The sequence below is a fragment of the Ctenopharyngodon idella genome, chromosome 2 (genome assembly GCF_019924925.1).
Source record: "Ctenopharyngodon idella isolate HZGC_01 chromosome 2, HZGC01, whole genome shotgun sequence".
Taxonomy (NCBI): Eukaryota; Metazoa; Chordata; class Actinopteri; order Cypriniformes; family Xenocyprididae; genus Ctenopharyngodon; species Ctenopharyngodon idella.
Window position 1 is genome coordinate 17,210,555 of NC_067221.1, and position 144,179 is coordinate 17,354,733.

The following is a 144,179-nucleotide window of genomic DNA, read 5'->3' on the forward strand; positions in this document are numbered from 1 at the left end:
TCAAGTTCTGCTAACAGTGTGCAATAGAAGAATGCCTGGGAAGAATTGAAGTTTTGTGTTTACTGTTTCTTAATAAACTGATGAGATGAATTGACAGTACGCAGCAAACAATACATGAAAAAATCTTTAAATGATTTAACCAATTATAGTTATTTAAATAAAGCTGCTGTCGTAACTTTTTTTTTGGTTAAAAATGATCCAAAATCAATTTTTGAGCAAGTACATAACCAGTCAGTGTTCAAAACTATCTCCTTACCTTAGCCCGATTCACAACGGTAAGCTTGTGATAATGTTTTATAATTCGGGTGGTACTGGTGGGTTTCCGCGGGAAATTCGAGCATATCGCCGTTGGTCTTTGCATCATTGCGTCACTGCGTCACGTCTGTTTACATTAAGAAGAGTCCCAGCTAGGCTATATAGCATGTGAGGCGGATCATTTATAGCCTTTTCTTACAGCAGCTGCAATTATTAAACTTATCATTTTGCTGGCGGATTCTATGGTATGACATATTAACGTTAGAGATTAGACTGTACAGAAATTGAAATCTACAGGTAACGCTAATACACATTAAATACACATAGTCATGCAATGCTGATGTTGTTAACATTAACAATGTGAGAACAAAGTATAATAATAATAATAATTTGCAAGGTTTGACGTGATCCGAGCAAAGCGATCGTTACATTTAATCACCATTGGCAGCGCGATTTACTGTAATGCTTCTTTTCCCCTCAGTTGGTGAGAACAAAAGTGGCAGACATGTTACTTACTTGTTCAGATGACATTTTCCAGTGAAAATTCTTACTTTGGTCATACTTCAAGACTACAATCTGTGATTCCGAAGTACAGTATCCACACCAGTGCGGTGACTGACAGCAAACATATTTATCCGCGCTGAGGAGCCGTGCCAAGGCACTAACCCACGTAAAGATAATAATTCCGCAAACAACTGCAATTGAAGGTTTCAAACAGAGATGGCGACAAAGAGGCAAAACTTACTGCAGCTTTAAATAATAATAATAATAATAATAATGCTTACTGTTCATAAATGTATGGCTTATTTTATTAAAACGAATAGATTTCTTTGTCTTAATAACTTTATTATGCCTTCATCATGTTTGTGCTACATTACAAATGCCTTTTATGTATTGATTTTGTTTTATCATTGCCTAAGGAAACTATGAATTATTTATAAAAATGAATTATTACAACTTCAAAACTATGATAATAAAGAGTGAAAAAACAAAACATGAATATTTATTGTGTGAAAATTATTTGTATGTATTTTTTAAAAGTTATGACAATGAATGTAAACACTTCTTCACATTGTTGCAGTTAGTTCCTGTCTTTAAACATAATTGGCTGTTATTTAGTTCACACCCCTGGGAATTTTCACTGTATATCCTTCTGCTTGTCTGTGTTTGCACATTCTGGATTTTTCAGTGACTCTTTCTGCAGGTTACATTGTTATGGCAGTACAGTAGGTGTTGACAAGTGAGTCATTAAATCATTCACAGCTGAATAGTTATGATTTATTCAATGCCACTGTATGTTTGTTGTTCAGAGACAAAATGATTCTGCTTTGGTTTGTTAATAACTGTTTTAATTAATGGAGCAAAAGTAGACAAAATACTGTAGTGATAAGAGAAATTAAACCAATCAATTAAACCAATGTGTGGTGGTCAAAATGGTGTATATGCAACATGAACAGAGCCCAAACATTACTAAAGAAACCTTTTACAAACTAATTACAAATATTTTTATGAAAGTTTAGTCTATTAAATGTAATCTACAAATCATTAAATCCCATTTTCTAGCGTCTGTAGAAGTTGTATCCTTATATTGTTTGTCTTTTTGGGCAGGACTTGGCTAGTCAGAAACTATTAACTATCACTTTTATTTTTTATTATACACACATGTTTTTCTGCAATCAACTTCAGAGGAGCAACAGTTGAATATGTTAGTACTCAGAACCCCTTGAGTACTGAGGTTTGTTACTGCAAAAACTCAAGTGTATTACAAAGTGCAAAGCCCAAAGGGGCAGTGAGTGCATGAGGACACCCGTCCTAACTCACTCCAAGGTTGGATCGGGGGGGATTCATTGTGGTCCACTCAGGGTTTATTCCCTTCAACAGCTTTGATCTGCAAGTGTTTAATTACTCAATAGTGCTGATGAAGTCCTTGAGGCGCTCAATCTCAGTCCTTCCTATCAGACATATAGTACAGGGCTTTATTGAGTTTCCCTCCCACTCTCCCCATCTACAGTTGCTGAATTGGTAAAGACAGTGTGGTGAGGTAAGTCACACCCATATAACACATAACTCTTCACCCATTCCTGTCTCTTATTCAACACCAAGAGGTGACACTTTCAGGTCAGGATTGAGGGATGCTCTCTCTCTCTCTCTCTCTCTCTCTCTCTCTCTCTATCTTCCTTTTCCTCTGAAGTCTCCTGCTGTCAGTTCACAGCTTTCAGAAGTGGAGAGAGATAGACCTGCTTCCATCCTCTGGCAAACAAGGCTGGCCATCAATCACTGCTGCACTGCACCACGGCCCTCATGGCTCTTTCTCAACATGCCTCAGGTTAAATCTCCACTACGGTTCCTACTCAGCTCCTACTGTCCTAAGATGATTTAAGAGCTTTACTGGGAATTTGTGACAAGTACACTGAAATTCTGAAAAAGAACATAAAATAATTTAACATATCCCCCAAACAGTTTGTTTGGAAACATATTGAGGAAAAAAAAAACATATGACATGAAAATAAAAGCCCAGTTACAACATTTGTAGATATTTAGGAGAAATGGCATGCTTTACTTGGTTATGTTGTACTACCTTTTGCAATTTAAAAACAAAAATGTCTATAAAAAAATACAGATTATAATAAAAGAATAGGCATAAATGTACTTTGCTTAAGCTCTGCCATTTAAACTTCATCAATAATTTCTTGATTATTTAAACAATGATAAGTTTATTGTAATTCTTAAAAGGATGGAGATAAAGAGCTAAAGTTAGTCATTGCTTAAATTGAGAGTTAACTTACATTAGGTTGTCAACTTGAAGATAATTTAGATTTTTTAACCATCTTTGTTAAAAATGTTGATATTATCACACCCCACAAAACATCACACAAGCCATAAATTCCATTGCTAACACTAGGCTTGTTCGAGATGCATCGGAGATGCATGCAGACCGATCGGCGTATGACATCAAAGTACCGCGAGAGCGTTTGGAGAGCATACGACTCCTTATGCTTTTGAATCGCTCTCGTGGTACTTTGATGTCATATGCCAATCGGTCTGCGCAGCGCCGATGCATCTCGAACAAGCCTATTTACTTACTGTTGTTTTCCCTCCAAAATGATGTCACTTCCTAGAGGATGATGTCATTAAGGAAGTAGTTTAAAGGGATTTATAAAGGGATACAAACAAATAACGGTTACCGATTACAACAATATTCCCTATTATATTATAGCTTACTGTATATATGAGAGAAAATAATGTAATAAAAAATAAAACATCTGAATAATGTCACTTTAATGGGTATAAAATATTTTAATAAAAGTAATACAAAATAGTTTTATGGCCATTCAGAATTTAAAATCTAGTAAATTTTCTCACACCATCAGCGAGTGTGGCAAAAAGTTACATTTGGACCCTGTATACAGCTATAGAGAATTCACTGGCTAAACGGTGTGAAACAAGTCATAATTTACATGCATTCTGATGAAAACCAGACAACATGAACTGTTAGGTGCATTAAGAAACAGATGTATGATTGCAATTATCTTTTCAACATCTACGACAGCAGTGAAAATGACATTTCTGTAAATATAGTTTTCTGAGAAAAGACTTGACCTGGATTTTAGCATATAAAACAGCTTGTAAAAAAAAATGTCTGTCCATTTAGAGAACAATTTCCCTTGCACAGAACTTACAAAAATGTTTTAAACAAAAGTTCATCTGTGATGCCAGTCCTCAGAGAAACCTTGTTTTTGTCTGTTTTCCAGTAAAAAAATCTAAACATCCTTAAAACAAGATAAACTTACCTCAGAAGACAAATGACACAATATAAGACCTTTTCAGAGAAAGTACTTTGGATATACACAACTGTTCAAAAGTTTGGGGTGAGTAAGATTTTTTGTTTTTAAAAGAAGTTTCTTATGCTCAACAAGTCTGCATTTATTTGATCACAAATATGGAAGTTTCGGCGTAGGTTCTACCAGGAAGACTCTAATGCCACGTCATTCATTGTTAAAAAATTAGATCTAGCCAATCACAGCACGACACCTTATATAAAAATTCAATCTTACTCTTTCATTGATGAATAGAAAGCTTAAAGGGTTAGTTCACCCAAAAATTAAAATTATGTCATTTATTACTCACCCTCATGTCGTTCCACACCCGTGAGACCTTCGTTCATCTTCAGAACACAAATTAAGATATTTTTGATAAAATCCGATGGCTCAGTAAGGACTGTATTGCCAGCAAGATCATTTCCTTTTTCAATGCCCAGAAAGCTACTAAAAACATATTTAAAACAGTTCATGTGACTACAGTGGTTCAACTTTAATATTATAACTATAATATTATATACTTTTTGTGTGGCAAAAAAAAAAAAAAAAAAAGCAACTTTATTTAACAATATCTAGTGATGGGCGATTTCAAAACACTGCTTCATGAAGCTTCGAAGCTTTACGAATCTTTTGTTTCGAATCAGTGGTTCGGAGCGCATATCAAACTGCCAAAGTCAGGTGAGCTATTGAAATTTCGAAACACTTATGACGTGGGTGAACTAACCCTTTCAGAATTGTTCTAAGTAGAAATTTTTTTAAATTACAAATGTCTTTACTGTCACTTGCATCCTTTCTGAATAAAAGGTATTATTTATGTATTATATAAAAGTAAACCTTACTAACCCCAAACTTTAAAAAAGGTAGTGCATTTTGTCCTCTTCCATTGGCAGTATTTTTATTTCATACTTCCATTTTTTGCAGTGTCTAGCCTCAGTCCCTATTGCAAACGCTGTTATGTTAACTAGTCTTTCCGTTGCATGAAAAGAGAAGGAATTGACTCAAGTCCAAAATCAGTGCCAACATTCTGCTTGGGAGCACCTGAGGTTCAGAAACAGACAGAGCGATGACTGATCACAGTGCAGTGCGTCAGGCCGGCTGAGATGGATATCGCACTGAACGGCAGGCCTCCTGTCACCGCGCAGCGCCCCGAGCGCACTGAGAGAGCACTGCTGCTAAGTGTTATCAGGGCTGAAGAGGAGAAGGCAGGGAGGAAGGCTTCGTGACAGCATCTCGCCCCAGCCAAACTTTGCAGAGTCAGACGGGTGGATGAAATCATCAATTATAGCACAAGGTGAGCTGAAAGCACCGCGTAAAGGTCGCCGAGTGGAGGGAAAAAAACGGCCAGCTCAGGGCTTTTCTCTCTGCGTGCCACTCCTGAGTTTATGGGAGGTCCGGCATAGCACAGAAATGGAGTTTAAATTTTAAACAGGCAGAGAGAGGGGGGCCCCAGGCCCTGTGTGAAGATTTCAGGAGGTGACAGGGTGAGAGGGAGGGAAAGAGTGAGAGAAAAAGATGTCTGGACTGAATGTGGAGCAGCGAGGGACGTTCATAACTAATTAAACAGTCAAAGCTGACGGGGCCTCAGATGCATCACGCTGCAGGTCTCAACCACAGTCCACCGGATCCCATTAGATGAGGTTGATAATTGCTGTGCATTGTTCACTATTACAATTCTTGTCCAACGCCAACAGGTGGCTTATCACTGTCACAGCATAGTGAGGATGACTTCCTGTGCTGGTCACTCCTCTTCCTCCACATAGGTTGAAGGGAACCATCCCACCTGTGATATTAACAGCATCCATAAACATTACTTAATACTAAAAGAGCATATCTCTTCATCTTCGGTGACTAGTTTGAGAGCTCTTGTGGGTCAGATCTGATAATGACATGCAGAAGAATCATTAAAAGTCATTCTGTCATCACCTCCAGTTAATCATCTCTCTCGTTAATGCACTCGAGCATATGAAATGAAAGAAAGTGAATCTAAAAAGGATTGAGGAATGATTCAGGTGTCTTGGAGAGTCAAGATGTGCTATATTGCATAGAAATGCAGGGCTGAACTCTAATTTCATTTTCAGATGTCAATCACGTTGTCTCACCTCTATATTGCTATGCTATTCGCTTGTGTCCAAACCAAAATTTAATTCGCTCTGTCTGTTTCAGAACTGGGATACGTTTGCAAAATGCTTTTACCTTTAACATGGGTCCTGCTGAAAGCTGTTTAAAACCACAAAATATAGCAATCAATAGAGCCCAAACACAGACTATGTTTGGGATTCATGACTGTATTCATTAATCTATTTCATAATTAATATGGATAAATTAGTTAAAATATAATTAAAAAATATAAAATATTATATTATTCTAAAATAAAAATATTATATACACTGTCAATCAAAAGTTTGAAGTCGGTAGGATTTTTTTTCTGCAGCCATTAGTCCAGTCTACAGTGTCACATGATCCTTCAGAAATCATTCTAATATTCTGAATTGCTGCTCAAGAAATAATTATTTTGATAAATGTTGAAAACAGTTGTGCTGTTTATTATTTGAAACAGTGATACCTTTTTTCAGGATTATTTGATGAATATAAAGTTCAAAAGAACAGCATTTATCTGTAACATTATAAATGCCTTTACTTTTCAATTTTTGATCAATTTAATGCATATTGTCTAGTATTCACAAAAAATCTATTAAAAAAAAAATCTTGCTGACCCCAAACTTTTGAACAGTAGTGTACATATATTAGAAAATAAGAATATTATATTATTAAATTATATAACTGACAATAAATCAGAAATCTAAATTTTTTAAATGTGTAACTACTGTATAACAGAATACAGCAACTCTCTTTACAGCAAGGTTCAATTTGATATTTGACATAAGTAAATACAATAGGTATCAAACTATCTTGAACATTCTTACAGTATTACACATTAGTGTTGTCAAAGGTACCGATTTCGATACCAAGTCGATAGTGGAATTTTAAAAATGTGACACTTCCATTGATAGACGCCTGCTTTCAAACGCTCCCATGTGTATCTGTGTAAGCATTCTGTGAAGAGTGTCATTGATGTCTATTTACAACATGTTTTTGAAGCGTTGATCATTGTAGCCAATCACAGACATATCTGATGAGTGCGTGAACACAATGGCCAATTAGAGGTGTTTACAAATCCACTCAACAGCGCTCACATTTTTAAAATTTCAGTATCGACTTGGTATTGAAGTCAGTACTTTTGACAACAATATTACACATTATTAAAATTCTGTCTGACAACTCATCAATGGCCTATATTACGATTCTAAACTATGCTGATTATATAATTCTGCTGCTGTTCAGTAAAGCCGTATTTAACACTCTGACAAACTTTTTTGCTGCTGTGTGCCTAGCAGTTCCCTTTTGAGCAACCATGAACTGTGATTCACATGGAAGGGCAGGAGTTCAGTTTCATGATGTGCAAGTTCAGAGAAAAAAAGCTGAAAATAGGAAGCACCAGTACTAAAGCAGTGTACAAGTGGTTTTGGTGCTTTTAAAGGTGCAACAAGTGATTTCTGAGAAACACTGTTGATATTTAAAATCAACCCAAACAAACACACCCCTCCCTTCATTGTTCTGCCCCCAAAATGCACAAACACACAACGCAAGAGTGGATGTCTCTTTATCATAGCTGAAGTCAAGCAAAATAATGCTTCAAGAAAAACAAAGCGAAGATGATGAGTGAACGACATGGAAGAACAAAAAATGAACATACAGTAGGGCTGGGCGGTTTTTCCGATTTTTCCGATTAATTCGAATTTATGTTTTGCCTCGATTTTATTATTTTTTAGAATGCCGTTTCATGGGTGAGACGCTGCAAAAGACGCGAGACAAGTGCAACACCTAAACATGTCCGCCAAACATAAAAACAATAGTACAAATAGCGCAATGGAATGCAAACAACTGTAAATCTGTTTGATATTTCATGTTTGCATGATGGTGACAGGCTGAAAGCTGCTGTTGTTTTCTGTATTTACAACGCATTTGCTGTTAATAGCCTATTACTGGTATTATTTATTGCTATTTTTGGCTAAGAAATATTTAGCATTTTCTTATTTTATATTATTTCTGAGTAGGATGTGTTTAAGATAAGTCTTCATATTATTTCAGACATATTTCTGCAAAGATATTTAACAAATTGTTTTACATTTACACCATGTTGATCACTTCATGTGTGGTGCACTTGGAGTGGAACTTTTTTTTTAACCAGATTGTTAATAAAGAGAATGTTACTTAAATCATATTGTAGTTAAGTTAAGGTGACTAGTTAAACAGTTAAAAAATATAATAAAATAAATCGAAATTGTGAATCGGTCAATCGTTCTAAAAAATCGAGATTTTATTTTTTTGCCATATCGCCCAGCCCTAACATACAGTATACAAGAGTATATACAAGCAAGAGCTTATTGTTAGTCGAAAGCAGCACACCAGCTCCAGACAAACAATGACACTCAAAACTATCCTGTTTCATAGCTAACATTACAACAACAGCACGTTTTGGTTCTGTGAAACATAGCAAAACCAATGTTTCTCATGTATGGAGCAGAAACAAAGCAACTTTGCGTCCATTTTCAGGCATTCCCGCTTAGGTCTCTCCAGAGCTGGAAAGCTTTTCTAATAATAACGAGGGTCCTAAAGCTTTTTCCTAATCATAACCCTTCTTCTTCCAATTAAATTCCTCTGACTGTATATTTTCTTATATTCCTGTTTTGTAATGTCTCTCAGCCATCTCTCTTTCTACAGTCTTTCTTTAAATCTCCCTCTTGCTCACTCTCCGATCCACCTTCAACAATGTTTCTCAGAAATCACTTACTGCACCTTTAAGTAAATAAAGGTGTATAAGAGTATTTTCCCTTACCCGGCCATTGACTTCACCCTTCCACCATCCATTGGTACACTTGATATAGATCTTCACCAGGTCGCCCACCTGCAGACAGAGTTCCCGAGTATCCCTGGAGCTGAAATCATATCGTGCCAGTGCAATGCCAAGCACTCTCGGGGTCAAAACTGAGGGAGAGGGGGATATAAGACAAAAACAAGTTGTTAGAAAAAGGAGAAAAGTTAGAGATACAAATGTTTTCACAAGACAGGCCAAGTAGGACAAAATGTGTGAACATGCAACAAGATGATTGGAGATTTGGAGCAAAAACGGTCACAAATGGCATTGCATCATACTCAGACATTTTCACACACAAAATGTCGATACAGACTCTCTCCACAGCTCTCAGAAAACACACATACACTACAGAGAACTGAAGCAAACACAGGGAGAAAAGACTGAAATGGCTTGAGGGGGAAATGAATAAGACAGGTGGCTGATAGCTGTACCTGACCAGAAGGGTGAGGGGGAGGGAGGAACAAAACTGTAGCTGGTGGGACTCAAAACGGAAAGCCCACAGAGCACTGGAGCTTAAGATCCAAGCCGAAGCAGAGTGAAGAAAATAAGAACAGAAAAACCCAGAAACATTTTCAACAAAACAAACATAAACAAGCTGATAAAGAACTCCACACAGCACCAGGCAAATGAACACCCTCCTTGAAAAATGCAAGTCTTGAGAAATTCACAAAATGTTTAGACAAATGTCTGTTACGATTTGATCCAATATTTATCATGATATTAATTTCACCATAATTGGGGAAGGAAAGCATTCCACATGTTCGTTAGACGTCAAGAACGAACGGAAACATAACTTGTTTGTTTAGTAAACTCCACAGAGTAAGCAACCTTTTCACTATGACGTGAAATCTGTTTTATTTTTTTCCCCCAAATTCTGTTTTCAATTTTATTTTTTCTGGATTTTATTTGATTATTTAATACAAATGTATGATGTCTAATGAAAAGATTTCATGACACATAAACAATTTAATTTTTTTTTACAATGTAATATGCTACTTTGGAGCTCAAAAAACATTTTGAACTTGATTTTGACCTTGATCAATGTAATGCAACTTTAAAATGCAATCAAATGAAAATATAACTTACAACAAAACATTGCATTTTTTTATACTTTATAAATTTATACCTTTATACTGTATAAATTATGGAATAACATATATATTGGTTGTCATGTTTTAATAAATTGCATTATTATTATTGTTATTTTTATTGTTATTAATTTGAGAAGTACATTTTACAAACTTTTTACAAAATTTTTACAAACGAAATTGAGACATTTGAGACATTTCTCAAAACATCTACTTTCATGTTTCACAGAAGAAGATCAGAGTGGTTTGGAATGACATTTGAGTGAGTAAATGATCACAGAAAAGACCAAAATTTGGACTACTTCAGCCATATTGACTACGTTTATGGATTACTTACACTATCGGGACAGGAGTGGTTGGGATCTTGATAAAAAACAGAAGAAAAAGTCACAGGTTTGGAATTTCATGGGCAACCCATTCTTATAATTTTCAAGATGTTTTTTTTTCTCTCTAGGTGTTCTGATAGCTTTTGCCAAGTGTGTGCTCCTGGCCCTGTCACTGACGCAGCTGTGATAGCGTTCATACAGAGCACAGAGTCCTGTTACCATCTGAACGCCCATCTGAGCATCCAGGACTTTCTAATATGTAAACTAGCAAACGTCAGATCCACAATATGTTTGCCTTCCTGCTTTGCATCTCCTCTGGGGGGAACAAAGCAGTGGATGATGAGCCAGCTACTTTTTCCTGTCACACTGTCTCTCAGAAATCATTTCAGAAATCGTGCAGCTAACCACACGTTCGATATCTATGCAGAATTGAAACCGATGCGATATCTGTATTGCAAATAACTTTTCTCACATTAGCTTATCAAACCCAACCCTGATATCTCGCTCTGTGTTCAACATGTTTACCAAACACTTGGCGCCTGCAGATATGTCAGCGCCCACACGCCGACTGATCTGTTGGCGTATGTGTTTTGGTTTGGGGCACATCAGCGAGAGCGATGTCCCAGGATGCATCAAGGGCCTGGATTTTCTGCTGCGGTTTGTGAAAGGATGCGTTACAGAGAGTGGCAGTTGAGTATAAAAACCTCTAACAAGCCGAGGATGCTGAGAAAAAAAGGACAAATAGAACAGCGAAATCCCTAACTCACAATCCCCACTATCCCGTTCTTTCTATCAACAGATCTGTACTCTTCGCTAAGCCTTTTTCTACGTGACACATCTGTCTCTGTTCAATAAAGCTGACTTTCCATGTCTCCACTAGCTGCCCTTTCATTTCTCGGTGCAGGGACTGTTTTTTCTCTCAGCTACAAGAAAGAAAAACAGCCAAGTCCCTACAGGTGAGAGGAAGCTTAGCATCCATCATGGCTTTTTCCTGTAACTCAAACCAAACTGTCATGTCGTGTCAGGGAGATTGCCTGTGCTACTTGAGTGCAACGCCGGCGTCTTGTTTAGCCGAGTCCTCTCTCTCGCCACGTCGCCTGCAGCAGACACAAACAGCCTTTTTCCTGCTGCCAGGTGCCGAGTGGGTACGGCTCGCTTCACAGCATCGGTCTGTCTCTTTGAGAAGCCATCTTGGGCAATGAGAGCTGGAGTAAAGACGCATGTTTTTTCCCATGAAAGCAACACGTGTGCATGCACACTTTATATTTTCACCCAACGACCAGAATGTCAAGTGTCCAACATTTATTTTTAATCAAAAGAGTCAGAGAGGTGTCCGGACACATACGTAAGTCTCTAGATAAAAATACATCCTGAGCGCAAGCTATGCCTCCTGGCATTAAAAAAGGACCTGTCTGAAGACCCGTTCACACTGACGGTGATTTTAATCGCTGGAGGTCGACAGGTCGCTGTACTGTTGGCTACTGTTGCTGGATGCACAAAGTGTTATTGCGTAACTGGCCGTAACTCTCTGACAAAGAAGATATCTTTATATTGTGGCAACAAATCAGTTTTTGCGTTCTGCAGGGGAACGATTTTGTATGTTTGTATATAAATTACAGCAATGCTTATAGTAATGCATCATATCATGAGATTATTGTCAATGCATTAATCAATCGTACTTTGAATGAGGCAATTTCTTTAATTAAATCTCTTTGTAATTGGAAATGTATAAATAATATATTTTTTATATTATTTTAATTACTTTTCTGTACATGTGCAAAGGTTAATCGCAGAACAGTGAAGTCGCTCACAGTAATACACTACCATTCAAAAGTTTGGGGTCGGTAATTTTGGTTTTTAAAAGAAGTCTCTTATGCTTACCATGGCTACATTTATTTGATCAAAAATACAGTAAAAACAGTACATTTGTGAAATATTATTACAATTTTAAATAACTGCCTTCTATTTGAATATATTTTAAAATGTAATTTCTTTCTGTGATGGCAAAGCTGAATTTTCAGCATCATTACTCTAATATGCTGATTTGCTGCTCAAGAAACATTTCTTATTATCGTGCAGCTTAATATTTTTGTGGATTTTTTTTTTTTTGTTCCATTAGTAGTTGCCAACTTTTTTCGCATCTGCAAAAAGTTAGACTTCTCCCAATGTTCTCAAGTCAATTGTTATATATATATAACTGAAAAATAATTCTGGTCACTTCATAACTGCAAGTCGCTGTCAGTGTGAACAAGGCTAAGAGACTAATGTCATCATATAATCTGAAGTTAATCTGAAGGAGATGTAGATACTAACCAACAGTTCTGAGTCCACTACTGAGCTCCTTATACGGCATCTGCAGAGTCGTGTCCAGTGTACGGAAACCCTCTTTCAAAGAGTGCTGTTTGTAATATTCAACCAGTTCCTGGAAAGAAACATCACAAGTATAAAAGCTCATTATAGGCATTCTCAAATTTTTTGCCAGCTAAAATATTTACTTTTTTAAGTACCCCTTGAGATTTAAAAGCTGCAATCTCTGCAGTAACTTTTTTTTTGGTTAAAAATGATCCTAAATCAATTTCTGAGCAAGTACATAACCAGCCAGTGTTCAAAACTATCTCCTTACCTTAGCCTGATTCACAATGGTAAGATTGTAATAATGTTTTCTAATAAGAGGTGGGTTTCTGCAAGAAATTCGAGCATGCCACCATTCGTCTTTGCGTCATTACGTCACATCTGTTTACATAAAAGAGTCTGCAGGTGGTGGATCATTTATAGCATTTTCTCACAGCAGCTGGAAAAATAAAACTTAAATTTTGATGGCGGATTGTAATCCAGAAAGGTCCAAATGACAATCATCAGTGACACCTGGAGATTCACCCGTAGTCAAAAGCAAAAGACTTTGGACTGTGGAGTGGCTAGTGGCTACAGAAATTGAAATCTACAGATAACGCTAATACACACTAAAAACACATAGTCACCCAATGCTGATGTTGTTAACATTAACAATTTGAGAACAAAGTATAATAATAATAATAATTTGCACGGTTTGACGTGATCCGAGCTAAGCGATCATTCGATTTATTCATAATTGTTAGTGTGATTTATTGTAATGCTTTTTTTCTCAGTTGGTCAGAACAAAAGTGGCAGATTTGTTACTTACTTGTTCAGATGACATTTTCCTGTGAAAATTCTTATTTTGGTCATACTTCCAAGACGTAAAATCTGTGATTCCGAAGTACAGTATCCACACCGATGTGGTGACTAACAGCAAACATTAGATTCATCTGCGCTGAGGAGCCGTGCCAATGCACAACCCACGTAAAAATGATAATTTCGCAAATAACTGCAAATGCAGGTTTCAAACAGAGATTGCGACAAAGAGGCAAAACTGACGGACTGCGGCTTTAAGCTAATATTTAAAAAATTTAACAACACATCCGCATGTTCACGGTTCTCTGATTTCGGTTAATGGTCAAATCCATGTACGTAAAAATCTTTTTTTGTGTTTCATTTTCATTATTTTTATTTATGTCTTCCCTGTCTTTTATCTTAGTGGAACAGCTACAATTGCTTATAAATGCTCACAGTTAAAATGATCTATATCAATACGTATATCGTTTTATAGATGTGTACTCTGATAATACTATGTATTATTTTACATGCCTTGGAGTACCATGATATATGAATTGTTAATCTTTCAGTACTATTATATACATCAAAGCTTTACCATCCTTGTAACATGCTGTCACCACAGAATTTTTTTATAAGGGAAAACTTTGTCATTTTAAAACCATCTAAAACAAGATTGCAGTAGTATTGGTGACTCAAATGGATTAATAGCTGGACCCATGTTATTAATTATGCTAATGAAATACAGGAATATGCAGATCAGCAAATGTTCTGGCTTTCCGATAAAAAAAGCTCAGGTCTCTGCAGCACAGATAGCGACACTGAATTATAGCACCCTACATATGTATTCATACGGTTATGATAAATAGAGCAAATGCTGATGAAGACCATTGCTTCTGTGCAACTCAAACCCACTTACTAATACAGTCTTGAATGTCCTGCTTTCAGCAATGTAGAAGCAGCCCTCCTTAGTAAGGATCTTAATGTGCTTCACATCGTTGTTGTACCTGCAGATGGCAGAGAATCATTGTCACCAATCCAGGATTGTCAGTACTTCCAAATCCACAATGTCAGCCATCTCAAGGGAGTTTTCCCTGGGAATGGGCTGACAAACAAATGTTAAGCTAAGTCATATCTTTTTATTTATGGGGCACATTAAAAACAAGTGCATACTATAAATGCTTTAAATGTGCAATTAAAATGCTTTTAACACCTAAGATGAGTGAAAAATCACCCAAAAAAGGACATGAGGGTGAGTAAATGATTTTCATTTTTGGGTGAACTATCCCTTTAATACTGGATCTAAAGATGTCATGAGCAGGAGAATATGTAATGTCCAGTGGCAAGTTATTCCATGACCTTGGACCAGCTATAGAAAAACCACAATACCTTTAAACTTTAAATGTAAGCGTGTTGTGGACAACTTCCTTTAACATAAGGATATGGAATAGTGCTGTCAGTTTCTGACCACAGGTCAATACACCCACGGGACCTAAAGCCCCACATAAAGAGGATAAAATGTTTTGACAGAGACCCTGTGATTGGTTTAATAATGAGACAAGCAACTATAAAATGTTCTGAGGTAATAAAGCCCACACCGAGCATGTGGTGTGATAACTCACTGACCACAACCATGCTACACAATGAGCTGTATGCAAATTCCGTGATGCATAATGTATTGGGTTGCATGGAGGGAAATGCATGAAGAAAACTAAGCAAAAGGATGTTCCTGCAAGAACCTCATCGACCATCCGTCATGCCAATTTTATGCGCAATAAAAACACACTTGCTCCAATATATGAAGTGGTATAATAGCTAGTCGTACTTGATGCTGATGGCATACTCTCTGTTCTCCCGGCTCCTGTATCGCACCAGGTAGGTGCTGTTCGCTCTCTCCATGAGCTCGGACTCCGCGTGGTGCCTCTCTATGGGCCCGGCGAACCTGCTCGCACAAGCCAACATGCATGTGGTTGAAACCAAAACAACAGCGCTCAGCACATGTAGTCATGCAGGTTATTTTTGTGTCATGTGGATATTGGGAGTAAATGTGGTTAAACATTTAGACTTACCAGGGTTGGGCTGAATAGTCAATTGTCCTAGGTACCTGAGCATAAGACACATTATAAACAATGACTTGCATATATACACTACCAATTATACCCATTTATGTTGACAAATATAATTCATTATTATTATTATATATTTTTGAATGGATGAGTTGGACTGGATAGTGAACAAAATGCAGTATATTACATTATAAACAAACATCTATCTATCTATCTATCTATCTATCTATCTATCTATCCATCCATCCATCTATAAACAGTATATAAATAATACATTGTAAAAAGTAATACGCTATATCTACTCCATAAAATTTTGGCAACAGATTACAAGCAATATTATTAATTAAATTCAACAAATAGAATTGAGTTTGAATTAATCAAATTAATTCCTTAAATGTCAACCATTTAAAAGAAAAAAAGAAAAAATATCGGAAAAAAAATCTGAATAACAGACAGACGTCAAAGATGAATTAAGAACTCTTTATTTTTTATTGCCAACATTGAAGACACCTGATGATAACAAGTAGAATCACTGAAGGAAAGAGAAACACATGAATTAAGAGAGGTTTAGATGTTGATGTTGATTTTATTGAAAAAGTTTGGTCATCATTATGGTGATCAGTGTTCCATTTAGTTGTCCAGTTTGACTCTTTGTTTTTTATGTGGTTTTTGTAATGGTGTTTGCTAATTTTACACATTTTAAATGGTTGACTTTTAAGGAATTAATTTGATTAATTCTAACTCAATTCTTAAATGTTGAATTTAATTAATAATATTGCTTGTAATCTGTTGCCACAATTTTACTGAGTAGATAGAGCGTATACATTACTCCAGTAATGTAATCCCATTACTCCAGTCTTCAGTGTCACATGATCCTTCATCAATCATTCTAATATGCTGATTTGGTGCTCAAGAAACATTTATTATATGTATCAATGTGGAACACAGTTTTTTGTGTGAAAACTATATTTTTTTCTCAGGATTTTTTGATGACTAAAAAGTTCAAAATAACAGCATTTATTTGAAAAGGAAATCCTTTGAACAATGTAGAAGTACTGTCCTTTTTTTACTAAAAAATGTAATGCAACCAAGCTAAAAGTATTAATTTAAAAAAAATTATACAAATACAAATCAACAGCATTAAAATGATTGTGCAAGTCATCCAAATAAACATACTTACACATGGGCAGGGCTTGACTGCATCACTTGGAAAGAAGCCGGTCTCTTGTGTTGTCAGGATTTTGCCCTGCCAGGACGTGTGGTTGTTAATTGCATTATATTTGCCTTGAGGCGATGCTCCCCCCTCCCCTTTGCTTTAATAAATCTAAGACAATTAGCTCACAACATGCAGTGAATCTCATTTAGAGCCACAGTTAATTACTGTTCAGCCCCTACCCACGGTTAAACTCCGTTACACATCAGAATGAAAGCATCATCTAATGCTGAATAATCATACAGCTTCCACAACAGAACCTCGTGAATCATGACACTCGCCAATAAGCCATTGTTTGATATTGCTGCTCCGAGCACATTTGGATTTATGAATTACATTAGACTCGAGTTTCATATTATGTCCTCACCCAATAGATTGTATTGAGCAATCGCAGGCCGGATGCCAGTTTTAAAATAGGCTCATTTCTTGCATGGCTTCAGCCACAATTATCTGTATATTTTTGGATAAAAACAGACAATTCCCCCCACTCAGTATGAAACAACAGCTGGGAGGTTATAATGCGCTGTGAACGTGGCGGAACCAGATGCCAAACCTTAGCAGCCTATGATTGATTGTGAGTTTGGCTGAAGGTTTGACTGAAGGAGTAATGAGTATCTTCTCAAACAACTATGCTGAAAAAAATATATACTTTTCTTTCCAGGCTCTCTTTAAGATCTCTAACAAGTATGAAATGAATTTCAGAAAAATGCACCTCTACCACAAATTAGATTGGAGCCCCAAACTGGAACTGTATTCATGATTTATTTGGCTTAATAATGTTTCGCCGTAGCTTTTGAAAGCCCTTTATATTTGTTATGCCACAGATAAGCGTATGATAAAGATTAAACTTATTACCCCATTAGAGTAAACAGTTGGCAGCCTAAAGGATCAAATTAAATTACAGTGATCGATTGCACTGTTCTGGCAACGGGACAGAGATAATTGTCTTCCAGTAACATGGGAGATGGATGCTTAGTGCTCTGTAATTCCATTCTTTGGTGTCATGGGACCCTGAAGATTTAGTAGCCTTATTAAGAGTTAAGTGTCGTTTCACACAAGATAAAATAAACCAGTGATGTGCATTATCATTCAATAGTAGCGCTTCTCGCTCCCCTCCATGACCTGCCTAGTGCGTGAAGAACCACAGCTGACATGCACGTCTAGCCACTGCCTGTCGCAGTCCGTTGGCTCTGTGAATCTCTTGGCATCCATTTTTGACCTGTAGGTGCTTTTTTTTTTTTTTAACCTCGATATGTGCTATCAGGCAGAAATAGCCCAGCATAAAGCATGGGAAATCTTGCTAAGTGTCTATTCCCTGCCGAGCTGTTTGAGGCACGTCGGCCAGATTGGAGCAACACCAGGAGGAAGATGAGGTTTTAGTGCCACTATAAACCATTGAGAAAAAGAGCCACAACAGCCCGGCACGAGCCGGAAATAAATAACACAGTCTGTGAGAATAAGCTCGAGACAAAACTGCAATGTCAAAACATGCCTGAACAAAGACTGTGCTCTGCAGTCCCTATATCTGATGGCTCATTTAGGTTTCAGTGCATAGTAGAAAGCATTGCGAAAAATGAACGTTTTCAGTCACTATTCAATATAACATTTATATATTGTACTGAAGTTGTGTTGGATTAGGTTTAGTCAGGGTTATTATAAAACTAAAACCAAAAGCATAAAAAAACATTGGCATTATTTTAAATAAAATGGAAGTTAACTGGAATAAAATATACAAAAACTTAAGCTTATTTTATTTCAGCTAGTTGCAAAAGCAACATTTCTCATTTTCATTTAGTTTTACTTGATACTCAAATAACTAAACCTGGAATAAAAAATGTTTTAAAAAAAAACTATATAGACATATTAAAATGCAAAAACTTATGTCAAAAACCCATCGCTTCACTTGAGAAAGCCTTTATTAACCCCCTGGAGCCATATGGATGTCTTTTATGATAAATGGATGCAATTTTTTTCAAAATGTGGCCCAATGCTTCAAAATTGAAGATAGACATATACACCTAGGATGGCATGAGGGTGAGTAAATCATGGGATAATTTTCATTTTTTTGGGTGAATTAACCCTTTAAATGGGATTATAGCCCATTGAGTATGGAAATACTGGTTACTGCATTTATCATTTGGTTGAAATGTCACAAGACATATCTGTATAAACATTTATGTGCACCCTGTTTGCTTTGATATATGTTGTGATCAAGCTTCAGGGTCCCATGACACCACAGAACACAATACATGGTGTTTAAATACTGCAGTACTTTATCTGACCTGCCACCAGGAGCTGTGAGGATCGGCACAGATGACCTCTATGACATCACCAATCTGAGCATTCAGCGGCGGTCCGACCTGAGGACTGGGGACCCCAAAATAATCTCTGATGACCAACATTTTTGGCAAACCTGTAAAAACAAAATCAAACATAAAATCAAAATTGGCCTAAACCAGGTCCCTGGTCTTATTTTGCATAGATAATTCCAAAAAAAAGATTTTTGATCTCTGTCACTTCTGAAAAGTCTTTTTCGCTGACATCACCAAACCCTTTTATTTTTCAACCACTTGACCACATGTTGGTACTTAACGTCCACTTTCAATCAATTCCCAATGGAAACAATCAAGTCCCACCCATTTTCTCATTGAATATTACAGATTATATATGTCAAATGGCTTGCGAATACATTTAAATTAAATACAGTACAATGAGGAACTATGAAAGATTACAGGTGATGAGTTATACACCTTATGAAATTGATAAAAATTAGGGGGAAAAAAAGAGAAATTAGGCAAAATATGCCTGAATGTACATTTCAATCAAAGACAAAAAACAGACAACAACAAAAAAGCCAGAAAAATAGCTCCCAAAGCAACTAAGAAAAAGTGTTTACCAATATGCTTATGATACACTTAATAATAAATGCTTAGTGGCCTCTTATAAACAGTTTATGGAAATTAATTTCACATTAAGCAACATAGCCACTAATTTTGCTCCAATATACTGTAGCACTGTTCTGGATCTCTGTGGTTGGCCCTCCCAACCCAAAGCAAATGTCCACTTTTCTCACTCACACAGGACAAATTAAGTGATGCATAGCAGCAGTTGTTGTTTCCACAATCCCATCCACTAAATCAGAGGCAGTCACACTAACCAATGACAGAGAAGGAGATCATCTGAGATGGTCTCTTTCTCTAGAGCCTCAGTATATGGTGGTTAATAAAACTGGGGAAAAGCATAAACTCGCCCTGAAGCCTTAGTGAGAGGCTGGGGGTTTCTTCTAGCATAAAACAGCTCCTTAGTATCCAGTCTATAAACTTGTTGTTTTTAATACTGCCAGGTGCCCAGGTCTTAAAGCAGATCATAAAAAACAGTTGTTTTACATGTATTGTAGAGGTTTATGGAGATCTAAGCTAAACTAAGGTTCTTGCCTTTACTTTCATATTTAAATACCAAATTTGTGATGCCTTTTCAAATAATTAATAGTTCATCTAATATAACCATTATATGTATGTATGTATGTATATGTGTACACTATTCAAAAGTATGGGGTGAGATTTTTTTAAATGCTTTTGAAGTCTCTTATGCTCACCATTTATTTTATCAAAAACACTGTAAAAACAGTAATATTGTGAAATATTATTTTAATTTGAATATTTTTAAAATAAAATGTATTCATCTGATGGCAAAGCTGAATTTTCAGCAGACATTACTACAGGACATCATACTCTATTTAGGCTGAGGTGTTCTGTATCATGAACAATAAGATGGCAGCAGCAATAACGTCTCAGGTTAAGCATGTAACCATGGTTCCCTGAGAAGGAAAACGAGACACTGTATCCTCTAGAGGACACTTTGGGGAATGCCTCCAGTGTGTCTGAAGCATGTGTTTAAACGCGACAATGTCATTGGCCAACGACAGTCCGTGGCATCACTACTGGTGCGGCTGTGAGTATAAAAGGGCACCTGTATTAGATGTCATCAACTTCTTTATCTGAAAGAAGGGTAGACAGACACAGTGTCTCGTTCCCCTTCTCAGGGAACCATGGTTACATAAATAACCTGAGACTTTCCCTTTCAAATGGGAACTCACACTGCATCCTCTAGAGGATACTTTGGGGGACCAATGCCCACTCCGCCATTGAATTTAGGTGTTCCAATCACTTCCACGGCCACAGGTGTATAAAATCAAGCACCTAGGCATGCAGACTGCTTCTACAAACATTTGTGAAAGAATGGGTCGCTCTCAGGAACTCAGTAAATTCAAGCGTGGTACCGTGATAGGTTGCCACCTGTGCAATAAGTCCATTCGTGAAATTTCCTGACTACTAAATATTCCATGGTCAACTGTTAGTGGTATCATAACAAAGTGGAAGCAATTAGGAACAACAGCAACTCAGCCAGTGGTAGGCCACGTAAAATCACAGAGCGGGGTCAGCACATGCTGAGGCGCACAGTGCGCAGAAGTCGCCAACTTTCTGCAGAGTCAATAGCTACAGACCTCCAAACTTCGTATGGCCTTCAGATTAACTCAAGAACAGTGTGTAGAGAGCTTCATGGAATGGGTTTCCATGGCTGAGCAGCTGCATCCAAGCCTTACATCACCAAGTGTAATGCAAAGCGTCGGATGCAGTGGTGTAAAGCACACCGCCACTGGACTCTAGAGCAGTGGAGACGTGTTCTCTGGAGTGACGAATCACACTTCTCTCTCTGGCAATCCGATGGACGAGTCTGGGTTTGGCGGTTGCCAGGAAAACGGTACTTGCCTGACTGCATTGTACCAAGTGTAAAGTTTGGTGGAGGGGGGATTATGGTGTGGGGTTGTTTTTCGGGGGTTGGGCTTGGCCCCTTAGTTCCAGTGAAAGGAACTCTTAATGCTTCAGCATACCAAGTTATTTTGGACAATTTCATGCTCCCAACTTTGTGGGAACAGTTTGGGGATGGCCCCTTCCTGTTCCAACACGACTGTGCACCAGTGCACAAAGCAAGGTCCATAAAGACATGGATGAGTGAGTTTGTTGTGGAGGAACTTGACTGGCCTGCAGAGTCCTGACCTCAAACTGATAGAACACCTTTGGGATGAATTAGAGCGGAGACTGCGAGCCAGGCCTTCTCACCAACATCACTGCCTGACCTCACAAATGCGCTTCTAGAAGAATGGTCAAAAATTCCCATAAACACACTCTTAAACCTTGTGGAAAGCCTTCACAGAAGAGTTGAGGCTGTTATAGCTGCAAAGGGTGTGTCAACTCCATATTAAACCCTACGGATTACAGTGGCCTGCAGAGAGCCACCACACTTGATGTCACTGTCTGGGTGGAGCTTAGAGGCCTTAAGGACCCGTACTTAAGGGGAGGCAACTTCAACCTTAATTCTGTGTCTAAGTCCTCAGAATTAGATCTAGCAAATTAATCAGCAGCAGTACCAGAGCTAGCAAGAGGAGCTTAAACAAAAATATTTCTGTTCGACTCCTCCCGTGCTCTGTCTACAACCCCCGCACTCGATCCTGCCTCACCGCAATGGCAGCCCTGGAACCCTAGCCGCAGAGAGTAGGCGCTATACTCTCATCCCTCAAGAGAGTCCAGCCTGGGTCACTGTGACCGCAACACACAACACACATTTAACCCCCTCAGGAGTTAAGTGCGCTAAGTTCAAATGCCAGATTCTGTCACTCTGAAAGAATCGTTCAAGAAAAAGCACAAATGCTTTGCTATGAGTGCCTTCAACTCCCTCGAGAGCAGAACACGCTCGTGCAAACACTAACTTCCATGCTTCAGAAGAGAACAGAAAGACAAAGCTTCTTACCTGCCTCTTTAGATAGTTTTGTGAATGCATCCTACCCAGTACATCCAGCCTCTTCAACAAGTCGAAGGCAATCCACCCAAATGCACGTCCCACATCCATAGATAATAGACGATGCGAATGGAGCTTTTCATTGAGAAATCCTCACAATGCGCACATTCAGCTCCCTCAAGAACTAAACACACATGCTCCTCACTCATGCGCCAAAGGTGCCCTTTTATATTCACGGTTGCACCAGTAGTGACGTCACGGACTGTCATCGGCCAATGACATTGTCTCATTTAAACATGTGCTTCAGATACCAGTCACACTGGAGGTGTGTCTAGAGGACACAGTGCGAGTTCCCATTTGAAAGTGAACTAAGGTGTAATGTGAACACTACTGACTGTCGGACACACAGAGGGGTTTTCCTGCCATTACAGCCCACTGGATTGACCCTGGCAGCTCTGATTGGTGCTCAGCGGCCCTAGCTTGAAGGTAAATAAAAGGACACACATATTTGACATCCCAGGTGTTTTATATGGTGTTTACAAGGAGTGTCAAATTTGTGACAGAATTCCTAAAGTACAGTTTAGTAGCAGATCTGTGGAAGAGAAAAGTGTGGCAGTTAGTGATCCTGAAACAACTCATCCATGTAAGTAAACTAAGGAAGATATCCAAGAGGATTACGAGAATATCCCATGATGTGTTCTTGGTTAATTTATAACTTGACTTATCTTCAATGGCCTGAACCAAGATTGTAATTGAAATTGGTGTGAACATTAGACTTCCTGAAGAAAGAATCCATTTATGAATATGTAACAATTTTGTGCTGTTTCTAATTTATTGTTTCTGACCACTTCTTCCTCCCATCAACATGAATACACCCTTTCAGCACTTCAGGATTGTTATTTAATCCCAGTAGAGCAAAACAGAACAGCAGCAATTCTGAAAATCGGCACCTGTTTAAGCTGAGCAAGAAGTTTCACCATTCTGAAAATAAAATGATGTGGCAGTGATTTTGGAGCAAAATGAGAAGCTCTCCTGACTGTTTACAAGTAATACTTCTGAGAATGACAAAACACATAACAATGTTGCCACAGTTGACAAAAAAACTTTACTTTAAAAATACCTTGAAAACAAGTTTTTACAAGAAACATGATTGCTCATTTAACTTTTGATCAATTCAAAATTTAATGAAATTCTATACCATAATTAAATAATTCATTAAGAATTCAATAACTCAAATAACATGTCTCTTATGATTTGTAACATGGTTCTGAGAATGATCATAGCTGGAAATCCTGGCAGAATATTGCAATGCAAATTCAAAAAGAGGGCGGAGTTTAATTACGGTTATAAATTATGTTGTCATCTTGCTTTTATCCACTATTAGTACAAGCCTCTTGTAGCGGACCCTGTCCGAATGATGGCCAAAACTTTACTGATGAGTTTTATGAAGTTTACTGCATCTGTTTTCACTCCAGAAAATCACAGTAAGAGCTGAATACACAGTACAAGAAGTGCACATTAAAGTCTTATCTATAAACTCTCTCTCTCCCTTGCATTAACATACACAGTGATCGAATTACACAAAAATACCAGCTACAGCTAACAGTAAACAAATATATACAGACCTTATTCTTTTTTCAATGGGGGTGCTTAATAAACTGGTAAACTTTATATCCGTAAAACAACTCAGATGAACTGTAATAACGTGCATGTTCTCCCCTTCATTGCTGACGTAACAAGTATCGCTTCGGAGACTATAAGCTGGATCACAAACATTTGGTTCTGATCTATCCTTGAGTAACAACTTTTTAGCAAAATTTGTGTTTTGTTCTGTCCCTTTGCATTGACCCTCGTTCACAAAGCAGTCTGAAGTGAAATGATTTGCGCAGACATTTAGATATATTTTGGAGCGCATTACCTTCAAAAATTAATCTGCTGCGTCCTCAGTGGCTCAGATGTTGGGAGAAAATGAAGACTCCTATGTTCACTCTTACATCCAACAACAGAACACCGGGAATGCTTACGAGACACTGTTGTCGGTACAGCTACTCGAGTGCGGAGAAAATGGCGGACAATGCATAACTCGCTGAGGGTGGAAACTATGGTAATGCAGGACTGTCAGTCAGTGGCCGTGGGCAGGGCCTGAGCAGTGTGACGCCACACTGCTCAAAGAATCAAAACGGCATCTCTAATGAGACTGCTTTGGTTTAATGGGGATTTAATAAAAAGGATAGGGTGGATTTTTTATAATTGTAGGGTCGTTGTATTCACACAATGCCAACACACATTTATGTCCAAACACCATGTAAAAGTGGATTTTGCATAATAGGTGCCATTTAAAATTTAGATGAAAGTACTTTCTTTACATTTCTCACCATTTTTTGATCACTATTTGTTCTTCACTAGTTCGTTTTAAATAGTTCTGCGGTACATACTGCATGATGTACTAAAAGGTCATAAAAGCAAGTGCGAAAGAACTGCTTAAAGTAGTCATTCTGATTATAAACTGTGTATTGTTATCATCTGGAATGGCCACATAGATCTGAATTCACAGAATGACTTATTAGTAACTTACTAAGTAATTACTTACTAAGTTCCCAGCAATTAGCACCTGAATGAACCTCCTCATACAAACAACAATAAGGGTGATGATGGGGAACAAAAGACTATGTATAAAAATACAGTATAAAAAAGTTGTTTACACCAGTCTTGAGAACTTCACAGTCTATATACAGAAGCATGCTGAAGACAAAGACACCTACCTGGGTCTTCTTGTTTCCTAGGTGTTGTCTTTCTCTGTGAAATAAGAGAGGAGAGAGAATATCATTAACAGATTCTCTGCAATATGTACACATTCAGCTATTATAATCTGCTTTTTGCAACAGTGGTAAAAATATTGTCAAAATGATTTTACACTGACACAAAGAAACGGTCTAACAATGATTCTGTCATTACTATTTAAGCAAGCATTTTGTCAGTACAGTAAACATAAATTTAAAAGGTCAATAATATACATATACTACACTTTGGACTTCATTATACAATAATTTTCCTCTACTTCCAAAATAGAATGCATTATGTTTGACGTGTACCGTATAGACAATCAATTTAGACTTAGATTAACGTCGGTTATCTCACCTGTGCTTTCTGAACAGCAGCACCTGAGATCATAATGAGAGAATAAAAGAAAACTGTAAAAGCAGCAAAAAGGCTACACAAGCACAAATTACAATTCTGTGGCATTATATTGAGTATTATAGACCTCTCCAGCAAGTAGTTACTGTTAAAATAGCTGCCTTATATACAGAGAGCCACACTAAGAGGATTTTTACGCAAAACACGTTTGGCTTTTTTTTTTTTTTTTTTTTTTTTCTTAAATGTGAGGCACATAAATTCTGCATAATAGACCTTTATGTAAAGTTCTCTATGCTAATGCCTTTCTATGCCAATGTTAGCCCATTTGTTTTGTTCTTTAATTTGTTTTGTTTTTTATTTATTTAGCTACTCTTGTTTTTGTCACTATGTTCATACTCCTTGCTTTGTATATTATGTTAAAAACATTCTATAACTTTTAGACGCAAATGCAGTGGTCAAACACGTCTGTCTAGCACATGTTTGCATAGAAAAACAATGGAAAAGGGACATGCAGCAGAATGCAAAAACATTGGCCGTTAAGGGTGTGAAACATACCTGAATTCTGACCTTTTATTCTTATAGTAAGGGAATATTCCAGCTCTGCATTACCTTCAGACTATAGCATGACAGTTACATTACAACATACACTGAAATATTTGTCAAGTCAGAAAACCCTTGGGCCTGATATGAAAAAGAATCAGGAATCATCTGGGTATAAACTCCAGTATAATTCTGTAAACAGTTTGTGACAGTCATCAGTGATTCTTTCTTTTCATACTATTTAGAACTGGAGGTGTGCCATTAAGCGTATATACAGAAACCAGGTAGGAAGTCATTCAAGGAAGTGTGATTGTCACTCTCTTTCTCGCTCTCTATCCTTTGTTGTCAAATATAAAATGTTAATATGGAGAAGCTCTTTACTGACCATTACCTGCCCTTCCACAGACTCCTAGTTTTCCCAGACAGCCCTTATGAGCCCCGTTTCCACATTTAGTACAAAGGTAGCCTTGGTTAAAAATTCCCCTAAAGAGCAGTAGGATAAAAAAGGTCACATGGGTCAACGCTGACTTTCACTCATTTACATACATGCAGCATACACGACTATTAAAGACCCCATGAAATCAACTTTCAGGTCATGTCAGTTTTGTCATCTACCATTTTAAATGCTTGAGTGCTTTAAATCAGGATGGATTCTGATTGGCTGTCAATGTTTTTATCACTCATCAGCTGGAAAAAAAATAATTCTGAAAGTGATTCTAACGACATTGTTTCTCTGTGGCGTTATCTTTATAGTTGTGGTGTGGACTCTGCTATTTTTTTAAATTTACAACGATTTTGTAAATTATTTTTATTTACAACCATTTCGTTTATTTAAATTTTAAATCTTAATCTAAACATTTTAATAACATTTGAATCTAAATCTTTATCATTAAGTCTAGACTTAAGGCCTTAAGTCTATCCCTCGCAGCCTTGATTTCTTCTGCGTAAAATTCGATATGGCGTCCACTCTGACTATGTTCTATAGAACCGTATGTAGCCCCACCCCTTTTCAGCACTTCACTCGTTGTGTTCTGTCTTCCAGTTTGAATTTCCACAGCATGAAGCTAAGATCTTATGGCTTTATGAATAAACTGCTCATTTTAAAATCTTCCTACCCTTCCCATTTGTTATGACATCCGCTTCAAACATTACAATGCTCATTATAACTTTCGTAAACTCTACAATAAGTAAATCCACTTAATCAGCTAATTACTCTTTGACAGCGATGCCATAGAAATATACAGAGCTACCGCAAAAAATGGAAGTTCAAACACAGAATTATAAAGATTGTTTCTCTGGCGCATAAGGTCTATAAACTATGTTTTAGAAGATTAATACACATTTACAATCAGTATTGTTGATGCATCTTTTTCAGCAAACTTTTGTCCAATAAAATGAGAATGTCACTGCACAGAAAAAACTGTGCTCATCAAGCAATTTAATAGGGTCTTTAAACACTATTTTAATTATGTGACTGGTAAATATTTATTAACTTGTTTCAGCACACAATTAACACTGAAAGTGCAATAACAGCTCACCTGAGAAGCATATGACAGGAGCTGCAGGTGGTGGCCCTCTCAAAAGTGTGCATTTTGAAGTGGTGAGAGTTAAACGTGGCATTCTCTGGGCGAATATTAGATCTGAAATGGAAAATGAGAAATATGGAAAACGATGGTGCAAAGTTGGATGATTGGAAATGAGCACGTGACAAACTGTGTGAGTTAAACTGCATGTTTAAGAGGCCAAAGAGAACGGGGTAGGAGCGTTGCTGAATGTAGTGGCCTGTAGGGGCCAGAACCAGAACTTCCGATTCTGGGCACGAATCAGAGCAGTAGGGAAGCTCTTTACCCGAACGACTCTAAGATTGATTCCTGCATCAAGAGAGCGATGCGCATGCAGCAGGTGTAATTTGTTGTTTGAATGCACCTTTCAGATCATCACGCAGTCAACCACATGTGTATGTGTGCGTACAGAAACAAATTTTTTAAAGGGTGACATATAAATCAAGCAGGAGAGGAAACATAATTTCAGACTCTCGGCACGAGAGATGGCGTATCCTCTTGAACCTACACAATTTCCAAATCAAAACTCTCGTTAGTTTTCCCCTCCGTCTCTCTTTTCATTTCTTTCAGCGTAGCCCTGGTAAATACACTGTGCCATCAAATCTCAACAGCATCACAGGTGCAAAATGTCACCATGTACTTGAACGAAGTAAGCTGCTTGACATCAGATGACATCGATATAATCATGTTGGATGCCTTATTGAATAGAAGATGATGTTTGCAAACATTTTCTCTATCTAACATAAAAAAGCAGATGTTTCCTATTGTCATGTGCACTATTATGGAATTTGCATTGGCCAAAGTTGCAGGGAGCTTTTGAATGCAGATTAAAGGATTAGTTCACTTCAGAATTAAAATTTCCTGATCATTTACTCACCCCCATGTCATCCAAGATATTCATGTCTTTCTTTCTTCAGTCGAAAAGAAATTAAGGTTTTTGAGGAGAACTGTTGAAGTCCACTATATGGAGAAAAATCCTGGAATGTTTTCCTCAAAAACCTTAAATTCTTTTCAACTGAAGAAAGAAAGACATAAACATCTTGGATGACATGGGGGTGAGTAAATGATCAGGAAATTTTAATTTTGAAGTGAAATCCTTTAAGCGTGAAAGGTCACCCAACCAATTTCAAATTTTCACATTTAAATAAATAGTAGTTAATTTAAAATTACAAATTATAATTTACTTGCTCTCAAAAAACACTTATCTTAAGTTGAATCTCAACGATTTGGTTAACAGCTCAATAGAGGGTAAGATTATCAGTGAATAATTACTTAAATTCATACTTTCATACCTTACAGTACCTTTTGTGTTCTTTTTAAAGCTTGAAGGCTCCGGTTCTTGTTTATTGAAATTGCACAGAAAAGAAAAAAACAAAATTTCTCCTTTTGTGTTCCACTGAACAAAGAAAGTCACACAGGTTTGGGACAACATGAGGGTGAGTAAATGCGACAGAATTGTGATTTTTGGGTGGAACAAAGTTTCAAACTCACATGGCCATCTCAAACTGGTCCAGCCATTTTTTCTTCAGCTCTTTTGTTTTGAACAGGAACTCAAATCCACTCTGCCCCTGCTGGTGGGTGAGGAAGAACCCGTAGCACCACTGCCAGAGGACAAGAAAAGAAAAATAACTGATACAAATTAGACTTGTATGTAAAGACCTAACTTTCAAATATTTATATACATTACGACTTTTTGTAATAAGTGGCACAAAAAGTTGACGTTCTGGAAAATAAAGGGGTTGTGGTGTTTGGTTAAAAGCTGTGATGGGAGATGGCAGTGAGGCTTGGTGGGTGAGGGGGAAAGGGGCTCATTTTATTTTACACAGTAATAGAAAGCCAGAGGCAACCTTGGAGGAGTGGACACATTCATCACCAACTATTCAGTGTGTATGTGAAAATGTGTATGTGTGTGCATGAGTGCATTTGTGTGGAGTAGCATTTATGCAGACTACTGTTGCAGCATCCCATCCTTGCCTCTATCCAGGCCAGTGTTGTAAAACTAAAACTATTGTTAAATACTAAAACTTAAAGTGTAATAAAAAAAAAAAATGACACTAAATGGAAATATAAAAAAAGACAAAACCACACAAATACCAAAATTAAATTTAAATTGAATTAACTATAAAAGTTAATTCAAAATAGTAATAAATACTAAAATAGTATATAAATAATACTAAAATAACACTGATCCAGTCAGACAATTTTGGCAAGTATTTCTGGCAAAAATAACTCTTATCAAGAATATAATAACAAACCTGACATAATGCTTAACAGATAAATAGTTCATGTAAAAAAAAAAAAAAAAAAAAAAAATGAGCTGCCAGACTTATGAACATAAATTTGGTTAATTTATCTAATTTAACATTAAAAGCATTATATTTCTGTTCTGTGTGTTATCGAAAGACTAAAATATGAGCATGAGTTCAGTACACGCACATACTAAAAACTTTCATTTCTTTCCCTAAAAAGGAAAAAAACATTCTTATCAGCAAATTTATTTATAAATTCAATCCAGATGAGACTTTAAAAGTAATAGCAGTCTTTTTTAGTTAAATATCATTAAAGTCCTAGCCTGCAATATCATTACTATTACAAACTTTTCTTTCCTCCAAAAGTAAATGTATAAAAGTTATATACCCTATATTTTAAAAGAAGAAAATACATCCCTTGAGCATTACATAATATGATAATGTTTGTTAAAGTTATTAATGATGGTTATTATAACAGTTTTACTATATTTTTAAAGATTTGTATGTGGCCATGTTTGTGTTTTGTAGTTGAAGGAAAAAGATCCATCAGTGTATTAAGTGTGTGTATGTGTCCTGAGGAGGGGCAGAAAGGCACTTCAAACAGAAAAGCCAGCGGGGCTTTGCCCAGCCAAGGTCTCCTTGAGACAGATTTCACCAGACCATCTGTTCAGAAGAAACCTTCCTTTTGGTGAAAGGCATAAAAGAGAAAAAAATATCAAAAGTTTAAAGACACATCCGCATTATTTTTACATCTGTATGACTATTGCTAAGCCCAAAAAGAACATCAGAAAACCAAAGGTAACCTGAGGTTGAGCTGTCTGCCTTCACAGACAAAAAAAAAAAAAAAAGCATCGATCTAAGTACACAGTTCTGCAACCTCTATATATACGCAATTTAATATGGCCACACGACATGGGATACTCTGCACAATGAACAGATTTTAGACTGTTTGTTTTCAAAAGCAACCAAGTCTTTCCCCAGCAGTGGGTTCAGCATGCAGAATTTGACTTGACATGCAGCAGCGATCCGTCAGCATCCATCACTGCTCATAAAGAGCAGTAACATCTGTCTGCGACAGTCTGCGATAGGCTCTCCAGCCTGATCTCAGTTACACTCACCATTACAGTCTAAGGGACAGCTTGATTTTTTTTTGTATAAGGCCAGGCTGTTAAAGGAACACTCCACTTTTTTTGAAAATAGGCTCATTTTCCAACTCCCCTAGAGTTAAACAGTTGAGTTTTACCGTTTTCGAATCCATTCAGCCAATCTCCGGGTCTGGTGGGACCACTTTTAGCATAGCTTAGCATAGTTCATTGAATCTGATTAGACCGTTAGCATCTCGCTCAAAAATGACCAAAGAGTTTCAATATTTTTCCTATTTAAAACTTGACTCTTCTGTAGTTACATCGTGTACTAAGACCGTCAGAAAATGAAAAGTTGCGATTTTCTAAGCCGATATGTCTAGGAACTATACTCTCATTCAGGCGTAATAATCAAGGAACTTTGCTGCCGTACCATGGGTGCAGCAGGGGCAATGATATTACGCAACGTCCCTTACAAATGTCTCCATGGTTGCAAGGCACGCTCCCTGTGCAAGCAGGGGGTCACAGGCGCTGCGTAATATCATTGCGCCTGCTGCACCCATGGTACGGCAGCAAAGTTCCTTGATTATTACGCCTGAATGAGAGTATAGTTCCTAGCCATATCGGCCTAGAAAATCGCAACTTTTCATTTTCCGTCGGTCTTAGTACACGATGTAACTACAGAAGAGTCAAGTTTTAAATAGGAAAAATATCGAAACTCTTTGGTCATTTTTGAGCGAGATGCTAACGGTCTAATCATATTCAATGAACTATGCTAAGCTATGCTAAAAGTGGTTCCGCCAGACCCAGAGATCGACTGAATGGATTCGAAAACGGTAAAACTCAACTGTTTAACTCTAGGGGAGTTGGAAAATAAGCCTATTTTCAAAAAAAGTGGAGTGTTCCTTTAAATTTTAGGCTTTTGAATGACCGTTGACTCACATATACAGGCATAGCTTTTTAGTTGATAAATTTAAATATAAATATATTCATACAAATGTGCGTGAGAAAAAATCTTTAAAATATATTACAATTTTGCTGTCAATTGCCTATTTAAATTAAGTAACTTTAAGAAGATTTATTGCGTTATAACTTGAATAGTTTCATGAAAGTTGTTTCCTTTAGTAACATGCTTTTAAAACTTCAGTATTATGTTCTATAAGAAATGTACATGGATTGCAAAGACAGAAAAAAGGGCAACATTGCATCTCATGAACACTATATATATAGTGTTGTTTGAACGTTTGTTATTTTTCCAGCATTATTTACTTGATCTTAAAAAATGTTTGTTTGTTTTTTTTTTACATAATGTATTCGATCAGAAATGATAAAGACCTCAACTTTTCCTATGTACTGCAAGTGAATTTTTTACTGACTTATGTGGTTTCAAAGAGCTTACAACAGCACAACTAATTTGCATAAAAATGCACTTTGGTAAGTCACACCGTCCTTAAAATGGTTTGGATATTGCTAGAATATCCTACAGTATCCTAGAGGACATAAACACTTTTTACAGAGGAAAAAAAAATCAGCAAAGACTATTCTATGACACTCTAACAGTTCAAAAGAGATCTAAGGGAGAGTTATTGGAGCCATGTGTGGAGAAGACAAGAACTCTGGAGTGATTTCTATTCTACAGTACACTTGAACCGTGCTAGTCCGACCTCTATAAAACCCTTCAGAATGGAACAATATGATGAATATGAGCAGATGCTGAGATCATGAGAAAAATATGACTGTTTGATGTTTGGGTGCTGTTTTCTGAGCCTACAAACTCCTATTACTATGTTTCTCACTGACCTTTCTGCTGTCCTTATCAGTGGTGGGGTTATTGGTGATCTTGAAATGATTGAGGTCGATCACTTCCTTCATCTCATAGTTGTCCCCACGCCTCTTGCAGACGATGACAGCGACGTCGAACAAAAAAATATGTCTGCAGCATCGACACGTCATGACATGGCATGAAAGTAAAAACAAGAGTGGGCTGCAGTAAAGGTTTTTGCCTTAAGCCTCACCTGTCCTGTCTACGCTTGTCCACATTTGACACCAAACGGACTTCACCGTCACCCTTCGGTCTTCCGTATGAAAGTAAGCACTGATTCTGTGAAGGGAAGTTCATGGACAGACAGGAAAACAACTATGATGTAAATAGACTATGCTTTTAAAAGCAGAGCTCATGATTATTATGTACAACTTACCAAATTCTCAATGGATCTCTGATACTGATCAATCTCCCTCAGAGTCTCAACATCTCTTTTCACCTCATTTACATACTGGGCTAAGTCCTGTTTAATGAAAAAAAAAGAAAATTACCTAGATTTATGCATATATATATATACACACACACACACACACACTATTATACAAAATAAACAGGAAAATAAACAGAATGGTAATACAGCTTTGGTAACACTTTATTTTGATCTGTCCTTGTTACACGTTACATAAAGTATTTACTACAGTAATGACTGTAGTAAACTATGCTTAATTACAAGCAACTAACACTAAATCAAACCCTGACCCTAAACCTACTGTATATCAAGTACATGTTGTTAATTAATATTACTCGGTACTCATTTGTGTAATTACAATGTAACAAGGACATCAAAATAAAGTGTGACCAGTGTGAAGCATTAAGTTTTATATATTTTCTTTAAAAAAAATAAAGAAACATTGATGTAAAATGATATACACTACTGCTCAAAAGTTCTAGGTCTGTAATTTTTTTTTTATGTTTTTGAAAGAAATCTCTTAATACCAAGGCATTTATTTATTTGCATTTATTGTATCAAAATACAGTAAAAAGAGTAATATTGTGAAAAAGGATTACAATAAAAAAAAAAAAATCTAAAATGTAATATATTTTAAAATGTAATTTATTCCTGTGATGGCAAAGGTGAATTTTCAGCAGCCATTCCTCCAGTCTTTAGCGTCACATGATCCTTCAGAAATCTTTCTAATATGCTGATTTGGTGCTCAATAAACATGATAATTTTTAACTTTATTAACTTATTAATGTTGAAAACAGTTGTGCTGCTTAATATTTTTGTGGCAACTGTGATACATTTTTTTTAGGATTTTTTTTAATGAATAGAGAGTCCAAAAGAACAGCATTTATTTGAAATATAATTAAATGTGTTTATTGTCAATTTCGATAAATTGAATGTGTCCTTGCTAAATAAAAGAATTAATTTCTTTCAAAAATATTTGAATATTACTGATAATATTACTAAACTTTTGAGCAGCAGTGTATATAATATGTTAAAAGAAATGTCAGATTCTCCAATATTTCTAAGTTACTAATCATATAAGTAAATTTGTGACTGATCATGTAACTCATTCTCTGAGATGCTTTAAAAAAAAAAAAATAAATAAATAAAAATCTCAAATCATGCTGGAGAACATGATTATTACGTTTGCTGCCATTAAAGCAAAAGAGAACCAAACCATTATGAAAAAGACATTATGAAATTCGTTCATTTTCAAATAAGCTTTTGACTCAAATTGTGTTCATAATACAGTATAATTAGTAATAAAAAAATTATGAAATTAATGAAAAATGAATGAAAAATATATCCAGTATTTATCTCTCCACAGGAAATTATTTCATTTCATCAGCGAGTACAAACATCTCCAGATACCAAAAGAGGCCTTTGAAAAGACCCCGCTGGGATGACGTGGATCTCGGCTGATTTCCATTTTAAAAGGCAGCCTCTGCTCAAACACTCACTTATGAGTCTAAATTAAACACACCATTTTACAGGCAGGCAGGTAGATGAGTTCAGTCCCTGTCTGAGCAACTCTCACCGCTCCCATACGGCTAAACCAATCAACGCTGAGAGGATAATTCCAACAAATTAAATCATCGCAGGCCTCTGTTCCATTACTGCTCCTCACATAGCCATTAATCTGCTTTCCACCTACTCTGCCAGTGAGACAGAAATGAGCCTTTGACATCACTTCACATACTAGAACCCCATAATCTCATCAATATTAAAGGAAACCAAATATATGCAGGAATGATCTGAAGTCACATTCTAAAGAGCTGGTAAGGAGTGTGACATCTTAAAATGAGAGTTTTGTGACTTTTAGTCCATGTTTGTGTTAGCTTTGAGGCCATCTATATGCTAGTGTACTCCTGAACATTGACAAAACTGCACCGTACAACCTAAAGTACATACCACCAACAACCAGCTAGCAAGTAGCCATTCACGGTTCATGACTGCGACAAAACTACATTGGCTACTTTTAAAGCGACATGCTCTGCCAGCTCTGCGTTAATATTAGAAAAACTTTCCAGTGCTGGAGAGACCTAAGCGGGAAGGCCTGAAAATGGATGCGAGGTACAAACATTGTTTTTGCTATGTACAGAACCAAGATATGCTGTTGTTGTAATGTTAGCTGTAGTAACAGGACAGTTTTGAGTGTTATTGTTTGTCTGGAGCTGGTGTGCTGCAGTTGACTAACAACAAATTCTTCCTTGTATATACTCTTGTGTACTGTATGTTAATTTTTTTGTTCTTCCTTGTTGTTCGTTCATCATCTTGCTATGATAAAGAGACATCCACTCTTGCATTGTGTTTTCATACATTTTGGGGGCAGAACAATGAAGGGAGGGCTTTGTTTTAGTTGATTTCATAAAATCTTAAAGGTGCTTACTGCACCTTTAAGCATTTACAGTTTTTCTCGATTGCTAACACACTATAACTGATTCATTTGACACAATTTCCCAAACCATTTATTCAATTCTCAAAACAAAGACACATTTCTCAAAACTATAAACACGTTTCACTTGTTTTCACACACATTCCAATTTTCTTAATGATTTCTGCAAAACTCTACACAAAAATCCCCTTATTTGTTCTCATTCAGAAAACAGAAACAGTATAATTAACTCAAGTGTCACTACACATTTATCCATCAGTAAACATTCAGCAGCAAAAACGATGACACACCAATCAGAATCTCGGGATAATATAAACAGGAGCACAGGTGATTGTGCTTTAGAAATTGCATCCTAGAATCATCAACAGGGTTTTATACTACTTACACATACAATATAATTACAGTACACAGTAACAGTACTTTACATGAGAGAAATTTCACTATTCTGTGTCCAGTAAACTGTAGCACATGTACACCCTCAAATTTGGCTGAAGGTGCAGAGGATGGAGAATTTATTTCTTGATGTATTGCTGTAATTGACAGTATACTGTACTGTGTTGCATACACATTTCATATTTAGTTCTTTTTTTCTTTAACTTTTCTTCTTCTTGTAAAGGAAAAGTAGTATTTGCAGGTTTTGTGTGTCATCTGTTTGGCCAAAGTTTGATTTTGACAGAAGTGAATAAGTTTTTGACTGAAATATTTGATTTTGACGTGGAAGTTTGATGTGGAAGTTGGTGTGTACTTACAAGGTTGTGTTTATAGTTGTGAGAAAATTGTGAATTGTTTTATGAATTGTGTGTTAGCAATTCAGAAAAACTGTAATGTTAAAGCATTCACAAGCACTTAATGTTGTTAATCTGTACTTTCTGCATGTTTTTGCTGTATATTCCATAAGAAATTGATACTTACTCTCATGGCATCAAGGGCTACTCGTAGGTTGCTCTTTTCAGTGGTGTCATTAGTATATTTGACTAATTCCTATAGGAAAAGTGAAAGTAAAAAGTGCTTAGTTAAATACATCTCTTTTTAGATCAGCATATTTTTAATTTCGGAAATAAAATTTTGGACTATAAAGTCAAAATATCAAAATGATATTGTCTCGATACCACAATAATGGGAAAAAAAAGCATCATTAAAACAGTACATTGCTTGAAAAGAAATTATAGTTTTGGAATCTTATAATCTTTTATTATTTTTTATTAGGAATTTGTTTTTTAAAAGTAAAGACCTACACACGACATGCGGGGGAAAATATAAGACATTGTTCGCACAACTTACTAATATGATATTTCATTTTATTAATTTGTTCCATCATTTTAGTTAAATTGTGACCATGTTCTACTAATTTTCCCCCCTCATTTTATTTTAGTCAAATCGTGGCCACAATATCTTGTTTTTCCTCCCACATCAATTGTTATTCACTGATTATTAATATTTGAAAAACATTTGTCAATCAAATCATGTGTTGAGGACTTTTAAGAAATGAAATATTTTTGACAAAATGTATACAAGCTTTTCAAAAAGCATTTGAAACCAAAGAGTATATTTCTACTCTCTTTTACTAGATTTTTAAAAGATTTATCCATTTCTTTATCTTGGATGACCCTTATATGTCATTGAAACTCGGAATTATGTTCAGGCTCTGTTCTGTGTCATGAAATGTGGTCATAACATCATCATCAAAACTCTGAAGAGTCTAGACCACTTAATTGAGGACTGCCAGGTTTCTAATGAGCACACCAGGTCAGTTCTGAGGGGATGCTGGACATTTTGATTTGAACCAGATTTATTCCATAGTATGGAGAAAAGCATCGACAGAACCTTCTGAGATCCACGTTATAACATAACTAATTAACTTGATAAACAAATCTGGCCTTTGGATTTGTGTGCAAACAGACTCACGAGCACACAAACATGCTGGGAGAGAAATGGTGTTGTTCCAAGTGTGAAATCTGTGCAGCTCATCAGAAACATGCATTTGTTTTCAGAGTGCAATCGAATGCTGCTGGAGAGAGACAAACAGCCCAATCGCAGCAAGTAAACAAGGTGATTAGAAAGTTCAGCACTCTTTCCAGATTTACATTCTGATCCAGACCGCTGCTGTGACTTTGATGGAAGCTCAAGCATGCGTGTGTGTGGACGTGCACCTAGACTCAGGTGTGTGTATATTCCAAAACATATTGGAGGTATATAAGAGCAGGAGCTTATGGAGACCCAATTACTGACCATACGAATGAATGAGATTTCAGTGTTCATCCCTGTAGATCTACCAGTAAATCCTGCTCCTTTCACACATTTATCTGTATTTCGGTCTCAAAACTCACTGCTAGTGGTGATCCGTACTTCGGAAGACACCATGAGCTTTGTAATACCAATTGTTTTTTTTTTTTTAATCTGCACTGTCATACTGCAAGTGATGAATTCTGATTCATTTGTTCAGGCAGCATACAGTAGTCAATATATGCTATATCTACATCAGTTCCCATAGTAACGACTTATGCATCAACACGACGGCAAAAGATGCAAGACGTAGAGAGAATTGAAAAACAACATCAGTGTCAGACTGTATTTGCTATATTTACATAATAGTGAATCTGCAGTGTCTGAAACTCCTTTCTTGTTCACTCATGTCCCATTCATTACATGCTGAATGCCGGTATGATGTTACAGTTGCATCATATCATAAATGAAAAACTACATGAAATATGATTTGAACATTTAAAGTTAAACAATTTTTCAAACTCTCATTTTATTAGATATGAAACAACATATTTATGTGGTTCAGATTGGGTTTGTAAAAATCTGATTTTTTTTTTTTTTGGGGGGGTTTGGTGGGGGGGGTTGCATGTTTGCAAACAATTGCAAACATGCAAAGTCAGACATGCTACAATCCTACAAAGAGAGTATGTTTGAGTCATTCCAGAGGAAGTGGTCACAATGTGTTTGAGAACTGGGCTGCATGGGGCAGAGTGTCAGATAAACTGCGTGTGTATGTTTGTGTGTGTGTATCATGCTGGCAGGTGTGTGGCGACACACGTCTCTAACACTTGTCCACTCACTTCTGTTCTCATCTCTATCCTGTGGTGAAACACCTCTCGCTTACAAAACTTTAGCATGAACTAGTGTAGTAACTGATGATTATATTATTCACATATAATGCCTAGTTAAACGGATAGCTCACCCAAAAATGAAAATTCTGTTATCAGTTACTCACTCTTATGTCATTCCAAACCGATAAGACTTTCATCTTCGAAACATAAATGAAGATATTTTTAATGAAACCTGAGAGATTTCTGTCCCTCCTTTGAAAGTCTATTCACCCCAAACTCTGAAAGTTCAAAACGTTCACAAAGAGATAGTAATCTAGTGGTTTAACTCAAGTTTTCTGAAGAGACATGATCCCTTTATATGACAAAAAGATTTAATTTAGGCTTTTATTCACATTTAAACAGTGATCAGCAAACATACATAGAGCAGAAAGCTCAACCATAACTGCTTGAAATGCAAGTACCTCACTGGTTTTCGAACTTCAAGCCTGCATGTTTGAGCTTCCATTTACTACATTTGAGATTTTTTTAATCTCTAGATTTCATTAAAAAAATATCTCCATTTGTGTTGCGAAGATTAACAAAAGTCTTATGAGTTTGGAACGACATGAAGGTGAGTACATGGTGACAGAATTTTCATTTTTGGGTGAAAAATCTCTTAGTAAATAATTTAGTAAAAGTGACTTTGCTTTTTAATTTCTTAATAAGCCAGGTCACTTTACTAAACTAAAGAGATATTTCACACAAAAATGAAAATTCTATCATCATTTACTCGCCCATATGTTGCATTTATTTATATTTATCCTTCATGGTATTTATTGCAAATTAACAGCAAAACATATGACAAAATAAACTGTCCTTTTAACACCTTGACAAAGGAAATTAGCCTATTGGCTAATACTACTTGCACATTTACAGAAATGTTAATCAATGTGCACTGTCCTTATAAATTAATTCATTCATTTCATTTCATTTTAAAAAATGGTTTGGTTATAGCACCTCCAGTGGTCACTTTCGAAAAAGTAGCTCAAAGGACAGAAGCAGATACACCGATATTTACAAAATTAAATTACTTTTTAACACAAAATAATATATATTAAAATTCAATGGGGTCCAACCACCATTGGGTCTCAAAGACATTCATTATACGATGAAAAATAAATTTTTAAAAAAGCCATACAGGTTTGGAATGATGTAAGGGTGAGTAAATTATTTAATTTTGTGGTGAACTATCCCTTTAAAATATGTCAGTACACCAAGATAGAGACTGACTTCCTGTACTAAATCTAGTTGGATGGAAATTAAATTAACCAGGTAACCAGCTTTACAATAAGGTTCATTAGTTAACTACATTAGTTAACATGAACTAATAATGAACTGCACTTCTACAGCATTTATTAATCTTTGTTAATGTTAATTATAACATTTACTAATACATTATTAAAATCTTGTTAACATTAGTTAATGCACTGTGAACTAACATGAACAAACAATGAACAGCTGGATTTTCATTAACTAACGTTAACAAAGATTAGTAAATACAGTAACAAATGTACTGCTCAAGGTTAGTTCATGTTAGTTAATACATTAACTAATGTTTAACTAATGAACCTTATTGTAAAGTGTTACCCATAAAACATTTTGTAGTTGCAGTTTCATGCTGACTTTAAAGGGATAGTTCACCCAAAAACGAAAATTCTGCCATCATAGTAGGAAAAATAAATACTATGGTAGTAAATGGGGGACAAGATCTGTTTGGTTACTGACATTCTTCCAAATATCTTCCTTTGTGTACAGCAGAACAAATAAATTCATAAAGGTTTGGAACTACTTTATAGTAAGTAAATGATGACAGAATTTTCATTTTTGGGTGAACTATCCCTTTAATATAATGACTTATTGTGTTGAATTGTGCAACCTGTACTATCAGAAATGTCTTTCGTGCACAAAACAGGATAGTAAAACTTTCCTACAGCGGTGATGACAAGTTCTGTAAGTTCATGTAGTGTAGTGGTCACAGATGAAGAGAAAACTAGCCAGACGATGCCCCCATGTGGTCCATTTTAGTAGGACAATCAAAGAGGCCCATTCCAACATAGTACTGTATGCAGTAAAGCTCTCAAAAATGTGATTTGCTTTTCTCTAATGTTAATTCGAAGAGGACAATATATAATGACAATTGCGTGGGTGTATGGGTGCATGTTACTGTACCTGAAGCAGTAGTGGGTATTTCAGCACACGCTGCATGGGAACCACAAGCAAGTCTCTCAAAGTGAATTTCCCATTGTTGGCTCTCTTTGAACATTCCTGCAACATAAAGTAACTGATATATGAAAACACAGAAGGATCTACAAAACCTCAATAAAAAGTACTTCGGGTATGAGAAAAGCGCATAATAAATTATAAAATGAGAATGTAATATTGCAAATATGACAGATAATGAAACATAGTTCTGCACCTCTAGTTTCAGTCGAACGCCCTCTTTTTCCTTACAGATGAAGTCTAACAGAGAAATGGCTGATTCTACATGACTGCAGTATTTTCCATAAAGCAAAAGCCTAAAGCAGACAGGGTAAATGTTAGCAGAAAACACACACATCAGCAGTGCTTAGTAATATCATTCTAGAAATATTAAATATTAACTAGGCCTGCATAAATTCAACGAAAGCTCTGCAGATTTCCACAAAATTTGATTCTACAGAAAAATCTGTCACCGCTTGCATATTTAATTCCTTTTTCCTCAATATGATTGCTTTGTTTAAGTTTTCAATAAATGTTGAATAAATGAAATTTAAAAATCTAATAATATTTTGGAAAATTTTATTATCATTCAGTTTATTTTTCTTACCCCATTGGCAGACTATATTCAAAATAAATTGTGTGAAAATGAATGAATGAATGAATGAATGAATGAATAACAGTGGACTAAGAAAAATTGATTTAATTCAAAATATATATTCTCTGTAAACATCTGTCTTCTTAGCTTAAGTAGTTTTGTCTTGTTTCTTCAACTTTATCTTGTTTTATGGATGTTTTATGGAGGAAAAGTGTGTTGTGCTTGAACATGCTGGTTTTATACTTGTCTTTGTAAGTAATGAAGATCTGGTGGAGATTTTCTGCATTTTTATTTTGAACAGAGTCTTGAATCTCGGCCATTAGGCTTTTGTGAACTTTAACCAGGTCCTGTGAAGCAAACACACACATGTATATATAAGGTAGAATGTTAGACATTGTTTTCTTTAAAAAAGAAACATTGTGGTCAGCTTTACTCACTGGTATATTGATGAAAACCTTGTCAATTTCTATTGCTGAGATGAATTTTATCAGTGGAATCATAAAATACTGTTAAGACAGACAAAAAAAAAAAGTAAGCTCCAAGAAAGTTATATCCTACATTGTGTGGCAACAGTGGAGCAGCTGTCCATCACTAGACGTGGTATGATGAAATCCTCCATGCTGAGAATATGAATCTCACCTTCTCAATGGTCTCCAGAGTCTCAGTGTATTTGGCTTCTGTCTGTTTGATCTCTAAAAGACAGCAGCTTCTGATGTCCACCTCGGCCTGTTTCTGTCAACACAACTCACTAACATGAGAGAAGACTACAGCAAGCTATCCAAAAAAGCTTTAAAAACACAACCTAATGAAGTTTTAAAGGGTCACAATGCAACTCATACAGTTTAAAGACACAAGTTATGTTTTTACTGGTGCTTCTTGAGTTTACAGTGAATTTACTCAAAAAGATACTTACAAAAAAGCGACTATATTTCTGGTAGGAGTAGGTGTTTTACAAAGGAAATCAACACTTTGATGCATTGGGAGAGTGTGTGTGTGTGTGTGGTATTGAGTCATTTGAGTACCGCCTGAGACGAAGCAGCCTCAGTCCTCATCAGATCCTCATACACCTCTCCTCCCTCAACATCTCCGTATACGGGGTCATAAATATCTTCTTCCAGCTCCTCACTGTTCACACAAACACATTCAAGATTAGGACTTCAAAATTGCTTTAAAATATTAACAATTACACAACAGTTCTAGTCAAAATTTAGACTTTGTGGCTACTGGTTTTTAAATGCAATATATCAGTGCACTGCCTCAAATTCCTGTGTAACTTCCTGTTTCCACACTTACTATTAATCAGCCTTTCACATTTCTTCCACGCAACGCTTGCGTAGGTTATGGATCTTATATATTACTGAAAATATCAATTGTTCAATTCTAGAGTTTATCAGAAACAAAACGTGGGTGACAAAAACCACAAATGCTAATGAGTTTCAGTCAAAATTAGTACTCTGCTTCCAATCAAAAAAACTGCCCAATTATGTTAAGAGAGCTTTAACTTACTCTATGAGATCTGCCAAATGAATGTATATGTCTTCATTTTCACTGCTTTCCTCTGTGGGGAATGACCTGTGAAATCAGTACAGAACCCTTATTTTAGCTCAGAGAATAAGATCTTTAATATGTCTAACTGATTCATTTTGCAAATGCAAACCCACCTGATCCCTGTCTGTTGTGCAGTAGGTGTATAAGAGAGTTTTGATAGAGTGTCGATGACCTGGAAAGACAAAAGTGTGTTTTTATATTGCAAGTTAGAGATAAACATTGTGTGTCAGTGGTTAGTCCACTTAGAATATATAGACTTTTACTTTATCTGTAGTCATTTTGTTTTTAAACATGGTCTCATACCTTGGTCTTTTGAGACAAAAGAGTTCAATATATTACACATTATGAAAATAAACTGTAACTTTCAGAACTTTCTCTCCATAAAAAAAGGACATTTATTGAAACAAAGCTAGCCAAACAGCTTGTTCTGCAACTTTAAATGACATCTGCAAACATTCAGACATATACACATTATTTTATTTTACTTTTAACAAGATTGCTGATCATTTCAGTTTGACCTACCCAGTTTGTCACATTTTAAAGTGTTTTGTGATATAATGTGAGATTTACAAAGTTGTTAAAACTAGGGGTGGGCGATATAACGATTTTTGATCGTGGACGATTAAAATGTCTCCATGATCTGCTTATGAAGAAATATCGTAGTATCGTGCTACAGTGCTTTCTATCAGTTGCAGTTCCAGCGCCTCCGTCTCAGCATACTGTTCAACGTAACGTACATTCACGTCACATTTTAACGCAGCGGTAGAGTAATATTTGCGGGACACTTCAATCCACAAAAGTTCATTATTTCATGTGCCTTGCCGGTTAAACTTTTCTTTCGCGTGCTGATGCGCTGTTCTGACATGCGTTTTTCAGAGCGCGTTCACGCGAAGCGCACAGGCACTAAAAGCCTGTCAAACAGCGCCAAATTACTAAGTTATCTTTAGAGTCCGATTGCTCTAATACTTTCAAATACGCACAAAGTTTACATAAACACAGTTGGTTATGTCTAAAGTGAAAGTAAACATTTGAGAGAAAATTGGATGCGTGGCTGTATATTAGATATACGTGCAGGTCTTTAAAGTGACAGAGCAGCCTAATATTAACCATGCGGTCGCTTGTCCTTAAAGGGATAGTTCACTGTAATGTTGTTTCAAAACTGTATTAATTTCTTTCTTGTGTAGAACACAAAATAAAATATTTTGGAGAATGTGGGTTAGCCGGACAGTTGCTGGTCTCTATTGACTTCCATGGTAGGAAAAACATAGTCACTATGGACCAGCAACTGTCTGGTCACATTCTTCAAAATAACTTTTTGCTCTTGACTGAGAACTTTAATACATTAGCTTTATTAAGAATCAATGTATAATTTATACAGTGAAGTCTAGTGTTATATTTTTATATTTGTTCATTTAATTTTTTACTTGAATGCTACTGTTAAATACATCTACTGTAGCTGAAAAAATAAATCATTTTATTTATTTAATTTGTATAATGTGTAGCCTATGTTTTTCTTCTTTTTTAATAACAAAAATAAAATTAATAACAAATAATAACAAATAACATAAAAAATAATGACAAAGATTTTTATCTTCGCCACTTTGGCCTAAATGTCTAACATTTTTAATTTTATTTTATATTTTGTTATTTTGTAAGGCTTTGTTTTTAAAATAGGGAAATTAGTTTGGCTGTAATGCTCAGTCACTTGCAAAATAGTAAAAACAACATAAAGAATCGTGATAAAAATCATGAATCGTGATTTTCCTGAAAAAAATCGTGATATGATATTTTTGCCATATCGCCCACCCCTAGTTAAAACTATTTAATACTCAACAATAAATCTGCAGCTCAAGTAAAAGTGCTGTTGCTCATTTCACATGTTAAAAGGATGTTTACAAATAAGTGTTAAAAAACAGACAATTTAATTCCGAGTCAACGAGATGGCAGAAAATGTTCACTAAATTATATTTACTTTATTAAAATATATTACTATTTATATGTTGTCTTGAGGGAAATATAATAAAATAAATATAGGTAAGTGATAAATTATATTTAGTTCATCCAACATAATCTTTATCCTTTAATAACAACAACTTCGTAAATCTTGCATTCATCACAAAACAATTTAAAATATGACACATGAACTGTAAAGGTCGGCTGCTGATATTCACAAGCTATTGATATTTGTTTTATTGTAATATATTAGTATTTATACATGGTCTTCTGGGAAAATATGTAACAACAAAAATGTGATATGACACTTTTTAAGTGAGTAAAGGTTTTTTAAGAAATGGGAAATACAAAAAAATAAAAATAACTAATAGGGTGAATATTAAATCCACTGTTTTAGCTGAAAAGCAGAAGTGATTCCTATTATAGTCTACCAATGAAAAGTGATGCTATTAGTGAGACACTGCACTATCTGGAGAGGAAGTGGTCTTGCAATGCCAAGCTAGTGTGTGACGTGGGCTTGCTTTCTCACATTTACACTCGTGCACACACACAGACATGTACAGATTGCCATATGGTAACACACATGCACGCATACACACAAATACAATACGTACAAATAGACAGATCTAGATGATAGCACACCATTTGGGTCTTCGACTCGCACTTCAGAACACCTGTTGAAAACCAACCCTGCTTCCTTTAGAAAGCTATTTTTTTCGCACCGCTGATAAGATGTGTTGTCATCTACCTTCATTCTCACTTCATGCATTCTAAAGTGCATAAAGCTTGTAGCATTTTAACTCTTTCACAGGTGGCATTCTGTGGAGATGGAAACAACAGAAATCCCTAAGTAACAAATTTAGCTAAATCTATGTTTCCCTTGTAACTTGTATGTATACAAAGTAAAAGTATAAGAATGAATAAAACCATGGATTGGGTACCTTATTACTAATACAACCTGCATTACGAATAACATCTTTGGAGTGCAAAAAAGTCACCTATACAGTATAAAGCGAAGATGCCAGATGCAGGTCGCAGCTTTTGCAGCTTTACAGGCAGACCGCAGCAGAATTTCAATTCCACCATAAAGCAGCACAGCAGAGGTGAGCTTTTCATTCTGCATCTCAATAGACTGTGCATTCATACATTCCAATTCAGAAACTAAGTGTGAAGGCAAGTGTGGAAGGCAAGATTATCTTTAGTTTCATATTATCTCAATATAAAAACAGTTGATGGAATTTGTTTAAATGCTTGCAACTAGTTTTGAAATGACATGGAAGTTGTGCAAACAAATGAATTTCTTTTACATTTGCATTATATTTCTGCATTTGCTAGATGCTTTTATCCATTTAAGGTGTATATTTTACCAGTCCAAGACTATGGCATTGTTAGCGCCATGCTCTATTGTTTGAGCTACAGGTTCTTTACAAACTAAAATCTGATTATTTATTTTATTATTGGACAAGTTAGACTAGATAGTCAATGAAAACAGCCAACCATTTTCCAGCAGACATACGAACTGCTTCAATACTGTTAAAGGCACAATATGTAAGATTTTTGGATTAAAATATCCAAAAACCACCAGAACAATGTTATATACTTTGTTGACTTGTGTACTTACATTATTACAAATGTTTCCAAGAATGTTTAAATCCAGAGAAATAAGCAATTTTAACCAGGACACTGTTTTACTTTGTATATGTTTTATTTTGTAGAAACCATGGAAACAAAGTTTCAAAGTTGCTTTCATATATTATGTGTTTTATTAGACAGGTGAGCAACTGTTTGGATAATTAATAGACAAAAAACTAATCATTGTTATATAGCTCAGCACAGTAAGAATTATTGTTTAAATCTGGTTTTCTTGATTTACTGCGAGTACCATATTTTACCATACCTAATATCGATCTAGCTTACTGCAGTGTGCAACAAGTGTCTCATAGTAGCCGCTGAGTAACATTATAACAACTTTCATCACACAAATGTATCTAATATGATAAAGCAGCACTGCGTTACCCCACATACGCTTGACCGGAAGAAGCGGAAGCGGTCGTCTGCTGCATAATAAAAGTCTCTCGAGCCATGGGTTGCGCTCGTCTCTCATTATCAATCATTCCAGCGGCCTCGTTCCGCTCCAACAACCCTTCAGCCACACCCTGATTCATACTACAGCAATGTTAATAAATCTTTAACACATTAGCTCATCCGTGAATTTCTGCCCAAGTCTCGTCGGATTCTTTTCCACTGGCTGTAGACGTGAAGACAACACCTCCCATGATTCCACGAAATCAAGGCGTCATCAAGCTACGTCTTTGTTTTGAATAAGCGGCCTCTAGCGGCGAAAATTACATATTGTGCCTTTAAAAAATAACCCATGATGCACCATGCCAAGATTGTACTGAGCTCTATTCTAGACAAAGCTGGTAGCTACTTTGTAGCATCTAAAATATAATTTAATTTTTTAGATACAATATAATTCTTATTTCTCCTTCAATTTGTGTTATTTCATAATGTTAATGACTTTAACATTAAGGATAATAAAAATTGAGAAATCTGAATGTTCCTGATATTCAACCATCACCTATCATGCCTCCTGTCTTGTCACCTTACAATGGCTTTCCTGTACTTCTTTGGTTTAACACGTTCATCAGAAGGAAGTTAAAAATACAGCACTGTTTAATCTGAATGTGGTCTTAACTCTTAGCCTAGTTGGGATTTGGACAGGACCATGATTTCAAATATCAGCTAAATAATATGGCCATGTACAAATATATATATATATTTTCTGAACTTACTTTTTCATCCAAAACATATGTGAAGCAAATAAAATCGTGTCAGTAAATCACTATTGCTTTAGGATTGTAAAGACAAAACTCCCACAACCTATTGATTTGATATGGTTGTGTTATCTGATTGTCAGTATACCCCAGTAACCTAATAATAACCCCTGGAAGGCATGTAGTAAATCCATATCTCTATTGTCAAATGAGGTGATTGAAACAACGACGTGCACAAGATGACGTGCCTTGAGGTCTCTAAGGAAACAGCACAGGAAGATGAAAAGTAAGAAAGAGTGAAAATACAACCTCCAAACAGCTGTGTGGTCTTCATGAAAACATAAGCAAAGTAGAGTTCAGCTACATTAACACCTGTGTGACTCAAGAAACAATTTTAAGAAACTTATAGTTATCATTCACAAAAAGACATTTACAGTCATTTAAGGCACCATGTGAAGAGGAGTATCTACACATGGTCAAATCACTTTAGCATTTTAGCAACTCATGCGGCTTATTACTTTTATAAAACAATATGAAAAACTTTAATGCAACTATAGTTAACTATTGTAATACAGTTGTATTTTACTTTTATGAGTAATATAGTTCATTATACTAACATTAGGCTGTATGCAGTTGCTGGGCAAAGTACAGTATGCAACTTGTCATGTGTTTTCAAGCATTTTACAAAGGCTTTGAATAGCAGACCATCCAATCCAGACCAGTCTGAACAATCTGTTTTATAAAGTTTCTTTTACTTTATACTACAATAAGCACATAACTTCAACTCAGAGTGCCAAATCTAAGCTGTACTTCATGTCGTTACTTAATAATTTCATTTAAAGAAGATTTAATGGATGTGGATGTAACATGCATGCTTACAAGGCAAACTCATGTTAGTAGATTGCTGCTGGGCAAAGATTATTTAGAAGGATTAACTTAAACCTTGAGAACACAGAGAGACCTATAAATGGGGCAAAACACAGCAACTACAGTCTGTAACACTGCAATGGGAAGTAATGTGAACAATTCTTTATTGCGACACATTTGTGTTGGGGAAGCTCCAAATGATATATATAGAATTAGTTAGTAGTTAGCTAAAAATTAATTATGTATGTGTTATTTGTAAGTCCTCACTAAGATACCAAAAACAAACCTGTACGTGTGTGTATGTGTGTGTGTGTGTGTGTGTGTGTGTGTGTGTGTTTGAAAAAAGTCTCTTATGTTCACTAAGCCTGCATGTATTTAAAGCACAAATACAATAAAAACAGTAATATAGTGTACAGTTTTCTATTTTAATATTGTAATTTATTAATTGTAATTTATTCAAAGCAAAACTTTCAACAGCCATTACTCCAGTTTTCATTGATTTTAATAGAAATCATTGTAATATGTTGATTTGGTGCTTAAGAACCTTATTATCCATTTAAAAAACAGTTGTGTTGTGTGGAAACTGATCATTTTTTTCAGAATTCTTTGAGGAACAGAAAATAGAAAATAAATAGAAATCTTTTCTAACATTGTAAATGTCTTTACTGTCACTTTTGATCAATTTAATGCACCCTTTCTGAATTAAAGGGAACCTATTATGCTAAATTCACTTTTATAAGGTGTTTGAACACAGATGTGGGTCCACAGTGTTTGTAAAAAATCCACCAAGTCCTTTTTTTATAATCCCCATAAATCATAAACAGTCTCTCCAACGAGCGGTTCAAGATTAGTGATCGACCGATATTGATTTTTTGGAACCGATACCGGTACCTTGCATAGAAAACAAAACAAATCTTATTTAAAAAGCATCAGCAGCAACACTAATGTTAACAATAAGCAAAATAAATGTAGAATGTCTAATATTTTCAAATGGAGAAAATAAATTAAAGACAGGAGTCATATCAACTTTGCAGAAATGTAATACTTCATTTTAAACTACAGTTTTAGTAGATTTATAAGCTGTTTAATAGGCTAAAGAGTGAAGAATAATTCGCTGGATAATGTTAAATAACTGAATAATATTCTCTGGAATACTGGAATATAACAAACAAAACATCATATTTTATTGTATTTCTCAACTGGTATGTTATATCAGAATTATTAATAATGTTTTTGTCAATCTAGATTATTAAATATCTGCTGACAAAGCGCTGTTTATCTATGCATTTACACAGAACTATCGCTCGCGGAAATAATAAATAATTATTTTCCATAGAGTTGCATTTACTTGGATGTTTATTAGCGAATTAATGGTTATATAGTAAATGTTTATATAATTACGGTGTTTTAAACAAGTGAATCTTGTTAAAAGTTACATGCGGTGGCCGAGCATCAACCCGCTGAGTGAACAGCAAAATGCAGACGACTTCACGAGACTAATGATGAGCATAGACAACAGAGAGAGAATTAAATTCAGCGCCTTTATTTCCAACATGTGCTCATTCATGGCTCTATTATTTAATTCATGCAAAGTTACATCTTATTGGGACAGGACTAATGGACAGGACGGATTATCTTACATGATTCCGTGAGCTTGTCTCTATTTCTTAGAGACAAGCTGCATAAACTAGCTACATTTCAGGCATTTATGTAACACATCTGATTCGTGCGTTAATGGCTGTTATGTTAAATAAAGTTTACTAATTACAGTAAAGCAGATAAGCAGGGAAAAATATCGGTAAATCGATATATCGGTCGATCTCTATAGATTACCCCCTACTCTTACTTAAGAGTAGGGGGAAGCCACACCCATGACTGGCGACGGAATCTGCCCTATTAGCTTAGCTCCTCCCCTGAGTGAGCTGTACACAGTCCGCCATGTTTATCTCCTCACCAGAGCATTTAACAGCAGCATTCAAGTGTAATGAAATGTATTCTTATTAAAGCAACTAAAGTTATTTAATCAAGAGCAGTGAGTGATTATCTATTTTTCTTTTGTTGTTTATGGTCATATTAACAGCATATATAACGGTAGGTACTGTATATTACGCTTCTGTCACTTTAATACACAGATCTAATATACACATGCGATTTCTTTCCCTGCTGTTTACCGACTGTGTTTGTGAACTTTTTGTGTTTTTGACATAACCTTGCATGTATTTGACAGTTTAAGTGCATTAAGACGTAGCAATAAGTAAGAGAAATCAGTTTAATATTCACATTACGCGCTACCTGACAGCCAGCTTTCTGTGTGCGTGCTTCAGATGTGTGAAGTAAAGTTTCCTGCTACTGAAAAATCAGCCCAGCGCCCAACCACACACATTTTTGTGCATGTGAAGGATGCTGTTTACGTGAATATTGGAACACTAGTTAAGTACAAAGCCTTGTTTACATAATGAATAATAGTTTAGCAACATTTGGATTCTTGCCGAATGAGAGAGGTGAGCCCAATGCCGTTTCAGTTTCCCTTTAAATAAATTAATTTTGACTTGATGTTTGTAGTTTATAATGAATGCCACTATATTTTATTTTATAGTTTAATATATAATTTATAGCTACTTATTTTTCATTCTTGTTCTGTTCTGAATACCATTAAATTTAAGGATTTGCTTGTGGAGTGAGGGGAAAATAGCTTAGGCTATAGTGTTTATGTTTGTGAATGTTTCGTTTTATTTACCAGTATTTAATATACACATAAATTAATGTAATCATTTGCAATTACAAGGTATTTTTGGAGTGAGATCAATTTCTCTTTCACAAGATTACTTCCTCTTCTTGGCCGGGTTACGTTTCTCCGTGTCGTAAACTCTAGGGGCAAGGCTTCTAAACTGCGAATTTTTAGGGCCGTGACATTCAAATGGCGATTGTTTTTAGCTGCCACGTTTATCAAAGTACGATCATTCATACGATGGGATTGGAGGCATACGAATATTTCATGAATCACATGTGATCCCTGTTGCAAAATTATTTCTGCGCTCAGATCTACGCACGTTTCTACATTAGACTGATAAATGAGGCCCATTATATGCTGAACAAATGACACTCCTCAGCTCCATTAACATACACACATGCCCTTAGCTATAAGCCTTTAAAAACTGGGGGTGTTTGCACTGCTTTTCTGTTCTCTGCATTAGTCAGTTCTTTCAGGAGTGCTCTCCCGGCTGTAGTCCATCCCTACAGGGCTGTTCTAATGATTCTGCATCGCTGCAGATGTGTCATATGAGTGCAGTCAAACAATAGCTGAACTCCTCTGTGAGAACAGCGCTGTCCCTCACAGCACAAATGACGCTTCACTTTGTGTTTAACCCCACATGAGGCCAGACCATCAGCCACTGCGCTTGCTAGAAGGAGAAATGCCAGGAGGAAGCTACTGGAGTTGGTTACTCCTGTGGCTCAGGAAATTATTGCTTTACACTGCCATACGAAGACAGTCTAAACATTCACAAAGAGGTTGTACAACAGGTTGTACAGGAAAGGTAGAAAAATAAATGAGCTATTTATTACTGGTCACCTTCAGAGGCCAGACCACAACCACATCAGCCACGCATTTACAAGTGTCTGTGAGAACAGGAAGACAGCTACATTTTCTGAGAAAAATTAAACAGATTATGTTCATTGCATGGGAAATGGGGATGTAAAAAAGACATGTTGGTGTAGAGATGCAATTTTCATAGAATGATTATGATTATTCTTTAGCCATGGTTAAATATAATAATGCATATCATAATGCTGCAGAATTCAGAGTACAGGGACCAGTTGCATAAACATAGCCATTATGTTAAGACTGCGTCTTAAGAACTAGTATGATTAATTAGCAGTTAGTTAGGGGTAATAATCAGTCTTACTTTTTGGTATTAAATTAGAACAATCTACATTTTTATGTAACAGACTTAAAAAAGTTATGAACAGTCTTAAAAAATGATGAATAACTTGCAAGACTAGTTTATGCAACTAGCCCCAGAACTGTCCAGTATATTAGATTCTCAGTTTCACTGGTCAGTCAAATCACACTCCCCCCTCTATCAATACATACTGTCTGACCTACATTTGGCAAATAATGTTTTTAGTCTCATTAACAGCATGAATTCACAGCTAATTCTGATTTTAAAATAACATCATAACTTAATAAAACAAATTACTAATGTTCATTATATAAATTAATATATGAATACATTAATTAAATATGTTTATTGTTCATGGTGTAGTGCATCATTGTTATATGTTATGGTGTACATTAGGGGTGGGCGATATGGCCAAATTCTTATTTCACGATATGAGAAATTTTATTTCACAATAACAACATATACATATCACGATATAGTTATTTTGTGTTATTTTATCTCATTTCTGTTAGAAGCAGAAAAAGAAGCAAATTACAAACAATAGGACAAATATAATATAACAAAAATATGAATTAAACAAATTAAGTTTTTCAGGTACAATAGGTTTATTTAACATGTAGTTAGAATTACTACAGAAATTTAATAATTAAATGTAAAAATAAAATATTGCATAGTCTTTACTGCATGAATTAAATATAAATGTATTCTTATTAAAGCTAAAAAAAAACAGTTATTCAGTCAAGAGCAGTTATTTTCTCTTTTGTTTGATTCACATTAAAGGGTTAGTTCACCGAAAAATGAAAATTCTGTCATTAATTACTCACCCTCGTGCCGTTTTACACCCGTAAGACCTTCGTTGATCTTCGGAACACAAATTAAGATATTTTTGTTGAAATCCGATGTCTCCGTGAGTCCTACATAGGGAGTAATGACATTTCCTCTCTCAAGATCCAGTGTACAGTGATTCATCAGTGTACGCTGATTCATTATGCTCCGAAGCTTCCTGAAGCAGTGTTTTGAAATCGGCCATCACTAAATAATTGGTTATTTTGTTTTTTTTTGGCGCACCAAAAATATTCTTGTCTCTTTATAATATTAATATTGAACCACTGTACTCACATGAACTGATTTAAATTATGTTTTTAGTACCTTTATGGATCTTGAGAGAGGAAATGTCATTGCTCCCTATGTAGGCCTCACGGAGCCATCAGATTTCAACAAAAATATCTCAATTTGCGTTCCGAAGATTAACGAAGGTCTTACTGGTGTGAACTAACCCTTTAATGACACAGAGCAGCAGGTAGGTTTATTAGGCTGCTGTCACTTTAAGACCAAAACACATGGATCCATTATACTGATACACATCCAGTTTTTGTGCTTTCCGTACACACACTTTGGCACTGCAGCACTGCACCAAGTTCCTTTTCAGGATATATTGGGCCTACTATTTTTAACATCAAGCATGTCCCGCTTTTTATATTCTCATTCATGAATTTCATCACTCTAAGGTGTCAATGGTGCTATATATTTCCATACCACAATATGCACAATATAGCAAAATCTCCAACGATAGACATTTTATACCGCAGTAACAATTATAAGAATTTTTTGGGGGGGTTAATATTGGTTACAGCTGGGTACTACCAATGGCAAACTACCAATAATTTTTTTTTAGATTTTTTAGATTAGATTTTTTTATTACCTTTCCAAAATCACGAACATCGAAGAGATCGAAGGCATCAAACAATTCGCTCTTCTTCATCCCAAATGCTTCACAGCATGCAGACAGAAATGTACGGATATTCTTCAGACAGAGGAACTAAAAGAGCATAAACAATATTTCGTTAAAATTTTTAAACCATTTTTTTTTCTGCATATATATATATATATATATATATATATATATATATATGTGTGTGTGTGTGTGTGTGTATGTGTGTGTGTGTGTGTGTGTGTATAATGCAAATGTGTACAAAGCAATTTCAAAATGTGGACAAAGCAATTTTAGGATTATACAAGAATTTCTGTGGAAATGTGGCATTGTGAGAGACAAATTAGTGGAATCATTAAGGCTAACAGCTTTTCCCTTCGGTAGATGAGGAAATGAGATTTCCAGCTAATCACAAACAGTCTCTATTGCCTAATAGGTGCAATTGACTATATTTCTGCTACTGCATTTTTCATTCCAGTCAAAGATCACAATAGATAAGGTTGGTTTTAACTTCTCACTACTATGAGCAAAAGTGTCTGTGTCATGACAGCTGTATTTAATTTCAATAGTTTGATAATTTCACATTCATTTATTTAAAATAATGTAAAGTAATTTCAGAGGACAAAAATCACACTTATCAAAATACACAACTACAGGAGTCAGATAATTCTGACTAAGGCAGCGAGGGATGTTGGTGAAAATTGCTCTTTTCCGTTGTCTGCTGGAGACTGACTTTGTCTCGTCAAACCAGAAGGGTGGATTTGTGAGTTTAAAAATCAGTCACATCAAAGTTGGATTTTATCAGGTCACTGGAGTGAAACAGGGGCATCTGGGAAGAGTCGTTTGGCCCTGGGCAGACTGCCTGAGACTTCTGAGCCCTAAACACTTACTTACACACAGCGGCGAATCAGACAGAACATTCATCTGGACAACTTTTGGGTCTCTACCAAAACACGATGTACATTTAAAAATTGATGTTTCATTAGCTCAGTGTTTACCCAGTTTGTTGAGAGCTTTGCAGACTGACTGAATGATGCAGTATACAAAGAGAGCTGTGTATATCTACCACTGGGCCCTTTGTGAAGAGAAGTCTATGCTGCCACTGGCAATGGGGATCCTTAGTACTATGGCACTGGCTAGTACTATACAGGTTTAAATGACTTAAACTTATGAAAATGTCAAAATATAGGCTACTGTATATAATATGCAGGTTAGAAAGAAATGTACTGAAAGAGCTATATACTTCTCATGTATTATATGTACTATAGGAGTCTTATGGGAGTCCCGTGTCAGTAGGTTAGTGTTTGCGTAACTTCAATACATTATAAAAATAAAAATACAAAGTTTATTACAGTAGTAGTTCATACAAGTAATAAAATAACACACGTCTGACTACTGTTTGCGCTCACCTGTGACATCTGTGGTCTGAGATTGATCTCTTTCAGGTTAATGGTGTCGGGTCTGAGATTGTTCAGCAGTTGGCACAGAAGCACCCCATCCCGAAGAGTTTGGGCCAAATCAAAAACCTGCGCCGAATCAGCCGTGACCCGATGATTCCGGGGCAAAACTTTACAGTTGATCAGCCACAAGCTGCACTGCCTCCAGTACTCCATAATGCGCGTATAAAATTAAAACCAACAACTGTGAAATAAATCTGACAGCGGTAAATGAAGCTGAGATGTAGAAACACCCGAAGCAGAGCGCACACCTTGCGTTATATTTGGCATCCGTGGTTTTCTTTTTTTAGCGTACGCTCTTAGTTGCCAAAACTGAGACTTGTGCGCACTAATTTGGGTTTATCCGCGTATACCAGGACTATAAATCCCCCAGTTACGAATTCTAGTGTGGTAAAGTTTTTAAAATAATTGAGTCGTGTGGCGTTGCCTGGTAATCTTCCAAAGAAGTCTCATCTTATGAATATTAATGACACGTTGTTGACGCTGTGTTGTAATCTGCCAATGGCGAAGGCTCGTCTCATGAATATTAAGAGACAAGTCTTTATCATAGTAGGATAATTTCGCCCCCCTTAGCCTATCAAATGCGTTTCCTTTTCCGTTAGTTATCTGATGGGTTCTTGCCGCAAACTATAATAAGTTTAATACCTTTTGCAGATTTCTCTCTTTCCTCCTCTTAAATATCATACTGACTTTAAAGGATTTCTATTACGCTGTAAAACTGTAAATAAATTAATAATGTCCAGAACAAAGGAAACCATTAAGAACAATACACTGAGCTACTTATTGTTGTTGTTGTTGTTGTTGTTATATTATGAAGAGTAGTTTAATAAGTGTAAGGCAATTGTTTGTAGCCCTTTCACCGGACATTCCAGATGGATTAAACATGGCTTTAGAGAGCTGACCATTAAAAATACAAAGATGGAGAAGTTTATTTAGGAGCGAACTTACACAGACAGTGCTTTAAAGTTCTCTTATTCATCTTTTCCAGTAATGAAGATGTGCATATTTCATTATTTTACCTTGTCTTATCTGAAATGTACATTAATGACCATGAGTGAGTTTTCTAGTAAAATCAGTTTGCTTTATTGTTATTATTTTATTTTTTTCAGACAAATTTATGAAAGCGATTTTATAGTGTGGTTCAGTGAATAAATTAATGAATGAACCAGCAGCAAATATATCAAAAATAAATTCGCCTATCATTTTAATAACATTATTAGTTATTTATTTGGTAATTTGTTTTTTATTTAGCAGTTAAATCATACATATGTTTTTTTTTTTTAAGTCGACGTAGCACGTGCATGTGAGGCGTTATGTTGTCACGTGCATAATTCCGTCCAATCAGCAACACGAGAATCGCAGTTCCATAACACAACAAGCGCTTCCACATTAAATGCATATGTAACTTTCAAAGTTCAGATTCCGGTTGAAGAATTTTCAGGATTTCAAGGTGAGAAACACTTTCGTTTTAAACTGTATTAAACATTAGTACGAGTACAACCTTGTGTATGTTGAATATATATATATATATATATATATATATATATATATATATATATATATATATATATATATATTCTAAGCTTAGGTGAACATGATACAGTTCTCATATTTTGTTTCTGAGCATTTTATCTCTCTGTCACAGATGGCTCTTGCCCTGGCTGACAGGGCTATCGGAGCAATCATTGCCTCAGCTGTGGCCGATGCTGCAGGTTTGCATTACTTACGAATACTAGTAACACAATATTTTATATATAGCAACATAGTCACGATCTGTACTAATATATCACAGTTGAATTGACATCGCAGTGTTACAGTAAATGTTACTGTGTATTTATAAGCATTGAGTAATAGAACATGCACGTGTATGCCATTGCATTGTAATCACACATTGTTCTTGTCATTACTACAGTAATTATTTATAGAAGCAGGTAATGTGTCCCTTAGTCAAATGTATACACAGATTTGTGTTCATATCTGCAGCACAACCACTCCACTGGGTCTATGACCTGCAGAAGCTGAGTGTGTTACTCTCTGAAAGTCCTCAGCCTGAGTTCCGCCCGGAGTCTGCCAACCCGTTCTACAAGAGGAACACTGGACAGCAGAGCTGCTATGGAGATCAAGCATTTGTTCTCCTGGAGTCCCTGTCTGAGTGTGGAGGTGACAAAACAAAACAATTCTAACATGATACATTCCAGTATGTAACAATATGAAAACCTGACTATAATGCCTATGTATATCACCATATTTTTTTTACGTGTTGTGGTTCATGGGTTAACAGGTCTGAATGTGGAAGATTTGAAGCAGCGCAACTACAAGTTCTTTGGACCAGGATCTGAATATGACACACCAGTCAATGATCCTTACAGAGACAAAGGAGGTAGATTAAATCCATTGCACAAGGAAATTTTCTTTATTTTTTTAATTTTTTACTAGTTATTCTTGAAATATTCCATGGTATATTTGTTTTTTTCTACATTATGACAAACAAGTTATAATTATATATACAGTATGTCCTTATATTTTACTTTTAATTATAAAATATAAATATAGACATTATAATCATATATAAAATACAAAACATACAAATAATTTAATGTACATTTTTAAAACATACCTACACCTGTTGTTCTAGTATTGTTTATATACTATTATAATTTTTATTCATATTTTTAATTAGCTTTTGTTTTTAAATTTTCAGTTTAAATTTTGTTATGTGCTTTTGTCATTTTCATTAGTTCCTTTTTGAAGTAGAACTCAACACTGCATCTTGGATTGACATTATGGGGAACACCATCAGCGAGACCGGCGTCTGAAGCATGTGTGCAAACCCAACATTTGTTTGCACACATGCTTCAGACACCGGTCACGCTGGTGGCGTTCCCCATAACGTCAATCCAAGATGCAGTGTCTCGTTCCCGTTCATGGTTACATTCGTAATCTGAGATGTGTTATTAGTTTTGTATTGCTATTAGGGGTTGAACAACTTCAGACATTTATGTGATTAAAGTCGAGTCGACGTCAACTAGTCGCTGATGACATCATTAATGAACAAATAAGCATGAACCTAGAGCTGCGACTCGAACGTGGGTTGCCTTGTGCAAGCTATATGGCATATGACACAGCGCTGCCCACAACAGGGCTATTGCTCCTACATCACAGCTTATTTTTATCCGTTCTTTTGTCTTTGGGTCGTTATATTTCTCACAGATTTCTGCTCATTCTAAATCAGATACAGATAAAGTAGCACAGTAAACATTACATTTATATGAATGTGAGAGAGTGATTGTGTGTGTGAATTAATTCTACCTGGCAGCGTCTCTCTAGTAATAGTGAAGCTGTGGGTTTTAGTTACTACGAAATGTATGCTAGAACTTTTCAGTTCAAAGCTATTTTCTTGATAAATCACAGAACAGTGTTGACAACACATTTCTGCGCTACTAAATGTTTCTGTTTGTGTACGTGATGTGCGAGCTATGCTTTATATGTGTGCGTGTTATAAAGCAGCAGTGTGTACAATAAGCTGTTTAAAATGTTCATTCACCCGATCAATATTGAGAATCCAGATGGTATAATCAAACATATCTTGTGGAGCGCTCTCAGAGTATGCCTTTATTTGTCATTAACTGTTGGATATGGAGCGTAAATATAGACTTCAAAGATTTCTTATCCTCTTGCGCCCTCTGTAGTCCATGATCAGCATCTAGTCAACGTCAAGCTTAAAGCATCATGGCAGAGCGTTAAAGTCGACTAGTCTGTGCAACCTCTAATTGCTATAATGGTTTATTTGTATTATAGTTTTAGTATTAGTTCGGTTTTAGTTTCCAATTAGTAATTTTCACGCTTCAACTTAAACTTATTTCAGTGAGTTGCCGAGGCAACATTTCTAATTTTAGTTTAAGTTTTTCATCTAATATATATTTTTCATTAATATTTTTTATTTCATCTTTCAATTTTGGTTTTAGTTAACAATGATAACCATGCCAGCATGTTTGTCTGTCATTTTTAATTTTGACTCATAACCCTAGACAGATGGTGAAGTTTCTTTTGTTTTCAAATATGAGTTTTCCCGAATTATTCATGATTTTTTTTTTTTTCTCTCAAGCTCCCAGGCCTCAACTACCTATTGAGGGACCCTGGAGACAAGCAAGCCTTAAGAGCTTTATTAAAAATGTGGATGCAGGCAAAGAAGAGACAGGTACTGTCAGTTCTGTTGCTGCGAACAACTAAGTCAGATAACCGTCCTCCTAAATATTTTGTGTAGCCACATTATTGTTAATAAACACTAATTCATTTAAATGTTTTTCAAATGTATAATAATTATAAGAACATTTTATGTAAATTGGAAGGAGATGGGCAATTATAAATCTTGACACTTTTCAGGTTGTGAAACTGATAATCAAATAGATGGAGTGGCAAAGCTGGCTCCCATTGTAGCATGCTATGCTGGAAAACCAGAGATGTTGGAGAGGGTTGAGGAAGCCACCCGTGTCACACAAAACAATGACATTTGTGTGGCGGTAACTCTCGCTGCTGCTAGGTTGGTAATGTATGATTGGCAACATGAGCTGTGACACATGTACATACAGCTAAGCACTATTTGCCACAGAAACAAGGCTATTTATTTCAGTTCAATATGATACTTAGATGGTAGCATATGACAGTTTAAATTGTGTGTGGAAGTGGTGTATTAATATGATGGGAAATGTCAGCGTTATGCTCTTTTTTCAGGTTTTTGGAGCATTTCATCCTGAATGGTCCTGATCCCAAGGCCCTGGATGCAGTGCTGAAACAGCTCAATGACCCAAACAGACAAAACCCTCAGGATCTGGACAAAGCTATAGTTGGTATAAGCAGCTTGGTATTGTTATTATTAGTATTATGAGCTGGATTCTTATACACAGACAAAGTCATATTACACTGTATCTCTTGTCTCTGCATTTTAGTTGTGGTTAATGCATCATTTGTACCTGGGATTCATGTCGAACTGTGTGTATATCACAAAGATATCATTTAATATCCAAAATCAGTCTGATTTTTGTTTTCTAATTCAGGACACATTCATCAAGTAAAGGACAATCTGAGCAAGAAACCCAAAGAGCTCATTCCCACTGTGTTTCCAAACACCTGAGGTTAGTTACATTCAGTTAACCTGTAGCTGATCTTGTATTATTGTCTTACGACTGTCTTAAGCAGACTATACAGTAGGCCCATGTCTCTTTAGCTGAAGCATTTAGTTCTGTTGTTATTTTTGATTGTTAGTCATGGGTAATTCAGCAGCTATGTCATGTCCCTCAGGTTTGCCAGGTGCATTCCTGGCAGCGCTGCATGGGGTTCTGACGGCTAGTGGCTATGAGCAGGCTGTCCGGGACACAATGAGCTGTGGTGGATGCACCTCCAGCAGGAGCTCCTTTATTGGTGCCTGCATTGGAGCTCAGGTACTGCAAAAATAATGACCTTGTGATCTGTTAGACCACATTGTTTTATCACAATACAAAGTAGTCTATATGTAATCAAGGTCAAACTCTTCTTGTGTTATCTGTTGTTGAAAACTTATCTGTAACTGAGCAATCAATTCCAATCTTTCATCAGGTGATTATGTCATACATGCATGACAGAATGACTATGCAGTAACTTTTGTGGTTATGTAATGGCTCTTAATATCTAATACTGTGACACTTTTTTTTTTCCCCCCAGGTTGGAGTTGAAGGAATACCAAGTTCTTGGAAAAGCAAGACTTTGCGATACAACACTTTGTTAGATCTTGCAAAGAAAGTTGTTCATCTCCAACAGCTTTAACTTTTTAGTATGCAAAGTTAAAGGGTTAGTTCATCCAAAAATTAAAATTGTGTCATTAATTACTCACAATTATGTCATTCTAAACCCGTAAGACTTTCATTCATCTTCTGAACACAAATGAAGATCTTTTTGATGAAATTTGAGAGCTTTCTCCATAGACAGCTACGCAACTGAAACTTTGACGATTCAAAAAGTTCATAAATATCGTAAAACTAATCCATTTGAATGGAGCGGTTTAGTCCAGATTTTCTGAAGAGACATGATTGCTTTATATGATTAACAGATTGAATTTAGGCTTTTATTCAGATATAAACATTCATCAACACACAGCAGTTGTGGTAAACGGAAGCTTAATCTTGTTTGCTTTATATGCGAGAACCACTGATCTTCATTCTCATGTGTTATGCAGCATGTATGTCAAGCAGGTTCAGTTGAGCTTCTGCTTATGTTTGCTATCATTGTTTATTTGTGAATAAAAGCCTAAATTAAATCTGTTCATCACATAAATAGATCGAGTCTCTTCAGAAAATTTGTCTTGCAGGTTTGAAACAACATGAGGGTGAGTAGTTAATGACAGAATTTTCATTTTTGGGTGAACTATCCCTTTAATACGTGGACAATAATTGATATGAATATAAAATCATACGTGTTCTTATGATTTTTTGCCTAAAGATCATCTTCCATGGTTGTTGTAATTTTAATGAGACAGTTCATGAAAGTTGTAGCTTAAAATATTAAAAAGTTATAACTTGATACCTTTGTTTTATTAAATAACAAGGCATGCAGAAAATGATATACTGTGGCATTAAACCAATGTTTAATGAAAACACCTTGTATTTGTTATTGTTGTACTAAAAGGTCAAATAAACGCTAAACTACTCAACAACCTGTTTTGACCGATAGCGCCATCTAGTGGACATTACGAAAACTTTATAGACCAAACATTGAGCAGTTGATCACGAATAAAAACTACTTTAAAAAGTTTTTTTCATATTTTATTTGGTTTAGGCTATTTATTTTTAATTTCCTACTATTCCGTGCTGGTTTTGACAACCTAAAACCTTATATTTGTTTTAATATTTTTTTGTTATTTCATATAAATTTAAAATTTTAGAAAAAAAAAAAAAAAAAGTCACAGACTTTTTTTTGTCTGGTAAAAAGTCACAGACAAGGCTTTGGCTAGTCCTAGACTAAAATGTATGTCTGAGCTGTTTTAACTGAAAGCAACTTGTACTGACATATCTTAAAATATGTCAGTGCCATTGTTTTGACTCAAGATGAACACCAGCAATGTTTTGGTTTTTTTTTCTATTTTTTCTAATTTTAATTATTATTTCCTATTATTTATTCATAGCTATCTATGGATCTATGGACTATATTATATTTTATAGCCAAACTGCTGTCTAAGTAGGCAGCACACTAGGGTTTGAGACACATTCGCTGTCTCTCGTTGAGTTTGTCCTTCCTCCTCACACTCACTCACTCCAACAGCCGCTGCGCTGCGCTAGCAGCTACACTGCTGACAGATACATCACAATACCCACACCAGACAGCCTTAACACAGTTTTACGCGTTTATTTTTCATTAGATATCTTTCCAGTTGCGGGGTTTTACATGGACTACACGCTTATCACGACAAAGCGAGCTGAATTCATAAGTGTTTTGGCCGGACGGAGAGAGGCTACAGCAGGCTAATCTGTGTTTGCTAACAGGCTTCAGTTCACACTGAAGGTTTGAAACATCAGTATATTCATAAACACACAGACATGGAGTTCAACGTTAGACGACTAGCAGCGGACGCGGGCACTTTCCTCAGCCGTGCTGTGCAGGTAGTTAATGTCTTTAAATTACTTTAAAACCCTGAAGACGAGGCGTTTAGACTCTTGTTTATTTTTAAATTGTTTTTATTTACTTTACTTAAAACGACAGTTCAGCCAAATTGACAGTTGTGTGTGTCTTCATTTAAAAACCCTCATGTCTGTATGACTGTCTTTCACTCTTTTCTGAGGAGGTCAAAAGCAGATTGCTATGGACTGACAGCCGAAGTCACCATTCACCAATTCAAAGTGAATAGTGACCAAGACTGTCATTCTGCCTAACATCTCCTTTTGATGATTTACAGAAAATTCATATTCATTAGTTTAGAACAACATGGGGGTGGTGACAGTATATAGATAGATAGAGAGATAAACTGTGGTAAAAAGTCATGTTAGCCAGAAATGCTGTTTAGGTCAGCAGCTCACTAGGTTTTGGTTTTGAGACCACAGCTGGAACGTGTGAACTCTAACACTAAGTCAACTGTTAAAAGTCAAATGTAATATGTAAACTGTACTGCTTCAAAAAACTGTTTGCAATCCATGTAGTTCACAGAGGAGAAGTTTGGGCAGGCGGAAAAGACTGAGCTAGATGCCCATCTGGAGACCCTTTTGATTCGGGCAGAATCCACCAAACACTGGACAGAGAAGATCATGAAACAGACCGAAGTTGTGCTGCAGCCGAACCCCAGTAAGAAGAAATGCATGTGATTAAACAGGACTGTAGTTCAGCAATAGTGCAAGTCACTGTTATTTGTGTAAATTTGTGTCACCAGTAGAGAGGAAATGAACTCAGGGTTACAGTTTATGAAATCATCCTGCTATTGCAGTGACTCTAATTGCAGGAGAAAAGTGTTAAGTTCCCCATCTGTTCCTTGCAATGGGATTAGGACCCAGCCCTAATGATGAGTATTTTTAGCTGTTCAGCCAGAAAGTCAAAACAATGTGGGTTTTATCTTGTATTTATAATCTTAGATTGTCTTAGAAATAAGAAAGAAACATATCTCTATCTTTATTTTGGCGGCATAGAAGTTCACTTTGCTTTATTTCCCAAGCAGCTTATATCAGCATAAAAGGGAAGGCTCATGATTTTTTTCTTGACAAGCACACAAATCCACAGTAACCCTTTGTAAGATATTTTTGATATTCAGCAGCAGTTATTTGTGCCTGTGGTTGACAGGCCTTGCTTAAGAGGTTGCATGTGGTCTCATCTGACTCTTGCTGGTCTTAATTGAATTTGTCTGATGTGTGTAGATGTCCGCATGGAGGAGTTCCTTTACGAGATGCTAGACAAAAAAGTCCCAACACGTGCCAACAACCACGAGTTGCTAGGGGAGTGCATGATTGACTCGGGACACGAGTTTGGACCTGGAACAGCGTACGGTGAGCTCATTACATGATCTTGTCCCACTGACCCCTAGACCCAGACAGTCTCAACTAGTTTTTGGGGCTATGAACATATCCATGAAATTATTGTGACGTCACAAAAAGCAAACACGCTTCTTCAGACAAGCAGCTTTTAGTGAAGCAGTTCTATTGATCATTAAGCAATAACTAATTTTATACTCTTTATACAAATAATATGTATCTAGGGATATATGTGTAAACTAGACTTGTTAAAAGAAGTCTCTTAAGCTCACCAAGTCTTAATTTATTTGACAAAAAAATACAGTAAAAATTGTGAAATATTATTAAAATTTAAAATAGCTGTTTTCTATTTGAATATATTTTAAAATATAATTTATTCATGTGATGTCAAAGCTGAATTTTCAGCATCATTACTCCAGTCTTCAGTGTCACATGATCGTTCAGAAATCATCCTAATATGCTGACTCAGTGCTCAAGATACAATTCTGATTATTATCAGTGTTGAAAAAAGTTGTGCTGCTTAATATTTTTGTGGAAACCGTGATACATTTTCTTTTTAAAGATTCATTGATGAATAGAAAGTTAAAAAGAAAAGCATTTATTTGAAACAGAAAGTTTTGTAACATTATAAATGACTTTACTGTCACTTTTGATGTATTAAAAAAAAATCTCAAAGTTTTGAACAGTAGTGTGTATATATAGGATAATGCGTATTGTTGGGGTGTAACGGTACATGTATTTGTCCCGAACCGTACGATACGGAAGTCACGGTTTGGTTTATGCAGTTAGACGACGAATACAGTTAGTCACGGGTGATCCACACTCCAATCCAGAATAATAATAATAATACAATACATAATACAAAGCTATTTGCTAACCACCACAACAGGAAAAAGAGCAAAAGAAGAACAGCACATACGTGAATGACGAGTGTGCATGCAAATACTTTGAAAGTCTCACGCTCTCAACTGAAAATTAAGTATAGGAGGGTTTAAGTGGAGCATATTCTGACACTCCTGATGCACAAGTTTTATTTTTCATTATTCTATTTTTTTTGTACTTTTATAACACAAGATGCTTTTCAGTTTTGTAGCTGTGACCAAATACCTAAAATATGCAAAAAAAAAAATATAACACATGCAAGAGTGCATTGTGTTTACTGCTTAGTGCTTAATACACTAAAGGAGGCTGTACTGTACCAATTAGGGGACTAAATGCCGCTATGTGGATCAAACTGTGATTTGCACTACTGTCTATTCGAAATAAATGAAAAGAAACCTAGCATTGTGGATTTGTTCCTTTGTCTGGTAACACTTTAGTTTGGGGTCCATGCATTTTACTAGGATATTGACTGTCTGTTAGTACTTATAAAGAAGATATTAATGGCTTATTCTGCATGACCATATTCTACATCTCATAATCCTACCCAATAACTAAACTTAACAACCTTACTAACTATTAATAAGCAGTATTAACAGGTATATTGAGGCAAAAGTCATAGTTAATAGTGAGAGTTACACCCTAAAATAAAGTGTGACCATTTTTCCTGTTGTACCGAAATCATACCGAACCCTGACCCCAAAACCAAGGTACGTACCAAACCGTGACTTCTGTGTACCGTTACACCCCTTGTGTGTAGTATATAATGTATACTGGTTGAAAGATCCCAGAAGTGTGGCTGTAAATCTACATCTAAATACTCTTTGTGAGCTCCATTTTCTGTAAATTTCAAGCTGATGAATGTGTCTTAATGAGTGTGTGGGCTGAGATGAATGTCCTCTCATCCTCTTATGTGCTGCAGGTAGTGCTCTCATTAAATGTGGGGAGACTGAGAAGCTGTTAGGAAGCGCAGAGAAAGAGTTCATTCACAGCTCCGCCATCAATTTCCTCACTCCCTTCCGGAACTTCATTGAGGGAGATTTTAAAACCATATCAGTGAGCATCAGCATACCATTGAACATACAGTACCTTTGACCACTATATTATATTATTTTATATTATACATTTCATCCTTTAAACTGTTGCAATTTTCTGTTGTTGTGCTCTTTCCTTACAGAAAGAGCGCAAACTGCTTCAGAATAAGCGTCTAGATCTGGATGCAGCCAAAAACAGAATGAAGAAGGCCAGAGTGGCTGATGCTCGCTCTGCAGTTAGTATTTTACACACATACACACACACACAGATTTGTTTTGCTATCTTAGTGAGGACATTCCATAGGCGTAATGGTTTTTATACTGTACAAACTGTACATTCTATCCCCCTACACTACCCCTACTCCTAAACCTACCCATCACACAAAACATTCTACATTTTTACATTTTTAATAAAACATTGTTTAGTATGTTTTTAAAGCTATTTTAAATATGAGGACTCATGAAATGTCCTCATAAAACATGTTTACGTCGTAATACCAGTGTAATACCCTTGTCATTATACAAATTTGTGTCCTCATAAATCATGAAAACAAGCAAACACACACACACAGAATGTAATAATAAGCAGCTTTTTTCTGGCATTTCCAGGTTCCACATTCAATTTTACAGTTTGTTCAAATAAGAGATGAGTTTTGAAGAGTGAAAGCTGTTTTTCATCTTTCCCCAAGCTAGCCGCCAGCTCTCTAATGCTCTTAGCGCAGTGTAACTAACAGAGGTGATGCTTGTGTTAAATGCCCTTTTTGCGTGTCCGCTGCTGTCTTTGGATCTCTAACCTCTCTTATTTTCCCCAGTTCTCTCTCATTATGTCTCTCTCTGTCTGCTTGCCTGCCTCCGTCCGAAGGAGCTGAACTCAAGCCCTCCGCTGGGAGAGGAGTATGTGGCTCACTTTTCTTACATGCTCAGCTTCTTGCATGTCAGGTGGCTAAAGGTTTGTCTGCTGTGTCTAATTAAACATCTGCCCTCTCTTGCCCTTCACAAAATCCACCATCTTTGGAGAAAATCATTCTGTGAAAAAAAACACATCTTGATAAACACATGTTTGTATTTCTGTCTAACTGAACAGAAATAGCTGTGCTACTTCATGTGTTTTTGTGTTCACTCAAAACGTTATAGCCGGTAAATGCTCTCCTAATTTGTGTGCTTAACACGCCATTTATTTCACTTTGAGGGCAACAGAATGCAGTTACTGTGTTTGGTGTGGTTTTGTTTTTCTTCTGACCATTGATAATATTTGTGTCATCTGTGTCTGTGTAATCTCAGCTAACAGTGTGATTTGCATTAAAATTGCACAATATCACCATGAGGTGAATGTGTTTCAGTGTTGTGCATGTGCTCATACATTAATATTGTTATGACAATCTTTTTCCCATTGTTACTCATCATTGAAACTGAACAGCTCCCTGTTTTGGTTCCTCCTAGTGAATGTGTCTGTGCATGAATGGTGACACAATTAAACTTATCTTACATAACAGCTCCAGACGGTTATGAAAGTTGTTGATTGTGAGGATTGATAAGTTTGTGTGGTTTGGGTTGATCTGTTTACTTGACCTGACAAGTTTGTTACTGTTTCTGAATGCTGGCCAGCTGTGGGCTGAGGAGGTGCAGCAGGTGAGTGCGCTTCAGTCTTTCCTCCCCGAACCCTGTTGAAGAAAACGCAGCTTTTACCAGAGAAACAGAGACAGCTGCCCTGTTATCTTTGCTAGTGCCAGCTGACATCAACTCACCCTGCCACGTGAATGAGGAACTGCTTGTGTCCAGCAGAGGGAGCTCTAAAGTTGTTTATATTCCCACCTGCCTCTGTTACATTTACTTTGCACAGAAAGCAGCTTAGCCTCGACATTCATATGATTCTCAGCCTATTTGTGGGGATATATGTGATGTGATTTTTGTGTGTGTGTGTTTCCCTCAGGCAGAGACAGAACTGAGGATAGCACAGAGTGAGTTTGACCGGCAGGCCGAGATCACCAGACTTCTGCTGGAGGGTATCGGCAGCACTCATGTACGCTCACACATCCTTTGTGTATATCAGTGATTCCTGCGCCACTGCAGCATATGCAGCACCATGGCAAAATAATGCTTTACACAAGTTAAAGTGCCAGTTCATCCAAAAGGAAAATTTTGTCATCATTTACTCATCCTCATGATGTTCCAAACCTGTATGACTTTTTTCCCCCTTAACACAAAAGATCTTTTAAAAAAAAAAAAAAAAAAAAAAAATCATATAATGGATGTCAATGGGCACCAAAATGGTTTGTTACCAAATTTGTTCCGAATATCTTCGTTTGTGTTAATCAGAAAAAAGTCAAACATGCTTGGAATGACACGAGGGTGAGTAAATGATGACAGCATTTCTCTTTAAGCACGGGTGCCCAATCCTGTTCCTGGAGATCTACCTACCTGCAGAGTTCAGATCTAACCTTGATTCAACACACCTGTCCATAATTATCAAGTGCTCCTGAAGATCTGGGCTGAATCCGAAATCGCCTCCTATACTCTCATTCACTGTTCCCGACATTAATTCAATAATCACAGTTCACTTGAAGGAGTGACTAAAAACGAGTGAGTGAACTGAAGGGCTGCCGCTTTTGCATAGTTTGTGCTTGCTGTTTAATAATCATTTTAAACTTGGCAAACTGGCAGCTCCAGTAGTAAGATGAAATGATTTATCTTGAATTCTGTCATGGAAATTATAAACCTTAGATAAACAATTTAATAATCAATTAAAAATTAATTTATACCTGTATTATATTACGCTGTATGGCGCAGACGAGACATTTGTAAAATGAATGAGTGGATGGATGATTCAGCTGTGGGCGCCATCTTCTGGTGAGATGCAGGAATTCATTCGTTGTGCGACTTTTACAGTGCATAATGAGTATTCTTTAGCCATTGAACGTACGTCAGTTGTACACTCATTATTGCGGTGCGTTGTGGGATTGAGTGAGTGCACTCGATAATGTCCGCCAAGGTTTCGGACACCACTAAAAATGGCTGTTCCCTCAAATAGTGCCCTATTTAAGGGTATCGGGGGTGATTTCGGACACAGGGCTGGTTCAGTTGTGTTTAATCAGGGTTGCAGCTGAACTTTGGTAGAGGAAGGTAGATCTCCACAAGCAGGATTGAGCACCCTGTCTTTAAAGGCCAATTCACACCACACAGACAGACGGCAACAAACAAGTTGGCCGTTGGATTTAGAATTTTATGAAAAATAACTGTCATGTTCACACTGCCCCAACAGATAGCAACAAAAGCTGATTGAACGTTTACTGTAAGCAAACCCCAACCAACGCCAACAGACACCGACAGGGGTAACACAATGATCCAACAAAACCCAACAAACGTATTTGTTGGCGTTTGTCTGTGCGGTGTGAATCAGCCTTAAAGGCACAATATGTAAAATTTTTGCTGTAAAATATCCAAAAACCACTAGGTCAGTGTTATATATTTTGTTCAGTTGAGTACTTACAATATCCCAAATGTTTCCAACTATTTGCAAATCATGAGAAAATTGCTATTTTAACCAAGGATAAGGGACGTGGCCGAGAGTCGCCTGTCAATGGCGTCATATCTGGTTTCCGTTTTTATTTTGTAGAAACCATGGAAACACCAAAGACGCTTTAATATATTACGTTTTATTAGACAAGGGAACGACTTTTTGGCTACATTTATAGACAGAAAACGAATTATTATATAGCTCAACACGTTTAGTCTTATTGTTTAAATCTAGTTTCAGAGTACCATGCTTTTACCATGCCTCAGAGAATGTGTGCAACAAGTGTCTCACAGCAGCTGCCAAGCAAACGCACAGAGTAACGTTATAACATCATTTTCAACAGTCAAATGTATCTAATATGATAAACAGTGCTGTGTTATCTCATACGCTTGACTGGAAGACTGCGGCATAATAAGAGCTCCACTGCTCTCGAGGTGTGTGTCATGCTCGTCTCTCATTAGCAATTACTCCAGCCACCTCGTTCAGCTCTCACATCACTCACCCTGCTCTGCTTCATACTATAGTAACGTTAATAATCGCATCCATGAATATGATTTCTCCCCGAGTCTCGTCCCGATTTTTTTTCCACTGACTGTGAGGTGAAGACGACATCTCCCAAGAGTCCGCGCTCAATCTCGGCATCATCAAGCTGCGCCTTTGTTTTGAATAGATGACCTCTAGCGGTGAAAAATGTACATATTGTAGCTTTAATGCCCAGTACACACTGTACGATTTTGCCACCGATTCAAGAGGTGTCATCATCGTACAGTCTAGTCGTACCCAAGTTTATTAGATCCATGTCATACAGTGTGATTTGTAATGATCTTATAGGAGTTTGAATTGAATGTGATAGATCCTGCAAAACAGCAGAAAATTACACCCTTTTAATTGTGATGTCTTCATTGCACAGTAACAAGCATACAGCATGACTACTAGTTTAAATGAGTTTGCAAATCAATGACTTGTATCAGCCTGTTTTTTAATGAATCAGTTATTTAATGAGTTAGTAAAAAGACTCTTAATCATGGCTTTTTCATTCTTTGAAACAGTCTTAATGAATGATTAATATGAGCCTGTTCTTTTAATGAATCCGTCAAAAGGCTTACGCTGCATTCACACGGGGCGTCGGCGTTAACGCTTCTCATTTACTTTGAATGGGTGACGTCATGTGTTGCCGAACTGAATTGTGGGTTCTGTCGCGTCACTTTACACGTGTTGCTCCCGGCGGAAGTTGAAGATTTCTCAACTTTTCAAACACCAACGCAGGCGTCAGCTAATCAGATCACAGACGATAGCCAATAGAGTACCTCTGAGATGACGTGTTTTTGTATGCAAAACCCAGAAGCGAGTTAGCATTTTAGGACTTCCGGTTCCATCGCCCCGAAGTCAATGGGTTTTTTGAATGGGTTTTTGCTAAATCGCCTGAAATAAGGTCTGTGGTTAACAAAGCCTCTAAATATTTTCACATTTTGATCTATGACATAAAACACACCAGTTATAACCCGATTGTGATTTTTATTTTTTTTTAAAAGCTTTGTGTCTTAAAAATGGCGGTTGCTAAAAGGGACTACTTCCTTTGGTGGGGACTTTAGACGTCATCAAGACAAACAGGACATTTGGACAGCATTTAGTATGTAGCATGTAGTCCGTTTATAGCCTACTGGTAGCTTTTTATATCTGATGACTTTATTTAGGCTTCAAAATGTATAAATGTTGTGTTAACTTGTACAGATTATCTTGATAGACAAAACGTGTAAGTGTCATAACGATTTGTTAAACACAGAGCTTATTTTTTGCGATTTTCCAAAAGTCTATGGGGAAAAATGCATAGGCTTTCGATCGAGGGAACCCGTGCGCCGCTAACTTCCGGGTTGGCCTACCAATAGAGAGGTACTCTATTGCGTTCATGCAACACCGGAAAGTAATGTGATTGGCTGTTATACTATGACGGTCGCGTCAGTGCAAGTCTCAGACACGCCCTCCGTCAAGTGTTGACGACCCGTGTGAATGCAGCGTTATCCTTTGTATCAATTTGTATTAGTTTTAATGAATGACTGCTCTTTCTTTGTGTCAATTTTTAATAAATGACTCTTTATGAGCCTGTTTTTTTTAATGAATCAGTCATTTAATGAATCTGTCTTTTAATGAATCAGTCAAAAGCTCATTCTTTTAATCAGTATTAAAAATCAATTAATTTGTCAGAATGCATCGAACTAGGTCAAATGATAGATTCTGTGGGAACATTAATGTATATTCATGTCTATTTTTATGTATGTGATATGCACTGACGGCTGTTCTCTCCTTTTTATGATCAGGCTCATCACTTACGTTGTCTGAATGATTTTGTGGACGCTCAAGCTGCATATTATGCCCAATGTTACCAGTACATGGTCAATCTGCAGAAACAGCTGGGAAGGTTGGCTCACATTTATATCTATGTTACATTTGTTTGTAATATATTTATATATATACACCAGTTCCTCTGTTTTCACCCTCAGTCAAATTGTGATGTAAGCATATGTACATAGTTATTTCTATATTTAAACCACCAGTAGTAACTGTTCCCTTATCTCCTCCAGCTTTCCATCCACGTTCACTAATAACAATCAGCCGGCTGGCAGCTCCTCCGCCAGTGTCTCAGTTCCCTCGGCACCGCCGGCCGCCTCACTTCCCACTCTGCCACCCAACCAGGCCTCACCCGCGCTCAACGAGCTCCGCAGCACCTCGGGCACCCGCAAGGCCCGTGTGTTGTACGACTACGACGCTGCCAGCAGCAGTGAGCTCTCTCTGCTCGCTGATGAGGTGCGCCTTCATCATCTTATTCAGACTGGCATAACATGAATCATTAGATTTTTTAATTTGTGTACGTGTGCACATTTTTTCCGTCAGGTAATCACCGTGAGCAGTGTGCCGGGCATGGACTCTGATTGGCTGATGGGGCAAAGGGGCAATCAGAAAGGCAAAGTGCCAATTACTTACTTGGAGCTGCTCAATTAAGATCAGCGAGAAGTGCAAAAAAAAATTAAAAATTCACATTGCACATGTGGGTTTGACAAGAATAACACTCCAGATGTGATCTGAGAGAGATCAGAATTGAACGTAGCGCAAAGCAATATAAAAAAGTCTTCTACACTGCCATGTTCTGTTGTGTGAACGCCTCCTCTGCCATTGGAGGGGTGTCGTAGTAGCCTTACAGTTACGAAAAGCAGTCCGAGGTTGCAAACTATTCATCGGATTCATGTGCCAACTGATTTTTTTTTTTTTTAATGCTAAACTAATTGATTTTGCTATAATGTGCTATGGTGCTCTAATAAATATTATATAAACAAGTGTGGTGCTGTTCAGTGTGATCTTTCATTTTTCTTTAAAAAAAAAAACTGGTAATACTTTATTGGTTACACTTTATTTTAAGGTGTCCTTGTTACACTGTAATTATACACTTTAAGTACGGAGTAATATTAAGTAACTACGTGTACTTACTATAGGGTTATGATTAGGGTTTGGGGTTAGTTGCATGTAATTATGCATAATTCATAGTTATTACTATACTAACTACATGTAACATGCAACAGTGACACTAAAATAGTGTTACCGCTTTATTTTATTGTCCTTGTTACATGTACTTACTGTAGTAATAACAGTAAATTCATAATTACATGCAACTAACCTTAAATCAAACCTTAATCCTAACCATATAGTAAGTACATGTTGTTAATTATTAACAAAGTCCCTTTAAGACCAGTCATTACACTTGGCGGCCATCTTTAAAAAGCTTCTTGGGCATGCAAGTGCAGCTCCTATCTCTTTGAATGGGGAAACATCAAATTCTCCAAAGCTGTTTGCCAAGCTTTCGATTAAATTTCATGTTTGAAATCACCAATGAAATCTGACAACAACTGTCTTATACATTTGGTTTCTAAACGCTCGATTCATGACAAGAAACGGTATTTTCCAGACTGGATCAAGATAATGCGTATGCGCAGTCCTAAATGCGCGTCTCTTGTGTCTCATTTCGGAGGCGCGTGTCTGATATTATGTAGCCCCGCCCCTTTTCAGCGCTGCGCTCGTTGTCTTTTGACTTCCGGCTTATATTTCCCCAGCGATCTAATGTATTTATGAATGAACTGCTCATTTTAAAATTCCCCCTGTCTACTGACATTTGTTAAGACATCTGCTTTAAACATAACAATGCTCATGATAACTTTCATTAACTCTACAACAGGTAAATCCACTTCACCAGCTAATTATTCTTCAACAGCGATGCCATAGAAATATACAGGGCTACCGCAAAAACGGAAGTTCAAAGACAATAAATATGGCAGCGCGCTTGTTTCTCTGGTAAATAAGGTCTATAGACCTTATGTAGCTCCGCCCCTTTTCAGTGCTGCGCTCCGTGTCATTTGGCTTCCGGTTTGTATTTCCACAGCGATCTTAGGTATTTATGAATAAACTGCTCGTTTTAAAATCTTCCCGGTCTACTGATAACTTTCATTAACTCTACAACAAGTAAATCCACTTCACCAGCTAATTATTCTTTGACAGCGATGCCATAGAAATATACAGAGCTACCGCGAAAACGTAAGTTCAAAGACAATATTATTAAGATGGCAGCGCCCTTGTTTCTCTGGCGCATAAGGTCTATAGGAACCGGAACTTCTAACGGCCGCTGCAGTGACACGATGACTTTACCAATCGGCGATTGACTCTTATTTAGAAGGCAGGACTTATTCCGCCATATTGTCCATTGCACTTTCTCCCATTCATAATAATACGAGTGACGCGTCTTGTGTTATTCAATAGTCTTTGTTATTAATTATAAAACGGATAGTTCCGGCCCTTGATTCTGATTGGTTGAGCCTCGTTCGTAGCCGTTCACGAAAACATACAGCTGACCGCATTACTTAAGTATCGCTGCGCTACTGAGTGTGTATGTTGCTGCGTCTGTCTTAGCAACCACTCTTAGCAATGTAACCATGTTTGTTCTCTATTGATTTTGTTCATTTGTTCATTGAAGCTTACTGCATTGTGTAGAATAGTACTGTGAGAGAGATATCGAGTGACCGAGTATATTACCTGCATTCAAATTTAGCAATTTTCTTTCGGTCAGTCCTACGTTTATAATAAAAAAAATCTGTTTGAATGCCCGTTGCGATCTTGTCCTTTTAACATTTAATGGGTTTTCCCGTGCCCTGCTGACACTGACAGCGCTAGTCAAAGCATTTGTCATTTGTGTCTTCTTCCGTGTTCACAACAAGTTTCAATATAAGAGTCTTTGCGACTAAGTGACTTGCTCATAAAGACAATCTTTGCCGCCATCTAATGGCGTTATAATGTATCTTCTGTTGCTGTTCACGATCAGGGACTATTTTTTCCAGCGGAAGGAAGCCTTTTAATGATTTTACTTCATGAAAGTTGCATTGATACATATTTTTTGCCTTTAATATATGTGTAGTGTGGTAACCGTTTTATAAAAGCAATAAACCCCATGAAGCCATGGTTTACAGTGAATTCACAAAAGCTAAGGGGGTTTTAGGCACTCCTCTCCGCGTCGTGCCTAACAGCGCCCCTTAGCTGTTATAAATTCATGGTAAACCACGGCTTCTTGGGGCTTATTGCTTTAGTACATAAATGTATAATTACAGTATCTCACAAAAAAAAACCCTCACATTTCAGTAACTATTTTAGTATATCTTCTCAAGGGACAATACTATAGAAATGAAACTTGTATATATTTTACAGTAGTCAATGTGCTGCTTGTATAGCAGTATAGATTTACTGTCCACTGAAAATAACTTAACATACAGCCATTATTGTCTAAATAGCTGGCAACAAAAGGGAGTACACCCTAAGTGATAACAGCTCTACATCTTTTAACCATGCAAAGCCACATGTCCTATTCATCATGTTCATGTTTTTGTCTGCTTGATAGGACAATAAAAATTTGTGTATCTTGTATTAGAGCAGTTAAAATTTGGTGCTTTGAGTACAATTCTCTCATACTGATCACTGGATGTTCAACATGGCACCTCATGGCAAAGAACTCTCTGAGGATTTGAGAATTAGAATTGTTGCTCTCCACAAAGATGGCCTAGGCTATAAGAAGATCGATAACACTATGAAACTGAGTTACAGTACAGTGGCCAGGGTCATAGAGAGGTTTTCCAAGACGGGTTCCACTCGGAACAGGCCGCGAGGACTCAACTACTTTGATCTACCCGATCAAAGTAGTTGAGTCCTTGTGCTGTGCGTCAGGTGCAGAAGCTGGCTTCAAAAAACAGACGCATGAGTGCTGCCAGCATTGCTTTAGAGGTTGAAGAAGCGGAAGGTCAGCTTGTCAGTGCTCAGACCATGCCTACAGTCAAGCATGGTGGTGGTAGCATCATGGTTTGGGGCTGCATAAATGCTGCTGGGACTGGGGAACTGTGCTTCATTGAGGGAAACATGGATTCCAACATGTACTGCGAGACATTCTGAAGCAGAACATGATGCCCTCCCTTCAGAAACGGCATGATAATGACCCCATCGAGTTATTTTTAGAGGACAGTAAATCTGTACTACTATACAAGCTGCACATTGTCTACTCTAAAGTATATACAATTTTCATTTCTATAGTATTGTCGCTTGAGAAGATATACTAAAATGGTTGCTGAAATGTGAGGGGTATACTCACTTTTGTGAGATACTGTACACTGTAACAGGGACACCTTCAAATAAAGGGTTACACTTTATTTTAAGGTCTTTGTTACACTGTAATTATACATGTAAGTACTGAGTAATATTAAGTAACTACATGTACTTATTATAGGGTTAGGATTAGGGTTTGGCTTAGTTGAATGTAATTATGCATAATTTATAGTTATTACATGTAACAGACACTGTAAAATAGTGTTACCAAATAAAGTAACTTTTTTATGTCTTATTGCTTATTATTGTCTTGTTTCAAGGCCACAGACAAAGCACACATTGGATGCTAGTGTAACCATAGTAACATTGAACTGATAGGCTGGCATGAATCTTGACCACTGGGTGGCAGTATTTTCATTTTGTAAAGAAAAACGTAAACACTGCAGCTAGTGACTACTAACATACATAGTAATGGTGAAGAGTGCAATTTCACTGTAGTGGCACCAAACAGAACTGCAAAAATAGTGAGAGCATGTGGAAATATTTCAAAAGCACAAACAACGAAAAATACTACAATTAAAAGCTAATTTAAAATAATACTAAAACAACACTGCTCTCCTGGAAAATCATCGCGCAAACATGTAGCTGGAATAGAAAGCATTTCAACATCAACAATGATAAAATCAGTTTGACGTTAACCAAATGTCAGATTCATAACACTTACAAATGCTTTTTATTAACATACTTTGTTTTGTGGTTGAAGATAATCATATACTGTACATATTTGACAACTGTCAAAGATACTCTTTAATTTAATAGTACCATTATCTATCAGAATGACAGAATATTGAGAATTTTATTTGGGTTGAAAATGTCGAGTTTCACAGCAAATTCATGCAACCCCCCATCACAACATCTGGGTTACGTTTGGAATGGCACTTCAAAGAGAAGTTCGTTACAGAGGAGTCATTAGGCAGCAGAATCAAATGAGCACATACATGAAACACTCATCTGAAACGGTGAGTACTGATGGGACGTCGTCTAAGCATCATTTTAGAGGCTTCATGAGGAGAAAGTTCGGAGAAGTTGATAGTTGCATACACAGACTGACATGATATCGACGGACTTCGTGTGACAGCCTTGGAAGTTATACAGTAATAAATCTCAACACGGTCTACTTTCGTCTTGTGCGGAACCCTTTGAAACTTGAAACATTATCATGGGTTACACAAAAGTATCAAATTACATACAAAAGCTAGTAGTTGGGCACTGTGGATAGCTGGCATACATTGAAAACTTGGAAATAAATTAACCGACATATAAAGAAGTCCTCTCTTCAAGCGGGGCTCTTTTGATGAAGCGTGTCCGTACGATGACTTGCAGCAGTAGTCGTATTAGTCGGGAAGTGGAGCGGTTGAGCAGTAGTAGCCGTCTTTTTTCGACGTTATTAACATAGCAGGAATGCCCTCCCGTGATGTCCGACAACGTCTGGGAGTGATGCTGTGATTGTAACAAACCCATAAAGTGCTTTCGCAATTGGACAATAAAAATAAACATGTTACACTGGGATAAAAACACAAGTTCAGGCACAACCGCGAATGTACCGAGTCCCTCATTTTTTGAACGGTGTCAAGCGTCCGATGTTGTGCCAGAAATTGGAGGTCTTGCGTTTGGGTTCGGCCAACATGATGACCTGCTGCTGGGGCAGGGAGGTGGGAAGCGTGGGGTGCTTCTGACGCAGCAGGAAGTCATAGTAGGGCCTGGTCACAGCTGCGGGGAGGAGGACAAAAACACGGGGTCAGAAAACGCAGAGAGTTCAGTCAGTCATTAGAGAACAGGACACACATGTAGACATGTTGGTTTAGTAGACGAGCATGTTTTCGTCGGTTGGTACTTGTATTACTGCTGATATTATTGAATGTTATCTGTAATGGTTTTAGTGTGTACTTATTAGGGAAGGATGGGTTGCCTGTGAATTATGTAAACTAGAACAGTTACTGTAAATAAAGGGCTGGGTATCCATACAGATTTCCCGATTCGATTTGATCTTTCATGTGAAAGCAATTCTCTCTCAGCTAATGCTGTAAATTTTTACAATACAAAAATAATAATTAATGTAATATCAACATGGCCTACACTGCAGTTCAATTGCCAATTATTAACATATGAATTGTTGAAAAAAATGCTCTGTGAAAACTTAAAAATGCATTTATTATGAATATAACAAAATAAAATAATAAAAATAAAATTTGCTCGTAAGAGTCATTTGTGGTTGTGCTGTGTGCTTTTGATCCATTAAAATGAATTGGTTTAAGAGAGTCATTTGTGGATTGGACAATGGTTGCGCTGTTTGTTTTTGAGTCACTAAAAAGAACTGGTTTAAGAGAGTCGTTTGTTTGTGAATCAGACAAAATATTTGCTCAGCATGTTTTTGATTCACTAAAAATAACCAATTTAAAAGAATAATTTGTTTGGGAATTATATTACACTTGTACTGTTTGTTATTGATTCACTGAAAAGAACTGGGTTCAGAGTCTTTTTTGTGAATCAGACTACGCTGATTACTCTGTATGTTATTAATTCACTAAAAAGAACTGGTTTAAAAGAGTCAATTGTTTGTGAATTGGACTACACTGGTTGTGCTCTGTTTTTGATTAACAAATGGCTCTATTAAATTATTTTTAGTGAATCAAAAACAGAGCACAACCAGTGTAGTCCAAAAAGTTGTTTTTAGTGAACCAATAACATACAGAGCAACCAATGTAGTTTGATTCACTAACAAATGGCTCTAATAAATTCTTTTTAGTGAATCAAAAACATACAGAGCAATCAGTATAGTCTGATTCACAAACAAATGACTCTTTTAAACCAGTTCTTTTTAGTGAATCAATAACACAGAGCAATCGGTATAGTCTGATTCACAAACAAATGAGTCTTTTAAACCAGTTTTTTAGTGAATCAATAACATACAGAGCAATCAGTATAGTCTGATTCACAAACAAATGACTCTTCTAAACCAGTTCTTTTTAGTGAATCAATAACATACAGAGCAATCAGTATAGTCTGATTCACAAACAAATGACTCTTCTAAACCAGTTCTTTTTAGTGAATCACTAACATACAGAGCAACCAATGTACTCTGATTCACAAACAAATGGCTCTATTAAATTGGTTCTTTTTAGTGAGTGAATCAGACTACATTGGTTACTCTGTATGTTTTTGATTTACTGAAAAGATCCAAAAGTGTCATTTGTTCATTAATCAGACTACACCAGTTGCTGCATGTTATCGCATGCACCCCTTGTGGACAACTCACTAAAGTATGTTTTCGTTTCATCAAACACAGTCTTTTTATTTTATTATATTCAATTCGCACTGCAAACTCTGGTAAAATTACATTTTTTGCAGATTCAGCTATGGTAGCGTGGATTCAGTGAAACAGAGTAAAAGATTTATCTTGAGAATTTAAGAATCAATATCGATATCATTCAAATGAAGATCATGATTAATCCGAAAATCAATATTTTTACCCAGCCTCAGTTAAACAAGCGAATAAGTCACACTAACACACTGGAATTACCCTGGACTACTCGATCGGCTCTCTACTTTGAGAGGACACCCAGGATATTGCCCTGCGCAGGACCCCAGGAGGCACCCTAACCCCCCGCCCCTGCCTACGCTGAGGGCCTTCAGGGAGGAGAGGTGAAGTTAAGGTGGCCCTGGGAGCCAGAGGTCCTGAAGGTTCGGACAAACGTAGGCACTTGGAAGTTTTTGGGTGAAGAAGTGATGGAGATCTGAGCGCCAAAAGGTGCTGTAAAGCTAATGCTGTTCCAGGGCAGTGCGGTAATGATGAAACAACACACAAACATAATCAAACACATGCTTGTGAACAGATGAACAGTGACCACACATGACACAATTCATTCACTACATGCTAAACTGGAATGATTTCACTCTGAAAACCACATATAATCATAACAGAGATAAAATTCACCTTTGGGCTTCCCTGTTGGATGACTTTTAGATGCATTCAACATGGCCTGCTTCTTCTGGACCTCAGTGATCGTAAAACCTGTTGGAGGACAAACAAAAACATTTATAAACTTCTAGATTATCATTCTTAATCAATAATGGAGAACTGACTGACACATTTGTCATGAACAAACATTATATAAAGCTGAACAATAAAATATATGATGAAATCGCATTGCTAACTGTTTGGCGGTTGCTTACTGGCCAGATTTAGTCTATTTCTGTTTATGTAGAACAAGTGATGCATTATGAGTTGCAATAAAATGTGAAAATAATCCATTTAAAGACCGCGGACAATAAAATCAATGCTTTTCTTTATACTTCCAAGAGCCAGACCGAAAGAAGAAGTGCTGTTCACCTGTTTCGAGGTCATGCTGGACCTGTTCCCGCTCATCTGCAAAGGCTCGCAGCCAGCGCTGCTTCTGCTCGGGTTTCTTGGCACACAGGAGGTGGACCTCCTCTCCCCCAGGAGAACACAATTTCAAGGCATTCTTCACACTCACGTTAAAGTCCTTATCCTTCCCATCCTCTACATCCACCACTTGCATCTGATCCATGTCTAACCGCCCCTTGTAGTACAGGATGTCCCTCCGAAGCAGATCCTGGGGTGCCAATCAAGACAGTAACTACTTTAATACTGCTTGGTGCCACTCACATAAAAACCATCTGCCATAAATAATAGTGATTCTGCTCTCACTGGCCTGGCAAGTGACTGACCTTTTTACAGAAAACCAATTGGTGGTCAAAGAGGAAGAACATTCGCTGCTGGCCTTTGGCCTGTGGCTGGGAGATCTTGGTCAGGTCTCCTGAGAAAATAAGATCAGAGCTCCGGCTCAAGATGTCTTCACCCTAATGAAGGGGAGAAAGAGCCTGTGAGACCACACACATATCTGGAGTGAATAAGTGTGTGAACTCTATACACAAGATGCTCCTGTAATTTACCTCCCAGTCCTCTATGGAGCTCTGCCACTGAGCAATTTTGTCAATATTCTCCAGACGCCTCTTCCTCTCATTGATCAGTCTGGCCACATTCTTCATTGCGTTTAAGGCAGCTTCCACATCCTTATAATCTCTGAAAAGCAAAATATGAGATTTTGTATGGCTATAAAATGCCAATAAGCAAAATGTGAATCAAATCATTCGAAACACCAATTTAGCAATTTGACTTCATCCATTAGTGATCATGAACTTGTTAGTATGTATTTTGTAAAAATGGTCACACTTTAGTTTTAGGGTCCAATTCTCACTATTAACTAACTTTTAACTTCTACCTCAATAAACCCAGAATTGCTGCTTATTAGTTAATAAGATTGTTAAGTTTAGGTACTGGGTAGGATTAAGGGATGTAGAATATGGTCATGCAGAACAAGGCATTAATATGTGCTTTATAAGTACTAATAAACAGCCAGTATCTTAGTAATATGCCTGCTAATAAGCAACTAGTTAATAGTGAGAATTGGACCCTAAACTAAAGTGTTACTGGAAAAAGCAACACAATGCTAGGTTTTTTTGTTTGTTTGTTTGTTTTTTTAAACTTACATTAGTGCAAATTACAGTTTGTTCCACCTAGCGACATTTAGTCTCAACTGTAATTTGCACTACTGAGGTAGTTGGTACAGTACAGCCTCCTTTAGTGTATTAAGCACTAAGCAGTAAACAGAATGCACTCTTGCATATGTCATATCTTTTTGCAGGGCTGATAAAAAACGAACACAATCGGAGATATATTTAAAAATGTCCTTGCTCCTCCAAGGTTTATAATGATTGTGAATGGGGGGCCACATTTTGAAGCAAATAAATAAAATGCATCCATCCATAATAAAAGTAATCCATACGGCTCCAGGGGGTAAATAAAGGGCCTTTTGAAGCGAAGCTATGCGTTTTTGTAAGACAAATATCCATATCTAAAACTTTATAAATTCAAATAACTAGCTTCCGGCGGACGACTATACGCATACTGCGCAAGTCGACTTGCGCCAAATGAGTAATCCTCTGACGCGATGTATGACGCAGGATGTAGGAGTATTGATGCCACTTGCTGTTCAAACAAATAGGGCTGGGCAACAAACTCAAGCTCCTCTTCTCTTACATCAAAATCCTCCGACATTTCTATTTAAAATTTCTCGTTTTAGACTTCTAATCCGTGACCGTGTTTTGTTTTGCTCTATCCTCTGCACTTCCGCATTCGTCATTGCGTCGGGTCAGAGGTTGCACTTCCGCCGCAAATCGATACATACGGCCGTATGCCGAAAGCTAGTTATTGTAGTTAATAAAGTTGCAAATATGGATATTTTTCTTACAAAAACCCACCGCTTCACTTCAGAAGGCCTTTATTTAACCCACTAGAGCTGTATGGATTACTTATGGATTTCTTACTATGGATTATTATGGATGGATATTTTTTTTTCTCTTCAAAATGTGGACCCCCATTCACAACCTTTAAAGCTTTGAGGAGGCAAGGGTATTTTTAAACATATCTCTGATTATGTTCGTCTGAAAGAAGATTCACCTAGAAAGGTTTGAGGGTGAGTAAATTATGGGATAATTTTCATTTTTGGGTAAACTAACCCTTTAAGCCCAACCCTCTTATACTTATTTTTCCACGTTTCGTTCCGTTTCGCACAAAGTTCAGCGCAAAAATTTCAAAGTATACTCCTTTGTCCGTGAGCACAGAAAGATGCATTTGACGCATACGCACTACCTAGTGGACTTTGTTTTTTCAAGCGGTCTTTCACAAATGCGCTGTTCTTCTTCTGCTTTTTTTCCTGTTGTGCTGGTTATCAAACAGTGTTGCTTTAACGTGTGCGCCCCCTTCTGAATTGGAGTGTGGATCGCCCGTGACTGTGTGTGTGACCGTGACTGTATCCGTCGTCTAACTGCATGAACCGAACCGTGACAACCGCCCCCACGGTTCGAGATGAATACATGTACCGTTACACCCCTAATATATATGCATTCTAAGCGCTTGATTGTCTAAGCCAAAAATCAATTACTGAATATTTTCAAAATGCTGAAAAAAGTACCTGTGCTGTGGGTTGGTGTACTTCAGCAGTTCAGCCAGCTGCAAAGGGTACTTGCAAATCTTCTGAACAGGAGTAAGCAGGAATCCATCCAACGAAATGTCAATCATCTTCTGGAGCAGGCGACAGGCCTCAAAGAAGAACACGTACTTCTTGATCTTCATCAGTTTGGAGAGTTGAACGCAGGCATTGGGGTGGTTGTTGCAATACTCAGAGTAGATCTGGAAGTTTGTTTGCTGGAAGGAGACAGAAGCAAAAAAAACAGAATAAAAATCCAAACGTAAAAACTGTATCCGACATCAACACCTACATGGAAGTCAGCTTACGTGTTCTAAGAAGCAGGAGCCAATCTCGCTAAGGTGAGGATGATCTTTGTTAAATTTCTTCTCCAAAGCTTTGAGGAACTTCTTCTGGAAGCGGTAGAGTTCATCGATGTTGCCAAAGATAGTGCGCAGTTGCTCCTCGGTAAACATGTCTGTCCTCTTCCGACACTGTTTTATATAGCCCTGGAAGTAAATATGTCAAAAGCTTAATGCTATAGCAATGCTATAGCTGGATTATGGCTTTACTCATTACTCTGATGTGAATCAGGTCATTCTCTCAGCATGTAAACAGAGTGCTGGGTGACTCTATAGACACTGTAATGCTTTGTAACAAGATCTACATACTGAGGTAAGAAGCGATCGATCAGAGCCATGTGGTAAACTGACCTCACAGATGTCCTTCAGGTGTTTGATGTAATCCCTCTCTGTGCTCATGATCTCATTGATGACGTTGGCTCTCATCTGCTCCTTGCAGGGCAGGCCGGGCCCTAAGGGGCCCCCCATGCTAGCCCCACAACCCTCCGAGGCCCCGTCCAGATGGGCTAAGTATTCCTCCATGGGCTCATCTTGGTTCACCCGTAACTACCAGTAACAATGGTTATAGTTAGTGCACAATGTTGAATTATGACACAATGTCTGGCATTTTCTGGTGACTATATGTTCACAGTGCAGTTCCTTTTATCAATGCTCTTGGCAAAAAGAACAGCTGTGCATCGACGAGCCCTCAGTGTAGCCTAATGTAATAGTGATGACATAATGTGACAGTAATCAAATTTTTTTTATGAGCGGGAAGTCTGCTTTCTTTTACCCGAACAAAGCTGGCGGGGAACCAGCCCTCGCTGTCCAACACCCGGCCCCACCACCACTCCTTGTTTGTGGCGTCCACTACTTCGATGACGTCTCCAGCTTTGAAGCCCAGCTCCTGGTCGTCCATGGTGACATGGTCCCATAGAGCCTCCGCACACACGCTGCCATCACTGATCAGCTATTGAGAAACACAAGATGAAGGCAAAACTGAATGATGAAATATAACAGAGATCTTCAACATGTGTGTGGATGAAAATGTCAACAGCCTCTACTCAAGGTTTCATACTCTTAAATTCTTGCACTTGTTTGTTTTTTTCTGTTCAATACAAACTGTACAACAGCACGCAGTTTGCATTAGGACTGGGCGATATATTGAATATTCACAATATATATCTGATGTGAATTTGCTGGTGTTATAAAATTATGCTGCAATTTTTATTTTACCTTTTTAATGACATTTTTAATAGTCTCTAATTTAAATTCTAGCAAAAATGCCATTAATGTATGAAAGTTCAGTCAGTTCCATCTTTCTATGCATCATTTCAAAACTCAACAACTTAATACTGAGTTTGTGCATGACAACTGTCATGTATTAAAATTCATATTACTATTTATTACTTTGGTAACACTTCAGTTTAGGGTCCAATTCTCACTATTAACTAGTTGCTTATTAGCATGCATATTACTAGGATATTGGCTATTTATTAGTAATTATAAAGCACATATTAATGCCTTATTCTGCATGACCATATTCTAAATTCCATAATCCTACCCAATACCTAATCTTAATAAATACCTTACTAACTATTAATAAGCAGTAATTGGGAGTTTATTGAGGCAAAAGTCGTAGTTAATAGTGAGAATTGGACCCTAATCTAAAGTGTGACCATTACTTTAATATATTTGTGCAAAAAAATTAAATAGTTTTTTCTTGTATTGATGTAGTGTTTATTGATTCTTTTCAATTTCTTGTTAAAAGTTGTTATAACATTTTAATGTTCTTAATACATGATAAATAAATCTGATAATTTGCAGTTTAGGCATGGTTTTTAAATATACTATAATGTTTAATGACTATAATTACTCATTAAATCCCCAGAAATAAAATTGCACATTAATCTGGAGATTTAATGTGAAAATATATTTACCGTTACACAATATGAAGATAGGTGTGATTAATCGAGATTGATTTTTTACTGATTGACACCTCCTATACATACACATACAATACGTCCAACATCTTGATATTTAGAAAAAGTGAATTGTTTTGCCTTACTATAAAAAGAAAGAAAGAGAAAAAAAAAGAAAAATCAATTTCACTGTCTGTTCCAGCATCTCAGTGTCATAGTGTGTTATCATGCAATGATATACAACCCTTCATTCTGTGCACTTAACCAAAACCAAACTGCAATGTATCATTTGAGGAAGCCTTGCCAAATTAAGCCTTTTCTGTCTGCTGTCTGCTTTTTTCCCTGAGTGGTCATTTTACGTTTCCACTTTTTGCTTGCAAGGATTGGTTTGGCAAAGAAAACAAAAAGTGGGATGATATATCACCACACTGTGCAGCTTGGCTAGAGCGAAAATTAAGTGAAATCCTGGCAAGCTTAACAGCCTCCATCAAACCATCTCTACTGTGTGGGTAAACGTGATCTATCGGCGCTGATGTAATAATCACACTGACTTCGTTCTCTGTCCACACTTTGTGCTCACAACGTCGATGGACTCGAAGGCTGAACATACACCCCCTGAATCCAGAGCCCTGCATTCTCATCACCAGAGCTGTGCCTATGTACCCTGTTGCCTAGCGACACACCCACATACTTTCCCATGTGCCTCCTCTTCACAGCCTGTGAGTTACAGCTTCTTGGTTTGTTCAAAGACCCTATCAGAAAAAGCCCTGGAGCACATTGTGCAAACATATAACAAAAAGTAATGAAAACATGCTGATCGTGAATGAAGAAGGTTTGTAAAACTAGCATGGCTGTTATAATATTGAAATGTTTCCACTAACAGAGTGAATACAGAACATTTTTACTGACCCAAACTGTGCCAAGTGCATTGGCTGATATTCCAATTTGTTTCCTTCTGGATATTTATTCCTCACTGAGACGCCATGCTGCTCTACTGAGCTATAACCCCAGCATAACCGTGTCAAGCTCACCAGTGTGACCTCTTTCTCTGCAGAGTCCTGCTCACCAGCAAATGGATTGTGCAGATCCCTCTGGGACAAATAAAACAAAGCCTCACATAGGCCATACTCACAAAGGAGCCATCACAACGTTTACTGTGCTCAAGGCACATAGAGCCACAAGCTGATAGTTACACAACATATAAACACCCAAACATACTCACAAAAGCCTACAAAGATGCCCTCAGATGACTTGAAATGAAAGCCTGACCCCTACAAGAGTGGTTACGGGCTGGTAAATAATTAACAAAGTGCCCTCCCAGCACATTACTTCTGGCTGAACGCCACAACCTCACACACACAGTCACACCCATTCCGGTTACCTTCACTGTGATGTCTGCATCCTGAAAACCCATCCACGAGTGAGCGAGAGGGACCAACTTTCCCTCCTCCTCCCCCTCGCCGTCGTCTTCCTCTCCACCCCTCCCCTCTCTCTTTCTCCTCACTGCGGCTGCGCCCTACTGGAAGGCCAGCAGGAACATCAGCACTACGTTGATGATGACCAGCAACATCATGATGACGAACACCACCACCTTCTGGGCCTCCGGGCTGAGGTTGCAGCGCAACAGGAAGTGAGCCAGGCCCTGCCGAGATGCCGTTCGCTGGCCTCCGCGAGCCATGGCGCCGGAAGCCCCCTCACCTAGAGGTCTGCGTGCGAACGCTCGACGGCACACGGCTTGTCGGCCGGATCCGCTCTGTGATCTCTGTGAAGCGTGAGGGGGAGGGGGAAGAGCCTCCACGTCCACAGTTACCTGCTCACTTCCTTTCCGTTCTCTTCTCGCTCTTTCTCTCTTTCTCTCGCGTGCGCTATCTTCCTCCTCCTCGTCCGTCGCTCCCCTTGATTCTTTCCCCGTGCGCTGCTGATGTCAGGAGCAGGGGTGGATGAGTCTCTCCGCCTCCATGTATTCTTCTCCGTCTATGCTTTTTTCTGTCTGTTTTTCTCCTTCTGTCCTCCTTTCGCTGCCTCCCCCTCGTTCTCGTCCTCCTGCTCTGCTTAAACACACGGCTGTGTCAATTCCCCTGGACCTGATTAAAGCACTTGAAGTCCCGTCTCATTTCACCGTCTCTTTTGCAAAACGCAAACCTGAGGGGTGGAAATGGTTGCTGCATCTGTGCTTAGCGGCACTAGCAAAAACCATCCATCCATCTCCCTGAATTGACTTCTGTTTTTGCTCCGGATTTTTTTCCTCTTATCCTTCTCAGCCAATCGGCTGGCGGTGCTGTGAAGCGTATCCAGGATACCAGAGTAGCGGAGGCCGGATTTAGCGGCAGCAGGAGGGAGGCGGCGGTGGGGGGAGGGATGCGAGAGAATGCAGCACAATACATCCTTTCTATCCTGGCGCATCTCTATTGGCCGAGCCGACCGCCTGTCAGCCGCACTTCCCGTGTAAAAGCGAGCACGTCCTGCTCGTCTTCTCGAGGCAGTGCAACGGTGACGGTAATGCTGCTGGAGATATTAATTAAAGGCTGCATGAGGTGCCAAACACCTCTTGAGCTTTCATTTCCTGACCCGGGCCGGTGTCGGCGAGGTAGGATTAACGCAGTCATCCCCACTGGTCTCATTCCCGTGCATCAATTTGTGCACAGCTAATGGGATTAGTGAAGGACTCTGATTCTACCAACCTTCTGTTCTCTCTCTCTCTCTCGGCCGCAGAGCCCCATCCCCACTGTCACAGTGTCACACAGCACGATACTTCCTTTTAAATCAGCAGCTGTGTCTTTCTGACACACACACAGGCAAAACAATCACTCACTCTCTCCAACACTGAAACAAAATGTTCTCCCCAACACTGGAAATGAACGTTTTTTATATTTTTTTAGAAGAAAAACAAGAAAAAAAGAGTTGTGCTTGACTATGTACATTTTTGTTGCTAGGTCACTGTGGTTGGTTGGTTGGCAGGTTGCTGCTATGCAGTAGCTGAGGTGTTGTAAATGGTTTTTAATGTATTGCTATACGGATGCTAAGATGTTCTGGGTGCTTGCACTGCAAACGGCTAATAATCAGTATTTTTGTCTTTTCGAGTAAAACTATTCTTAGATATCATTAAAACAATAAAAAAATTCATTAGAAGTACAAAATAAGACAAAAAAAATTGAATTAAGTTTATTTTCTTATTTCTAATTTTTTTGTTTGTTTGTTTTTTATTTTAAAGTCAGCATGAAATGGAAATTCACTCTATATAATTTCTAAATGCATCTTAATAATCTTACTGAGAACATTTCATCCATGCATGCATTGTATTCTTATTAAATAACCAAAAAAGGTAACGCTTTAGTATAGGGAACACATATAAACTATTAGTACGACTTTTTTCCTTAATAAACTCCTAATTTACTGCTTATTAATAGTTAGTAAGGTAGTTGTTAAGTTTAGGTCTTGGGTAGGATTAAGAATGTAGAATATGGTCATGCAGAATAAGGCATTAATATGTGCTTAATAAGTACTAATAAATAGCCAATATTCTAGTAATATGCATGATAATAAGCACCTCGTTAAGAGACCCTAAAATAAAGTGTTACCTAAAAAAATAATCAAAATTTCAGAACTGGATATTCCTCTGAAATTTCCCCTCTGGTGGCATATGTAGGACTTTTCTAATCATTTAGTCCATGTAAATCCTGCCCCTTTCTTAGAATCGACTGCAAGCTCGCATTCAGATCTGCCCCGATCCAATTAACAGCCGATGGATAGAACCAAGTTCCCGCTCTACATTTTTTCTTCTTCAATAATGTTACATTTTAATGTATGTCACTAGTGTTGGGGAAAGTTACTTTTAAAAAGTAATGCATTACAATATTGCGTTACTCCCTTAAAAAAAAGTAACTAATTGCGTTACTTAGTTACTTTTTATTTTGCATTACTTTTTCTCACCTGGATTGGGTTTGCTTGTTTGTTTTTTCACAACAACAACAACAACAACAAAAAAGTTCTATTTTTGGCAAATGTTAAGGCCCTTTTACATGAATAAGCCTCAGGCTGAAGGAAATGCATATTTATGCCTGTACAGTAGAGGGCGCAGCTCACACAAAAGGTGCGTCCCAATTCGTGTACTTATGCACTATTCTATGACATTTTTTGAGGACAAATAGTGCAAGTAGTGTGTTCACACTGAAAATTCCAAAAAGAAACAGTACACTTTAAATACCCGGATGATGCACTAAATTAACGGAAAAAACGAAGTGTCGAATGTTGGACACTTCATGCACTCAACTGTTGCAGCTTTAATTACGTTGTGGAGGGGGAGGGGCTATCAGACGGCGATGGTAAATGACAAAATAACTATAAAATTCACACACTACATGGATTACATAGTGCATAAGTACATAGTGTATAGTGCGTCATTCGGGACGCAACTAAACCTTTCAGCTGTGCTGCCATTCTGGATTAAAGAAGAATAGGATACAGGAGAAGGAAGTTTAACACTCTTATTTCTAAAACTAATATAAAGTAAGTTTTGCTTATTAGTATGGTTGAATTAGATCATTGAATATTGGTTAATAAAGTGAGATTAAATACATAAAGTATATTTGTGTAATTTAATATAGTTAATTATTACAGGATTGCGTAAAATTCCGAGATTGCATTTCACTGTTTTTATTCATTTTGAGGAATACTGAATGTTTTTGTGCAAGTGAGAGGAGTAAACGCATGTTCACATTTAGTCTAGAACTACAATAACCATCATGTTTACACAGTACACACAACACCTGTGCACTTTATTTCTCTCAAAACGGGGACAGGAGAGCTGTCAGTCAATAAACGAGAAAAAGTAACATGCATTACTTAATTGAAAAAGTAACTTAGATATTTTGTTGTAAATTGAAAAAGTAACATGTTACTTTACTAGTTACTTGAAAAAGTAATCTGATTACGTAACTCAAGTTACCAATACTGTATGTCACAATATGGAAGAAAAGATCTGTCACTACACTCTCTAACCATTGGGCCACAACTTTTCACACAAAATTCTGCAGTGCAGGATGAATTACACACTAAAGTTTAATACTACGCTCAAATATCTGAGCAATAGTAACAGTGATGGCTGCCTTAGCTCCTTAGTAAAACAATGACACTTTAATTTTGCCTCTTTTTTATTTACTGGATATTATACCAGGACAGAAGGCTAAAAACAATAACAACAGCATCAGCACAGAGCCTCTATGCAGCTCAGTGCACATCAAGCTCCCAGAGGCCTGGCCGTTGATTAGATTTTTCTGCTGCTTCTAACTAAAATGCTGAACGGAGTTACTGAGTGGCTTTCTACAATGATACTGAACAGTCATATATCAAACTCTGACACTCTGCATATTCTCTGAAATTCTTTGTATAACAGCATTTTCCTACACACAAATTCATCCTCAGTCCTGTTGAAGATGATGGGAGAAAAAAAGTGGCAGCAGGTCATTCTGCTGGTCTCAGGCTTCAGGAGAGGGACGGATTAGGTAGTAGACTATTAAATTACAGTGACTGAATTTCAACATGTATAAACACTAGAGCTGCACGATTCTGGATAAATTTAGAATCATGATTTTTTTTTGTTTCAAATAGAGATCCTGATTCTCCCACGATTCTGAGTAGACAACTAAATAAAATAACATATAATTTACTAGAGGGTCTGACAAAATGTAATTAATTAATGTTAATTTGATTTTTTTTTTTTTTTTTTTTTTTTTGAATGAATGATTCAATGACTCACTCATAAAGACTTCACTTGTTTCATTACTGGATGAGTCAGCATTTTTTAATGAATCTCCTGAATGAATGATTCAATGACAAATACATTTTTAACAGTGACTTGTCGCCACCTACTGGTGTAACAACGTCATTGATACAATCTTTATTTGAAGCGACATGTTACATTCAAAAGGTGATTTACTCTATTTTGATCGCTACCATAGACATCAGTGTTTATATCCGATCTATAAACTTTTATTCCAGTACTTTTGCGATAATTTGAATGTTTGTAACACAAAAATAGTGATACTGTGTGGTTGAAAAGACTGTTTGTGAAGCTGTTTCATAACTTCTCTCTCTGGGTCAGATTTGAATGTTCACTGTGATTGTACTTGTCAAAGGTTTAATAGATATAGCCGAATCGTTGTCATTTAGGAATAAGATCGTGTGGGTGTTTGAATTGAGGATGTGCCTTGAAAGCTTGTCTGAAAGCTTGCCTGAAAAGCTTGAAAGCTTGCCTTGGTGCCTTAAAAGCTTGTCTGAAACAAGTTATCTTCACACAAAAACACGTTCTGTTTTGACTCTGTAAGTTGTTGGGTTTCAAACACAACTTACCAGCCATTTAAGGGTTGGAATGAACATGCTTCTATGAGTAAAATTTGGGAAAGTGAATGTCCTGCCATTGACAAAGAGACAGAACAACGAACACAAACAAACAGTAACACACACACAGTCTGTATGTTGTACCTCATTTATGGCCAGCTGCTCTCCTCCTCCTCCTGGGTGTCCAAATCGGTTGGAGGAACTGCGAAACTCATTGTACAAGTCATCTTCACTCCCCACCTCATCCGCAAGGCCAGACTTATCCTGCGGTCCATCAGTTATCACCAACGCTGGAAAACAAAGCACAAATATGTTTCAATTGTGCAACATTTGGGGTCTAGTGATTTAACGTACTCTTGGGATAATACCGTGTTTGTTAATATGACAATGACTTTTAAAAGATACAAAAAGTCTTAGATATACTCAGTTCTGATCACAATAAATAAAATTGGCTCATTTTGCATCAAAACATTTAAACACTTAAGTAGTATATGATATATTTACAGCATTTAAGTTCAATAAGTAATTTTTGTTTATGTTTTGATGGGCAATATGACAGTGGTCTTTGGACTTAATGACCCATGATCGAAAAAACAAAAATCTTAAAACAGTATTTTAATGCACAAGAATTTGATCTGTGATCTCAAAATGGTGTCTCCTCTGAGTATGTGGCCCACTCTATGTGGAATAAAATGGCTAGGCCAGGGGGTTTTCAGACTGGTTTCAGGAGACCTGAAGGAAGCCACAAGGGGGTGCTAAGGGGGTCCATTAAAATAAATAAATAAAAAGGATAACATACAGAATTATTATTTTTATGGTTTCATCCTGCTTTCTAAAAACTATTTAATGAACAAACAAAATTTTAAAAGAGCAACAAAAAAGATACACGGTCAGCTTAACACATGGTAAATATTTGGCAGATATTTTTGGGAAATATTTCGCTTTAGCACCATGACAATATAAAAGGCAATTATTTAATTTTCATTCAAACAATGTGTCTTTATAAAAAAGGTCCCTTGTAAGGCTGTCATCATATTTGGGGGTCTTTGTAATCAAGAACAATAAAACCCCCTGTTCTAAGACCCTGATATGACATTCATGTGAGTGTGTATCATTTTAAACATTTGTCAGATGTTCTACTCATTACTTCAAGAACAAAACTTTTTTTTTATTAGAATGCAGATGTATATTTTAGATTTAGCATGTAACTGATCTCACAGTCAAGAGATGACAAGATTTAAATGTTTACCACAGGAAGCCTGAGATTACGCAACTGTTTCCCCAGCCAGGAAATTTAATGACCTCCACTTGTATGGTCACACTTGATAAGAGGATTAATCCACTAATTAGCAGTTAGAATATTTGATTAGCTGCATCTCATTAACAGTTAGCTAATACATACTAAGAGAATGTGGCTCACACACCACATTGATCAAGCTTGAAACATTTTATTGGGTCATTGACGAATAAGGTTTTTAAAAGTTAAAAAAAAACAAAAAAAACAATGGAGATATAATTAATTTTGAAGTTTTATTAAGTGTTAACAATGAGATTATGTGGTTTTTATAATCAATTAACACTGCTTTTGTCATTTTTTACAAGATGGACAAAATTTGTCACCAAAAAAGTCATTTGGTTTAACCAAAATTTTGGTTTTACTGAATGACAATTTTGGTTATACCGAATGACGATATTTTCAAACAATGCTAACAGGCTGATATCTAGCTTGCTAGCTAGCTAACAAAAGGACAATCAAACATTTTATATTTAGTACAAGTTTTTAAAATATTACATTTTCCATGATTTATAGCGGTTGTACCGAATGACCTGATGTTTCGAGATAAGCGTATGAGCAAGTGAAAACATGAATTTTTAAAAATGGTTAAAAGAAAGTTAGTTACTTTGCTTCATGACATTGTGGTCCTTTGCAGCTGTCTGAATGATGTCACATCCTGTCACATGATACTGACCGCATGACTTGAGCCAAAATGGTCCCTTTATATTGGTTACTCCGAATGACATCAATGAAATAAATTTTTTCAGACATTCTTTCTCATAACAAAGCAATGAGTTCTATACATAATTTTAATACCATTTTGCACTATGTTGATATATGATGTTATAAAATCATGCCAGAATAAATATATATTTATATATACATTTATTACATTTTAAGATCTTTTAATCACAAATGAAATGGCTGTATTGGCCTTTGGACGGTTAAACCGAATGACCTTTTGACACTTCAAGATCTTTAAAATACCTGTATACGTAGCAAAATATAATTAAAACCTTTTGGATTCAATAAACAAGATCTAGGTGTTCTACCTTACATACTTTGGATGTCACACAGAATACATTTTTGCATTCCACTGGGCTGTTTTTCTATGCAAGCATGCAATAGACGGATGTTTTTGACCATTCCGCACGCCATGTATTTTGCAGTGTTTTGAGCATGATATGGTGTTCTAAAAACAGTGCTCAAGTTAAAAGTTCAACTACTGTATAAAACGTGTCTCTAGACCTTTCTTTCTTTGTCATTCCACTACCAAGCATTTCACATTTTTTAACACAGAAACGCATTCTGAGTGAATGGCCCCTAAGGTGTTCACAAATAAACACACATAAACATCTGACCTAGAAATCATTTGTCCCTTTATAAATGTTTTATGGTCAAGCTAGATGTGTGTCTTTTGTAGCATACCATAGCTTGAAGCTAAACCTGTACCATCCCAATCACAGTACATCCAAAAACATGCCATTCAATCAATGTCAAAAGAAAAACAATAATGAAGAGCAACATAAAAGTCTCATGCATGATGTGACTCATTAATAATAAAAAAGAACTGTTTTGTTGCAGCTGCTGATTCACTTACAGTGTTTTAATGCTAAAAATTACTTTAGAAAATGACCAAAGCACTTGTCATTATAACTGAAAACATATAGCATCAAAACAAAGCTTTCTTGAACCAATGGTTTCAGATTGTTAGCAGACACTTAAGGGAACCATAACAACAAGCTTGCAGCTAACTTTCACTTTTGAGCCAACAGTCTGACCAAAATGCTCCAGTGAAACTGTTGAGATGTTTATTGAATCCACAATGGTGCATTAATGTGCCCTTTCATGCGTTTGGTGTTTTTAAAGCATTGGAAACACTCTGCTGCCAGAGCTGGCTGGCTTCTCCTAAGACAGGACTGCTATTATTTATTAGTGTGCAGTAAACCAGTGAGGAAGAGCAGACCTGGCCACTACAAGAATCTCTCTTCCTGTCTTATTCATAATGAATGGATGGAAGAGAATGGAGTTAGACTTAAATTTACACCTCCTGAAAGATCCATTGTTTTGGCGATGCATGGGGGGACTGTCCGTGAAATTGAGGTAAATGAGAATACTGCTTTAAATCGTTAAGATGTAATTGAGAATGTAATCTGCATTGAAACTCTGGCGAGAGTGGCTTCAATTCAACTGCTGAAATGGATCCTTGGGGAAAAATGGCCCTAAAACACAGAAGATTTGTTGTCATTTACAAGAAAAGCTGTACGTGTGAAAATTCACCTGGTAATCCTGTCATGCTCTTCTATGTAGGTTAATTGTTGAGTCAGTGGATTGATTAGGGAGACGGACAAGTGAATGAAATCGTCCTGATTTGTTTATCGCCCGTTAAGTGTGGCTCAAAGCATATGAGACAGCACATGTCAGCAGAGTTCAGCATTTCCAGGGCCACATGGGCTGATGATATCAAATATTGTTCACTCAGAGCCCAGAGTCAGACAGTCACAGTGGGGTAACCCAAACAATCCTGTCTAGGACAGCCCCCTGTAACTGAGTTCATGTGCAGCTGGGCTGTCTTCTTTGTAATGTTGCCTGATTTAAAGGAGAACAGGGTTTGGGGTTTGTTTTTAAGCTATTTTGTGGCACAGATCTGAATGAGGTATTGGATGGAGAATCAGTAAAGAGACTCAGACTGAGTCTGATGTACTGCATTAAAGGCAGGGTAGGTGATTTGCTTCAAAAACATTTTTTGTTATGCTGGTTGAAAGTCTCTTCACATCCCGTTAGCAATCACTAAGTTAAGTGGTCTATATATATTTATATGTATTAATATGATCTGTGGTAGGCGTAGGACCATAAAATGTTCGTCCAATCATAGACCTCCTTCCGAGGGCTATGATAGGATGTCCTACCTGCACGTCAGCATATGTATTTCCATACCCTCGTGCTCCCTGCTCGCGCAGACATCACACGTCATCAGTGCGTTTCATGCTATACAGAGTTAGACAGACGTCAGTCACCAAGCACCACAACCAAAACAGCAGTCACCTTTTACAGTTCCTCCTGAACCAAAACAACAAGCTTATGCTGTGTTCACGCCATAACTACTGTAATATGTAGGGCTGGGATGATACATTGATTCTCAATCGATACAATGAATTAGTGCTGGGCGGTTTGACCAAAAATCTGTATCACAGTTTGTTTTTTAAGATTCTGGCGGTTTCACGGTATATTACGTTTTTTTTCCACTCGACCTTTATTTTGGCATATTTTACTGTCAGGAGTACAGGGTATATATTATATAAACATTGTAAGGACAAATAAAAATTTATTTAAAAATGTAATCAAATCAGTTCATAAAACTAACAATTTAGTTTAAGATGTAATCAAATTAATTTAATAATTAAATTAATAATATTAATGAGTAGGCTACATTTTTACTGTGCAATTTCTGTAATTTCAATGAAGACCTATGAGTTTGTGGTTTAATAAACAGTTATTATTATTATTATTATTATTATCTCTATTAATTGAAGTATACTCGATTGTACAATAGTTTATTTCTGTTATTTCAAGTTATACCAAACTTTTATTTTGACAGGGTCATTTGACTTCCTGTGCATATGATATGACAAATGTCGATGGTTTTAACAAATTAAATGGTGAAATGTTTATAAAGTGACTCTAAGAGCAGCTCTGCAGATGAAGTTCATGTATAGTGAGTGAGACAGCAGACAACGAAATTATCGCGAGCGTCACGCATGCTTCAGTAACGTTGTGTAGTAGAGATGAAACTGCGGCGCTCATTCATACAGACTTCAGATTTCAATAGCAGTATTTTTTAGCTTTAATATTCACAGACACACTAGTCCGTATCGGTATCTAAATTATTTTACAGCCCTATTTTTGATTTACTCATCCAAAAATTGCCAAATTCTGTGACGTTCTGCTTTATACAGTATACTTTTTGTGACCGGATTCCGTGATTTCATCTGTTTTCTGCATTGCGTAAATCATATGGCTCTACATGGTATTTGCAGTATTAAAGAGAGTTAGTTTTGTGAGTTATTTATTGTTGTGTTATTAAGTTGTTTCCATTAGTGTAAGAAGGGTATGCAGTTAATAGAAGTCCGCTCTCTATACGCTCTACATTGCGCTTCATGGCCATTGAATAGATACAGCAGCCACCGGTATGGCAGTTTTTGAAAAATACACATCGCTCTCGAAATTGAAACCGGTATACCGCCCAGCACTATAATGAATCTGAATCTATCTTGATATTTTCTCTCTCTAATACAGGGGTTCCCAAACACATTCCTGGAGCCTCCCCAACACTGCATGTTTTTCATGTCTCCTTAATCAAACACACTTGATTCAGATCATCAGCTAATTAGTCGAGACTCCAAGACCTGAAATAGGTGTGTCAGACAAAGGAGATATGCAAAATGCGCAGTGTTGATTGAGGCTCCAGGAATGTGTTGCTCTAATCGATTCGATTAGACCGCTGAGGCAGAGCAGCCTAAAAATGTAACTTTTACTTTTTGTCATCCTAATGACAAACAGAGCGGTGTGTAATAAAGTGCAGCAGAGCAGCATCAAGAATAGCAAATATTGGGGGGGACAGTTTGGCTTTTTCTAATTATTGGGGGGGACTTGTCCCCCTCAATGTCTGGTGGTTACGGCCCTGATATACTGTATATATATATATTTTTTTATACATGATTCATGATCTGCTGAGGGTAATTTAGGGAGTTGATCAAACAGGCAGAACTGTGAATGCGCATTGACCTGCTTCCTTACAAGTCCACATCCTCAGATAAAGTCACCCGACCGCACAAATTCACCTCTGAGCCATGCAGGCGAAGTCTTCCACTCAGCCTAATCTACGTGCACTTTAAAGATTAAGGGCTAGTTCTAAAATGACACTAACTTCCATTATAACACTCATCAAAAACTACAAAGTACATTAGTAAGCACAGAACATTGAAGAAAAAAGACAAATAATTGAAAGAAGATAAAAAACATAGTTCCTTCACCTTAGACAGAGGTCACATCATCATTTTTTAAAATGGAATTTTAATTAATTTCATTCTTCCCTAGTTTTCCTTTCAGTCAAATTTTGAAAGGGAGCAAGTTTATGTGCATACGCATGTTATTTTACTTCCTGAACAAGTCGGACCCGAGTTTGAGTTGCTTTCACATTCACACGAATTGAGCCACAGTGCAACCGAACTCAGTCCACCTCCTTCGGGTAGTCTCAGGTTTGGTCCCCCTGTGTGCTCCCTATTTGATAAGATTTCGATTTTAAAATGCTGTTCTATTCATCAAAGAATCCTGAAGTATTATAATAATTTCTGAAGGATCATGTAACACTGAAGACTGGAGTAATGGCTGCTGAAAATTCAGCTTTGTAATCACAGTATTAAATTACACATTTTTTAAATATAATAAAACAGTTATTTTAAATTGTAATTATATTTCATAATATTACTTGCTTTTTACTGTATTATATCAAATAAGCACATTTTATCAATAAGTGCATAAATGTATTTTATCAAATAAATGCGGCCTTGGCTAGCATAAATGGTAAAAATTATTTCATTATCCTATTTCCTTCAGTCACACATACTTTTATAAGAGTTTATTCATTATCCACTAAGCGGACAAGTGAGGGATCATTCAACTGGGAAAAAAAAAAAAAAAGTTTTTCTATCTGTAACAGACTTGAGGTTTTGCTCTTACAATAATGCTTGTTATTGCAAATCTGATTATTTGTGTATCCGATTGGAATCTGATCTACAATTATTGACTGTCCATATTGTGTATCACAGCTGTTCAGATCAGATTTGTGTGTTCCATGCTCCTCTTTTGTTTTCTGGAATATCCGCATTTGTTTCTATGGCAATGACGCTGCGTTGGTAAGGTATACGCCAAAAAAACAACAGCAACAACAACCTCAACATGGAGGGGTTTGTATTGCAATACAGATTTTGTCTTATTTACAACATGTCAATGTATCAATGAGGCAGCGGCAGAAACGTAGGAGGCTGGAATGCATGGATTTATTCCATGTTTGTCATTTTCTGCTTGTCCAGCACTTTGCAACAACACAACCTTGTTTCTGCAGGGACTTTCAGCATGTTTACCTAAAACAACGTCTGATGTTTTACGTGGCGTGACAAAGTCATAAACCACGCAAAATCCGATCAAAGTGGACAGACTGAAATGGATTTCCAGAAATGCCATTTGAATAGGATTTCAAACCACATATTGAAACTGATTTGTAAAAATCTCATATCATGTGATTGTTTGCTGTTCACACTTGCTAAATCCGATCGGATATGCACAAAAATCGGATCTGGACTGAAAGTCTGAACAAGGCTTAAAAGCAGTAGATGTGGAGGTCTCATGGCCTTCGCTTGTGCCCATTCATGAATTCCAACAATACCGCAGGGTGTCCCATTAATGATTTTATGGGTTAAATGGATGCTCAGAAGTGCCCCCTTTGTGGCCAGGGTGCGAAATCCACTTCGGGACTTCACAACGGACAGTTAGCCAACAGTCTATATGGCATTACATCATCAAATTGTGGATTCAGAGGAGGACAACGAAGGGCTGAGTGTATGATTTGGCACAGGGCCAATGTATAATGTACTTAAAGTGATTTTAAATTTCACCCAAAATATATAATTCTGTCATCTTTTACTCAGTCTCATTCAGTCTCAGTCCCAAACCTGTATGACTCATATTTCATTAAATGAAATAAAGCTAAAATGAAATAATGCGAGTGCAACAAAGTTCACAAAGCAGGCGAACTGAGTGTAATATACTTTAAAGAGATGGTTTAGAAGCTGGCTTTGAGTGGCACAGGGATCAATGCAGATATATAAGCCCAAAGGGCCCTTCCAGAAAAAACTCATCAGCTCATGTTCACATGACTGACTCTGTTTTAACACTCCAATAGTGTCCTACATTTACTTTGAACAACAGACAACATAAAATCAATAAGATGAGTGCTCTATTTCCTTGTCACTACAAATTGTCTTTGTTTTTTAGCCACTGAAAAGTAAATCAGCGGGGTTTACAACAGCAGAATATTACTGTTAAGGTACATCAGCTTTGATAAACCATACGCATAGGTGAAACAAATGTGTGATGCACAAAGCTCCACCTGTATAACAGCAACATGTGTCTGATTCAAATTCAGATCAGAGCTCTGAGCAGCAAAACGTCCCAGAGCTGTCAAAGCCTGCCTGGAGTAATGATGCTGTGTTTAAGTAAACCAAACACATTACCACTGCATTACAATGAGAAAAACTCACAAACCACTGATCTTACTACCCACATATTGTTGGAATCAGAGCTGCAGGACCCGAGGCAAATCATAGAGTCCATTTGCACATGTAGCCTACTTTCATGAGATGGCTTTAATGAGCGTTTCTCTGAACACTAGCGGCTCATGGATAATCCTTAAATCAAAATAAAACACAGGTCAGCTGCACCAACAAGGATGAAGAAAAAAAGTAGCTAAGCAAGCACTGAATATGCCTAATTTTCAAACATATGTGCTGATATTTGCACATAACACAATATGAGACTAGCATTAGCAGATGTGCTGTGAGACCAGAGCCAGATCTGCATCTCAGTGGAGAGATAAAAAGTCAACAAACCTGCATTCATCACATACAAAACATGTAAATATCATGGTATATGAATTTGGATACTCATTGATTTCCAGCTATACTTCAGCAGGTGCAATTATTTTTTACTTTTTATCGTTAAATCTATAAAATAGAAAATATAATAGATTAGAACAACTTATTATAATCTCATTATTCGGTCTTATGATTTTATGCAGTTCCTTTAAAGACTATAGAACAACAAGACACGTCACTTGTAGAAAGTGCAACGCGCAATATGGCGGAATAAGTCCCGCCTTCTAAATAAGAGCCAATCGCCGACTGGTAAAGTCATCATGTCACTGCAGCGGCCGTTAGAAGCTCCGGTTCCTATAGACAGTCAGATGCTCGCCTCCGAAATGAGACACAAGAGACGCACACTTAGGATTGTGCATGCGCATTAGCTTGATCCAGCCTGAAAGATGGCCGACGGCTTGATCCAGCGTTTCAAAGATGGCCGCCGAGTGAAATGACTTGTCTTAAAGGCACTTTGGTTCCTTTTAAAATGGAAAACAATATACACTACCATTCAAAAGTTTGGGGTCGGTAAAAAGTCTCTTATCCTCACCAAGGCTGCATTTATTTCATCAAATAATAATGCATAATGCCATTCAAAAGTTTGGGGTCTGTAAGAAATGAATACATTTATTCAGCAAGAATCCATTATCAAAATTCATCAAAAGTGACAGTGAAGACATTTATAATGGTACAAAATTTTCTGTTTCAAATAAATGCTGTCCTTTTGAACTTTCTATTCAACAAAGAATCCTAAAAAATATGTTCCACAAAAATATTAAGCAGCACAACATTTTCAACATTGATAATAAGAAATGTTTCTTTAAGGGTTAGTTCACCCAAAAATCAAAATTCTGTCATTAATTATTCACCTTCATGTCGTTCCACAGCCTTTGTTCATCTTCAGAACACAAATTAAGATATTTTTCATAAAATCCGATGGCTCAGTGAGGCCTGCATTGCCAGCAAGATAATTAACACTTTCAATGAACAGAAAGCTACTAAAGACATATTTAAAACAGTTCATGTGACTACAGTGGTTCAACCTCAATGTTATGAAGTAACGAGAATACTTTTGAAAAAAAATAAAGGTAGCTAATCAGCTAGCTGTAGATAAGCACTCATAATGAAGAGATGTGCTAAGAGTCTCTGACTTAAAGAAAGATAGCGTGTGAGTCACAGATAAGATCCTCACTGGGAAACATTTAGCCCAGTAGAGTCTGACATTCCCTGTGTATCAGAGAAGAGACAGCCGGCCCTGTGAGGAATCTCCACGTCACGTCCAGTCAAAGAGTATTACATTCACTCCACACCAAAGTCATCTGACAAATATGTGTCTGCAGTGGACCTGACATTCAAAATAAGAGCCTGGTACCATCACTGTTTAGTTTATCTTATTACTTGATTTTGGAAATATAACTGATTGGACGAGGCACTTATGAAGCCATATATGAAATAGATTATATACATACATACCTGTGAGCACACATCAATTGAATTACATATGAAATTACATGTTATATACACTACTGTTCAAAAGTTAGATGTTTTTTAAAGAAATTTAGTAAGGATTTAGGTAAGGATTTAGAGAGGAACATTAAATTGATCAAAAGTTACAGTAAAGACATGTATAATGTTACAAAAGATTTCTATTCCAAATAAATGCTGTTCTTTTAAGCTTTCTATTAATCAAAGAATCCTGGAAAAAAATTTATCACGGTTTCTGCAAAAGTTACAATTAGTTACCATGAAATTGACAAATCTTAATTTTTTATGGAATATTGCAGTATTTACTATAAATGATTTATCTGTGCACATCATTCTTTTTAATTCATGTGCCCTCAGAATATTTAATCAAAATAACTTCCCCTCCCTCTTGCAGAAGCCGTCACAAAAGGAAAGACTGTATTTTTGATCAAATTAATGCAGCCAAACATTACAAAATCTTACCAACCCCAACCGTTTTAGGGTATTGTGTGTAAAACAGCTGTAAACAATGTTCCAATGAATGTTTCTCTCATCCTGCACCAGACACAATACACATGCTCACACTTAATTTGGTTTGTATAAAACAAAAAACAGTACGAGGTAGCTAGAAATTAAGCAGCTTAGAACAAATTTCCTGAGAGGAAGCCGTTGTCAGGTCCCATGCTATAGAAAGGAGCAGCCTGTGCCTTGCACAGCTCAGCCGGGCGGTCCCGCTGGTGCCTGTCTGAGAGCAGACTTGAGGAACTGATAAACTGTACGCACTACAAACAGGCGCACGTCGTTTCCTGACAAATTAAAGCTGCATGATATTCCTCACTTTAAGCTGAAAAAGTCTTTGGCAAGATTACTGACGTCCACTTAAGCTGCCAGGACAGATGATGGACTCCAGGCAGAGTGACGATGGGTGAGGAATTCTGGGTAAAGTGTTGCTCAGACAGTAAACAGAGGGCTAAGGTGAACATGGAGGGCAAAAAGCCTTCATCTGGTTTTGTCTTCTCACTGTTTAGTATACAAAGAAACAAGTTCAAGGCTGACTAATTGATTAACTGCTAATTTGTATGATATTCTCTACTATGCTGTGCCCTTATTATAAGGGGAAATCTGCAGAATTCAATGGAATTAACGGCCAAGCTCTTCGATGTGTTCGATTTAAACCTTTTCTTCAACAGAAATATGTTAACCAGGAAAAGAAAAGTAAAATCTGTTAATTGTGAAAACAATTAAATTTAAAGGCACACTTTAAAAATTTTCGCCACTAGAAATCGCCTATTCAAAAAGGCGTAGCTTGATGATGCCGAGATTAAGCGCGGAATCTTAGGAGTTGTATTCTTCACCTCACAGCCGGTGGAAAAGAATCAGGATGGGACTCGGGCAGAAATCATGTTCATGAATGAGATTATTAACGTTACTGTAGTATGAAGCAGAGCAGGGCCGAGTGATGTTGGAGCTGAGTGAGGCTGCTGGAGCGATTGCTAATGAGAGACTAGCGCGACACATGGCTCGAAAGCAGGGGAACTTTTATTGTGCCACAGTCGCCATTTCCGCTTCTTCCAGTCAAGAGTATGTGGGGTAACGCAGCACTGTTTTATCATATTAGATATATTTAAGTATGTTGAAAATGATGTTATAACGTTACTCTGAGAGTTCACTCGGTGGCTGCTATGAGACACTTGTTGCACACTACAGTAAGCTAGATCTATATTAGAATATCATATTAATAAATGCTGGGTGGCTCGTGTTGATAAATGACATGCAATTAATTTTAAAACATATTGTATGATGGAGAAAATGCTGTATTACTGTTACTAAAAATAAAGCTGCATCTGATTATGCTATGTTAGCTACTTGACAAAATAGTTTTTTTCTCTGAGGCACGGTGAAAACATGCAGTTGCGGAAAATCAAGAAAACGAGATTTAAACAATAAGGCTAAACGTGTTAAGCTATGTAACAATAATTAGTTTTCTGTCTATAAATGTAACCAAACAGTTGTTCCCTTGGTTAATAAAACATGTAATATATTAAAGCGTCTTTGGTGTTTCCATGGTTTCTACAAAATAAAACCTGAAATCGAGGGTAACGCAGGTATGACGTCACTGATAGGCGATGCTAAAATTGGCGACGTTAAAATTGATTATTTCTCTGGATTTAAACATTCTTGGAAACATCTGGGATAATATAAGTACACAAAAAAGTCAACAAAATATATAACATTGTTCTAGCGGTTTTTGGATATTTTAATCCAAAAATCTTACATATTGTGCCTTTAATATGTTAAAGTAAGAAAATGGTTTATATGTGGCTAGATATATAATAAGCAAGATTTAATTAGTTTAAAAATATGTAAGATTGGTTTACATAATAAAATTTTATTGGTAACAGGAAATATCAATTTAACCAAATTTGTCAAAAAGCAAACTTTGTCAATGTTTACACAAACACATAGATGACCTCAAAGTTAACGCACATGGACTGTTAAACTTTATTGGTTACTAAAACTATTATCAAATTAGCCAAAATAATATGCAAACTTTTAAACTCGCCCTTCATGAAACCATATAATTAGTGGAACCGTAGGGCCTTCACAACGTCAAGGCTTCATTCTTGTTCTTGCCCTTTTGCAAAACACTAGCCCTCTTTTGACTTTGTGTGATTGCTGGCAGACTGATGTTAATGCCACACAAGTCTGGAACAGTAATCTGTATAGACTGCAGATTATTACTAACCCTGAAAACAGGATCAAAGTTTATTAAATGACCCAAACAGAGGGAGGAGTGTTTGCAATCTCTCCATGAACTCAGAAAATGGAAAAATGTCATCAGTGATAGCAGTGATAATGTCTCCCTCTATGCAATGGCTATGAAGGATGGAATTAGGGTGTGAACATGACATCCTGACCGCACTAAAATTGAGGGTGAATCTGCTGCTCCAAAACAGCTACAGTTTTCAGAATTGATATCATTATAATAATATAGAATATAGCCATAAAAAGTTGCATTTGAGCTGTCAGGTTCAACAAAGAGTGATCTGTTTGAGAGGCAAGCTGAGGCGTTCACACAATGGTGGGAATTCCTCTGGTCGGTGGTGCAGTACACTGGGGCCGTGTGGACCTCAGTTTATTGTCACTGTGGATGTACGATTACACTGCAGTGCCATTTTCACCCACAGACTGAGCAAAATACCTCAAACAGAGAAGCAACTCAGTCACAGTGGATACTGCAAACAAACACTGTATATAGTAACAGTGATGACACAAAGCTGATATACAGCAGGTACAGCCTGATGCCATAGAAAAACTCTTTTATATTCCACAGAGATCCCCAAAAATATGGTTTCACACATTTTATTTTTAGAAAACCATTTTGGTTTTTAGAAAACCATTAAAGTCATCCATAAAAAAACAATGTAAAACCATACAGCCAACTGAAGAACTGTAAAATGATTCTAGATGTTTTTTTTTCTTCAGTTGTTGAACCTGAAATGCTGCAAAGAACCATCAAAGAACCTTAAAATTTAAGTAAATGTAAATGGTAAAAACTTGTAGAGACATGGTTCTCATTTGAATGTCTATTTAGAGACTTAACACTCACAACAGGTCTTGTCAAACACAGTCTAGTTCTTCACATCTTTTTTGCATAGCAGAAACCAGAATAAGACACTGAGGTACATGGGGAAAGCAGGGCTGTACAATTGTGGTTTATGTAAAAAGGTGTGAATGAAACACCATCTGTTTTATTGCCGCCAGTTGTGATAATGCCTGAGGGGCTGCAAACCCCCCGTTGCGTCTACATGTTAACCAGATTAATAGAGCAATTGTTGGATTATAAAAAGCAAAGGCGTAGCTTAGTGTAATACATTTGGCTGAATTAACCATTAAATGGCATTTCTTGGTGAGGAATAATCATTTATGAAGATTAAGCAACGAGTGTTCATTTAGAAACTTCAAACTCGTTCTCTATCACTTGACCCGACTCGCACTGGGCGGTCACAAGACTCCGCAATCGAGACAAAATACCCCCTAGGGAAAATACGGACACACATCTGCTCCTCTTCCAGCATGGAAACTCAAGACTTTAATGAAAGTGTTTTTGAGAAGAACTGAGACTTTCTATTTCTGGCTTTGAGACAAGTGAGAAGTGGTAGTGTATTTCGCACAAATGAAAGCAGAAGAGAAGAGGCTTTGCAGAAGCACGCTAGTTGATGGGTGGTGGTGGTGACACATCCTGTGAGACTGTTTCCACTGTGTTCTGGCTTTTCTATATACCACATCTGCACTATCAGGCGTCCTTTACACATGTAAACACAAGAAGATGGATGAAAAGCCCTTCGTGGTGTTAAATGTGTCAGGGTGCATGCATTGACATGATAGAGGGGAAACAAGAAAGCTGTGACACATATGGTCATTTATGGTACATACACTTCCGTTCAAAGGTTTGGGGTCAGTATAAGAAGTCTTTCATGCTCACCACAAAGCTGTGTTTATTTGATCAAAAATATATTTTTTGATGGTGCTCACTTTATTTAAAGGGGTGGTATAATGCCATTTTTACAAGATGTAAAATAAGTCTCCCAGAGTGTGTTTCAGCTCAAAATAACCCACAGATAATTTTTTATAGCATTTTAAATTTGTCACTTTTTGAGGGTGAACAAAAACGCTTCATTTTTGTGTGTCCCTTTAAATGCAAATGAGCTGCTGCTCCTAAGCAGAAGACGGAGTTTCAAGAGCTCGTGTTAGCATATGTTAGTATATACTAATATAAGGAAGGTGCAAAGAGTCATTCACGCAAACGCAAAACACCATCATAGTAACCCACAACACTTACATAATGCAATAAACATTCATTAAACAACAGAAGATGTAACATAAAACCCTAATGTACATAACTGGTAACAAAAACTATTAAGAAACATGATTTTTTTAAACAAAATACTTTCAAATGTGGAGTGTCACAGGGAATTGTGGGAATATCAGTTTAGAGTTTTTGACTGTAAATTATACACTGATTTGTTCTTTTTTACTTCTAAAAATTTTAACATTTACAGCATTTTACTGTGAAAATTACATAAAATGTCTGGTAAGAGCTTTTACAGTTTTCCCCTGTATATAGTACGGGAACTTACTGTTAACCTATTTACAATTTTTCTGTAGCGTTTTTACAACATTTTACCATTAAAATCACATTCATTTTTTACAGTGTTGTATTACGTTTTTGGTTCAAATGTGATTGCTTCATGTTAAATTGACTTGAAACGGTTACTCTTTGACATGATGTTTTCATTTTGAAATTAAATGTTTCAATCAAGTAACCCAATCAAACAGGATTTTTATGCATTTTTTTAGCAAGATGAGAAAATTGAAAGACTTGTTAATATTTAATGTTCTATTATGTTTGTATTTAAAAGTTTCTGTTATGTTAGTGTTTTGGGGGTTTGGAGCTTGTGATTGGGTTGAGGACCTGCTAACAAAAATTCAAATTGCATTAATAATAAAGTCACCACTATGGTAGTGTTCTGGGTGAAACCAGTATCACTTTAGGACTGCCAAACATTGTACGTGTAAAGAAAAGTTATATTTAGTTTACGTAAATCACAAGACTAAACGGGAAGCATTATTTGAATGTCAATTTAAATGAAAACCATTTAAGTTAAACTAAAACCATTCATTCAAGTAAATGAACACCGCTGATTCTAGTTAGTTGTACATGGTTAATTTTTGGTTTTACTTGTTTCAGTCACAGGGAACCACTGTCCATGATTGAATCATGTTCAGCCAAAGAGCTATTTTTTCAGTGTACGGTAAAAACAGTACTGTGATGAATTTTCAGCATCATTTCTCCAGTCTTCACTGTATCATTATGTAACGGTCACGGAAAGACCACACGTCAAATGTGTCAGGGTGCATGCATTGACATGATAGAGGGGAAACAAGAAAGCTGTGACACATATAGTCATTTATGGTTTGGGGTCAGTATAAGAAGTCTCTCAAATTTCTCAATTTTCAGCATCATTACTCCAGTCTTCAGTGTATCAATTGAGTGTGTTAGATGTTACATGCACGTTCTTAGGCCGATTATGCTTATTAAGCCGACAACGAACGTGGTCATGTAAACGCGGTAACCCGTTTTCTGTTATTGGAGTAAGGTCATAAACGGCTTAAGCATAAACCGGTCGGAACAGGTAGTTTTTTGCCTCTTACCCCGATTTCGTGCGGCATGTAAACGCATTAACCTGCTTTCTCTCGGTTTATTGAAGTGTGCATGTGCGATACGTGACAGAAACGCATCCTTAGTGCAGATTTAAACGCATCCAGAAAAAGAGAGCATTTTGCAGGAAAGGAAGAAGGAAATATCACAAACGCAGACCCAGAAAATTGTAAAAATGTGTTCTCAACTCTCGTGCAGCAGAAGTGGAAGTGGTTCAGTCAAAACACTACATACGTAACTGCATGAAAGAATAATATATGAGCCGTAAGTTTCCCGCTGACATGTTGCAAGCTTTATTTAACATCACAACTGACATAACATATGGAATACTCAGAGTCAGATACACAAATGATTATTTTTTGACGTCACTACAGGGAAATAACCCGATTATTATTATTATTAATAAAGTCATGTAAACGCGGTTTACTTGCGTTGTCAGTTTGCTGGTTTGCATGTAAACGGGGAAAACTGGTTATTTCAATAAGCTGATATTTGTGAGTTATCAGCTTACTGATGTGCATGTAAACGTATCCTTCAGAAATTATTCTAATATGCTGATTTGCTGCTCAAGAAATATTTCTTTTTATTATTATCAATGTTGAAACAGTTGTGCAGCTACATATTTTAGTGGAAACTGTGATACTTTTTAGGATTCTTTGATGGTTAGAAACTTACACTTACAAATGAATGAATGTCATTGCATTAGATACAAACTATTAAACATAGTTCTTTTTTTCCTCAAAAGTTTTGCTTGAATATAGTGTTTATGTTGTCCATCTTTAAAATAAATGTCATTTGGTTTTTATTCTATAATGCATTGATATTCATTCATTTTTAACATTTCTAAATACCTTTTGAGGTCACTATATTATAAACAAAAATATACAAAATAATAATAATATTAATACTATTTTGGTAACAATTTATTAACACTATTTTAACTACACATTGTAATATGAACAAACCAAGGGCTCAAGTTTGGTTAACATAGCTATGTTATGCCCTGCTGGTAATTTCGTAACCGCACCACCAGCGAAGAGCTGCATTCTCTACAGACTAGGGTGACCAGACATCCCTTTTTTCTTGAGACAGTCCCGTATTTCAGCTCTACTTTTAGTGTCCTGACTTATTATGAAAAAATCATGCTTTGTCCCGATTTCTTCTTTTCCTAAATTGTCTTTACTAGTCGATCATATAAAAGCGAGTAGCAGTTTTCTGTCAAGCGAGAATAGCCTAAATCAAAGGTAGCAAATCTCATCATAGTTTATTTTGGAGAACAAAATTTCCATCCAATCACAATTCGTTATCGATTTACTTGCAGTTAGTGAAGGCAGGATATTAGATTCAAAAAGAGTTTATCAAGTTATTATGCACAGTAAGTTGTGAAAAAATAACTCAATGTGGTATCACGATGAATGACACACCAGAAGAGCTCTCTTAGACAGCGTGCGATCCCAAATTCAGTTCTCTTTGCGCCTGAATGGTCAAATACATGCCTGTCCATCCTGTCCCGTATTCCACGATGAGTCACCCTACTATTTACAGGAATTCAAAAGTGTAATTCTGCTGAAATATTTGTTTTCGCAAGCATTTAAATTACAAATATTTTACATTATTGTAGATGTTTACTGGTAGAATTTTTTGGAGAGCTCTTAAAAGTGCGAAATGGACGTCACACTAACAGCTAAGCAGGTTCCATTGAGATAAATGGAAATGGTAATGGGTAGCTTTCTCCAGGTAATAGAGTACATACGACAGACCTCACAGTTAGTAATTACACTAAAAACCAGTTCTTGATGCCCAACACTAGGGTAGGTAGTCTCTCAGTTTAGTGAATGGATGGTTACAACTTTTGAGTTCTGTGGGTCCAGTCTGGCTCAAACCCAAACCACTTTTGTGTGTCTAGGGATGCGAAGCCTTGGGATTTGTGTGTAAACAAACTCCCATCAACCATTTCTAACGTTCAAACTTGTGAACGTTTCAGTTCAGAGCATTTCTCACGTGTCGCTCCAGTGTTTTGTTCCTCCAACTGTTCTGCGATCAGCTTCGGACAGCGTATGAGTGCTGTAATGAGGTCAGCGGACCGTGACGAGGTGACAGCGCTGTTTGAAATGTCTGTAGCTATTGCCCCCGGCTCACAGTGCACCATTTATTTCCCTCCATCACAGGAAAAGTCACATCCCATCTCTCTTAGAACAAAGCAGAAAATGAGAAAAACATCCAAATTGCAGCTGACGTGGGTAGCGGTGGCCGTTTGAGACATCGGTGCTACCTTGGCTGACGGTCATTGGCTTGTCTGTCACCATGCCAACCCTGAGAGAACATAATGAGACCAAAATACTGCTCAAACTGCCATCTCATCTCATTTCACATCACTCGTCTTACTATATGGCCACTGGCGCACGGAAGTATAAGATAATGCCAGCACGGAAAGAGAGAGTTGCTCTATTCTTAGAAAGGAAACCTGAAGAATTTGCGTTAATCGATATATCAGCTCTGTTCACTGAGGCAAAAGGGGCAGTGTTGGTTTCCCCTCAAATATTTTTAACACAGCCTGTGCGTTCATTTGCTTCTTCATGTTGTGCTGAATATTAGGCTACATATTCAAGCATTTTTACACGAATGCTGATGTGACGTGATACTGCCACAACTGAGGTGTGGAAAAGCTCAAAGAATGCTAATTTTGCACATTAATATCCTGCAAGGGAATATGTGCAACTGCTGAATGCAGGTAACGCTGTCACTTCATTCTTAAGTAATCCATCTATATCTAGAATATACATTGGCTCACTTGACAGAGCCTTCCACAATATTACCACTTAACCAATTACGAGCCAGCAGGAACATAGATCAATAGATGACATCCGTGACAGTAATGCAATAACCTAAGCAGGATGCAGACGAAAAGAGAGTGGCATCTTCATTCAACAGAAACGCATCATATTTAATCTCGATTTCCACATCGCCACCAGCAAATTTCTAACTCATGATTCTTCTATACATGTAGCATGCAAGCAGATTAGTCAGTAAGCAACTCCTGTTGCTTTGACTCGCTAAATGCAGGAGCAGCAGCTACGCCATGTGTTTACATTTGCATAGACACAGTGGCTCTTTCAGCTACCTCCTTTTGCCCATCAAGGGCTTAAGACAATGCCATTATATTGACCGAAAGACTGCAATACAATGAACAAGAGCCATCACAAAAACCTCACAGAGGCAGAATGTCACCCGCTGCATGAGTGTCAACTGACGTCAAGCTCAAAACGTCCAGCAAAACACACACTACTTATGACATCGGAGGTCCAAAGGTGAGAGAGTCTTACCGTTGGTGGAGTGAAGGCTTTCCAGACTCCAGTAATGGGACATGACCCCTCGCACTGCTCTAACCCCTCCGGCCAGTCCCAGAGCGGGGCTACAGCCTGAGTCAAAGCCAGGTGACTGCTCTGAGCTGCCACCACTGCAGCCACCTCCTGCCAGCGGGACGCCCACCTCACCGGCACTGTGCTGGGTGCGCATGTGGACGCACAGCGAGAGGAAGAAGGGTGGCGTCGCTTCGGCAGGTGTCGGGTCCAAAGCGCGTCTCAGAGCCTCGAGTATACGGCGTAGCTTCAGCCCTCCGCTGTCATTCCTCACTCGCTCTCCTGCTCCTTTACTTTCACTCTTGGATGCACAGTCTCAAAGAGCTCACGGCTCAACACAGACGCCCAGACACACAATCAGTCTTCTCTCTCTCGCGCACACGCATACAGTCACAGGCTGGCATCACCGGGGATCCTCTAAGGGGAGGAGGACTCATATGACTCACATGACTCAATGCGAAACGCCTGGTTTGGCACTGAAATGAACCGCCTTCCTCCTCCCCTGCAGTCCCCCCTTGAGCCCCCCTCCTCCACTGTTAAAGCCGAGCTGTTAGTAAACCAAAAGACAGCGCCTGGAGAGAGCACTAGCGATGTTGAGAGTTGCAAACACCTTCTAAGAATTTAACCCATAGTTAGCTGACATCACAGTAATGACAAGCCCAAAAATTTACGCAATTTATCACAAACAAAGAGTGCTTGCGCAGAACGCTGATCTGATACAAAAAGACGTGATTTCCACAGAAATGCTCTGAACCTATGAATAGAAAGGAATGTGGTTTGTGAGGCCATTCTCATCAGACTCAAACTTAAGAATCTTGATATGGTTGAACCTTTGCAGCTGTGTTAACACTTTACATAACATGGGAGCTGGATGCAGAACTAAGATAAAACTCAGGGGAACATTCCTCACATTCCTGTATATGACAGATCTGACCTGCCACTGGTTTAGATCAGGGGTTTTCACACTAGTGTCTGGGGACACCCAAGGGGCCACAAGGGGGTCCATGGAACAAGGGGTCCATGGAAAAGTACAAAAGTTCAGAAAACCAGTGTAAAAAATAAAAAAAACTAAAATATAAAAAATAATTAATAATAATAAAATGATGACGATGGTGATTATTATCAGTAGTAATAGTAGTATTAAAGTAAATAAATAAATATTATATATGAAATTAATATTACAAATAAAAAGCTGAGAAAAAAACTGAGACATACATTGTGTGTGTGTGTGTGTGTGTGTGTGTGTGTGTGTGTGTGTATTTATATATATATATATATATATATATATATATATATACAGTCAAACCAAAAATTATTCAGACATTTTTGATATATTTTTACTAGTGGGCGCAGGACACTATAGTTCATTTATGTAAGTGAGGATAGCAAAATAAAGTAAACTGTGACATATTATACCCAAAAATTCTTCATACACTGGACTACCAGTAAAATTGATAAAAATTTGGAACCAAAAATTATTCAGACACTTTGACCTGACTATGTTTTGCTTAAGTGTTATCTGACATAATTAAGATTAATTTTTTCTGACACAGTTTAACTCTGAGATCTTGTCATATTTTATTACCATTTTTTTAAACTATAGAGAATAAACTGTATTAATGAATGAAATGTTCAAGGTGTCTGAATAAATTTTGGTTTGACTGTATAGTATATATTTATATATGAAAAAGCGTGAATAATGAGAAAAATGTGTAAAAATATAATAATAATAATAATAAATTTGACATCAAAACCCCTGGTTTACATCACACAAACTTAAAAATCCAATTGGACTATTAGCCAACAAACTACAAATGGTCATATTAGTATTGATAAAAATGCACAAGACAATATGTTAAAGTCCCCCTACAGTCAATAATTGAATCCCTAAAACTCACCTTTGATCACCAAAATGACATAATTAATGACATATTATTTCCTGTAAAAAAAATTCCTTCATGCCTTAAAATAGCTTGAATGTAACTCCACACCTTAGCTTCAGTTAGTATATGCAGATCTATGAATATGCTAATTAGCCCCGCCTCCATTCACTCGCACGAGCTCAGAGATCCACTCGGTCAACTTACTGAGGTAAATGCTGCACAATGGTATCGCTTTTTACAATGTCAGACACATAACGGTAATTAATATGATTAGTTTTTCGCTTGACTATGTTATCAAACAGCTAATATGTGTTGCTAATGTTACACAAACCATGTTCCCTTTCGCCATCTCAGAGATAGACAGCTGCCTTCTAAAAATCAGCATCCTTATAAATGATTTGAACAACTTGAAATATACATCATACACCCGCTATATTGCTAAATCTACCTGATTTTTCATATTAAGAAAAGAATATACCGGGATAACCTGGCTTCTCTTGGCACGGCTTCAGAGCGGTAATAGTTAATGATATACTAAAGCCCGCCGGCACGTTGACGTGATTGGTTACAAGGTAGTATGTGACATAAGAAACACCAGCGATTTCAAACCGCATTTTTGAAACTGTCTTTAGATCACTGCAGTTTTAAAGAGAAAATACTCCGCAATGGTGTTGACTTACGAATTTGCACATGGTTTGTCTTGAAGTATATTAAAAACACCACACAGACATATAAAAAACATTAAAAACTTGATTTTCACCACAGGGGGACTTTAAAACCAACAGTCATAAATGCAAACAGGTCAAACAAACAGGTTTGAATGTCCGTTTAATAATTTCACACAAGCACTGTTTGAAAGTACAGGCTCATATTGTGTTTCAGAAGGAGTAAACTCACCTAGAGGAGCGACCTGTCCATGTGCCTCTTGTGCTGGTGTGCTGAGATTCGATTCTGTGGAGAGCAGCATGTATCGGTGTTAGTTTCTCTCATGAAGTGCTCCTGAACTCAAAATACAAACTAAGACTCAAGTTCTATATTTGCATAACCGCAATAGGAATGCTGCATTGGCTTTTCATGCAGTGTACGGAAAGGTCGTAGAGTGGGCATGATGTCAGCAAGGGGCAAAATGAGGTCATTGTGTCTTTCTCCTCATAGGAATCCATATTGCATAAGGCAAGGCATTTACAGAGGCCTTGCAAAACACACAGAGCATGTCATGGCAATAAGACATCAATAGTGGGAGGAATATTTTACATAAATAAAACAGAACAAGAGTAAAAAATATCAAGAAGTCTCAGTTCAGATCAGAGATTCAGAGAAAAATGCACACTTAAATGTATAACTGGCTCAGATTTAGTCAGGGTTTTATGTTGATCATAGAAACATAATGCTTGGAACAGAAAGCAAACAAAACAGCCAACTCAAGGTCAGTCAATGTCTGTTTAATAGTAGCTTACAATCAAAGGCTACACTTCAACTCGATTTCCTAAATCAAAGTCTCCTTTTAAAAGCGTGCATACATGAGTGTCTGTAAGGGTGGGGGTTATAAGCCATGCCAGGTCTACCTCAGAGAGTGAGAGAGAGTGAGTGAGAGAAGGCCTGGCGCCAGTGAGTGGGTGAGAAATAATCAGCAGGATTGTTTGGCAGAAAGGGAGAGGATCAGCACTGGAGGCCTCTGAGCTCCACGCTCCATGCATTACCACACAAAGATAGCCTCTGTGCTCCTGCTACGTGCATACACGACTGAATAAAGCTTCTTCTTAAGAAATTGCACGTTGTAGGTGGAATTCATAGATGTATTGTTTGTTTGTGGCTGCAGCTGTGCAAAAAACCTTTTCAGGTTTATGTCCAGGTATCTCAATCCAGCTGGGACATGTTTGATGATGAAAGACAATAAATTTACATCAAAGACATCTGTGAGTCTCTGGGCTCCGATTGTCACAAACAGAACTATAAATAACTCACAGAGGGTTATCAAAGGTTGCAGAATGAAGGAAACCATTGCCCCCTGGAGGGCACTAAAGTACACTCAGACTTAAAGGGTTAGTTCAGCCAAAAATGAAATTTCTGTCATTAAGTGCTCACCCTCATGTCGTTCCTGACCTGTAAGACCTTCATTCATCTTCAGAACAAATTAGCATATTTTTGATGAAATCCGAGAGGTTTTTTTATCCACCATAGAAAGCAACGAAATTACCACATTCAAAGTCCAGAGAAGTAGTAAAGACATCGTTAAATAGTCAACTTGACTACAGTGGTTCAACCTTAATGTTATGAAGCGACGAGAATACTTTTTGTGTGCGAAAAAAAAAAAAAAAAACAATTTTATTTAACAATCTGAACTGTTGTCATACGCAGTTGATGTAGTAAACGCAGTGCAGGTCTCCGTGTTTACGTCCGAACGCCGGCTCAGTACACGTGAGCAGCACGACGCATGCGTGTGATGCTGACGCAGGAGCCGGTCAATAATGAGTCAGCGTTCGGATGTAGAACACGGAAGCCTGCACAGCGTTCACTACGCCAACTGCGTATGACAACAGTTCAAATTGTTAAATAAAGTTGTTATTTTTTTGTTTTTGCGCACAAAAAGTATTCTCCTCGCTTAATAACATTATGGTTGAACCACTGTAGTCACGTTGACTATTTTAACGATGTCTTTACTGCTTCTCTGGACCTTGAATGTGGTAATTTCATTGCTTCCTATGGGAGATAAAAAAATAACAACCTCTCAGATTTAAACAAAAATATCTTAATTTGTGTTCCAAAGACGAATGAAGGTCTTGTGGGTTTGGAATGACATAAGGGTGAGTAATTAATGACAAAAATATTATATTTTTGGGTGAACTAACCCTTTAAAGGAAAGATTTAAGAAGTCAATATACTTTGTCTCATAATAAAAGGTTGTGGTGCAATGTATAGCAGGTTTAAATGTCAATGATCCCTACCTGAAACCAACGCACGATTAGGCCAGCCCAAAAAGTCCAGTCCAACGGGTGTGCTCTGGGAGAAGAAGTGGTCTTTGAGAGGAACAGAGGGGAATTGCTCCGGAGAAGTGAGAGAAAGTCTAGCGCGCAACTATGGATGAGATAGAAACATACCCATCGTTAAAAAAACAAACAAACAAAAAAACACTTCTTATTATTATTAATTAATAAATAAATACAATATATATTTATATATATAAAATTAAAAGTACTGAGAAAAACAGTGTAATAATAATAATAATAATAATAATAATAACACATGCCCATGATAAAAAAAAAGTCCTGCTTTTTCTTTTTCTTTTTTTTTTTAAATGACTCAAATTAGTCTGAGCTCATTTGAGATTTCTGACAAACATCGATTTTTGTGTATTCAGGCAAAACACAAGAAACGGAAGAGAAGTCGGAAATCCTAAAGAAACTACAAGGGAATGATTCCAGGAGTACAATACAAGAAGAAAGCAGAACAGGAGAAGAAAAGATGCAGCTGGAGATGCTAATGGCCAGGTGGTTCTCCATTTTTGACGATTTCCTTACTTTCTCGTGCTTCTCAGATGTTGGCGTGCTAAGCTGGCGCAAACTTTGCTGCATGCTAAGCTTCTTTTTACGGATGTTCTCCACGTCAGTCAATGTTTCATAGGAGCATGAGCGTAGATGTGCTTCAGTCGAATTGTTCTTCCTTTCCAGGTCAAGCGCCACCTCTCTGATTCCCTGAAGAGACATGGTCCAACTGTAGAGGTCTGAGATGGGTCTGGGTGCAGCTGGACCCTGCTCTTTGGACTTCACTCGAAGCACACATGCATTTCCTTGTTGTCTTCTCTCTGGTGGCTGGATGGCTGGCTCAGTACTGCGCTGTACATGCTTTGAGTGCAAATTTAGGTGGTTATTGTACATTTCTTTTGATGGATGTCCACTGAGAGATGAAGTTTGTCAAAATTTGATTTTTGGTAATGTTAAGAAATTAAAAGTATACATTAGCAAGATATTTAAACTGAATAAATTTATTCTATTCTTAAGTATTTTATACATTTCGAGTTAAGACATCATTAAACTGTAAAGAATGTATCTCTAATACTTGTGTATTTTTTCGTTAACAACTGTTCAAAAGTTTGGGGTCAAGATTTTTTTGTAAAGAAATTAGTACTTCGATGCAAGGATGCACAAAAATGATCAAAATGATACACTGTAAAAAGTAATATGCTATATCTTCTCTATAAAATTTTGGCAACAGATTACAAGCAATATTATTAATTAAATTCAACAAATAGAATTGAGTTAGAATTAATCATATTAATTCCTTAAATGTCAACCATTTAAAACAAGTAAAATTTAAGTAAAATTTAAACAAAAATATCTGAATAAAAGACAGACGTCAAAGATGAATTAAGACCTATTTATTTTTTATTGCCAACATTGAAGACACCTGATGATAACAAGTAGAATCACTGAAAGAAAGAGAAACATTTATTAAAAAGTTTATTGAAAATGTTTGATCACCATTATGGTGATCAGTGTTTCGTTTCGTTGTTCACTTTGACTCTTTGCTTTTTATGTCAGTTTGTGGTTTTTGTAATGGTGTTTGCTAATTTTACACATTTTAAATGGTTGACTTTTAAGGAATTAATTTGATTAATTCTAACTCAATTCTTATATATTGAATTTAATTAATAATATTGCTTGTAATCTGTTGCCACAATTTTGAGTAGATAGAGTGTATTACTTTTTAAGAGATTTCTAAATAAATGTTGTTTTTTTCCCAAAGAATCCTGATAAAATGTATCACAGCTTATACAAAAACATTAAGCAGCATAACGCAGCACAACTGTTTCTTGAGCATCAAATCAGCATAATTGAATATTTTCTGAAGGATCATGCGACACTGAAGACTGGAGTAATGCTGAAAATTACAGCCATCACAGGAATAAATTACATTTTAAAATAGAATAATACATTTCAAATAGAAAACATTTATTTTAAATTGTATTAATATTTCACAATATTACTCCTTTCTAAACCATTCAAAAATCGTACCCCAAACTTTGAAATGGTTGTGTATAAACAAGTGCAAAACAAGTGGAAAAAAATATGACTGCATTAGACATAGTTATACTAGATTTAGAATGTAGGCCACACTTATTGAAAGGGTGCACTACATTATTGTGCCATAGATACAACATATGGGCAATGTGATCATCCTTGATTCCTTGTGGGCCACTAGATGGCAGTGTCTTTGAGAAGTGTACAAATTTCACTGAAAGCTCTTTAGTATTGTGACAAACATAACAACCCTTGTAATTTCCTGGCTGGCCAACTCACTAACAGAAAGCAGGAATGTATGTTGAAAAATGCACCATAACAATCCACTTTTGCTTTCACGTATGAAGAGTCTTGGGAAAACTCAAACCTGAGTAGAATTACTATATACAAATAGCAAAATATAGAAAGAAAATCATATAGCACTCCTGCCTACATTTAAGTTGTCATAACATGATAAACTTCATAATTTACTTTGACTTACCTCTGGTTTGTTTATCAGGGATGCTGAATTCAGGCTATTCTGAGAATGGCTGTCTGAACTGCTGTCCTCTAGTAAGTATTCAGAATCAAAAGATTGGGCTGTAGTGAGTTGCGTGGTCCTTGGTTTCAGAGACGTCGGCCTCTGAGGTGGATCAGAGAGAACGTCAGTGCTCACTCCCTGACCGAGGGAGCAAAGAGAGGATGCAACGGATCTCGAGGGGTAACGGAAGCTCCTCCGGTGTGTCCAGCCCAGACCAGGACTGAGAGGTTTGGGGCTCATGGGCCGTGTGGGAGTATCAGTGGTCTCAAAACAGCTGAGAGACCTGGTCCAGGTAGGTGACATCTGGGTTGCGAGTGCAAGAACAGTGGGGTGTACAGGTGACTGTGACCTATCCTCTACATTGGACTCAAAGCCATCTACTGAGGCCTGGTCAGAATCTGAGGAAGTGGCATAAGGCAGCTCACCTCCTTCCAAACATTTACTGTCTTCAGACTGTTCCTGAGATGCAGATTTCAAACTCTGTGGGTCAAAATGGCATGTGTTCCTCAAACTGTTTTGGGAAGCCGGTGAGCTGTTAAGTCTGGACCTGTTTTGAGGAGAACAGAAGGCACAATCAATATGGCTCTGATGTGTGGACTTGTCACAGACAGTCCCAGGAACCGACAGAGTTCTTTTGTAAAGTTCTGCTTCCTTATAATATTTCATCTTCCTCCAGGACTGCTTGGTTTTCACCTCCTCATTCTCTGACTGCAAGGTCTGCTCCTGGCTGTCCTTCTCTGGATATCTGGACTCAAACAGGCTAGACAGAGACTTGTGAGCCATTGCGAGCTTCATTCGTAAGTTTAAGTTATCGGTACTCTTGCTTCTTTTTTGTTGCAATCCCTCTGTTGTTGGGGAAGCTCTAGAATTCTGTGCATCTCCATCTTTGTGTTGCTGCGGCTGATACAAATTTTGGGATTTCTCTCTATTCTGCAAGTTTAAAGCAAAAGCCTTTTCAAAAATGTCATCATTGGAGTGGTCAGCAAACTTTGTAATGTCCGTAAGATGATCTGTACTTTGAGAAATACTGGTCTTGTACAGCGATTTGTTACGTGTTGGTGACCTACTGTACTTCACCTCGTCCCGTTCATCTCCATCCAAAATGGAGTCCTTAACTTCCGGATCAACCTTGTTATTGCCTTTGTGTTCTCGTTTAGTCTTGCGGAATGAGGGCATTCGAGAAAAAACAGAAAACATAGAGCCCTTCCCTGATTGGGTTCTCTTATTTCTTGCAGAACCACGAAGGCTAGATGATGACTGAGTGCTGTCCTCCGTCTCCTCACTGTTAGTACTGGAGTCAAGGTCTTGTGACACAAAACTGGAAACACTATGGCCATCACTGCTATCGAACTCATTTGATAAAGAGCTCATTGTTTCTCCAGCATCTGGTTCATTCTTGACAAAGGCTACATTGGCTTTTGTACACATGGCAGAAATGTTGTCATGTGGGCGTTTTGTAGCGTCATCACAAGAGCTCCATTTCTCATTGAATACACCTTCTGATAATAGACTTCCTCTCTGTTGCTCCTCCAGTCCATTCTCCATCACAAATGAGCTCTCTAGTGAACGGTCTGACTCCAAAATAGCTTCTAAATTAGTGATGGGTAAAATTCGACAACATGTAACAAATGCGCCCTTGATCTCTGAGTTGTGCAGTTGCAAAGATTGCTTACAAAGAAGATCAGAAGTTTCACATAAGGAATCAGCGATTTCAGGAGAGTTTGTTGTGAATGTTTCAAGTCTTCTCTCCATGTTTTCTAATGCATAAGTATCATCGACCTTGAGAGAGCCACTCAGTGGTAATATGCTTTCCTCTTGAGAGAGCTCTGGGTGTTTGTGTGCAAGCAAATGGACAATATGGGGAAATTCACAATTTGTAGAGTCTGAATTAACCTCTCCATGTGTGCTGTAATGGTCATCTGTGTTTGGGGGACTCAAGGTTTGCAACACTGCAGTACTGCTCTGGCAGATGCTGTCTGTGTCCTTGAACTGAAATCCTCCCTCTGTCTGCTCTCCCTCCACTGAAGATGAGTGCAGCTGGCACTCCTTCCCATTATGGCAATCACAGAGCTGCTTTTGAGTGACATCTTTGTGGCTGCTACATGCATCGATGTCTGAAGGTTTCTGAACATTATCTTTGCTGTCCATTGCAATCTTCATGTCAGGTGCTTTGAAGGAGGTAGCCTGACCAGCAGGGGCACTAAAAGATTCACTATCTTTGCTTTCACCCCCCTTTGAGACTAAACATCCAGCATTGTTAGTAAACCTACTGTATTTTTGCAAAGAACTAGGCAAAGACATTTGTACACCTGAGGCACAATCTTCTAAAGTAATGGCTTTAATATTATTATTTGTGTCTGAGCTGTATTCATGGTTTCTACTGTTCAGCTGGGAATAATCAAAAGGAGACTGTGCATTTGTGAAAGTATCAGAACATGCACTAGACAAAATATCAACATCCGACTCAATTGTTTTAACTGACTCATTTTGCCTTGTTTGTTTGTCAGACGGGGTGTTGGGTCGGTGAAATTGTTTGGAGGTCTCTTTATATTCTATAACGCAATGTGATAATTGTTTACAGTTCATTTGAAGGCCATCACTGAGCTCAAAGCAAACATCTGTAGGGCTGGCTGAAGATTTGTCATAGGAAATCTCAAAAGGACTAGCCAAAGATTCGACAGGACTATCTACTGGACACCCATCGGCTTCAGCTGTCTTCATGTCAGGACACGCAACACTCAATGACTTGGGCCTAGTATATTCTACGCATCCCAAATGGTCAGAGTAAATTACTGACTGTTCCATCGAGGGAACTACTGTACATTCTTTCTGGTACCCTTTAATAGTGTGATGCATGTTGCTAGCCTTCTGTGTTCCTTCTAAAACGTCACCATCTTTATTATCAAAACTTTTAGAGTTAACACAAATTTGTGCTTCAGGGAATTCACCCAGTTTGTTAAAATTAATTCTACTATTAGGGCACTGATGGGTTTTGTAAAAATCTGCCTCAGGCTTATGGTCCTCCGAATATGTTTGCCCACTGTCCTGCAAACAAAAACTGTCCATGTGATATCTACTAACTGAGTAATCCTCTTTTTCACTGTGCATCTGTAATACTGGGCAATTTTGGTGACCATAATGAGTTCTGTCCTGCAGATCTGACTGTTTTGATGTCCAGTCATTGATCAGACGCTGATGCAGTGAATCTGATACTCCAGCAGAAGTTGCATTAGGCACATTTGAGAAAGCTCTCTTGGCTGCAAAACACTCATATACAGAAACAACAGCTGTGTCGTGTAAGTCCTGCTTTTTGAAATTTAGACTGTCATTCTTTTCAAAGTTCAAATCAAGTTCTTTGTCAGTGTCCTTTGATGAATGCTTTCCAGTTGTTTTCAAGGATTGATTGACTTCACAATCCGTGCAAATGTCCATGCAGTCCTGTTTTAATTGTCCCTTTTCATAAGCCACTGTGTTTGAAATAAAACCAGAGTCCGAATCAGTCACAGTCCACTTGGTGTTCATGGAATTTGCCTTAATGAAATCAACCTGTGATAATCTGTCTTCCACTGAAGACTGTGATTGGCTGTGTTCCAGTGGAGTATTTGTTTGGCTGTGCGCTAAGGAGTTCTGTGATTGGTTTTGTTCTGAATCCTGTGGTTGGCTGCATTCTACCGAATTCTGTGATTGCCTGTGTTCTGATGAAGTGTGTGACTGACTGTGCTCTACTGAATTCTGTGATTGGCTGCATTCTACAGAATTCTGTGATTGCCTTTGTTCTGATGAAATGTGTGACTGACTGTGTACTACTGAGTCCTGTAACTGGCTGTGTTCTATTGAATCCTGTGACTGGGAGCTTTGTACTAAGTCCTGTGATTTGCTGTGTTCTAACAATTCCTGTGATTGGTTGCATTCTACAGAATCCAGTGATTGGCTACGTTCTGCTGAATTCTGTGATTGGCTGCATTCTATGGAATCCTGTGATTGGGTGTGTTCTACTGAGATCTGTGACTGACTATGTTCTACTGGGTCCTGTGATTGGCTGTGTTTGAATAAATCTTTTGATGGCATATTTTCTACTGTGGCCTGTGATTGGCTGTGCTGTACTGAATTCTGTGACAGATTGCATTTCATGGAAGTCTGTGATTGGCTGTGTTCTACTGAGGCATGTGATTGGCTGTGTTTGACAAAATCTTGTGATGGCATGTCTTCTACTGAGGCTTGTGATTGGCTGTGTTCTAATGATTTCTGTGATAGGTTGCATTTTATGGAAGTCTGTGATTGGCTGTGTTCTACGGAGACCTGGGATTGGCTGCATTCCATAGAATCCTGTGATTGGCTGTGTTCTACTGATTTCTGTGGTAGGTTGCCTTTTATGGAAGTCTGTGATTGGCTGCATTCTACAGAATCCTGTGAATGACCGTGTTCTATTGAGTCCAGTGATTGCCTGTGTTCTACTGAATTCTGTGATTGGTTGCATTCCACAGAATCCTGTGATTGGCTGTGTTCTACTAATTTTTGTGATAGGTTGCATTTTATGGAAGTCTGTGATTGGCTGTGTTCTACTGAGACCTGTGATTGGCTGCATTCTACAGAATCCTGTGACTGACTGTGTTCTATTGAGTCCAGTGATTCTCTGTGTTCTACTGAATTCTGTGATTGGTTGCATTCCATAGAATCCTGTGACTGTCTGTGTTCTACTGAATTCTGTGATTGGCTGTATTTTATAGAAGCTTGTGACTGGATGTTTTCAGTTGAATCCTGTGATTTGCTGTGTTCTATTGAATTCTGTGATTGGATGTGTTCTGTTGACTCCTCAACTTTCTGTTCAATAAGCTTCTCAACTGATACAGGCTCATATATAGAAAGATGCGGCGAGACAGATAAACTGATCTTATTGTCATCAACATTCAGCTCATCATGTTGAGGGTTTGATTTATTATGTTCAGCGTCTGCACTTTTTACAATGGATGCAATTATCTGTATTTCAGTGTTACTAGTGTCAATTTCATTTTGCTGTAACTCTTTCTCGCTTGTGATTTGTATGTGTGGCTCATTGTCTCCTATATGAGTGTCTATGATATTTTCATTGATTTGTTCCAATTCTGATTTTCCATCAAATGTGTCAGCAAACTGAGACTTGGCTCCATTACTGTTTTTTAGGGTGAACAATGAGTCTTTACTTCTTGGCTCAGTGAGTGTTTGTGATCCTACAGTGTCCTCTAATTCCAGTAGGGGTGTTACTACATAGGATAGGCCATTCCTTGAAGAATCATCAAGTCCAGGTCCTGCTGGAAAATTGCTGATAACCTCCCCACATTCCGGACCATCCTTAGCATCAGACATCCCAGTGCCATCAACTTCCATGTGCATCATCTCCGTATTTCCAGTCTGTGTTTGCAATTGCTCTCTATCCACTGTTCTACTGAGACTGTCAAAGACAGCATGATGCCTTTTTGCTAAAGAGGGATTTCTCTCTCTAACTGAAGGTGAGGGTTTGACAAATGCAGAGTGTGAGTCCAGATGACCCACAGAGCAAGAGCCAGTCTCATAGCTGAGTGACGTCCTGCAGCAGTCTTTAGTTTCATGATTAGGGTCAGAGAAAGTGTCACTGTGCCATGAGTGCGTGTCAAAATATTCCTCTTTTGCTTCAGGAACCGGCTCACACCATTCCTGATGGTCATGTTGCTCTCCACGGTCCTCCTGCTGAGACTCCCCATCTTCCAGACAGCCTGCTTCACTCCCAGAGTCCTCTAAAGCTGGGGCCTAGGAGGAAAAAGAGAATATGTGCATTAATTTCTTAACAAAGGGGACTTTGTCTCACTTAATTGAAGTAAACAGTTTATAAATTACATCAGTGAGGCTATTCAAAATAAGAGTTAAACAATTTGTTGAGTCTTTTTTTTTTTTTACAGATCTGCAATCAATTTAATTCTAAAGAGGAGCATATGTTTGTGAATTAACCACAGGTATGATACTCATTCAATTACATCTTAAATTCCTTCCCCTCACACCTGGAACTAATGTGTCACTCAACCATGCCCTGATTCATGTAGCTAAATCAAAGCCCTTTAGAGAGCATCTGCTAATATGAAGCATCTGATCCATTAGCTCATTTGTTCAAGGAATCATTTCCTAGAAACAAAGTTGTGCATGATGATGAACAGACGCAGATATAATATCTCACAAGAGCATAACAGATTGTATGAGTCATTAACATTATATTAGCACAAACAACAGCAAACAAAAATGTGACAAATGATTAAAAAAAGCACCTAATCAAAAGTAGAAACAGTAAAACAACAGGCTGCATATACTATAAATCAAACCATATATCAGCCAATGCAGAAAGATGCATTTGTAGCCAGATGGTGTAGTTACAAATATTTATCACTATAACTGGGCCATGCTTATTAGGAAAAAACCTGACCCCTTGAGCTCTACTCATAGTAAGTAAGGTTGTGGAAAGGGGCAGGACCTTCCACCAGGGCAGACGTTTGTGCCGTTATCCAGCTTAGAGCAAACCATACAAACAATCCCCTAAGAGGACCACCAGCCAACCAGCTGTTTGCAGCATACCAACAGTCCCTTCTTATCGGCCTCATAACCCACTGGTCTGTCTTCCATTAACCATGTCTCCAATCTAGTGAGCTCAAAAGACTGCAAAAGAAGACACCAGGCTGATTTAGGTTAGCTAACGGTTCTGATGTTTTAAGTAACCTACAAACATCCAGTTCTGAGAGGGAGAGAGAAGAGATGAAAGCCCCCATCATACCCTGCTTGTACTTAAGAGTTGAGGGGTCATCAGGTACAACACACTTCCAGCTAATCCAAACAGGTCAAGCTACTCCAAACCCTTCATGTTAAATGAGGGAGGACACTAAGAAGAATGGCTTTAAGAACAGCAGGTATCAAAGAGGAGAGTGCCAAATACTTCTGCACGGCCTTTTTCAAGGTGAACAAAGATTGAATACTGTTTTTGGAAATACTGAAAGTACAGGAATATGTGAAAACCCATGCACTGTTTAACTTATACATACTGTATGCAAATAATGAAAATGAAATTATAATTAAAATAATGCATGAATTCATCATGCATGAAGGAATGAAATGTATATATATATTAATTTCTTTCTTTCTTTCCTTCTTGCATGATGCTGTTTTTTCTTAACCTGTTGTAGGGTTGTAAATATGAACTCCCTGATGTTCAATATCCTATTAACTAAACATATGACACACATGAACAGATTTGAAGCATGACACTTGTTTGCTAGCAAAAAAAAAAAAAAAAAAAAAAACTGACAGAGCACATAGTGTTACAGCATAAGTCAGGGGTAAAACCAGTCCTCATTGGCAGGTGAAATGATCTCAGCCAACAACACAACGTCACCTGACCCCATTCAGTAACCAGACCTTGTTTTGCCAAATTGATTACAGTTGAGTTCCCTAAATGGCTTAACATCTTAACGCTACACCATGGGCTGGGCAGGAGAATCGGGGGGATTGGTTTTGCGTTCAAGTGTGAATATACAGTATATACAGTATGTGTATGAGGTAAAAATAGAAAGACAGAGCCAGAAAAAGCACATGTGATCCTGCACACGGGACTGCTACTGATCCTTAAAGCCACTTGACCCACAACATAAAAATATTCACAGTCCTTCAGCTTGGTTCATATTTTATTTTTACTTTTTACTGAGAATGTTTGTTACACATCCACACCAATCATTTCTCTCTCTCTCTCTCTCTCTCTATATATATATATTATATATATATATATATATATATATATATATATATATATATATATATGTCGCGATACCAGATTTTTCCCTATATGGTTATCGCGGCCAAAAGAATTCCCGATAATGATATAATGATATATTGTGATATCTATACAAATCTTGAAAAAAAAAATTTAAAATAATCCTATCAAATAGAAATTAAAAAGAAATTATATTATTTTATAGTATTATATACAGTAATAAAGGCTCTGTCAATTGGCACTGCATTATAAATATACATTATCCTTATGAAAATACCCGAGATGACTTAAAGAACACAGATAAACCATAAAACTCTCACAATGGTGTATTAATTCTTTTCATGTTTAATCAGTCAAAATGTCTCTATCTGTGTTTTGTTCAGCTACAGTGATCGCTGGATGTCTTTGTCCATATTAGGGATTTCCTGGAACTTATTACCCATGACATGAGTCTCACTTGTGGATTTTCTGCACGAGGGAGCCCTCCGGCATCGAGTATCAATGAAACATAAATTACATGTGAAAGTTTAGTGCTCCATAATGCTCACATCATCCTATTTTGCATAAAAATAAAAATAAAAATACTGCTCTCTAAAGATATTTGAAGTAAACATACGATAATCCATACATTTTTATCCAAATGAGCACACTTTTGGACTAAACGGCGAAGTCGTCAGGCACAGAAAGGCCAACATTTTTCCGTTTCAGGACTAGCATGAGTCATATACCTCTCAGATTTCATCAAAAATATCTTAATTTGTGTTGCGAAGATTAACAAAGGTCTTACGGGTGTGGAACGACATGAGGGTGAGTAATTAATGACAGAAATTTTTGGGTGAACTAACCCTTTAAGGTTGGTGAATTTTTTAAGAATTGAATAAGAATTCTCTTATTCTCACCAAGGCTGCATTTATTTGTTCATAAATACAGTAAAAACAGTAAATTTGTGAAATATTATTACAATTTAAAATAACTGTTTTCTATTTTAATATATTTTAAAATTTAACATATTATTGTGATGGAAAGCTGAATTTTCAGCATCATTACTCCAGTCTTCAGTGTCACATGATCCTTCAGAAATCATTCTAATGTGCTCATTTGATGCGCAAGAAACATTTATTATTATTATCAATGCTGAAAACAGTTGTGCCGATTAACATTTATGTGGAAACCATGATACTTTTTTCAGGATTCTTTGGTAAATAGAAGGTTCAAAAGAACAACATTTATTTGAAATCTTTTGTAACTATGTAAAAGTCTTTACTGTCATTGTTGATCAAATAAAATATTAATTTCTTTAAAATAAATCTTTCTGACCCCTTTTGAATAGTAGTGTACAGCATGGCCTCAAAATATGTTACAAATGAAAGTCTTGGTAGAGAGAATATATGTATGTAGGCACTGTACAGTATTTATACACATTAATGAAATTACACAATTCAAAAGATATTTAAATGCTTAGAAGTAGAAACAAAATTCTCAAAAAGGTAAAATCCTTCCCTTTCTGCTTGAACCTATGTTTATTATTGTCATATGTAGAAATGTGACAATGTCTGAAATAATAAGAACCTTTCTGTATGTATTAGCAAACATAATAATAAAGCAACAAGTGTGTGCAGACTGAAAAAGTGTAGGTTATATATAAGATTTCACTATTTAAGTGAGCACCTTGAGTGCATCTTTAAGTGGACATTCTAGAGAATTTCAGGATCTGTTGGGTAAGCCAGGTCTAAATTCATTCCACCAGTCAGACCAAAAAGACTGGCATCCAAAACCATACCACCATCTGCTGTCATTTCTATTATAAATACATCAGATTATATTCTTCAGCAAACAATAGTGTAAAGAGTGCTATAAAAAGGAGTTTATAATTAACTAATAAATAAAAAGTAAAAGTAATTTTAAAATGCAATCACAATCTTATCATTTTGCTGCTGACCTATTAATGAAGTCTACATTTCCAGATAATAATATCTATATCATTACTTGTGTAGCAGATCAGGTTGTTCTGATCTGAAATCCCACAATGGAGTGTCATAAAGTCATTTACACTGGGACTGCATTATAAAAGAGAGAATGCACACTAATGAGATACACTGAGAATACACTGTGAGCTCAGCCTGCTCTTGCTTACATCATTCCTCAAGGGTGCAGGATCGCTGCACAGTCCAGACTGAGCGTCTGCTTCCTCTAACCCTGAAGAAATGCAAATGTAACATCAACAAACGGCATGCTTCTACACATGCAGTGTTTTGAGGAGGTCATTTGACAATGTTACAATGTAGCATGCTACATATACTGTTGTACCATTTCATTTTATTGCAATGAAAACTTTAGATTTACAGGGAGAAAATCTGAGATGCATTTCGACAAAGCAATTTTTGGAAACAACTACCATTCTAAAGGCTGCACTTATTTTATCCAAAATACAGTAACATTGTGAAATATTACTACAGTTTAAAATAACCAATTTCTATTTTATATATTTTATAATGTAGTTTATTCCTGTGATGGCAAAGCTGAATTTTCTGGATCATTACTCCAGTCTTCAGTGCCACATGATCCTTCAGAAATCATTCTAATATGCAGATTTGCTGCTCAAGAAACATTTATTATTATTATTATCAATGTTTAAATATTTTTTTTAAATATGTTTATGGTTTGATATTTTCTTATTCTTTGATTAATAGAAAGTTACAGCATTTATCAAGTAATAAAAGTATTACTTAATAAAAAATCTTCCCGACCCCAAAGTCATGATTTTTTTTTTTTTTTTTTTTTTTTGGAGGGCTATTTCTGTATGCATTGTACATTAGAATGCAAAACCAACAGCCAAGTCATTGAGATAGCGATAGGATTGCTGACAATATCTTTCTCCAGCAGGTATTATATATAGATGTCTTTTGTTTAGATTTATGAGGATTCAGGAGGAGGGTCTTTGAGGTTCATGAGGAGGTACAGGGGTGCAGCGGATAGCTCAGGCAACTGCAGTGCTGCAATCACAGGATCCTGCTGCTCTCTCCACATGAGCATGAGCTCATCCCATTGGAGAGACCAACCACAGAGAGGGAATCACACACAAAAACACCTCTGCACACATGCAAGGAGTCACTCACAGGAGATACACACACTCAAAGCGGACTCTTCTGTAAGACTGAGAAAGGTTTTTTACATAGTGAAACGATGTCATATCAACTGTAAGTCAGTTAAATATGACAATAAAAGGTGATGATTTTGGGTAAGTTTTATGTGTTTTACAGTAGGGCTGCTCTTATTTCAAAATAGAGGAGTGGAGAAGCACAGAAATCAGATTTAACATAGGTGAGGAGTAATATAATGATATTACCGGGACTTTATATGCAAATTGCGAGGTCATAGACCACACCTTCTACCTAGCTCTCTCATCAGAAAGAATTTGACCTCTGCTGAATGATGCTGTGTATTTGAGGTAGTTGTAAAATAGTAAGATTTGTTTGCACCCGATTAAAACCCAGTGGATGTACTAAAGAGCTTTAGCATCCTGAATATAGTGAAGCATTCATGTGCAATGCTGTGCATAGTAAGTGGTCGTGGTGATTTAGAGCAGGTGCACACACAACTGAGACCCCTTCTGTGCCAACTAAATCAGCTGACTTCAGACAAGACAATCAGATCAGACAAACAGCTTTAACACCGCTCTCTTCAAAATCACCACGGTTATTTCATATAATATAATAAAAGAACCACTGTAAACAGCAGCTTTGAGACTGTATTTGCATTGGTTAAAATCTTAGACCAATTAAATAATTAAATTAAGTGCATTTAACTAAACTATTAACTATATTTAACTATATGTATTTTCCTACATTGCCCAGATAGTAGTAAAATCACTTATTATGGAATTTATAAACAGGTCTGAGGACATGATTTATTTATTTTTTAATAAATTATGTGTTATGTTATTATTATTTTTTTTTTTTTAAATTAACCACACTAAATAAGGGCATTAAACTGACAGCCCTGATTTTCACTTGTTCCAACACTCTTCATTTCTATCGGCTCCATTCGAAGATTATATTTTTGGTAAGTTTAAGGGCATCTGCTCACTTTACGAATACTCTGTTTGAGCCATCATATCTGCATCAAAGGTCCTTTTATCATGCACTGTAAACACCAAGTCTCAAAATAATTAACTGGTTTGAGTAGGACAAACTTAAACAAATTAGTTCAGTCAAATTAACTTTTATGAGAATTAAGCATTTTATTTTTCTTTCAAATTCAGAGAACTGATATATTTTAAGTAAACTGAATTGTTTCATTGTTTTGAGTTTTATGAACTTATTTCTTTTAATTTAGACGAACTTAAGTTTAACTGAAACTGGGCTGGGATTTCTATTTCCCAGCATACTTTGCCCATGGCACTCGAAAGGGAGATTAAATGCTAAAATTAAGTGTTATATAATGTTTTTTTTTTGTTTTTTGTGCGAGATTAATGTTAAGTGGGAGATTTAGCAGTGATTAATATTTTGTTATGCTAATTCAGAAGAGTTTCTGTTAATGTGGGTTTTTGGAGAGTTACCATCATGGTGACAAGTGGTGCATGTGGCTTGGTTTGAGAGAAAGTATGGTAAATGCTTTATATTGCTGTACTCATTCAGCAAGTGTTATAACATGCTAGTGTTAGCATGTTAGCAAGTTAGCATTTTCTGAATTAGCTTGTTATAGCTAGCTAAGTTTACACTAATCAAAGTTACATGATCATTTTAAGTTAAATGTATGAATTGGTAGTGTACTACTCAAACATTTTAGGTTAAGAACAATTACAATATATGAGTACAAAATAAAAATCTGCCAGTTCTGCTTACTTAAAATTTATTAAGTTAAAAATTTTGAACTGATTGCCTCAAATGTTTTGCCAACTCATTCGGGTTTACAGTGTGGCATTACACTGGCATCATATCCATTTAGCTTTGAAGTGCAGTCTAATTTAACAAACAGTGCATAATCTTAACTAGACCTGCAGGTATGATGCTCCTTTTTTTATTGGCAAAGTATTATAAACATGACTCTGTGATTTTTTTTTTTTTTTTTTTAGAAGTCTAGATCAGATATTCATTGTAAGGTATTCAAGGACTTTCAACTACACTAGCATTATAGTGCAATCATTGTTAAGTGTCTAAGTGTGAAGTGCATGATCTACTATATGAAGATCTCCAGAAGCAGCATGCAACACACTGGCTCCATAAATCAGATCAGTGTCATGTCGCATGTCACACTTGCATGCTTAGCATGGTGCTCTTGTAAATTTAAAACAGAGACATAAGGAATCCTCTGCACTCATTACGTTTCCTAGATCTGGGATCAGGCATTCTCAGCACTGCTTTCATTTTGACATTATAAAACATGTTAGAATGCATTTTGATTACTATATATATATATATATATATATATATATATATATATATATATATAAATATTATTATTATTTTTTTTTTCTTATAGCAATCAGTGGACCTCCATATTCATGAACTGAATCATGTGATCTTTAGCCAGTGCTTTTCTAACCCCTGATTCAGCTTAAGTCAGACTTTTATCAAAGGAATCTGATAGTGGAGCATAATCTCACAGTTTTTTTATTGCTTTCCAAATCTGATTATCATATTATCTAAAATACCTCAAGATGCACTGAAGCACAAGAGGTTAAATTCACCCCCATCCATGCAATTTCTCTAAACTATTCGGGATCCCAGAAAAACGGCACGGCGTGTTGAATCAGCGGACCAAATAACAAGTGGTTTCTTGTCCCTAATGAGGAGGTGATGAGCAGCTTATGCAACGCACCCCTGCTGAGAAAGACAGAACTTAAAGCTGTGCTCTGATAACTCTCAAAGAGACACAGAAGAAAAATCCCAAAATGCACTGGGAACCCAAAATGCACTGGGAAAAGACCTTTACCCTATAAAATCATGCCACAGCTTCCTGATCTTTCTTGTCCATTCTAATCGACAGCAGCTTGTTTACCAAACAGAATGATATATTCTTTATCAGTGGTTGCATAACCTAAACAGACACAATCACCAAAACACAAGGGAGCTGTTTTCCCCAAAATAGGTTTACAGGGCAGGGGAAATTATGCACACAACAACACTTACATTGAACCACTTGTAGATGCTATATGCAAAACAAAACAAAACAAAAAAACTCACTTGTAGACACTATATGCAAAACAAAACAAAACAACAAAACTCACTTGTAGATGATATATGCTAAACAAAACAAAACAAAAAAAACTCACTTGTAGATGATATATGCTAAACAAAAAAAAAAAAAAAAAAAATCACTTGTAGATGCTATATGCAAAACAAAACAAAACAAAACAAAAAACTCACTTGTAGATGCGATACGCAAAACAAAACAAAACAAAACAAAAAACTCACTTGTAGATGCGATACGCAAAACAAAAAAAAAAAAAAAACTCACCTGTAGATGCTATATGCAAAGCAAAACAAAACAAAACCCTGGAACAAATGGGTTGTGAAAATCAGATAATCTTAAGACCCACTGAACTGCACACGGCACTTGTTTAAACTCGCATTCAATTACTAATGTTGTCAACCCGAAGATCCACAGAGATAATGTTTAAAGAGATCTTATGGCCAAAAGTCATAATCTATGAGAACCATCTATGAAGAAAAACATAGGCTGAGGTCCGAATGGAAGGGCTTACAACACCCTCTACTTTCGAGTTTACTTTTCAACTCTTTGAGTTGTAGTTTACATTCCTGTCCTGTTATCTCTCTCGTTCTCTCTGTCTGAATGGTTTGTCCTTGTCTGGGGAAATAGAAAATCTGCCGACATCTATTATATACTTTTTTCCCCTTAGTGAGACTTCAGGAAGGCACTGCAAATGCTTCATTGCAAGACCTTTTAACAGCATAAGAACTTTACATAACATTCTATGAATAAAATGTTTAGCTTAGACCCTCACTTGCATGTTCACTATACACTTCACAGTTCTGCTGACATTTTGTGCTGTATTTCTGCTACTTTAAATTAGATTGTTTGGAAGTGCTACATAAAGGCTGAGAGAGCTAGGGAAAAACACTTAACAGCATTTGGTATGTTGTCTGTTCGGATTTGCAGACATTTCGTACAAACTTCTTCCTCATGTGTCACATGCCACAAGACTCAAATTTCACTAAATATTTTGCTTAATGAAGCGCATAAATCTCTCACTGCTCCCTTGTTTTCTTCTTCAATTAATTTTCCTGTCTATTTCCCTGTCAGGCCAAGTGTAACACAAGCTGATGTATTGAGTAACTGAGTGTGGTATGTAATCGTCATTCTTAAACCTGTATGTCAGCGGGATTGGGGGCCTCGAGCATCAACACACACATACACACCTATCAGTCCCAAACAACAACATGCGTGCTAACACATGTATCCACACCCATACTTTTACTCACGACGTCTAGCTCTGACATCCCAAAGCACTGTCATCTAAAGAGAAACCGGATAATCGAACTGCCCCAGGAAAACACAGATGGGAAAAACAACTCCCATTCATGTGCAATCTGAGCTCTAATATTCCTGGCAGGAGAGCAGATTGTGACGGATCCTCTGTCACTATGTCTTTGCTTGAGAACGGTATTGTTTGGGAAAAGTGCTGTTTCATGGCTCTAATTTCAGCTGGAGGTGTAGAGATATAAAAGGCTAAAAGTCAGTGCTGTTCATGTTCATAGCATGAAGGTTGACAGCTGATTGATTAAGCTGTTGACTGCTTATGTCAACAAAATTATGGCTGAAATGATCAGTAAGCAGTTATGCTGACCAAGCTCATGCCTAACCTGCCTATATTTCCCACACCAAAAAGCCAGAGTATGAATTCAAAAGAATCTCTTTCAGAGAGACCCGGGCTGTGAGGATGCATTTATTCACAATCATAATCTGACACATTCTGTGCATAACATATTGCAATTCAACAATGCCCCTCAATGAGAGGTTCTTACTTCACAGATGAAGCTGCTGAAAGAGCTGAGTAAGACACGGCACTGCGCTTAAACTGAGCTGCTACTGCAGAGCTGCTTCATTACAACACAACTCTAGTGTCCTCTCCACAAGTCAGGTGGCTAGATATAAAAGGCACATTTCAGCATTCCATAAAAACAGCTTAGTTTGCTTTTATAACAATTAAAGAAGTAGGGGACATATTTGGAGACTTAAAGAGCTAGTTTGCTTAAAAATGAAACATCTGTCATCATTTATTCACACTCGTGTCGTTCCAAACCTGTCTTCTGCGAAACACAAAGATAGATATTTTGTTATGTTATCAACCAAACCATTTTGGTTACCACTGACTTCCATTGTATGGGGAAAAAACAGACATTTTTCAAATATAATGTAAAGCCCTATTCGCACGGGATTAGTATTATCTGGGGACGTCGTGTGATTTAGAAATGACCCCCCACACTTATCTCCCGGATATGATGTAATTTACATTTCACCAGGTTAAAATCTAATAGCACAAGCATTACGCTTGATTTATTTGTAACACATTAACCTCGAATTATGATGTGAACCCCCTCGCTTGATTGTGAATTTGAATTTGCTTGCTCTTTCAGCAAATTGTATAGTTGTATGGTGTATAGCGATATGACCCAGCACCCAAAATACTATCAAAACACTCCAACGCGAACTCCATTCTTAGCGAAAAATGGATAAAAAGGCGCACAGGAAACAAAAACCTTGAAAAAAGTATATACGAAACTGACAAATCACAGATTCCGATTCGCAGGGGACTAATATTATCACAGGACCTCGGTGTTCAGCGAAATATGGTAGGTCATTTGCAGGGGAATTTTTACTTTACAAATTACAGACATGGCAGATTCACACTGGATTAAGATCACAGACAACCTCTGCGATTATTACAAATGTCCCCAGATAATACTTATCCCATGCGAATAGGGCTTAAGACTGTAAGAAATTTATACAGGTTTTAAACAACATAAGGGTGAGTAAATGATGACAGAATTTTCATTTTTGTGTAAACTTTCCCTTTAAATCACAAAAAATTATTTAAAGGGAAATGAGTTAGATGTTTAAAATTATATTCTATGATATTTATGGCATTCTAAACAAATAATAATAATAATAATAATAATAATAAACCATTTTATTTCAATATTGTTTGAATATTTTTTGACTGTTCCACAGTTATTGAATCATTTCTACAACTTTTTTTCTAAAGTTGATGTACTTGTTTACCATGTAGTAAACAGTGTCATTGAAGAGCTTTAGCTTAATATGAGACACGATGTTTGAAGAAAAATATCCCTTGTAAACAGAATATTGCCAACATAGTCATTTTAAAGCACACTGTATTTTAGTCAATTTATGCCAAAATTGTGACAATATTTTGTAATTATGTGCATTTAGGATACATCAAATGCTAGATATAAAAGTAAGGAGACTGTTATTTTATTCCAAAAATGTCATTTCCATCTAGAGAGAAAAGAATGAAATTAATGAATCTGGTGGGAATGTGAAATGTTTGTTTTAAGAGAGTTTATTTTCTAAATGTTTTATCATCTAAACCCAAACTAACATTTATTTGTGAAATATTTAGCTTGAAAAGTATGCTTTAAAATCTGTAAAATAATGCAATGATATTCATACTGTACATGTACTGCAATTTTAGTTTAAGTTTCCAAATACTTTTTGGGGCCACTGTATGGAAAAATGCAAATAACATACATTTCTTGCAGTTTTGGTACATTTTTTAAGAGTTTTGTATGCCTTACTGTGCATTTAGAAACAGGAACACTGACAGTGACAAAAATGTCCTGCACGCACTGACTCATTGGCGGCCAATGGCACAATGTCAAAGGGTTTCCACCTCTGCAGTGACAGTAACTGTAAATTCAACTGGCTGGGAACTTGTTTTCTCTCTCTTTCAGGGCCTATTTACACCTGGTCACTTCATGCGTTTTCTCTGATCGGATAGCTATCCGATCATATGGGTGTAAGAAAATATCAATACACATGATTATCACAATATTATGTTTGGTGATACTGTGTCGATTCTCAAAAACACTGTATTGATATTTATTCATTTGTTTGTTTACATCCAAGATTCATGTCAGCGGCTATGTGTTCGGCTTAAACCCGGCCGCTAGATGGCAGTGTTATCTCAGAATGTAAACTGTAACAAGGAGAAGCGCAAGAGTGCATCGCTAGCGTTAACCCTAGCAAACCCAGCTCACAAGACGATAGAATTATTCTGGCTTCCGCCACGGTGTACGGGGCTGAAGTGTGGACTCGTTTTGGCTTCCACTATAAAGAAAGGAGATCGACAAGAGTCATGTTGTTTGCAAAATACAATAATCCAAGTTTTTGCTCAGATCTTATACATATGGTGGTGTGTTCATGACACACCACCATATGTATAATATGTACCACCATATTTTCTAAAATTAGATCCTCTTCCTAAAAAAAAATCTAGAAAATTAGAAATATCGCAATATATCGCCTTTCTTACCGTATCGCAATATATTCCAATATAGCGTATCGTAACCTCTGTATTGTGATACATATATCACCAGTTTCTTGGCAATACACAGCCCTATCCGATCGTGAAAAAGACCAGGTGTAAATGCTTTCTAAACGGATTTAAATCCAATCACTCAAACCACTTCAGGAGGTGGTTTGAGACAAATTCCAAAAGAAACTGAATGGTTGTTGAAACCACATACTGTATGTAAATTTTACTCCTCCTAAAATGGTAAAAACATAAATGTGCGAGAGCGTGTTATACCAGCTTCCAGTAGACAAATATGACCGCACTATTTAAACACACATCGCCACAGATATGGCCCGCAGCAGATGGGTAAGCCGAAAGTTTTCTTAAAGCTCAGATCTGTTGCTTTCACTGACATGAACTCCGGTGAATTTGCATATACCGCAGGCATTAAAGATTTAATTTATATTCATTTTGCGGAGACGCATTTATCGGTCAAGTGTAAATGGTACAGTTTTAACAAATCAGACAGCTATCCAATCAGTAAAAGCACAAAGTGACCAGATGTAAATAGGCCCTCTGTTAAAGTTAGGCTATGATCAAGCTGAAAAACTACTTGCTATGTGCCACTGAAAACCATTTTTAAATAGCACCTCCCCAAATCCATGACAACGCTGAAGACGCTGCCAATACTGCTTCCCAACTGAGTCCACTCACGCACACTAATACAGTCGTTGGTGAAGCTTCAATGACTCAACGGGAGAAAGTCCAGGCGGTGATCTAGGCGTCCTTCAATTAATCAAAAACATATGCGATCTCAAGGAACAAACCCAAGGATACAACCAAACTGCTATTATAAGAAGTTTTTCAGACATTTAACATGAAAAACACTATAAAACACTGATACTAAAATGAATCTCCAATCAAAAGTGATCAAACTTAATCTCATTAGACTGAAAACAGCAAATGTATCAGATCCTGACATGCTAATATTTTCTGCTACAGCATGTTCTCCTAAAACATCAACAATTTTCACCAGAGCAAATATTTCAAAAATGTTCCATTGAACTCAACGCTGTCCTCTTTCCAAGAAGCGCAGTTACAAGATAACTTATTAAGACCAGCTTCAAACGAAAATGAACTGAAAAGCCATAATTAACCACCACGACAGTGTGATCTTAATCTGTTCCAACAATCCGTAACCAACACAACGCTATGAAAACAAGCTGAAGCACCCTTACCTTAAAGAAGCTTCGTAGGAAGTATATAACACTCAACATTGTGAGTGTGTTGAGGAGGGGACGGCTACAATCGTCTTTCACTCCCCCTCTAACCCTCTCTCTCTCTCTCAATCCTCATGTCCTGTTGAGTTTCTCCAGCCCGTTGCGCCCGCATGCTTACTTGTTGCTATTTAGGAGCGCTCTAAGACTCATGGCACAGTCAGAGAGAGAGAGAGCGAGCAAGAGACACACTAAGAGAGACAGAATGAACCTGTCATACTATGCCAGTGGTTTAAGTTTCCTAACAATGAGCACTCCTCCGTTCAACTCAGCTATGTAAAAACAACCGTGTTAGCCAGAGAATCATTTAACCATTTCACTTCTGCTCCTACTTAAAAGATTTAATTACACTGTCTGTGGCCGGTCTGAGTGTGTGACAGTAACAATAACAGCGTGCAAGTTGGGCTGCGGTGGATTAAAAAGGGTGTTTTGGGTGGAAAAGAGTGAGGTCATTTTATTTTATTTTTTATATTGTTGGGTGAATGTCTGTGAAACGCCCAGTGTCTGTGCTAATGCTTTAATCTTCCACCTCCCGCCCAGCAACGCTACCTGTGGTGTCTTGATTTATATAAACACTGTGAGTATGAGGTGAAACTAAACATCACTTGGCCGTTGCTGCAGTGAGGTCAAGTGGCCACACGCTCTCCAAAGGCCTGGTGTTATCATGTGTTTATGATAGTGGTGGAAAACATACTGGGGGATGGTTTAACCCTGAGGGCAGGGTCTGCAGTGGAAAGTGTCACAGCTGAGCAACAGATCTGTGAGATAAGGAAAAAGGGAAGCGGTGTTTATTTGTCCTATAGCAGAGGTATACTTAAAGCTGAAGTGTGTAATTTCTGTGCCGCTAGTGTCACCAAAATTAACTGCAAAAATAATGGTTGTTTTGTAAACACTACCCTGTCTGCCATCAGTTGACCAAGCAGATAGTCCTGCCCCAAATGATCCTTTTTTCTTTTTTTTTGAGCCAGTTTGGAAAAGATCAAACAAATCAACCTACAAATAGCTTACTTATAGTTGCATATTAAGCTGGAACAGGAAAAAAAACACTTTTGATGGGTATATAATACACTTTGTAGCCTTTGATTGTTTTCCCTGAAGGTCCACTTAAAGGGATAGTTCACCCAAAAATGAAAATTATCCCATGATTTACTCACCCTCAAGCCATCCTAGGTGTATATGACTATCTTCTTTCAGACGAACACAATCGGAGATATATTTAAAAAGATCCTGGCTCTACCAAGCTTTATAATGGTAGTGAAAGGGGCCTGTTTTTAAGCCCAAAAAAAATGCATCCATCCATCATAAATATAATCCATGCGGCTCCAGGGGTTAATAAAGGCCTTCTGAAGCGAAGCAATGGGTTTTTGTAAGAAAAATATCTATATTTAAAACTTTATTAACTATAATAACTAGCTTTAGGCAGATGGCCATACGCATCGATTTGTGGCGAAAGATTAACCACTGGCCCGACGCATGATGCAATGACAAACGCGGAAGCTCAGAGGATAGAGCAAAACAAAACACCGGTCACGAATTAGAAGTCAAAAATTAGAAATTTTAAAGAGAAATGTCGGAGGATTTCAATATAAGAGAAGAGGAGCTTGAGTTTGTTGCACACCCCTATTTGTTTAAAACATGAGAGGCCTCTAAGCTTAAAATATACCTACATCCTGCATCATACATCGCTTCAGGGGTTACTCACTTGCGCGGTACAGTATGTGCGCAAACGACCACTTGCGGTGGTCTGGCGGTAGCTAGTTATTTTAGTTTATAAAGTTTTAAATATGTATATTTTTCTTACAAAACCCATCGCTTTGCTGCAGAAGGCCTTTATTAACCCCCTGGAGCCGCAATGATTATATTTATGATGGATGGAATGCATTCACTACCATTATAAAGCTTGGTAGAGCCAGGATCTTTTTAAATATATCTCCGATTGTCCTCGTCTGAAAGAAGATAGTCATATACACCTAGGATGGCTTGAGGGTGAGTAAATCATGGGATAATTTTCATTTTTGGGTTAACTATTCCTGTCTTCTTGCACCAAAAACAGTTTTCATTTTTTTCTGAATACTGAATACAACTGCAACTGAAGAAAAAAAAAAAAGCTTTCATTGCATTGAACCTGACTATACTTTTCTCCAAGATAAAACATACACCATTCAAAAGTTTGGGGTCAGTAAGATGTTTTTGAAAAGTCTTTTATGCTCACCCAGAATTGCATTTACTTGATCACAGATACAGTAAAAACAGAATTACAATGAAATTAGTGAAATTAGTGATGCACTGATCATGATTTTTCATGGCCGATTTTGATTTGTTTACAAGCAAATTGGCTGATTACGATACTTCCAATACTCTTGAAACTATTCTGCAGATAGTCAGTTCCCTTCAGAGACACATTCATATAAACCCCAGTTCAATGTTTATATTTTTCTTCCTATATTTCGAGTATCACAAACATTGTTGTGCCTGGTACAGTTTTTGCACTGCTGGCGCTTCTGTGTTTTCTATTCTTTATGTCCGTCTTCAGAGTGTTCCGTCTCTGGCCTGTGTTAACATCCTGTTTACAGACTTCATAATATTTCCACACAAATTAAATTTTGGGAAATGATTGCAATGCAGCTTGTGTGCAAGTCCGGAATAGTGATCGGCCAAAATAAAACTAAAAACCGAAGTAAATCAAGAGGATGAGGAAAGACACATTTTGGGTAATACAGTGAAGGACAGTGATTCCAAGGTAGCATATTTCTGCTATAGTAATGCATCCAAAATGGCATGTAAAATCATGTCAGTGTAATAGTATGTTGGAAAGACAATAGTATAGTGGTGGCATTTCAGTATCAAGATTCATATTTCACTTAAGCTTTGAAATAGTGTAGGAGTTCTTGACACAGAGCACCCTCTGCTGTATACATGTGGAAATGCAACCGGGGGGCAGTAAAGGCCATCCCTGCTAGATACTTGGGAATGGGATTTAATAATACTAATATGATGAGGATTTATCAGATTCAACTATCAGAATCTAATGGGGAAATTTTTTATCTGAAATCGTGGAAGATATGAGCATGTCAGTCGATACACCTGCACTGTAACAAATGATTTGGTAACACTTTACAATAAGGTTTCATTTACTAAAATTAGTTAACTACATTAGTTAAAAATGAACTTCTACAGCATTTATTAATCTTAGTTAATGTTACTATTAACAATTACTAATACATTATTAAAATCAAAAGTTGTATTTGTTAACAATAGTTAATGCACCATTAACTACATGAACAAAAAATGAAGTTATATTTTTATGTTAACAAAGATGAATAAATACTGTAACAAATGTAGGTAACACTTTATTTTACAGTGACATTGTTACACATTTTACATGTAGTTACTGTAGTAATAACTATAAATTATGCATAATTACATGCAATTAACCCTAAACCAAACCCTCATCCTAACCCTATAATAAGTACATGTAGTTAATTATTATTACTCAGTACTTAAATGTATGATTGCTCATAGTTAGTTGTTAAGTAATACATTAACTAATGTTAACAAATGAGACATTAATGTAAAGTGTGATTTTTCAAAATTATTTTAATATATTTTACAAGAAAATACCATTTCAGTCTTTCTACTTCAAAATGTCATGTTTAATTCAATGTGTTACTTGCTGTTTCTTTGTAATTATTTGTGAAATTCACTAGCAATTTCTGAGTATTGTTTCTACACCAATTTTTGTTTTTTTCAGAGTGGCAGATACAAAGACTGACCTAAAAAAGACTGGCAAGTATTAGAATTATAACCAGACTTCCAAAATCCAAATTATTGTCTGTTGATCAAATGTTTTTTGTCCTATTATTTTATATTGTAGCCTAACAAAGAACGTCTTTTATTCTCTGTTTTGTCTACACCTTTTTGGCTTCATTCACAGTCTGCTGTGACCACAAATCACCGCCTGCTGCCCACAACAACGGACAATTCAGCCGAACTCCTCAAGCCCGTCCTCTGTGTCTCTGCCTGTAGTCTCCACTGTTTCCTGGGTGACGGCAGCCTCCCTCTGGGCTATTCAGTGTGTCAACTCTCTCTGGGAGGTAGACGGTCAGGGCAGTTGGCGACGGACCAGTAGCTCTAGTGACCGGTACCCCTCTATCTCTCTCCCTCACACTTCTCTCTCTCTAATTTAGTTTGACACTGTTTAGTCGAAGGCTTTTCCTGAATGAGGCCATTGTGAACAAACTGACTGAATGACAGTCACAAAAGAGAGTGTCCGTTCTTCGATTTCTTGCACTTTAGCAGATAAAGATTTCCACAGTATGAGCAAGACGACAGGACTCTGTCACAATGCTTTGTGAGGGCTGAGGAGAGGCTTATGATATTCTCATAATGGACATGAACTCTGTCAAGAGGCTTTCACAGAGACAAAGGGGTGGGAAGACAGTATGCCGGGAATCGACACAAAACGCATTATAATTACAAAAGCAGTCGGAGAGCACTCAGCTACCCACGAGATCACTCACAGTGGCCTCCCACCACGATTCTGACAACTCAGCACAGCTAT

General features: G+C 37.1%; 4 protein-coding genes across 18 annotated transcripts in view; 2 read left to right on the forward strand and 2 right to left on the reverse strand.

Annotated features, from left to right (window-relative positions):
* Positions 1–3,532: 3,532 nt before the first annotated feature.
* Positions 3,533–57,239, reverse strand: vav3b (vav 3 guanine nucleotide exchange factor b). Of its 5 annotated transcripts, none has more exons than XM_051911507.1 (28): positions 55,914–57,239; positions 54,496–54,612; positions 43,408–43,466; positions 43,253–43,318; positions 42,769–42,871; positions 42,386–42,472; positions 42,184–42,252; positions 41,990–42,093; positions 41,369–41,468; positions 41,122–41,217; positions 36,773–36,841; positions 33,394–33,480; positions 33,211–33,296; positions 32,996–33,128; positions 29,356–29,465; positions 27,841–27,942; positions 26,688–26,785; positions 25,766–25,788; positions 25,390–25,423; positions 19,114–19,244; positions 16,799–16,864; positions 15,622–15,656; positions 15,378–15,494; positions 14,472–14,559; positions 12,737–12,845; positions 9,441–9,521; positions 8,971–9,119; positions 3,533–5,853 (listed from the first exon to the last, which is right to left on the reverse strand). In XM_051911507.1, exons 1-28 carry the CDS (start codon positions 56,115–56,117, stop codon positions 5,812–5,814), a joined length of 2,565 nt encoding a protein of 854 aa, XP_051767467.1. In that variant the 5' UTR covers positions 56,118–57,239; the 3' UTR covers positions 3,533–5,811. The 5 variants fall into 5 exon arrangements, with proteins under 5 accessions (XP_051767467.1, XP_051767460.1, XP_051767451.1 ...); XM_051911500.1 differs by having other exon boundaries at positions 26,694–26,785; positions 42,386–42,478; XM_051911491.1 differs by having other exon boundaries at positions 42,386–42,478.
* Positions 57,240–57,281: 42 nt separating this feature from the next.
* selenoj (selenoprotein J) lies at positions 57,282–62,587 on the forward strand. Its single transcript, XM_051911551.1, has 10 exons — positions 57,282–57,411; positions 57,607–57,673; positions 57,945–58,121; positions 58,243–58,341; positions 60,067–60,159; positions 60,345–60,501; positions 60,693–60,808; positions 61,016–61,093; positions 61,260–61,399; positions 61,659–62,587. The coding sequence occupies exons 2-10, from the start codon at positions 57,607–57,609 to the stop codon at positions 61,758–61,760; spliced, it is 1,029 nt and encodes a 342-aa protein (XP_051767511.1). The 5' UTR covers positions 57,282–57,411; the 3' UTR covers positions 61,761–62,587.
* A 621-nt stretch (positions 62,588–63,208) lies between these two features.
* Positions 63,209–73,699, forward strand: sh3glb1b (SH3-domain GRB2-like endophilin B1b). Of its 4 annotated transcripts, XM_051911518.1 has the most exons (11): positions 63,209–63,589; positions 64,124–64,265; positions 64,829–64,957; positions 66,744–66,877; positions 66,999–67,091; positions 67,718–67,804; positions 68,461–68,484; positions 68,786–68,875; positions 72,685–72,785; positions 72,949–73,171; positions 73,259–73,699. In XM_051911518.1, exons 1-11 carry the CDS (start codon positions 63,527–63,529, stop codon positions 73,364–73,366), a joined length of 1,194 nt encoding a protein of 397 aa, XP_051767478.1. In that variant the 5' UTR covers positions 63,209–63,526; the 3' UTR covers positions 73,367–73,699. The 4 variants fall into 4 exon arrangements, with proteins under 4 accessions (XP_051767478.1, XP_051767498.1, XP_051767481.1 ...); XM_051911538.1 differs by lacking the exon at positions 67,718–67,804 and having other exon boundaries at positions 66,999–67,124; positions 68,425–68,484; XM_051911521.1 differs by lacking the exon at positions 68,461–68,484.
* A 3,999-nt stretch (positions 73,700–77,698) lies between these two features.
* The window catches only part of arhgef4 (Rho guanine nucleotide exchange factor (GEF) 4), a 92,698-nt gene continuing 26,217 nt past the window's right edge, over positions 77,699–144,179 (reverse strand). For 2 of the 8 annotated variants that reach the window (XM_051911418.1, XM_051911444.1), the window contains 15 exons: positions 120,040–125,841; positions 118,059–118,382; positions 117,486–117,615; positions 115,438–115,491; positions 92,786–92,931; positions 85,177–85,353; positions 84,756–84,950; positions 84,372–84,551; positions 84,049–84,281; positions 81,968–82,097; positions 81,743–81,874; positions 81,384–81,627; positions 80,988–81,065; positions 80,574–80,818; positions 78,615–78,763 (listed from right to left, as the gene is read on the reverse strand). In XM_051911418.1, the coding sequence (XP_051767378.1) occupies positions 80,580–80,818; positions 80,988–81,065; positions 81,384–81,627; positions 81,743–81,874; positions 81,968–82,097; positions 84,049–84,281; positions 84,372–84,551; positions 84,756–84,950; positions 85,177–85,353; positions 92,786–92,931; positions 115,438–115,491; positions 117,486–117,615; positions 118,059–118,382; positions 120,040–125,841 (8,064 nt within the window). In that variant the 3' untranslated portion in view covers positions 78,615–78,763; positions 80,574–80,579. Of the gene's footprint in view, positions 78,764–80,573; positions 80,819–80,987; positions 81,066–81,383; positions 81,628–81,742; positions 81,875–81,967; positions 82,098–84,048; positions 84,282–84,371; positions 84,552–84,755; positions 84,951–85,176; positions 85,354–87,686; positions 88,709–92,785; positions 92,932–112,621; positions 113,078–115,437; positions 115,492–117,485; positions 117,616–118,058; positions 118,383–120,039; positions 125,842–139,579; positions 139,735–144,179 lie in introns of those variants that run through there. The other 6 variants (XM_051911435.1, XM_051911426.1, XM_051911454.1 and 3 more) reach the window with 6 other exon arrangements.

Excerpts from the sequence above, each read along its gene's own strand:
- vav3b (XM_051911491.1), bottom strand. The coding sequence starts at position 56,117 with ATGGAGTACTGGAGGCAGTGCAGCTTGTGGCTGATCAACTGTAAAGTT. Across the intron at positions 42,253-42,385 it reads CTCTGGAGACCATTGAGAAG|TATTTTATGATTCCACTGAT; the intron begins GTGAGATTCATA and ends CTGTCTTAACAG. Across the intron at positions 25,424-25,765 it reads CTGCTGTTCAGAAAGCACAG|AGAAAGACAACACCTAGGAA; the intron begins GTGAGATAACCG and ends CTTATTTCACAG.
- sh3glb1b (XM_051911518.1), top strand. The coding sequence starts at position 63,527 with ATGGAGTTCAACGTTAGACGACTAGCAGCGGACGCGGGCACTTTCCTC. Across the intron at positions 67,805-68,460 it reads TGCATGTCAGGTGGCTAAAG|CTGTGGGCTGAGGAGGTGCA; the intron begins GTTTGTCTGCTG and ends AATGCTGGCCAG. Across the intron at positions 73,172-73,258 it reads TCTCTCTGCTCGCTGATGAG|GTAATCACCGTGAGCAGTGT; the intron begins GTGCGCCTTCAT and ends TTTTTCCGTCAG.